The 137,953-nt window shown below is 44.4% G+C and overlaps 14 protein-coding genes across 33 annotated transcripts; 8 read left to right on the top strand and 6 right to left on the bottom strand.

The window, feature by feature from the left end:
- Window positions 1-3,010: 3,010 nt before the first annotated feature.
- On the bottom strand, window positions 3,011-4,080 carry LOC117964532 (G0/G1 switch protein 2-like). Its single transcript, XM_059004782.1, has 2 exons — window positions 3,939-4,080; window positions 3,011-3,785 (listed from the first exon to the last, which is right to left on the bottom strand). The coding sequence occupies exon 2, from the start codon at window positions 3,743-3,745 to the stop codon at window positions 3,413-3,415; it is 333 nt and encodes a 110-aa protein (XP_058860765.1). The 5' UTR covers window positions 3,746-3,785; window positions 3,939-4,080; the 3' UTR covers window positions 3,011-3,412.
- A 6,015-nt stretch (window positions 4,081-10,095) lies between these two features.
- Window positions 10,096-28,234, top strand: LOC117966023 (laminin subunit beta-3-like). The gene is made up of 23 exons (XM_059004778.1): window positions 10,096-10,578; window positions 11,327-11,372; window positions 11,590-11,744; window positions 18,350-18,464; window positions 18,802-18,875; window positions 19,296-19,487; window positions 19,796-19,859; window positions 20,115-20,299; window positions 20,825-20,945; window positions 21,472-21,660; window positions 22,086-22,235; window positions 22,504-22,700; window positions 23,168-23,273; window positions 23,652-24,024; window positions 24,169-24,329; window positions 24,431-24,642; window positions 25,097-25,300; window positions 25,627-25,771; window positions 25,889-26,096; window positions 26,551-26,692; window positions 26,799-26,975; window positions 27,292-27,448; window positions 27,642-28,234. The coding sequence occupies exons 2-23, from the start codon at window positions 11,348-11,350 to the stop codon at window positions 27,776-27,778; spliced, it is 3,489 nt and encodes a 1,162-aa protein (XP_058860761.1). The 5' UTR covers window positions 10,096-10,578; window positions 11,327-11,347; the 3' UTR covers window positions 27,779-28,234.
- A 35-nt stretch (window positions 28,235-28,269) lies between these two features.
- On the bottom strand, window positions 28,270-39,180 carry LOC117433938 (calcium/calmodulin-dependent protein kinase type 1D-like). Of its 3 annotated transcripts, none has more exons than XM_059004781.1 (13): window positions 39,024-39,180; window positions 36,513-36,630; window positions 34,124-34,252; window positions 33,582-33,656; window positions 33,128-33,266; window positions 32,596-32,719; window positions 32,210-32,285; window positions 31,844-31,956; window positions 31,381-31,459; window positions 30,739-30,826; window positions 30,149-30,471; window positions 29,555-29,681; window positions 28,270-29,336 (listed from the first exon to the last, which is right to left on the bottom strand). In XM_059004781.1, exons 2-12 carry the CDS (start codon window positions 36,602-36,604, stop codon window positions 29,594-29,596), a joined length of 1,326 nt encoding a protein of 441 aa, XP_058860764.1. In that variant the 5' UTR covers window positions 36,605-36,630; window positions 39,024-39,180; the 3' UTR covers window positions 28,270-29,336; window positions 29,555-29,593. The 3 variants fall into 3 exon arrangements, with proteins under 3 accessions (XP_058860764.1, XP_058860762.1, XP_058860763.1); XM_059004779.1 differs by having other exon boundaries at window positions 38,920-39,064; XM_059004780.1 differs by lacking the exon at window positions 39,024-39,180 and adding an exon at window positions 37,639-37,814.
- Window positions 39,181-55,512: 16,332 nt separating this feature from the next.
- LOC117964400 (protein BTG2-like) lies at window positions 55,513-58,618 on the bottom strand. Its single transcript, XM_059004769.1, has 2 exons — window positions 58,169-58,618; window positions 55,513-57,473 (listed from the first exon to the last, which is right to left on the bottom strand). The coding sequence occupies exons 1-2, from the start codon at window positions 58,317-58,319 to the stop codon at window positions 57,112-57,114; spliced, it is 513 nt and encodes a 170-aa protein (XP_058860752.1). The 5' UTR covers window positions 58,320-58,618; the 3' UTR covers window positions 55,513-57,111.
- Window positions 58,619-69,589: 10,971 nt separating this feature from the next.
- Window positions 69,590-74,771, top strand: LOC117434182 (PDZ domain-containing RING finger protein 4-like). The gene is made up of 5 exons (XM_059005064.1): window positions 69,590-70,174; window positions 71,226-71,446; window positions 71,666-71,774; window positions 71,886-71,981; window positions 72,425-74,771. Exons 1-5 carry the CDS (start codon window positions 70,130-70,132, stop codon window positions 73,880-73,882), a joined length of 1,929 nt encoding a protein of 642 aa, XP_058861047.1. The 5' UTR covers window positions 69,590-70,129; the 3' UTR covers window positions 73,883-74,771.
- Window positions 74,772-74,975: 204 nt separating this feature from the next.
- Window positions 74,976-78,785, bottom strand: LOC117965977 (transmembrane protein 81-like). Its single transcript, XM_059005068.1, has one exon. The coding sequence runs from the start codon at window positions 76,065-76,067 to the stop codon at window positions 75,282-75,284; it is 786 nt and encodes a 261-aa protein (XP_058861051.1). The 5' UTR covers window positions 76,068-78,785; the 3' UTR covers window positions 74,976-75,281.
- Window positions 78,785-86,479, bottom strand: LOC117965944 (retinoblastoma-binding protein 5). 3 transcript variants are annotated; one of them, XM_034911063.2, is made up of 14 exons: window positions 86,134-86,479; window positions 85,555-85,580; window positions 84,936-85,108; window positions 84,339-84,479; window positions 83,758-83,920; window positions 83,513-83,622; window positions 83,300-83,419; window positions 83,010-83,163; window positions 82,680-82,751; window positions 82,229-82,346; window positions 82,012-82,081; window positions 81,341-81,585; window positions 80,613-80,807; window positions 78,785-79,392 (listed from the first exon to the last, which is right to left on the bottom strand). In XM_034911063.2, exons 1-14 carry the CDS (start codon window positions 86,150-86,152, stop codon window positions 79,361-79,363), a joined length of 1,638 nt encoding a protein of 545 aa, XP_034766954.1. In that variant the 5' UTR covers window positions 86,153-86,479; the 3' UTR covers window positions 78,785-79,360. The 3 variants fall into 3 exon arrangements, with proteins under 3 accessions (XP_034766954.1, XP_034766953.1, XP_034766955.1); XM_034911062.2 differs by having other exon boundaries at window positions 78,785-79,289; XM_034911064.2 differs by having other exon boundaries at window positions 78,785-79,289; window positions 80,730-80,807; window positions 86,134-86,477.
- Window positions 86,480-86,686: 207 nt separating this feature from the next.
- Window positions 86,687-90,088, top strand: LOC117965998 (ras-related protein Rab-7L1-like). Its single transcript, XM_034911226.2, has 5 exons — window positions 86,687-87,029; window positions 87,500-87,571; window positions 87,696-87,877; window positions 88,242-88,363; window positions 88,631-90,088. Exons 1-5 carry the CDS (start codon window positions 86,906-86,908, stop codon window positions 88,740-88,742), a joined length of 612 nt encoding a protein of 203 aa, XP_034767117.1. The 5' UTR covers window positions 86,687-86,905; the 3' UTR covers window positions 88,743-90,088.
- A 271-nt stretch (window positions 90,089-90,359) lies between these two features.
- On the top strand, window positions 90,360-102,683 carry LOC117426512 (cryptochrome-1-like). Of its 3 annotated transcripts, XM_059005066.1 has the most exons (16): window positions 90,466-90,760; window positions 91,506-91,550; window positions 92,731-92,898; window positions 96,280-96,388; window positions 96,477-96,619; window positions 96,718-96,902; window positions 97,418-97,506; window positions 97,827-97,967; window positions 98,140-98,451; window positions 98,841-98,992; window positions 99,327-99,529; window positions 99,652-99,747; window positions 99,842-99,925; window positions 100,687-100,785; window positions 101,075-101,169; window positions 101,611-102,683. In XM_059005066.1, exons 3-16 carry the CDS (start codon window positions 92,741-92,743, stop codon window positions 101,650-101,652), a joined length of 1,908 nt encoding a protein of 635 aa, XP_058861049.1. In that variant the 5' UTR covers window positions 90,466-90,760; window positions 91,506-91,550; window positions 92,731-92,740; the 3' UTR covers window positions 101,653-102,683. The 3 variants fall into 3 exon arrangements, with proteins under 3 accessions (XP_058861050.1, XP_058861049.1, XP_058861048.1); XM_059005065.1 differs by lacking the exon at window positions 91,506-91,550 and having other exon boundaries at window positions 90,476-90,758; XM_059005067.1 differs by lacking the exons at window positions 91,506-91,550; window positions 99,842-99,925 and having other exon boundaries at window positions 90,360-90,758.
- A 1,030-nt stretch (window positions 102,684-103,713) lies between these two features.
- Window positions 103,714-114,443, top strand: LOC117966048 (26S proteasome non-ATPase regulatory subunit 13-like). Of its 9 annotated transcripts, none has more exons than XM_034911434.2 (14): window positions 103,714-103,793; window positions 109,523-109,651; window positions 109,966-110,044; window positions 110,136-110,170; window positions 110,386-110,441; window positions 110,604-110,647; window positions 110,788-110,874; window positions 111,077-111,248; window positions 112,262-112,341; window positions 112,879-113,004; window positions 113,216-113,278; window positions 113,441-113,521; window positions 113,639-113,755; window positions 114,192-114,443. In XM_034911434.2, the coding sequence occupies exons 2-14, from the start codon at window positions 109,545-109,547 to the stop codon at window positions 114,285-114,287; spliced, it is 1,143 nt and encodes a 380-aa protein (XP_034767325.1). In that variant the 5' UTR covers window positions 103,714-103,793; window positions 109,523-109,544; the 3' UTR covers window positions 114,288-114,443. The 9 variants fall into 9 exon arrangements, with proteins under 9 accessions (XP_034767325.1, XP_034767323.1, XP_058860738.1 ...); XM_034911432.2 differs by lacking the exon at window positions 103,714-103,793 and adding an exon at window positions 105,363-105,491; XM_059004761.1 differs by lacking the exon at window positions 103,714-103,793 and adding an exon at window positions 107,403-107,421.
- Window positions 104,402-107,956, bottom strand: LOC117964513 (transmembrane protein 263-like). Its single transcript, XM_034908302.2, has 3 exons — window positions 107,818-107,956; window positions 106,382-106,460; window positions 104,402-105,461 (listed from the first exon to the last, which is right to left on the bottom strand). Exons 1-3 carry the CDS (start codon window positions 107,824-107,826, stop codon window positions 105,175-105,177), a joined length of 375 nt encoding a protein of 124 aa, XP_034764193.2. The 5' UTR covers window positions 107,827-107,956; the 3' UTR covers window positions 104,402-105,174.
- Window positions 114,444-115,964: 1,521 nt separating the features above from the next.
- Window positions 115,965-122,943, top strand: LOC117964427 (ligand-dependent nuclear receptor-interacting factor 1-like). 4 transcript variants are annotated; one of them, XM_034907809.2, is made up of 6 exons: window positions 115,965-116,156; window positions 116,475-116,583; window positions 116,784-116,993; window positions 117,956-119,393; window positions 119,789-120,061; window positions 120,536-122,943. In XM_034907809.2, the coding sequence occupies exons 3-6, from the start codon at window positions 116,962-116,964 to the stop codon at window positions 121,220-121,222; spliced, it is 2,430 nt and encodes an 809-aa protein (XP_034763700.2). In that variant the 5' UTR covers window positions 115,965-116,156; window positions 116,475-116,583; window positions 116,784-116,961; the 3' UTR covers window positions 121,223-122,943. The 4 variants fall into 4 exon arrangements, with proteins under 4 accessions (XP_034763700.2, XP_058860813.1, XP_058860811.1 ...); XM_059004830.1 differs by lacking the exon at window positions 116,784-116,993; XM_059004828.1 differs by having other exon boundaries at window positions 116,475-116,993.
- Window positions 122,944-124,861: 1,918 nt separating this feature from the next.
- LOC117434027 (ligand-dependent nuclear receptor-interacting factor 1-like) lies at window positions 124,862-130,049 on the top strand. Of its 3 annotated transcripts, none has more exons than XM_034911183.2 (4): window positions 124,862-125,015; window positions 127,055-128,161; window positions 128,539-128,700; window positions 129,072-130,049. In XM_034911183.2, exons 2-4 carry the CDS (start codon window positions 127,385-127,387, stop codon window positions 129,459-129,461), a joined length of 1,329 nt encoding a protein of 442 aa, XP_034767074.2. In that variant the 5' UTR covers window positions 124,862-125,015; window positions 127,055-127,384; the 3' UTR covers window positions 129,462-130,049. The 3 variants fall into 3 exon arrangements, with proteins under 3 accessions (XP_034767074.2, XP_034767076.2, XP_034767077.2); XM_034911185.2 differs by lacking the exon at window positions 124,862-125,015 and adding an exon at window positions 125,433-125,646; XM_034911186.2 differs by lacking the exon at window positions 124,862-125,015 and adding an exon at window positions 125,713-125,818.
- Window positions 130,050-132,663: 2,614 nt separating this feature from the next.
- Window positions 132,664-135,441, top strand: LOC117962376 (insulin-like growth factor I-A). The gene is made up of 4 exons (XM_034907723.2): window positions 132,664-132,976; window positions 133,712-133,862; window positions 134,132-134,349; window positions 134,725-135,441. The coding sequence occupies exons 1-4, from the start codon at window positions 132,905-132,907 to the stop codon at window positions 134,905-134,907; spliced, it is 624 nt and encodes a 207-aa protein (XP_034763614.2). The 5' UTR covers window positions 132,664-132,904; the 3' UTR covers window positions 134,908-135,441.
- Window positions 135,442-137,953: the final 2,512 nt, after the last annotated feature.

The raw sequence follows: 137,953 nt of genomic DNA, 5'->3' as shown, positions 1-137,953 counted from the left end.
GCTAGCGTAGGTTGTCAGTCCAAAGTCAGTGCTAACCAGGGCTGGTGAAACCAGGCATACTGTAGATGTTATCAAAAGCATTACTGTGTTTTCTACCGTGCTAAGATGTGCAGTCTGTTATGATTGAACCACCTAATCTGAAATGTGTGTCTACTTGATTAGAGCTGGATATGATCAACTCATAGAGCACCCTGAGTGGTTTTATTATTATTATTTATTTCTTAGCAGATGCCCTTAACCAGGGCGACTTACAATTGTTACAAGATAACACATTATTTCTTACATACAATTCCCCATTTATACAGTTGGGTTTTTACTGGAGCAATTTAGGTAAAGTACCTTGCTCAAGGGCACAGCAGCAGTGTCCCCCCACCTGGGATTGAACCCACGACCCTCCGGTCAAGAGTCCAGAGCCCTAACCGCTACTCCACACTGCTGCCCGGAGCAATTATTGGAGCAATTTACTCTGCATTCCACAGCTCCATACAAATGTGTACAATTCCCCATTTATACAGTTGGGTTTTTACTGGAGCAATTTAGGTAAAGTACCTTGCTCAAGGGCACAGCAGCAGTGTCCCCCCACCTGGGATTGAACCCACGACCCTCCGGTCAAGAGTCTAGAGCCCTAACCGCTACTCCACACTGCTGCCCGGAGCAATTATTGGAGCAATTTACTCTGCATTCCACAGCTCCATACAAATGTGTAACAATGGTATTTCTTATCTCCCTGTAAGCAAACAAACCCCACAGCATGCATTTTAGCTCTGTAACCAGATTCCTTTTGGACAGCATGCACAGGCAAAACAGTGCGGCAAAAACACACTAAATAAGCACAGAAGAAGCCAGGTAAGACTGCACTTTTCTGAGGGATATTTCTGCACGGCCATGACCTCATCATGCCATTCCACCGGCACTTTCGTTCTCCCTACAAGGAGGAACACAGACAGCCTCAGAACTGAGGCTCCTGACTATAGCGTTATGAATTGTGATTGCATTCCTGCCTCTGCGGTGTGCTTTAGGTGTTACCTCCTGCACACACTGCCCACTGTATCTCTCCAGCCCATATGTCAGGGCAGTAAAGAGGATCAAAGCCAGTCTGACGCTGTTATCTGACTAGGAGGTCCAGGGGAGATAACAGCATCAGAAACCAGCATCTCCTGCAGAACTCCCCAGGAGTCCTGGGATTGCAGAAACACTCACTGTAATTCAATCTGAAGAAGTCTTTGAATCTCTAGTGTGTGTAGAGGGCCCTTGTTTAAATGGATTCCCGTAGTTGCCTGCACAGAATCCTTTCCAAGTTCTTTGTGAGTTCAGTTGGACAGACTCCCTGGCAGGCGCTCAGTGTAAACTCCGTCACAGATCATTCTGGAAGCTTCTACTCGCTGCTCTCAGCACAGAGGCTCTGGTTTTGGATCCAAACTTAGCACTCTGCTGCAGCATAAAACAGTAAATGCAAAGCAAATTGGTGTGCCCCATTGTAAAAGATTACTGCTGTAAAGCAAGGCAAATGCATAACATTGTGCAGTGGAACAATGCAAAAGCACAGTGGCATCAAGCACTGGCATACCTAGTGAAGCATTGGAAAAGCATACCACACTGTGGAAACCTTTTACAGAGTGCAAACTTCAAAGCATGGCTTAGAGAGATCCGAATAGAACACTGCATGTTCTTATCCTGCAAATAGAAAATGACAAATGATGTGCTTTTTCTGAAGCATTGACACGTTAAACCTGTTGTCAATCAGCTATACTGTGTCAGTTTAAACAGGCATAAGAACGCTGTCGAAGCATGAAAAGTGAATTTATATTTAAAAAAAATACATTTAGTATGTCGATTATGTGTATTTTACAAGAAAAACTGCGTGTTTTCAAAAAGGTCAATGCTGCATGCCAAGTAAAGATCATTCAAAACAGTGGCCTTATTTGCATTTCCCGATAGGAGCATTACCTCTACTCTCCAACAGGGGTCCCCGTTTTGCCCTTGTGGAGCTGCGAGTACGAGGCGCACAATGGGACAGATTTTCAAAAAATGGGACAGTTTTTTTAATTTTGAAAAAAGGAGCCAGTTGAAGTATTAACATTGCAAGAGCTGTGTGAAACAACGCTGGGGCATCTGGTACAGAGCGGCGAGAAGCTTAGCAGAGCAGCCAGAGCCCGTGATTATCTGTCAGATCTCCTTCTCCTTAACTCTGAGCACCAGGACGCACTGCGAAGTATCACACATGTTACTTCAAGACCAGCTCAATGAACATGCAGCACAACATGCAATCGTGGAACCCTTTTCATTTTGATCAGTTTATAACACAATATCAGTATAGCAGCTGGGCACGTTTTAAGTTACATGTAAGACCAGTAGTATCTCACATAGTGTTTTATCTTTTCACAGATAGGACAATGGCTATTGAAACTCACGTGATCTCCGCTTGTTTGCCCAAACTGATATGCAGCCGATTATTCTCAATCTACACTATTTCCATTGAAGCAGACTGTAGGGAGAATTATGTCACCTGGTTATTCAGGGTGTAAATTATGACGTGTATTTAAAATGTAGGAGTTTTTTAAACCCACCATAAATACAATAATAATAATAATAATAATAATAATAATAATAATAATAATAATGAGGAGGGGGTTGCCTACAAAGAATATATATATGGAGGCTGTGTGGTCCAGTGGTTAAAGAAAAGGGCTTGTCACCAGAAGGTCCCCGGTTTAAATCCCACCTCTGCCACTGACCCTGAGCAAGTCACTTAACGTCCTTGTGATCCGTCTTTCGGGTGAGACGTAGTTGTAAGTGACTCTGCAGCTGATGCATAGTTCACACACCCTAGTCTCTGTAAGTCGCCTTGGATAAAGGCGTCTGCTAAATAAACTAATATATATATATATATATATATATATATATATATATATATATATATATATATATATATATATATATATATATATATGAAAGGGAATCGCCCTGTGAGAGAGTGCTTCTGTAACCACAGTAAAAGAGACAAGTCATATTTAATAAAAAATATTTATTTGTTCAGTTGCAAAACAACAAAAAAAACCAGCATTTTGAAATATATATATATTTTTTTTCTCTTTCAGTATAAAACAAAAATTGTTCACATTTTAAACAGGTAACGACAAGTATAGCATTTTATAACCCCATATAACAAGGCAGTTTTAGCTTATGAATGGAAACTGCTGCACAGCAGCAATATTTGATAACAGTAAACCTTCCAGATCAGACTGAAGCGGCCGCCCCGCCAGACCCACGACTTTGTGAATTCATTCTCTTTCACGATCAGTCTTTTTAGTGTTGGGGATAAAGCGGGGTGCTCTCCGAATGCGCATGTCATATATGTGTTTATATATGGATATATGCATCTCTATAGATATTCTTTGCTTGGCTCGTGTCTTTAGGAGGCGTGCAGCCGGTTGGCAGTGCTTCTTTGTCCGGTAGTCGCCAGCTGTTTGCGACTGAAGGCTTTTTCTTTCTCCAGGATGATTTCGTGGTGCCGTCTCTTCTCGGTCTCCTCCGCAGCCCGGCGCTCTTGTTCCGCTCGGTGCGCCCCGTCCTCCTCCAGCGGTTCCTCCGAAGAGAAGGGGTGACAGACTGTCTCCACCAGTCCAATGACCACACCGAAGAACGCCAGCACGGTCCCCACCAGGTACACTTTCACCATCTTTCGGTTGGGCTTCTGGCTCAGCATCTCCTTGGCAAAGGGGATCAGCTCCTGCATGGTCTCCATTTCTGGGGATGTTTTGGTAGGTCGGTAGCTTTTGGATATTCTGTAATAATACATCACACAAAAAAAACAATTAGCGCCCGTGCATGACATTAGAATGACTCTACATGCATTTCCAAACTCATTGGAAGAGCTTTATTATGGTTTGCGTTTAAAGAACAACAGATCAAAACAAAATACATTGATATTAACTTACCAAATTGAATTCTTTAAGAAGACCTCGACTTTGTACTCCGTAGCAGTAGCAGTAGCGGTAGCTCTAGCAGTCGTAGTTATAGTATTGTCATCTGAAGCTTGTCTCAGTCTCTGGTGTCTGAGTATTGAATTGAGTCAATCTTCTCGTATTTAAAGCCACAGAACTCGTTGGTGACGCCTTCGTGTGTACGTGTTATGAATATTCATGAGGGTGGGCGGGGTTTGTGCGAGTATTCAGATTGAGCACGCGGAGAGCACGCAGCCCCACGAAGCATGCCGGAGTTGAGTCTCAGTCCGTTCCACATGCAGCCCTAATAGTAGGGGTGGAATTAACCCTTTCTGGTTGGAGGATGCAGCAAAACGACCCAACCCCCCATGCACTCCCACTGCGTGGGTTCCTACTGCTGCAAGCCCAACACACCGCTGTGTCCTGCATGATAATAGTCACGTACGCCAAGTCCTGAATTCGTTCCCAGGACCGGGATAAACACGGTTGAGAGAAACACATTATTACATGAGCGCGTGCGTTCTTTCTAATGTTCTTATGTGCAGCGTTTTTATAGCGTGCAACTGTTACAATGAACTGGGTATCAATTAAACGGGTTCATTGTGTTGGGGTTTATTTACAATATTTAATTCAGTTCAATTCTTCAGAGATGATATGTGGCCAATACGATAACAGACGTGCAATTGAAACATATTGATATAAAATAGCAATAGTGCATTTTAGACGGACCTGATTCGTGGCCACTGTGACCGTCCTAGGTTGTTTTTCACAGACAGCAACACGAATCACCATGCAACTGGGACTATTTTATATTTGAACCTTTTTATTTTATACTTAATTATTAATTCTTAAAAAAAAAAAACCTCTATATTAAAAAAAAATGAGGTTGTGTATTGCAACTAGCAACGAGATTAGAACTGACCCCGGCGTTCACCCTCCACTACTCTGTATACAAGTCAACGAGTCATTATCTCTCCTTAGCAATACATCAACGTTTACTAGAGCTTATAGATCTGTGAATGTTTAAAATTGGAGTGGAGGTTAGGGGTGAGGGCACAGGGTTTCTATAAACATTCACCACGAGCTGGGGAATGCCCGGCTGCCCATCACAGTCTTACACATACTGGAATGTCCTGTGCTCGTAATTAGACAGTCGGTAAATATGACATGGTGTGCAGATCAAAGGGTCGGATAGTGTAACTTATCATCAGTGCTTATTATTATAGTACGGGATGCACTCCGTGCAGCGCAGAGAGCGCAATCCGTGTTCAGTGGTAACGCTGCGTTCTTTGGGAAGTCTGCAGCGTGTGTGTGCGTGCGTGTGCGTGTGTATCTGTGTGTGTGTGCGTGTGCGTGTGTATCTGTGTGTGTGTGTGTGCGTGTGCGTGTGTATCTGTGTGTGTGTGCGTGTGTATCTGTGTGTGTGTGTGTGTGTGTATCTGTGTGTGTGTGTGTGAGTGATACTATAGGTGCAGAAAGACGGGCCACGCTCTTTACCTGATGCAGAAAGATGAGCCAATGTAAAATCGTGTTACATTCTTTCGAACACATGAATCTCTCTGTTCAAGCCGTTGGTTTTAGGGGTAGGGTTAAGAACTGATTTAATTCATGAACACAGTATTCAAATTGTCCCAGCTGTTCTGGCCCGTCTTTCTACACCTGTCGACGTGATCCTGTAGAGTCTAGACTCCACAGATACAGCTTCGTTTGTATATGTCAGCAGTAAGATCATCGGTTTCCATTAAGTTTCTGAAGGGATTTAGGAAACGCGAGTATGTTATGTGAGGACGTTGCTGTACTTTAATTGTTAAGTGCATGACCAATCATTACTGCAACGCCTGTGTCCTTAGATGAGGCGTTTGGTGATTCCTCCTCGTTTTGCTTCAGTATATTAACACTGTGGAACACCACATTGATTTTGAACACTGCTTCTTCAAATGCATAACCGTGCAATAGCGTTGGCATTGATAAGTACAATAATAATCATAATAACATCAATGTCGCATACTGTATCCATGAAAAATAACGTGTCTGTAAATAGAACATTCCGCCCTCCTCTTTGAAGTCATTTCTAAATATAGAAGTTCATTTGTAACATTTTGTTACAAGTTGTTCCTGTTCAAATTGATTATTTCATTTTGGTGACCGGTTTCTGGGTTTGTGTGCTGGACGTGACAGGGGCGTACCCTGCTTGACTGGTTTTAACAGCACTAGCTCGCAACGTCCCGGACATTACGTCTCTCTCACACACGCACACACACACACACGCACACACACACACACGCACACACACACACACACACACACACACACACACACGCACACACACACACACACGCACACACACACACACACACACACACACGCACCGGGGACTTGCATCAGCTGTGCTTGGAGATGTCGCTTTGTTACGTCACGCATGCTGATGAACTCAGCGACCAGCCTTCCACCTTTGCCCTACTTAAGGAGTCGTATCCCCTTTGTGTTCACCGCACTGTTCAGACTCTGCTCACCCTTCAGAAACAACACTAGATCGTGATGTGCCCCTATGCATTTATTTAGTAACGCTTATATTGAGCGATTTTTGTATTGCATGTTATAGAAACCGTACACAAAACTACAGATTACACAGAACACACTAATATTCAGTTTGAGAAGGAGTGTGATTTTTTTAAATACTGTAGATTGTGTATTTAGGGTTTAATGGACAGCAGACTACAAATGGGCTAAAAACTGCTCAGGATGCTTGACCGACATACGAGTTAATTTCCTCATCTTTTACTTACCAACCTGTTTAATACCGTTAAATACGAATAAACACGCACCCTTTGAACCCAACCTGGCTCGAGGATTCAACGGGGCAGACTGAGAAACGGGGCAGCGAGTTTAATCACATATGGAGGACAGTTCATTCCGATCAAGTCCCGAGCATTTTAGATTCCCCAAGCACGAACATCTTCGAGATTTGTTTTTGTGCAGACTTGCTAAGTACGATTTGGGTGAATTATTAGAATAATTATTATTATTATTATTATTATTATTATTATTATTTATTTATTAGCAGACGCCCTTATCCAGGGCGACTTACATCATCCCCCGGTATTATGCAAGACACAGAGGGGGACAGTAGAAAATAATTTAATTAAAAAGAGAGAACAATGTTTAGCTGAGAGTCTGAAGATCAATCACAAAAGTTCAAAAGAATGACATTAAATCGATCACGCCACTGTCACGACCAGGCGTCACATCAAACACTTACCGGAGGGAAACTGAAGCGCAATCCTCGGACATTGCTGTGAATCGAGGTCGTTCAGAACACACAACATTAATCAAGAACAGCCATATACAACAATAGTATTGTTCCTTTCGAAATTGAAATTATTAACCCTTTGTGCTCCTGCTTTATCAGAAAGCAGATCTTGTTGACGGTCAAGTTTGTTTACATTCCCACCCGCATAACCTTCTCGCCACTTCACTCTGCGGAACTAGTCATGCCAGCCCACATCGTGCAGCAGTAGGAGGTTATGCTCGACACACTGAAAGAGCTGCTTCAGATTTTCAGCATGGAATAGGGCAGCAGTGTGGAGTAGTGGTTAGGGGCTCTGGACTCTTGACTGGAGGGTCGTGGGTTCAATCCCAGGTGGGGGGCACTGCTGTTGTACCCTTGAGCAAGGTACTTTACCTAGATTGCTCCAGTAAAAACCCAACTGTATAAATGGGTAATTGTATGTAAAAAATAATGTGATATCGTAACAATTGTAAGTCGCCCTGGATAAGGGCGTCTGCTAAGAAATAAATAATAATAATAATAATAATAATAATAACCCTAACAATGATTCCTATATGCACAGTATGCACGACACACACTGATAATGTAGGGAATCCAGGCTGAAAATAGAGAGCCTTGTTGAAGCTGATCCCCTTAATCTCCCCAGAGCTGCTTGGTGAGACGATAGCCCCTCTTATCACAATGAAAGCAGGGATTTCATTTTCATCCAGCCATCAGAATAACTGAGTTAAACTACAAGAATCAAGGAGCGTCCTGTTCACCTGTCCTCGCGTTATTATCACCAGACATTCCGTACAGGTCCTAATAAATTGACCAGGCTGTGTATCGCTGTAAACTGGTCAGGTGACTTTTGAACCGCACTGTATTTTTCTATATAATAGCATTGTCCACTTCACCTTACTCTCCCATATAGTTTTTTGGAGAGGATTTAGCACTATATAAATGTAAAGATTATACCTGTTAGAATTGGGGTTCTTTACCCAGCTATTGTAAAAAGCACCAGCAGTAATCTACAGCCTAGAACTCCAAACTGGCACGTCTACTCTACACTTTAATACCTGCCAATAAAACTCCCAGCCTCCTCGGCCGTGGCACACCCCCCTGGGTGCTGCCTATCTATCCCAGTGATTTATTGCCCTGTCTTTCTGAAGAGCATTTTTGTGTCCTGAGTACTTGTGCTGCAGCCTAAGCATCTGCAGCGTCACATTGGACCTTCTGCAGAAACCTTGATCCACAGCAGGCAATGCATACTCCTGCTCGGCTGATAAAAGCTGGGCTTATTAACCGGCTGGCTGTGTGCGTTATCTCCAGCGTTTACAAAGTTAACACGAAGCGGTGACTGGCTGTGAGCAGGAATGGCCTTGTATTGCACAACACACTAGTGCGGACAAGTCAGCTGCATGGCAATGTTGCCTTGGGCAGTTTGCATAGCGTCTTGGGTGCAGAAACCTTTTTAAAGCAATGTAAGTGCAAAGTCCAGGGCAGCGTTTCAGAGGGAACTCGCATAGCTGAAGCCGTATACACAGCTGCTGTTATTGTGTCAATTTAGAATGCAGGAAGACTCCACCTTGCTACTAACACTCATGAGACCTGTTACAGTGTGTGTGTGTGTGTGTGCGTGTCTCTGTGTGCGTATGTGTGTGTGCGTGTGCGAGTGTGTGTGTGTTCTGCTTCCTCGGTTCATGAGCAGGGAAGGGCTGGCGGTTTTAATCACCCCAGGTGAATAATAAGCTTGCTGGACTGTGCCTGGGCGTGCAGCGGCTGGCAGTGAAGGTGTGGTGTCTCAATGGTGATGCACCACACTGTTCATGAATAAAAACATACCCTCAGGGCCAGGATTATTAAACACAACGTTTGTTCACCTGCAATCTGCGCAATCATACATTTCACCATATCAAGCAGGCATTGCAAACAGGAGCCTTCTTGACTTTTTTGATTATGTTATTTTTTTACTGTAGTGGTAATTCGAATTGTAATTGAACTAAGTAGCATTGTAATGGTAAGTGCAGTTTCAGCAATGATTGTGGTCTGGTCACTGGTCTCTAAGAGGCCTGCCCTGGGAGGTACAGGAGCTCCCAGCTGACTCTCACCCAGGGGAAGGGGTGTTGCCCTGGGGTGCACAGAGATCGAGTGCATCACCTGTGATCGTTGTGCTTGTGATGTCTGAACCCTTCCTGACTCACTCTGAGTCGCTCCTCCACCTGACTCTGCTACAGTCCCAGCATGCCAAGACTCTGGCTCACCAGGGCAGAGTATCTCACCAGTTAACCTTTTTTGTTCTTTGTGTGTGTGCCCGCTTCAGTGCAATGGCTTCAATGCACATTACAGAAGCCTACGAAAGGTCATTGCAGTTGCACACAGTGAAAGGAAATGCTATCGGTTTGAGGGCTTTTTATCTTAATTTTACAATTTTTTTAATTTCTGTTTTATTACATTTTGCATTAGAATGTTTTTAATCAATGGTTTAATTGTTCATTTTGTTTGTGTGTGTGTGTGTGTGTGTGTGTGTGTGTGTGTGTGTGTTTGTGAAGCGCTTTGGGATCCTTGTGGAGTATAGGGGCAGCAGTGTGGAGTAGTGGTTAGGGCTCTGGACTCTTGACCGGAGGGTCGTGGGTTCAATCCCAGGTGGGGGACACTGCTGCTGCACCCTTGAGCAAGGTACTTTACCGAGATTGCTCCAGTAAATACCCAACTCTATAAATGGGTAATTGTGTGTAAAAAAAATGTGTCAAAAATAATGTAATTGTATGTAAAAATAATGTGATATCAAGTAACAATTGTAAGTCACCCTGGATAAGGGAATCTGCTAAAACTAAATAATAATAATAATTGTGATGAAAGGCGCTATCAAAATATGAAAAGTCCACTGAATCTGCCACAATCATTTACGCAGATCCTTCATTAGCATCAGTAACTCTATGACTGGCCGGTCGCGGGATGAAATCGTGGGCAGCAGGGCTACAGCGCAACGTTCCTATCTCGGTCCAGCCACAGGTATGCTTTACATTTGTACATGTATCTCACACGCTGACAGACCTGCTTGTGCTGAAGAAGTGGACCTGTTTTTAAACTGGATTAGGGGTATTTTGTGTCTCTGTTTATCTAGGCTGCTGGGAGTATGCTGCACTGTGGTTTACACTCATTTCTAAAGGCTGGGCCAGGAAAAAGGGTGGGTCTGTCTGAATGGGGCTCTGACACATCCTGCACACAGGTGAGGCTGCTCTTAAATACAGAGCAGGAGGGAAAGAGCAGAGATACAATAGCACTGCACAGGGAAGAGTGCACCGTGAACTTGATTTATATTACTGGACAAGAGAGTACAATTCAAAAACTGGGACTGGACTGGTGAGTGCTGTCTATCTATCTATCTATCGATCTATCTGTCGGTCAATATGTCTGTCTGTCTACCTGTCTGTCTGTCTGTCTGTCTGCCTGTCTGTCTAGTGGACTTTGTGCTATCTTTTCTTCTTCAACAGTTCTTGATAAAGGAAAGCGTGAATCACAATGCTCTGTATTTAGTTTGGTTGTAAATAGTATAAAGACCTGTCTGCCTGTCTGTCTGTCTGTCTGCCTGCCTGTCTGTCTGCCTGTCTGTCTGCCTGTCTGTCTGTCTGTCTGTCTGTCTGTCTGTCTGTCTGCCTGCCTGTCTGTCTGCCTGTCTGCCTGCCTGCCTGTCTGTCTGTCTAGTGGACTTTGTGCTATCTTATCTTCTTCAACAGTTCTTGATAAAGTAAAGCATGAATCACAGTGCTCTGTATTTCGTTTGGTTGTAAATAGTATAAAGTCTGTCTGTCTGTCAGGACATGTTCTTTAGCTGAAAGATTTGCTACAGCAATGTTAGTTTTTTTTGCCACACTGTTAATGTGTCTCATACATTTTGAATGGTATGTTTGAATATGCTTTCCCACACCTTGCTGGTCTTTACATTTCTTTATCAGGCTTTCACTGTGCTTTATTACACTTCACTATGGAGTCCACAGTTCATTTAGTATGTACTTGACACCCCCTTACCTGCTTTGTTGTAAAACAGATCATTATTTGTATTTTTTTTTGTATTTCTCTGCAATGCTAACGATGCTCGCTCTAATTGCAGGTGTTCTTGTCTGAACTCAACATGTTGATTTTACTCCTGCTTCTCGGTATGTATGTTTCCCTTACAAGCAAGTTTGAAACAATACCACGGAGTAGAGTACTAACCCCTGTGCATTAGCCCTATGAAACCCAGACCCTGGTTAATCCATTGCAATCTGCACTTAATGCATACGGGTGATGATAGCGTGGTACACTGCAAGATAACCATGGCAAATGGAAAGGATGGAGTTTGTAAAGACTGACTCGGGGTCTCTGTGTCCTCAGCTCTGTCGAGTCTGGCCCTGGCTCAGACAGACTGCTCCCAGGGAGCCTGTTACCCAGAAACCGGGGACCTGCTCATTGGGAGAGCCAATCGGCTGCGAGCGTCCTCCACCTGCGGCCTGGCTGGCCCGGAGGTCTTCTGCACCCCCCTCGGACAGGTAAGAGAGAGCGAGCCTTCAAACAGGACTTTACACAGCCTGATAGGCCTGCTCACTGTTATTATGTGTTTATTTAGGGTTAGGGTTAGGGTTAGGGTTAGGGTTAGGGTTAGGGTTAGGGTTAGGGTTATCCAAGGCGACTTACAGAGACTAGGGTGTGTGAGCTATGCATCAGCTGCAGAGTCACTTACAACTATGTCTCACCCGAAAGACGTGTGTGTGTGTTTGCATGTAGAGTGTGTGTGTGTGTGTGTTTGCATGTAGTGTGTATGTGTGTGTGTTTGCATGTAGTGTGTGTGTGTGTGTGTGTGTTTGCATGTAGTGTGTGTGTGTGTGTGTTTGCATGTTGTGTGGGTGTGCTGTAAAGCACAGTGAAGTTGATGTAGCTGCTCTTTATACTGCGTGCCCTGCTCTGTCAGGTCTGTCTGCTTTGTGAAATTGTCTGGATCTCGTGCCAGGACTCTGGACTGGGCCAGGTTTTGCAATCCTGCCTCCTCTCCCCATAGCATCGACCCAGACAGTGGGGGTGGGTGGGGAGTTTGTGCTGAAGGCCGAGAGGAGATAGAGGTGAATCCGGCTAACAAAGAAACCAGAGAAATCGAATATAGAATCAAAAGCAATTGCATGTGCTGTGCAGTGTAGGGCTGTATTGCTGACTGTACCAATGTACAGACATCTGAACCAGCTACACAGCTGGCTAGAGATAGCAGGAAAGTTAATTTTTAAATGTTTTATCGACCCACATTATAGATAAGCTCTTTGATCCGGTGTGAAAAAAACCAGGCTTTGAAATACAGATTGATTTTAGCACACTGCACACCTGAGACCCTTGTAGTAGCTAATGGAAAATGGTGAAAGATTTATGGAATTCTTTTGTTTGCTACAATTACTTTAAAAGTAAAAACTGCCGGAGAAACTGAATTCAGAACTATTCGTGACGATAGGGGATTGAATGCAGTTTGGGGGAACGGGGGAACACGTGGCGTCTGAAGTCTTCGGGAGATCGCATGCCATCGGGAGCTTGATGATAATGGGGATCACGATAATATCATGTTGTAGATGCATGCGAGATGCTCTGCCTTCGTCAGCAGCAGCCTGCGTTAAGAGTGGAGCGTGGCTAGCTCAGTATGCAGCAGTACGAATGTGCTGACAGTGAGCGAGGTATCCCTGGGTGTGTCGAAATGCCACAGACTCGACTGCGGTTGACTCAGAGTGCCTCTGATCCACTGATCTCGCTTTGAGTCACCGAGGCCCCTCCTCCTCCTCCCCGGGTGTCAGTAAACTTGATTACCTGTACCTGTGTGCTCAGGATGTGAGCTCAGCCCCCGCCCCTCTCTCCTTCCTCAGGCCCAGCAGATCTGATGAGGGGTGCTGGTTCCTGGGTGTGGTTGAGGCTTGCAGGAATCAGTCTGTTGTCACTGCAGCTGGATTGGACTGGGCACTGCTTGTAGTTTTGCTTTGAAGAAACAGAATCAGTCTCTATGCACACTGCCACTCCTCTTAATGAGTTTCTTTCAAGGTACAGTTAAGAATACTTTTCTATAGTAATATTAAAAAGACGAGACACGTGTGAGCTCCATTGTGTTCAGAGTTAGATTGCACAATATATTTTGGCTTTGTTTTTTCTGTTGGCCTTGACTGAGGTTTTGGACGAGATAAGAAAGTCCACGGGTCTCATCTCGGTAACAGAAATAAAGTGCATGAGCGAGGTTCCAACCCGAGGGTGGCTGAGTTAGAATCTGCCCTGTTTAAACGTCCCGGGACACATGCCAAAACACGGAAGCATAAATAACAGGCGGGTATGCTGAGGACACGGGAGCTTGGGCAACCACTTACGAAAGTGTGGACGCTAACCCCTGGCAGAGAGCAGAGGGGACGTGTCCAGCAAGCAGACACGCTCAGAGACACATGCCACAGCTGCTGTTTATACAGACCCTGATCTGGGGGCTCACACCCCTGTCTGGTACCCCAAAACCCACAATTTCAATTATATCTGGAAGACTAGGCTGACGTTTGCTACTGCATCTCAACTTTATCAGGGGTCTGATATATTAACCCACGCCAAGCAGGAGTGCACATGCAGACATGCAGACAGAACCTTTTTCCCTTGTCAGTATTGCTTTATGTATTTCTTGGCCTATATATTTAGAACAGTGTTCCTGCCAGACAGCTATCTAATGCATGCCCTTCATCTGTCTCTCAGAGCTGCTTTTTAAAGCTCATCATGAAACACCTTAAAATATTGATTTCTGGCAAATTTTCTAATAAAACCTGACACAGGTCGAGATGTCACTTGGGTCTACATTTTGCACAATTTTATTTGAGAAGGAAAATCTACACCCAATAATGTAATGTATTGTTTTATTATTTTTTTTATTGGTGTTTAAATCCCTCTGTAACTGGCTGGGTAACGCTTGCCCTCTGTAACTGGCTGGTTAATTGCTGCCTCCAGTCTCATTCGGACCATGAGTCACTGGCAGGCAGGAAATGCCAGCGATGCACTGATTACAGAAAACCAAACTCAAAGCTGTGTCTTGCAGTAATACGCCAGGGAACCATTTGACTGGCCTGCAGAGAAGCAAAAGCAAAGACACCCTCCAGGTTCGTCAGCCAGGCAAACGACTTCAGGCAAAAAGGCTGTCCATATGTGTGTTTGCCCTGAGCAGTTCTGTTTGCTCCAGTAACCAGCCTGGCTGCAAACTGCCTGCCCAGTCTTCAAGTGCCTCATTTCAGAATGACGCGCATTTTAACAATACTTGAGACGGACAAAGAGACAGGGGCAAAGACAGAGGCAAACAAACAGACTGCTAGAGAGACAGAGACAGAGAGAGAGACAGAGAGAGACAGAGACAGAGACAGAGACAGAGAGAGATTGATTGTTAACAGACCTAGGATGGACGGCTGCCATTTTCCTTCATCAAATCCTGCCTGTCTTTTGTTTGTCCTTGGACTAGAATGCCATTGAGATCCAGCGCTATTGCAATGTTTGCCATTTCAACACTCCCCCTAAAGTGCTGAGTGAAGCAGGCCTGCCCCTCCGAGCAGCTGGCTGTGCACTCGGCTCCGACGTGCCCAAGGGTCCTGGCACCCATCGGAGGCCAGGCTGGCTGTGTCAGCAATAACTTACTGGTTTCAGGTGCAGGCTTACCACAGCTACACCTCCTTTCCACTGCCTGGAGCTACAGAACGTTTCAGTGCTTTTTATAAACCTGACCAACCTCAGGAATTCATGCCGTGCATTCGAGGTCACTTTGAAAGGAAGCTGAAAGGTTCTGTTTGTTGGTGCTGTCCTAGTTTCAGGTGTTCTGGTTGTAAAATAAGCAGAATTTTGTCCTGGTACTTTCTTAATCTGTTTTGGCAAGGGGTGTGCCTGAGTCGCAATCCTCCTTCATGGATGATGCAAAGTGTGGTAAAGCTTAGCTAGGGGGAAGCTCAGTAAATGCATAATATAGGCTCACAGAAAAAGCATGTCCTTCTTTTAGCACAGCGGCCCTGTAATTAAGTCAGTTGACGAGAGAGAATCTTCCTGGATTAAAAGGGTCTTGATAGGAAACACATTTCGAAATCCCATTAAAACCCAGTTCAATCCCATAAGCAAGCCCCAGCATCTCTTCTAAGAACAGCAGGCAGATTAACACCAGCCAGCCCGACCTGGTAATCAGTAAAAAACGTAGCCCATGCAAAACCTGTTCACTGTTTTTAGTGACCTACATTTAAAAGTCTCTTCTCTCCATGATCCCTACAGATCTAATCTGGTATTAATAGCTGCGACTGCTCGGGAATGCATGTAATAAAATGCCTTCTCAGTGTGGCCAGTTCTGTCCGTCACAGCTCCTGTACAAGGACAGGAAAGCATGCATCTGCTTTGCAGCCTTGCTCTGGTCCACAGTTAGCATACTGGCCTCGAGCCGCTAGCCTAATCGCTAGGAATGGGAGCCAAATTGCCACCCCACTGGGTTAAATGAAGCCTCGCTGGCAGCTTCTGATATGGGGTTTTATACAGCACAGGTGGGAATGCGACACTGTGGAAAGCAGTGTGTTATAGATTGACAGCTGGGCTCAGTAGCCTTTTCAGCATAGTGGCCTCATATTTCATTTTCTTGTCATGCAATGTTATACTGTGATGAGAATGCTTCAACCACGTAGCTGCATTTCCATTCCTGCCTACAGCATACAGCTATGGTCAAAGGTTTTGCATCCCCCTATAGATTGAACTCATTTTGCTGTCTGGTCTCTGGTTGTGAGAGTGGAGGGGGAGCTCACAGGGTAAGCTCAGAGGGTGGGAGTGGAGGGGGGAGGGTGGGACTGAAGTGACTATTGACTATCAATAGCTGCCTCAGCCCTGCCCCTCCTGCAGATCCCTGTCTATTGTACCATGTAACCTTTCCTCTAGTAACCCTTCACCTATTCTGCTATGAGTCACCTTGCTACAAGTAATGATCATTTCTAAATGCAGACCCGGCAGGTGAGAGCTGCTGGTGACTGAACCACATTTTCAACCACCAGGCATAGTAAAGCATTGCTAAAAAAAACAAGCAAGCCAGATCATTATGGAAGCAGGATATGGTCTAGTCATTCAAAACGGTTCATTATATATATATATTGCATATGTAATACATGTATGTATGTTTGTAACCCAGCTTCTAAGGGGATTAACAGCAAGGCTTCTTTTTGACTGCAATCTTCACTGATGTAAATGCCAATACAATCCATACACTTTGCAGATCACACTGGGAATTCCTTTTGACCTTTGGCCCTTCCACTCGTAACCTCTCACCTAGATCTCTGTGATTGGCCGGCGTGTGGGAGAGGGGCGGGCGCTCGCAGCTCTGTGTGACCTGCTGTTGTTTGTATGCTGTGATTGTGTAGGAGTCAGACTCTGTGTTTAGTGAAGTCTTACACCTTGTATGCAATGCTGCTGCGTTTTGCTCAGCAATGGAAAAACAGTGTTGGATTTGCTAAGCTGTTGCTAAGGCGCAGAGTTTTGAACCACATTCTTTTGAGGTTTGGAACCTGGTAGGATGGAATTTCCTTTAATAAAACAGTTAGCACACAGATAGTGATCAAGTTAGAAACTGATAAACGGAATTTTTAAAAACATGTTTTTTACGTTAGAGTTGAGTGTTTGAAGTTACAGATTTCTGCTAACGTCCCTGTTGTACGACACATGCTAGGGCCGATATTAGAAAGACAGGACTGTTAGTTGCTTGCAGTTGTTTGTACTATAGCAGCTCAGCTTTGTTTCATGGAGAAGCCAGGTGGTGACTCATGTGTCGTGTCAGCATTTTCCAGAAGCCCAGCAGAAAAATCTGTGGTCAAATTAAACAAATAGTGAGACAAGCTGCTTCTATGTACACCGACTCCACCTGCTGGTCATGTAACACATTGCAGGTCACTCGCTCGCTCTGAAGACCTGATTTGGAATCTTGGAGAGGACAGTACTGGGCATGTGCAGCACATATTACACCATGCACATACCTGCAAAATGGCATAGTTAAATACAATACAACTTCAGTTTAGGTGTCTGTCAGGCATCAGTAATTAAGCAGAATGATCGTTTGTCTATGCATTAAAATCCATTCTTTATATGCGCTTTAATAATGTTACTTTTTTTGAATCAGTTCATTTTCCCATGATACATCTCTTTATTCATTGTTTTCCACATGTATTTAGACGCATGGTAAATGAAGCAACATTTGGGGCACTGCCACGCTGGGGCGAATGTTGAAATCGCTGTCGATTCTGCCAAAGCAAGCTGCTAGCAGACCTTTCCCCTGGTCTCAGCACGCTGCACTTTGCCTAGACTGCATCATTTCTCTGCTAACCAGATGACTAGCAAACTGTCAAGTGAGTCAGAGGTCTGCTTGTCATGCTTACAGTTCCCCTTGTTACTGAACTCATCAAAAAACGCACCATTTTCCGATTTTACCAGAAATCTTGTGACGCCGTGTAGGGCATGGGAAATGACGAGGCTGTTTTCTGTTGAACCGTCATTTCCGTACTCAAATAACACACAACCGTTTTTATGTCCAGCACAGCAAGCAATCTTTTATTTTGCTTTTCCCCTAGTATATCTTTATGACTGCTGTCCCCAGTCAGTTGCTTCCAGTAAAGTCTGGTTGTCACAGGGGATACTGAGTTAGGACACACTGTTACCTCGTTCCTTCTTATGATGGTGTAACAGCCTTATTCAATGATATAACACTCCTGTGTCCAGATCTACAAGCTGGTTTGGATGCCTACATACCCTAGCCTCTCCCAAACCAGAAACCTGTTTGAAAGATGACTGTACGGGACTTTGTGCTTACTGCATGGATGTTTGTTTCTTTTATCTCAATGAAAGCTGGCGACCCTCTTAACTTGTAAACGACTTGTTCCATCAGCACAGCCTCATATTGTTTACAATATGTGTGTATTAAACATATGTCCGTGTGGACTGGTTGTTGTGTAAAGGGGACAAACTCCAGACACGCAGATAATGCAAACAGGAGGATGTTGGCACATTCCAAAAGGACACCAGGGTCAAAGTTCCTGCGTAGAGTTACAGTAAGCCCACTCTTTGCAATCGATATGAAATTTTTTTTTTTCTCTCGTCTCTCTCGCAGTGGCAGATGAAGTGCTGCCCATGTGATTCTAGAACAGATTCCAGCCGGAACTCCCACCGGATCGAGAACGCCTTCTCTCAGGCAGGACCCCTGAGGTGGTGGCAGTCGCAGAAAGGTGAGGCAGGAATGGCGCAGAACTGACGATATGCAGTTACGACCTCCTTCCACCAGGTGGCGCAATGCACCCTGTTAAAAATAACACTTTGAAGGGGAGCCTTTCTAAGGAATGACCGATGTGGCTGTATCATTTTGAAACTGATGAAAGCTAGGATTTCGATATTTTATTTTATTGTGTAATTTTCCGCATTCTGTGTTTGTCAGACTCTCCTCATCTCAGAGTTCAGAGTCTTTCGTCTGTGGTTTGAATTGCTCTTATTTACTGGTCTTGTCGGTTTTTGGGGGCGGCCTTTTCTAATAGTGTTACCCAACCTCGTGTGGTATTTCCCCCCTAGGTGTGGAAGATGTCATCGTGCAGTTGGACCTCGATGGGAAATTCCAGCTGAGTGACCTGATCCTAGATTTCAAGGTAAAGAGCCCGGGTCAGGAGCACCACCGGGCAGTGCAGCGTCCTTGGTATGGGGCTTAGGAGAGGGCTGGTCAGCTACACTTTTCTAAATGTGCAGTATTGAAGTTATTTGCAGTACGTATTTTGGGGATGTCTATCGATGATTCTGTTTTATTCCTAACCCAGCAGAGAGTCAGGGATAGAGACAGCCTGCCCCATTTCTTAGGTATTATTGACTAGTCAGAAATAATATGACAGTCCATTACGACCCACTCTGTTTGGAACTCTTCCTTTGAGTCCAAATTAGTGGCGTTGGGAAACTAAATGAATAGAAAGGGGTGTCTAAAAAAAACGAGTCTTGAATGATCTGCTGCTATCACTGCTGTAATCTTAAAGGGAATGGCAGTTTTCAGTTCGGCCTCACTCCTCTGTGTGTTGCAGGGCCCCCGTCCCGAGGCGATGGTGATCGAGCGCTCCACGGATTTCGGAAAGACCTGGAAGCCATTCCAGTACATGGCCTCGGACTGCCACGCCTCGTTCCCTCACATCAGCACCTCCGCGCCCCAGAGCCTGCAGGACCCCCACTGTCAGACCCTGCCCCCCACGGACAGCCGACTCTACCTGGACCAGAGGGTAACCCCCCCCCCCCCGGCAATCCTTAGAGGTGGCACTAGGGCAGCTGCAGTGCTGTACCCTTTAACTCTCATTGACTGACTGAGCTCCCCAAAATGTTTGTAGCCTCCCAGTTGAGGTTTTTAACAAATAACCAATATCTGTAATAGCATTTCTGTTCAAGAGCGTTAAAAAAAAGATGCAATAGATAATATGATGAAATAGGGGCATGGTATTTCACGCAAATCTCGTGCACATTCCACCTGCTGTTATATAGAAAGCGCCCCCCCCTGCCTGTGACTGACTGAACTGCTGTTTCTCCTCTCCAGGTGCAATTCAACCTCTTGGAGCCTCTTTCCAGTGTTGATGTCTCTGACTGCTACAAGATCAACAGTGAGTGTCCTTGACCTTCTCCTGACACAGATTCAGACACGCCTCCTTCATGCCTAGATCCAGCTGGCTGGCGACCCCCTTGTCTCTCCCAGGGTGCCATTTCCAATTCCTTTTTAAAATCAATTCCCTATTGAGCAATCCCAACATGCCATTGATCGACACTGCTAAGCATTCTGTTAAAATGAGCTTCTCACAGCGTTAGTCAATTTACCTGACCCTGACCCCTCCCTCGCTCTCTCTCTCTGTGTGTCTCAGACGGAGCTGACTTCACTAACCTGCGTGTGCAGTTCACCAAGCTGCCACGCCTCCCTCGCCGTGGCAGTTCCCGTGTGCCCGACGCCTTCTACGCCCTGAAGGAGATCCAGGTTCAAGGCAGCTGCTTCTGCAACGGGCACGCCAACCGCTGCGTCCCCAGTGCCAACGAACTGGACCGTCCAGAGGTAAGCAGTCACCCTGTGCACAGCTCTGGAAGCATGCTAGCCTTGCAGAGAGCAGACAAGCAGGTTTGAAGAAGCAGGAATAAACTACCTAAGGGATTGCTTCATTAAATAACACAGTTAGGACAGCAGGGAAATATATTTCAGTGTAATATTAAACATGAGGGCAGATTACCCTGAATACACTGTATACTTGTATAAGGGTACAACCATCATATTTTTCACTGTGGGCAAACTGCATACTCCATAGCAAACATGTGACTGGGCTATCAACCCATAGTGGCAGCTAGGCCATGATGCTAAGAATATTGCAAAACAATTCATTTTTACACTCACACAGCTCCAACCAAAGCAAGCCGGCCCACTGGGCTGTAATTATAATGTTTAGAAATGGATACAGTAATATAGACTGCTGTTTTTAAGCATCGTGCTGCCACGGTTTCTAAAGGAAAGTGACCTAACCTGACCAGTGGTTTCTAGGAGTCCCCTAACAGTGTCCCCTTCCTCCCCCTGTCTCCCCCCCTCCAGGTGTTCAGTACCTGCGCCTGTCAGCACAACACGGCCGGACAGAACTGTGAGCGCTGTGCTGAGCTGTACAATGACCAGCCCTGGAGGCCAGCGGAGGAGGGCGACTCATACCAGTGCAAGAGTGAGTACATCCACTCTGCTTCAATGCCATAGTCACAGCATAGGGCACTGGCATGAAGCATAGGTCAGCATTGTAAAGCCCACAGAGGTATGGTGAAGCAAGCATAGTATAGCCATTGGAAAACAACAAAATACCGTGCAGATTTACTGTGGTGAACTATTACAAGGGATAGGACTGTAACAGCCTAAACTAGCTAGGAGTCAGAGACAGTGTGACCTGTGGATTAGAGTGACCTACTGTACGGAAGCAACGTTAGAGCGCCACCTGGTGGAAAAGAGCGGAATTGCATTTCAGTTCTTTATATAGAAAATGTAAAAAAAAACATCTGGTTTTGCATGCATTTATTCCACTATAATGACACATTCAGACGAGCTTGTGTGTAACAGGTGTGCCAGAGGGAGAGCTGTATTGCACAACAGCGTAATGGCTTTAATTCACGAGCGGTGTGATAGAAGGGATCCTTTTAAAAGTGTGAGTGATGAGTGAGCCGGGTAACATCGCTGTTCATTTCCTTGCTCGTCTGCAGAGTGCGACTGTAACAACCACTCCGATCGCTGCCACTTCGACCCGGCTGTGTTCGAGGGGAGCGGGGGGGTGAGCGGGGGTGTGTGTGACGACTGCAAGCACCAGACCACCGGCCAGCACTGCGAGCAGTGCAGACCACGCTACTATCGCAACCCACTGAGAGACATCAGCCAGCCAGACGCCTGCCTCAGTGAGTACTGCACACTCCTTCAGCCCTGCAACACTGTCGAGATACATGAAAACACTGCATGAAGACCCTGAGAAACAGCCCAGTACCATTAAAACATACATCCACTGGCACACGTCTCATGCAGAAAATCCCATCTGTTATCAATTATTACGAATATTTTTAAAAGTAGCTGTTGTATTTGCAAGGCAGGGTTTGTACCTGCTGAAGCTCCCTGTTTAATATATTGCATCGTGCAAACCTCCCATTCAAAGTGACTGCTTTTACATTGAGCCACTGGGTGGCACTGTTCGCTAGGGTAAAATCACTTTAGAATTAAAGTGGTAAGCACTCTGGCTTGGTGTGTGGTGTTGGGCCTCTTGTCCTCCACGCCCTGTCTACAGTTGCGCTTTGCAGGAGTCCTGACGGTTTTTGTCTCCCGTGTCCAGGGTGTGATTGCAGCTCCGAGGGGTCGGAGGGTCTCTGCGAGCAGTCGGGGGGGCGCTGTATCTGCAAGGCCCACGTGGAGGGTCCGCGCTGCGACCGCTGCAGGGCTGGGTTCTACGGACTGAGCGCTGCGGACCCCCAGGGCTGCAAGGGTGAGTTCACCTTCGTCAGAATTTTCATCTGGGCACGGCTCTGTTTGTTTCTGTTAGTTTTACCAAAGCTTTAATAGACCTTAGTAATGTATTTCACCTACAGCTCTTAATATTAAAGCTATAACAAACATGGACTGTAAGAAAGTCAAGGTTCTTGCCTCAGGTCTTTGTAATTCAGTGGTGCTCGGGGGTCTGGCTAACGTTACCTGCAGTGTGTTTGTTAAGCGTTGCTGAGTTTCGATGTGATCGGTGTTTTCTTCTCTTCCAGAATGCCCGTGTAGCCTGACTGGCTCTCGTGGGGACCGTGCCTGTGACCCACAGAGCGGCCGCTGTTTCTGTCTGCCCAACGTCATCGGTCAGCGGTGTGAGATGTGCGCCCCCGATCACTGGAACTTCCGAAGCGGCCGCGGGTGCGAGTCGTGCAACTGTGACCCCCGGAACTCCTACAATCAGAACTGCGACCAGGTACCAGCCAGGGAAATCAATCCGTTTAGAAATAAACTGCGATTGCTTTACTGCACACCCCTTAGAAAAGCTTCCCATAGTAAAAGCATAGCAACGTGTAATAAAACCACAAGCAAAACATTGCAAAGCCTAGGGCAGCATTGTAAAGAATATCGAGGTTTGGTAAAGCATATTAATAAACATGGCAAACGGATAGTAAATGGATAAGCATGAAAACTGGACTCTGGAGACCTCTAGTGGCTAAACTACTGAAGTGCTTTAAAACCGTGTGTCTCTCTGACGGGTGCTGACTCCTTCATTATCCTGTATAGTACATGTGCTGCTCTCTAGCGCTGTGGTTTGTGTTCCGGCTGCGGTGTGAGAGGGCTGTACGTTCTCTCTGCAGGGCAGTGACAGCGCCTCCAAAGCCCTTTGTGGATCAAGCTGATTGTGTTGTTGTTGTTGTTGTTGTCTTTGCTGTTGAGTAGCAGAGCGGTCAGTGCCAGTGCCGACCTGGCTTCGGGGGCCGGACCTGCTCCAGAACGTCCGAGTGTCCAGACAACACTTACGGAGACCTCCGCACTCGCTGCACGCGTACGTACGCTTATGCATTTTTACATAACCTTTATTTGACTAGGAAAGTTCCCTAGAGATATCAATCTGTTTTTCAATGGAGTCATGACTGCATGCTTAGATACCATTGCACCTGCTTATTTAAACTTTAAAATGAATTTGAAAACAAACACAAAAAGTGCTTGCTATTATTAACAAGGCATAATGCAAGTCTTCTTCCTCTTCTTCTTCTTATTTTCCATTTCCATTGAATTCAGTTTCTTGTTGGATTTCTGAGTTCAGCACTATTGAGTGTGTTAGAAGTTGTCTTTTGATAGTGTGCTGTTTTTTTCCTATCCCATGCTGTTGTCATGGCTGCTCGTGTGACACGTTTCTCTCTGTCCTCTCCTCGGACCCCAGCCTGTGACTGTGACGTCTCTGGGACGGCGAGGGGGGGCTGTGATAAGACCACGGGGGAGTGTATCTGCCGGATCGGGGTAACGGGGCGTCGCTGTGACCGGTGCCAGCGCGGGCACTGCAACCAGTACCCCGCCTGCAAGCAGTGCCACCCCTGCTTCCAGAGCCTGGACTCAGAGCTGCAGAGAACCTCCAGTCTGCAGTCCGTCCTCTCTACCCAGGCCAAGGCAGTGCTGGGGGGCTTCGGAGCAGAGAACTGGGGGCCCAACATCGTAGACATGGAGACCACCCTGGGGCAGATCCGGAGGATCCTGGAGAGCCCCCTCCCCAGCGAGAGTGCACTGAGAGACGCCAGCGCCCGGCTTCAGAGCATGAGGTGGGTACAGACTGGCACAGACCCCCAGCTCCCCTCAGTCTCTCTGGCTGTCCAGTAGATTTGCCTCAGCAGTGGAATCTCCCACTCAGCTGTGTGATCGACTCTCCCCACTCTGTGCTTGCTAACACTCCCATCCCTCTCCAGGCAGACAGTCCGAGCCATTGACCCGAACCAGGCGCTGCCGGACAGGAGCCCGGTTCTGAACAGAGAGATCGCGGACCTGGTCTCCATTCTGGAGCGCCTCTCCAACCAGTACAGCACCAAGAAGACCCAGCTGGAGAACGTCGCCATCGCGAACCCAGACGGTAAGGATGAGACAGAGCCACCAGGGGGCGCTGTAAACACCCCAGATCAAAATCTATATCCTGTCCAGCGCCACCTCACCGCTGCCCCTCTCTCTCTTCAGGAGCGTACAGCACTATCCGCACGGCCTTCCAGCAGTCGGGGGAGGCAGTGAGGAACGCTGCCGGCTCACAGGGGCTGACGGACCAGGCTGCGAAGACCCGGGGGGAGGCGGAGAGGTTGGAGGGGCGCGTCCAGGAGGACAACAGACTGGCCCTGGAGAGACTGGACAACCAGCTGGGCACCCGGCCAAACCTGACCCCCACCGCTGGCAAGGTGAGACACAGACACACTCCAGGAATAACACTGATGCCATGTGAATGTGTTACACTGTGGTAGTACTGTACTGATCTGTATTGGTCACACTGTATATATATATAAGCAATCTAACCAAATACTAAGTTAATACACAGTTTCCACATAATCGTATTATGTACAGATCTTTACAGATTAAATATTAAAGATACAAGCCCCATTTGCTATAAGAAGTTTTTGAAAAGGTAATTATGCAGAGTATCTAAGTCATCTATAACTTCAGCACTCAAATCATAAAACACAGTTCAGACTAATTGAACTGGTGGTAGACAAACGTATTGACCAATCTCTTAGTTCTTCTAACTGCTAATCATTTCATTGTTTAAAATCGCCCTCATTCCTGTCTTAGCCACTCGTCGACGTTTCTAGGCTCTGAAATGAAAAGGCTAAAGCTGATTTATACCCTTCCTCACAGGTGTGTGGCAGCACCCGCTCCACCCCCTGCACTCCCCGGCAGTGTGACGGAGCCCTGTGCCCCGGCCCTGGAGCGCCCCCGTGTGGTGACAGAGGAGACTGCAGAGGAGCCCTGCCCCTGGGAAACAAAGCCTGGAGAGACGCAGAGAAAAGCGAGTCTCGACTGGCTGAGCTCAACGCACAGATCAGACACACTGCACAGCAGGTACCTGCTGAGACACGCACTGCGTGGTCCTCTTAAAGGAAACCTGCCGTATTGTATTTGAATCAGCAGAAATGTTGTTGAGGTTTCAAATCAGCTGTGCTGTTTCCCCAATGTGTTTTCCTTTATTATAAAGTCCTGTGATCCATGAAAAGCAGGTTTGAACTGGGGCCCACGACAACGCATCGCCCCCGCTCTAAACCCCCTCGAAAAGCAGAAGTCATTTTGAAATGAAAGCACTGCTGGCACTGTGTTGTTACTCAGATGGAATCCAATGGAACAGTTCACAGTGTTTGACGCTGATTCTGCCCCGCCCCTCTCCTGTGTAGATCAAGGACACCGAGCAGGCAGCCAATGGGGTGAGGATTAACACTGACCGGCTGGCCAATCAGCTGAGCCAGGCCAGGACAGAGCTGGAGAGAGATGTGCAGGAGACGCGAGCGTTCATCAGCCGAGTGCGGGACTTCCTCTCAGGTATGTGATGCGCACTCGGACCGGGAGGGAGCCTACAGGCTTCAGCTCCTGTGCTCTGGGTCTCTGTATGTTACAAGCTCAAGGATTCTCACAGACCTGCTTGTTTCCTCTCTCCAGACCCGAAGACAGACCCCGCAGTCATTCAGCAGGTGAGCGAGCAGGTCCTCAGCATGAAGCTGCCTGGCAGCCTGGGGGAGGTCAAGGGCAAGGTGGACCAGATGAAAGCCATCGCGGCCACGCTGCCGGACATCAGCAAAGTCCTGGACAGAACCAGGGCTGAGATCGACAGTGCCAAGCAGCTGCTGCAGGAGGCAGAGGAAGCCAGGTACCAGCGCAGTGCGATCAATACAGATCAATACACTGTAACCAATACAGATCAATACACTGTAACCAATACAGATCAATACAGTACCACTGCAGTGTGATCAATACAGATCAATACACTATAACCAATACAGATCAATACACTGTAATCAATACAGATCAATACAGTACCACCGCAGTGTGATCAATACAGATCAATACACTGTAACCAATACAGATCAGTACAGTGCCAATACAGAGTACAGTGTCAAGACAGGGCCATTACAGATCAATACAGATCAGCACAGTTCTCCGCCCACGTGCAGGGTGAGTCAGTGGAGCTCTGTCCGCTATCAATATCGCCGCCCTATCTGCAACATCGATACTCAATAACTTCCCCACCTTCTAGTGTGTGACGTCGTGATCGGCTGTGTTGCAGCAATGGTTTGACAGTGATGTCATGATGTGTGTTCCAGGGACCGGGCAGCTGCAGTAGAGGAGAAGGTATTTGGCGTGGTGGATGACCTGGGCAGTGCCCAGACTCTGCTCGGCGAGGCAGGGGTTAAAGTCAAGGACACCGGCCGCATTGTGGAAGACATCAAGAGCAAAATCCCACAGGTAGGGTCTCAAATGAAGCTGCGTGCTCTATGCACACCAAGACATCTGTACACGAATCGGAGCTTCGTGAGGCTTGGGAGAGCTGACCTGTATTTGCTTGTCCCAGATCCAGGGTAAGCTGGCGCTGGCTGAGAGCTCCGTGGAGGGAGTGGGTGCCCAGCTCGGGGTGATCAAACCCCAGATTGCAGTCCTGAAGGAGCTCCTGGACCAGAACGCCAGGCTGGCGGGACAGACGGACAGGGTGGCGTCGCAGGCCCACACGGAGGCTACCTCTGCTGGCCAGGTAAGGAGGGGAACAAGGGCTCACCAGATTATCTTCGGCAGTGGGAATGCAATGGTTCACCCCCTCAATCCCCATCGAGGAGTCTTTACAGAAGCATTCTCTCCTGGAACAGTCATAGTAACGTCAAGCAAATAGCAATCTAAGCAGCAGCAGTGGCAGAGAATGACACAGAACACGCATACCGACATGGTAAACAGGGAAGGGCAATGTCGACAGTGCAGGAATTTTAAACGATACCCAGGTGGTGCAGATCCCACCAGCACTACGCTGGAGCTGCCCCTGGCGCTGGCCTGACTCCCCTCTCTTTGACCCACAGGACCTGGCCACTCTGGAGCAGCAGTACGCCCTGCTGAAGGAGAAGCTGGGAGACTCGGCTGGGGGAGCCGGAGTCCCGGAGGAGAGACTGGGGAAGCTGCAGGAGCAGGCAGGGAGGCTGGTGCAGGACACAGCGGACATGCTGAGAAGGATTGCAGGTCAGTCATGCACTGCACACCTCTGCGCGCCCTCTAATAACAGGGCTGGGGAACGGGGCTCCCCAACAAAGAGACGCAGCGTAATGCCACGCAAAGAAACAAATTAACATTTTTCCATTTGTAATAACAAGAGCGATTTGAAATCGGGTGGAGACCCGCGCTGAGTCTGACCTGGTCTCTCTCCCCTGTGCAGGTAAAGAGAGCTCGCTCCTGCTGGCCGCGGAGGAGCTGGAGCAGAAGGTTCTGAAGCTGGACGGGCTGGAAGAGAAGGTGGCAGAGATCCGGGCCAACATCCAGAAAGCAGTGCACTTACACAGCAACTGCCTGTGAAGAGGCCAACGGAGCAGAGAAAACCCGCGTCTCTACTCAAATACTGAAGGTTTTGAAAAATGTAATAAGAGTGCTGAAAAAACAATTATCACTCCTAAATCAAGGCTGTATGTATTTATTGACTTTCTTTACCTGTACTTACACCAGCACCCTGTGAAGATTTCTAACCTCAAGGAGTCCCGCTTGCATGTTCTATTGCTATAAATCAATGTAACTACACTACTTCGTTCTGTGTTGTGAATAAGAGATGTCGGAAAACAAAACAAGCTTTTTTTGATCGATAGATCTACACAGTATATAAACTGTATTATGAGGATGTACGCGACACATGCTGTTAGCTGTCTTGAAATACCTTCAAGCACTTCAAAATGGAAACGGCAACAATACACAAATGTTTAACAGTGTCTGTTTCTGTATGAAAGCTGATTTTAATAAAAGCACAAACGTGAACCAAAAGCCCTGCTGAAAAATGAAAGCCCAGCCGCTCAGTATATAGTACAGGACGATGCTTTATTCATGAGAGGAGATATACAGCACTCCTGTTTAAACATGTTACAGCACAAGAACACACAAAGCATGACACACTGTGCTTCTGATAACCCAGTTGTGGATTACAGTACATTCTCTCTTACACAAATATATATCAGTTTCTAATGTAATAGCAAAGCAATGCTACTCCAGATTTGCTTTGCTTGTGTGCATGTATAGGGTGTAGCACTCCTATTCATACAGTGTGCAATAAGGGGTCTTCAGAGGGTCTGTCACACCTCATACTGCGCTAAAGAGAGCTGGAGAGGACGTTTCAACACTGACCCTCAAACCTGCTACCTTAGAAACAGACAGTCACGTTCCTGCTTATACTTGCAGCAGCTGGAGGTTATAAATGTCATGAAACTACTGAATCCTTAAAAACACCAAATGCACCGTCTGTCGAACCAGCAGGACCAGTTAAAAACCAGCACAACAGCCGTCTCTGACCAGTTTAAAACAGAGCTAGCCACCAGGACTCCGGCGTGGATCCTGAGGACGACCATAACAACACAATTATAGTTAATGTGAGATGATGTCCGAAGTAACTTCTAGTTTAAGTACAGTACTGACGAAAATCAAAATGACATTCGCTTGCATTAATATTGCAGTTACAAATCAAGCACTTTTCAGATTTATATTGAACTAACCAAGCTGCAACTTATGCAGAGGCAGCTGGGGGGAAAACAAAATCATTACTGAGACATGAATTCAAATTATATTACACTTCACATTTTTCTTAAAGTCAGTCTCATCAGGTGAAAATGCTAATATAGAGCATCAGTAGTTAGCGAACAAGAAAATAAAATGTACCCTGCCTCTGCTAGTTCCTAAACTCCTCTGGGACTCTCACAGACAATGGTATGTCGTTTCTATTACGCTAGGCACTCAGTAATCCTCTGGCGACAGGCACAGGCAGGAGGGTTTGTCTCCCCCTTTCTCCAGCTCCAGTTCAATCACACACAGCAGCCTGTGCTGGCTCTGTCCGCTTGTAAACTGTTGTGGCTCCTCCAAAACCTAGATTAGACTCCTGCAACAACAAAACAAAAACACTGTCAGCTCAGCACTCTGTCTGAGAAAAAAAAAAACAGCCAGGTGTGACTTTCTTTCACTAAGAATTAAATATCAACACAAAACTGACAGACAAGGTCTCCTACAAGTTTGAGTTTCACTGGCACAAAACGCCTGTAGTGATACTGCTGTTGCATCCATGTTACTTGAGCCTCTGTTTGCAGGGAGCTACTCTACCTGCATTGCTCAGCCCCAGTCACACGGCTGCAGGGCAGCTCACATGATGGAGCAGACTCCAGTCTGAAGCTGGCCGCTGTTATCTTTCAGCCTCCTCACTGTGATGTTCAACGTCGGGGTCACAGCACTAGAGAAAGCATGGAAAATGAATGAATGCATGCATGCATGAGGCTGGTGAACTTACTGGGTGGGGTATGAGATGGAGATCAGGGATTTCTTAAGTCAAGATTTATTTTTTTCTTTATTAAGAACATCTTCAAATACGACACTGTAGTGCTGTCTAGCTGAGGGACTGGGAGGCATTGTGGTCTAGTGGTTAGAGCTGAGGGACTGGGAGGCAGTGTGGTCTAGTGGTTAGAGCTGAGGGACTGGGAGGCAGTGTGGTCTAGTGGTTAGAGCAGAGGGACTGGGAGGCAGTGTGGTCTAGTGGTTAGAGCTGAGGGACTGGGAGGCAGTGTGGTCTAGTGGTTAGAGCAGAGGGACTGGGAGGCAGTGTGGTCTAGTGGTTAGAGCTGAGGGACTGGAAGGCAGTGTGGTCTAGTGGTTAGAGCAGTGGGACTGGGAGGCACGCTGTAAGCCCAGTCGTGTACGTACTGGTTAATGACAGCGCTGTTGAAGTTGGTGGGATCCGATAGTGAGCTCCCGTTCTCAACGCGCAGGGAGTCTGGCGGCTCACAGTGGATGCGGAGGGGGTGGTAGTGGCTCTTCATTTCACACTGGTTGGCCGGCACAGCGATGTAGCCGTTCTTCCCCAGGTTCTGCTCAGCGCTGAGGCTCCTCTCGGGAGAGTCCTGCGGGGGAACTTCAGTGACCCGGATCACAGGAACCTGTGTGCTGGCCTGTTGGCTCCCCTCTGTGACTGTGTTCAGGTGTAGCTTCTTCATGCGGTTCACTGCAGTGGCAGCATTGAAGGCTTGCTGAAAAAAAAACAAACAATGGTATAAAATGTCATTGCACCATAGCTATATGAACTTCTACTGGGTTTGCCTCTACATGCTGAACATGCAGCTAAACATAGGAAAGGGGTTCTACATTACCCAAGTGATTGATACATTGTGAATTATGAATGCACTCTACCGGTATACCATAGCTTCGTTTATACAACTTGAGGGTATGAAGCTACATTTCCCTTCTTTTCTGAACTATAAACCATTTGATTTATTAAGTGACACAGTGAGACTCACTCTCCACTTCAACCTGGCGAAGTTCTTTTGGATATTCATGCTGACGGAGTAGTAGATGTCTTGGCTGCGAGCCGTCTTGCCAGAAATCCTGGGGAATGAAAGCAATGATAGGAGGCTGGTTAGCTGGGAAATGGGAAGCCAGACAAAGGCTGTATGGCAGGGCAGAGAAACGCACAGAATTCAGATTTCACATCAACTTGAAATCCCTCAAAATGAATCGTTATGCTGCAAATGTCCAGCAGGTGGCGATGGCGTACCGCACGCTTCGTGCTTGTAGACAGGCCTGGGAGCCAGCTGGCTGTAATGCTGTGTATCAGTATCAAATGTGATTTGTGCAATTTGCAGTTAAAATGTAAATTTAACATTTATTAGTCCTTCATTACTCTTGTGTTTATAACCACTTTTGGCGACCCTTTGAAAAAGTTATATAGTACATTTCTGCATTTGTACCTGTGATTATTGCTGGGGTATTTAGAGTTAACATGTTAATGTGGGTAGTCGTTTATATTACTTTTTAGTGCAATTGTCTAACTGGCCCCAGGAGTGATCAGAACAAAGCGAGTGTCAGCAGTATGCACTGCAGAGTGTGAGGACGCGAGGCGATGGACAGGAATGTTGTCTCTCTCTCTCTCTCTCACTCACCAGGGGTGTCTCAGAGCTTTCTCACAGCTGTAACGCTCCTCAGGGTTCTTGTGCATCATGTTGCGAATGAAATCCTTAGCTGTGAAATAAAAGAACGAGAAGACCGCCTTTAATATACAGCGTGTGCAACGCTCCCCTTTATAACACTGCAGCCAGGAGCAGCAGTTAAGAGGCTGTGCTATTTGCATTCCTCCTTCCTCATAAGAACACAGGTGCTAGTGGAACGGTATGGGGAAACTTCCCATCGTTTCGGTTTGGTCTCCAGTGAAATTCATTTCTCTTCAGAAACAGAGAGGCACCTACCCGACTCGGAGATGTTCTTCAGAAACAGAGAGGCACCTACCCGACTCGGAGATGTTCTTCAGAAACAGAGAGGCACCTACCCGACTCGGAGATGTTCTTCAGAAACAGAGAGGCACCTACCCGACTCGGAGATGTTCTTCAGAAACAGAGAGGCACCTACCCGACTCAGAGATGTCATCCCAGAAGGGGGAGTCAAACTCGTAGCGCGCCTCCATGATCTTGGAAAACAGTCTCGACTCTGTGTCTTCATAGAAGGGAGGGTATCCACACAGCCTGGGAAACAAACTGGATCAGTCAAACAGTGTGGTAATAATAATAATAATAATAATAATAATAATAATAATAATAATAATAATAATAAAGTATTAAGTAACAAATAGAATTCCAGCTCTACAGCTGTAGTTTCTGCCATTGTCCTCAAGGGGGCAGTGTTCATCACATTTGACTACGCTGCAGCAGAGGTGAATATCAGCTTCTCAGAGTGTCCGGGCTGGGCGGGGCTGCAGTGAAAGGTGCAGGTACTCACAGGATGTATGTGATGACTCCAATCGACCAGCAGTCAACAGCCTTGCTGTAGGGTTTCTGAGCCAGGACCTCAGGGGCTGAGAGGGAAGACAACAAACCGTCTCATAGAGCGCTGTCATCAACAGGGATCTCAGTGAACGATCTGCAGCCTGCATGAAGACTGCGTTGCAGAACTCAATGAACTCCATGGCAAGAGTTTCATCGTTTATCATTAAAGTGTCTTTCAGTGTTTCTGAACATGCACACTGTTCATTAGGGAGCGATCTCTTTAAAGTCACCGCTTTAGATCTGCTTGTGGATTATTAACCATAAGATTCCCGTGTTCTGCTCATTTTTGGGATGAACGGAGGTTATCTGCAGCGTGACCCCCAGTTGACCCGTGCTCACCTACGTATCCCGGTGTCCCGCAGGCCGTGGACATGATGCCGTTGTCCTCCATCTTGGACAGCCCGAAGTCGCTGATCATGATTTTGGAGTTCTCGTCCGGACTGTAGTACAGCAGGTTCTCGGGCTGGAGACAGAGAGAGAGAGAGAGAGAGAGAGAAAGAGAGAGAGAGGGGGCACTGCGTCAGAGTCACACAGCTAGCTACTCTGGACACAAACGGGGGATCAAGAGCAGGGGTGTCCAGAGTTGGCCACTCCACTCCCCGTCTTTGTTCCAAACCAGTTCTAATTGTTTAATTGAACCCTCTGTGCATTTTTTATATACAGCCACCAGGTGGCAGCAGTGTGCATAAAGAAACCCACATCTTAATGCACAGTTAGTATTTTAAAAGTTTGGCCAGCAGGTGGTGCTAAAACAGAATACAGAGCAATATTTCAGTACTTTGTTTTTTGCAGATCTGTAGCAGGTGACACCACACGACAATGTTAAAGTCCTGTTCAAGTTAAAGGGAAAGTGATTTGTGCCTCAGTGTACCTTGAGGTCCCGGTGCACAATGCCATTCCTGTGCAGGTATCCAACCGCGCTCAGGACCTGCCGAAGCACCAGGCTGGCGTCCTTCTCCGTGTAAACACCGCGTTCCAGGATCCGGTCAAACAGCTCTCCTCCCGACACCCTGGAGAGAAAGAGCGAAGCGCTCACAACTCCAGCACTGCACCCGCTCTGCAGCTGCACTCAGGAGCTGCCACAACGAATGCCTGCTTTATACTTGTGATCGACACCATTTGTTACAAAGAAACACTGGCTTCTATACTGCAGAAAGCAGCCACTCTGGTCTAGTGGTTATTTTCCCCACAGCGATTTGTCCCAGAAGAATTGCCTTTCTCCGCAGTGCAACAGCGGCTCGTTCCTTCAAAGAATAAGACAGAAGGAGGGATCCTCTGAGATAAGAAGGTGCTGTAGCTGTCAGCTCGTGGTTCTTCATACTCACAGCTGCATGGCGAGGTAGTAATGGGTTTGACTCTCGTAGAAATCCTCCAGGGCCACAACATTCTCGTGTTTGATTCTGAAATGTTAAAAAGAAACAGCCGCTGCCCACGTTAGCAACGCATTCAGAATAAAGCACAGGCAGGCAGGGGGCTAGAGAACAACAAGGAGCAGCAGCAGCAAGGTGAAGTGTAGCAAACGCAAAAGCAAGGCAAACTACAGCAAGAGTTATTCTGCAGCTGAGGAGTTGTATTGCCGTTATCCATCCGCTAGAATGCATTGCGTGAAGCGTGCAAGAATTTCTAAACAAATGTTTTATATAAAAAATATATATCATATTCTTCAGTGTTTCACACAAACTGCACTGATGAAGGCACCAGCTGAAAAGTTTGACCTGAAGTCGTGCATGGAGTGTTTTTAACAAAAACCTGTTTTTACTTAGACTAGTTTTAGTACTGTGTTACAGAACTGTTTGACAAGGAGACTGGCGAAGCTGCTGGAGCTGGGTCCACTGAGAGGAGAGGAGAGGGCAGAGCGGGTACTCACTTTCTGAGGACAGCGATCTCGTTTTCTAGGTTGGCGTCGTGCATGTTCGGCATTTTCTTTATGCACTTCAGAGCGACTTGCATCCCGGTCTTCCTTTCCTTGACCAGGAAGACCTCTGAGAACGCCCCCCTGAAACACACAGCACAGCCCGGTCAGGACTGAGCAAACCAACACGCCACGCGGCACAGCCAGAGAGCCTTCACTCTTTAAATAACTGCATGCAAACATCACAAAACAGAGACAGCATGCACATGGAAATGACTGAGTGCTGCACGAACCAAATATTCGCTTGGGACTGAGCGCTCCACACAGAAATCAGGTGCTGACAAACAGGTGATTCACTGGTGTGTGATTTGTGGATCCTGTCATTAGTAAGTTTCAAAACGTTTGCACAACTATATCACATGTATGAAAGTAAATGAAAAAGTATGTATCAATCTCTTATATAACAGAAACCGGGAAGGATTCAGAGGCTCAGTGGGGAGAGGGCTATACACAGAGGGACAATCCAGACTGAAAACAGCCAGCCTGACCACTGCCCTAGAACTGCATTCGGAATGACATTACAGCCCTCAAACTCTGAGAGTAATGATCGAATGACAAATACATGCGATGCATTACGACAGCTTCCTGCTTCCATTACTGCCTGCAGCACTAGGAGGTTATCAATGACAGAGTTAAACACTATACCTGAATACACCCTGAAATGAACAGGTAAAAATCAAACCCAGCCTCTCCCTCCCCCAGAAGGCAAGGTGTGTATATATAACTGGAACAGTCTTAAGCACTGCAATCCCTTAAGATGTTCCTTCTGCTAATCGTCTCTGCTCTGGTGTCACCGACTCGATAAGACGATCACTGTCTTGTAATCTATTTGCACCTGTCCTTGCTATTTCTACAGCAATGTTAGTCTTGAGACGGGTGGCAATTCGCTGACAGGTGGTTTAAAAAGCCACACCCTATAAAAGCTGCATTTCCCTGTTGCGAGGCGAGAACCGACTGACTTGAAACTGTAATAAAATCAGGTAGACAACACTCCCCCCCGCCTCGCCTGATAGAGGACTAACACAGATCTCTCAGCTGGCAGGTGCTTAAGTACCCACGACTGTTGAAATCATTAATGAATTAGGAACAATCAAGAGTCTACACATTTAAAAGCAAAATAAGACTAAACAAGCGTTTCTGTTTTTACAGGGGCATCGTGCTCAGTGCTCAAGAGGCCATGTGGGACGAGGAGCAATTTCTAAATCTGCATGAGTCAGAGTTTCGTCAGGGTTACATTACACTGCAACTGCATAACAGGAATTACAAAATGATGTAATGCAGTCCTAATCCTGTCATTAAAATGAATTATCATGTGGTATTTAAATACAGCAGTGGGGTTTATGTTATTCATTTGATCCTAAATGATAAGCTGTTTTAAACAGCCACTCTATACACTGTATAAATCCTAATAAGTAATTAAGAAACGAGCGCCTGAAATTGATGCCACCCTGCATAAAGTATTCAAATTTTTTTTTCACTTTAATTAATTTTCTAATTAATGACTGATCAATAAAGTAAAATGAAGCATTTGGAGTAAAGATTCTTCTGCAAGTCATTATTTATTTATTTATTTATTTATTTATTTATTTATTTATTTATTTAAGTGGTATACCAAAATAAGACCAGCCTCTTTAAATTATGTATTTAAATTCTGAAAAACAAAGTCTGAAATCCCACTTCTTGGAAGTTTTCCAGTCTCTTCCTGAGATCAGTCCTTCATTGCCAGGATCCCCGAGCCAGGTTGACTGGTTATTGAAAAGGTATTATCGGGGACACTTGATTGGGAGTGACAGTGTGTCCCTGCAGCGCAGTGTGTCCCTGCAGTGCAGTGTGTCCCTGCAGCACAGTGTGTCCCTGCAGCGCAGTGTGCTACACAGCCACTGAGCCTCCACGGACATCAGACAGTTAAAGATCACAGTGGTGTTGGCAACTCCTTTTCCCAGGGTGCCGTGAAGTCTCAGATAAATCCAATAATGGCATCTGGCACTTCCCTAACGAGATAGCAAGCTCTATTATTTTTAAATGCTGTGTTTTAGCCAGGAATCTGGTGGATTAGTGTCATTTCTGGGGTCCCGGATATAGACAGTATAACCGCCTGCACCATATAATTCTGCACTAGTGACCCTGGGCCGCTGGAATTCAGTCCCACAAAAGATATTCTGTCTGCTTGCTTTACTCATTTCAGAAAACATTTCGTCAGTCCAGATTGTCATCAGTGCAGGTCAGGCCAGCTATAATGTTATTATAGAGCCATGTTAAATAAGTTCCTCTATTAACATGCTGGTAGACAGTTCTGGGAAAGCACTGCAGTAAACGTGGGGTGATTCTCCTGCACTGTACTTACGATCCGAGCATCTCCAAGAACTCAAAGGTGTCCTGGATGTTATCCGTCATTTTCTTCCAGGACCGGCTGTCCTCTCCTTCTTTGCGACCCATCTTGTCCTGAGGCTTCACAGGGAATTCTACCGAGAGGAGTAGAAAAGGAGGAACGGGGGATTATTTACACAATGACCCTGTTTTATTCTGACCTCGCCAGTTTGTGTGGCAGCGGAAAACAAGTCTAGCAGTAGACTATCAAATGTCGCTTTGTGTAGCCGTTCACTCCTGCTAAACTGCATTTGAATGTCTCATTCCAGCCGAGGCTGTGCCCTTTCAGCTCCATAGCGTGGCATCTCATAGGAAGGGTGAAAGGCTGCAGTGTCACGTGAGCTTCTGGAAAACAATGGGAAACTAGCTGCGGCGAAATGAACTGATAACAAGTCACAGACTGCAGGAAAGAAAAAAAAAGACTCAGCTCAATACTGGAGCCACGGCGTACAGGTAACAAGCTTATTAAACTCATAGTAAAACCAGGAATGGATCAAACTGCTAAGCAACTGGGGTCTTATCTCCATTCCTGAACTGTAATCTCTTGAGGCATACTCTCCGCAGACACTGAAGCAAGGAGAGGCTGCACTTCAGCTGGGCAATCCTCAAAACAAGAGATTCTCATTGCACACTCTTCCACTGCCATGGCAAGCCCAAGCCTACCTTTATATAACTGTGTGCAAGCCTCCCAGCTTCTTAAAACAACAAACTCCGCTTTAAAAGCATTAGCTCAGCACAGAGAAGGTGCCTCTTACCCTATCTGAGATGGCCCCTTCAGTTACAGAAGGAATTACACACACTTGATCTGATTTCACACTGTGTACCAAGCAACACATCTACCAGAAATACAGAGTGACTCATTCACTGTGGTTCAAACTGATTCATCCATGTCCATCCTTAGAAACGTTTAGCATAACAAAAGCATTGCAAAGAGTAATAACGCAGTGAAAGCATGGGAAAGCATTGCAAAGAGTAATAACGCAGCACAGTGAAAGCATGGGAAAGCATTGCAAAGAGTAATAAAGCACAGTGAAAGCATGGGAAAGCATTGCAAAGAGTAATAAAGCACAATGAATACCGAATACTGAATATAGTAATAATACCGCTATCTGTTGTCATTGGCAATCCCGGAGGTCCGGCTGCAGCCAGGTGTTGCTGTTACTGTCCCTGTGAATACCTGTTCGCTAATACACCTGAGTGTGCTGACACCAGATTCTGAAGCTAAGCCTATCAGGTAACACCTGTGCAATCAGTTATTAACACGCATAACTGTAGCAGCAGGCAAAAGAAAACGAATATCCTATTTAATACAGATCTTCAAGTGCCATGTATTGGGGTTTCTGCAGTTTAGCATCATTCATGCACGTGGAAAATAAACTGAGCGTTGTTACAATCATAATAATATTAATAATAATAATAATAATAATAATAATAATAATAATAATAATAATAATAATAACAATAATAATAATAATAATAATAATAATAATAATAATAATAATAATAATAATAATAATAATAATAATAATAATAATATGTACGTTTTATAAATGCCCAAAGCTAAAATGTACAATTAAAACCTTTCAAAACCCTTAATAATTGAGCAGAACCCGTTTGCTGTCTTTTCCAGAAAGAATCGCTGGTGCGGAGCAGGCTCGAGATGTTTTTGCGCGAGCGGATTGCAAGCAATCAAACTGTTCCCATGGAAACCAACAACAGGATCAGTATTATTCTTAACCGCGTATCGAGTCAAAAACTAGATGGATTTCTTTACTTACACAGTTATATACCTAACAAGAGTCGTTGTGAAATCCACGCACAGAGGAACGTTGTTATAATGTGTACAATGGATGAATACGGGGTTTGGTTTAAGCATTGCCGGTAATTACTTTAGTTCGAGTCTGTATACCCATCGCTGCATTACAGTACTGATAATATAACCACACCAACAAATAAAACAATATAATCACAATAACACACGAAAAGTGCACTGGTTGCATTATCAAACCCCCAGAAAATCCCCTAAGAACAGCTTCTTCAAACGAGAACTACAATCCAATCAAACAGTCCGAGAACAAAACACTTACTAAAAACTAAACTGACTTCGCATTACTATAACTGTCCTTTCTTCAAACCCCACCAAACTTGCACTGTTAAAACATCTCTATTAAAAAAAAACCCAAAAAACATATCGCATTCTTACTGCAACCAAGTCATGACCTTGCATTTGCAAAAGCAACTTAAAATGACCCATTCCCTCGTGGTGATTGATGAAAACAGGGTTCTGTACCCCTGAATGACACACCCGTCCCGAGTAATGAGCATCGATCCGTATTGCACTGAAGACACCTCCTGCAGTACAATCTAAAGCTCTCTTACATTACCTTTGCTAGGGAGTAACATGCGTTCAGGTTTCAAGCTCGGTTCCTGCCGGCCGCCTTCAGCGCAGTTCTGTGAATGGGTCTAATGAAGGAAGCTTTTCGCTTACCTAGAGACACGAAGCGCCTGTCGCACCGTGTGCTGCCTCTGACTCGCCTGTCCCACCCAGTCAGGTCTGAGGAGATCGGAGCGTGAACTGTATAAATCAAACACGCCGGGGATTAAGAACGAGGTGGGGACCAGCTGGCTAATTTGTGATCTGCCAAGAGATGAACAAACAGGTTGTTATATAAAGAGCTCAAAGGAGCACAGCCCTTATATAGACACGCTCTTTAAGGACCGGAGCGTATGGCTGTATTGTTTGTTACTAATGTTGTAACGGCGTTTTATTCATCGGTGAAACAGTTGGTGCAAATTGCACTTTGATGCAAATACCTCGATCAAGTTGGACCTATAAACCCATGCTGAATAACGGCATGCACCAGCCTGGCAGAATGTGAACTGTTTCACAGAACTCTACAACGATCGCCTGCATTCATGTTTGTAGAGAGTGTAATCTCAACTCACCGACAGGGGGCACCATTCACAACGACAGTGCTTTGCACCACACCGCCGGCTGCACTGTTTCAATTTGCGGCACCAAATAAACAGCGAGCTAATGGAAAAGCAGAAAGCAGGCACTAACCATAACTAACAAGCCCCACCGGGCCTTCAACTGCATGAGAGAGACGGGCACTCGAGAGGGCAGCGAGCGCCTCCGCTCCATCAACTGCATGAGAGAGACGGGCACTCGAGAGGGCAGCGAGCGCCTCCGCTCCATCAACTGCATGAGAGAGACGGGCACTCGAGAGGGCAGCGAGCGCCTCCGCTCCATCAACTGCATGAGAGAGACGGGCACTCGAGAGGGCAGCGAGCGCCTCCGCTCCATCAACTGCATGAGAGAGACGGGCACTCGAGAGGGCAGCGAGCGCCTCCGCTCCATCAACTGCATGAGAGAGACGGGCACTCGAGAGGGCAGCGAGCGCCTCCGCTCCATCAACTGCATGAGAGAGACGGGCACTCGAGAGGGCAGCGAGCGCCTCCGCTCCATCAACTGCATGAGAGAGACGGGCACTCGAGAGGGCATTCTGATCCCATTCTGAAACAGGAGCGCGGCGTTCAGCGCTCAAGCGCTTTGGACTTTGATGACCCCCGCCATCTCTCTGTCTGTTCACCCATTTGAACTTGAGCACAGAACTGCATAACCGCAAGCTGATTGCAAAGCGCGATGCAGGCGGAGCGATGGCAAGTCTGCCACGTTTCAGCCAGTGGATCCAGAGAGCACTGGAGCCGAGCAGCGCTAGTCTAGTGTGTTGAACCCTTGGCTGTTTGACACACTTGCGTGATCAACAATTACACACATATCCGGTTCTGTGCTGAGTGCAAATCCCTTGTGCACGATTTGATTATAAATCATCATCGATTCAAAACACTTTTTGGTCACTCGTTGTTTTAAAGGTTACTTTTTAAAATTGTATTAACTTTTAACACGGAGCTTGCTGGAACTAACAAATGTTCACATGCTTCAATGTTTTTCTTCTATGGCACCTTGTTTATGAAATACCCAGCATATTACTGTTAACAAAACATGATCGACGTCTGTTAGCATTTTGGAAAAAAAAAAAAAAAAAAAAAAAAGCTAAATAAAATAAAATCTGCTAATTCAAACTCACAGGACCTCAAATTAAATGTAATAAAACCATAACAGTATCAGACCACAAATAACTATAGCTGACGTTTTGTAGAACCGGCTTTAGCAAAAACGCACCTGGTTTATTTTAGGGGGCTTTTACACTATCCAGCCACCAGATGGCAGTGGCGTCCAACAATTAGTTGAACTGAACACTGCCAGGCTGCTGTTGAAGGTTTTTCTGGTTAACCCTTACCTGACACATGCCGAGAGAGGGCAGTGCAGCCACATGACTGCAGGACAAAGCACACATAAATAACCGCTAGCTACATATCTAAGGAAATAATATGCATAGTGTAAGCATGTAGTGTGCATTACGGTACATCACGGATTCAAGTTTACTCAATACTGTACTTTTTTCATAGTGTGCACGACTACAATTATCAACTCTTATTACAACGTCCAGTCAAAGTATGAACATAGTGTTACTAAAACCATCCCCCCTCTACCCTTTAGAGTGTTACTGATTACCTTTTGACTCTATTTGGAATTTTACTTTAAAAGGGATTTATTTACGGGAACTTTAAAGGGAAAGTAATTTCTTGATACGCCAGAAAGCGAGTGTCTTTTAAGAGTCACACAAACAGCTTTTAGTGTGTTTTTCAGCAGCTCCAGTTTCTCTGCGGTTGTTGATTCAGGTGTGGCGCTCAGTAGCAGCACACTAGGGCTGTTGTTTTGACACCTGTTAGCTCAGCCCCCAGTTAAACCCTGCGGCTGAGCCGTGAAAACTGCGGACACAGAGTCAACGTGATGACGCAGTCTATACTGCTACACACCAACAAGACCCAACAAGAAACGTTTAAACCGCTGAGTCCCCTTAATAGCGTGCCCCCTCTTCAAATACATGCAAACAAAAGAAACGAGAGCCACCCATCCAGCAAGGCCAGTGCAGTAAAATAGACCCTCTTATCTCATGCTATCCCTGGGAGGCTCATTTATTTATGACGTCGTTATATCATTTCACTAAATAACAATAACTGTAAAAGATAACTGCTTTGTTTATTTTGACATTCTGTGCAGCTTTAGCGTGTAATAACTACACACAGCTGCATCATCGTTTTTGTTATTCAGCCTTTCTTAAAAGAACACGAGCGCCATCATTGAAATGCAATCTCTTACCTGATGACTCTCCGTTACATGAGAAACATTAGCGCTTTTTAATAAGATTATTGTTACAATATATAGCCTAGGATTGCATTGGAAGTATGTCATAGCAATTATGTATGAGGAACAACAACACAGATGAGTCCCCTGCCAGTCAAAGCGGGTTAAGTATGATCCATTTGATCGTTCCGCTGAATGGACTCCTTATGTTTCTCTCCAGCTAAAAACTTTTTTTTTCATTTCTTAGAGACTTACAGAAGTAAACACTACCCGCCCTGGGACTTTGCTCTTGTGAAAGAAATCTCCAGCTGCTAAATAAACAGACGTGTGTTAGCGTGTCGGGGTGTGTGTGTGTGTTCGTTAACAATGCTTGAGGGTTCAAAAATATAACTACAAAGCATGTTTAAAGTTTATCTCTTCTGAAATGAAATGAAATGTGTGTGTGTAGGAGTGTGTTTTATCAGTCTCCTGTGTCCATTTATGAGCACGCAGGCACAGCGTTACCCAAAGCCACAACATTCAGTGTCTGGGCCTAGCTTTTTATTTATTTATGTATTTATTTATTTTTGTCCCGTGTATATAATAACAGCTAAATCCATACGGGTCGTGTTTCCACGCGTTATTAATACGGGAGGTTTTATTTGATGGGGAATTCATCAAAGCAGTCGTTCTATAATTCTATAAAGTTTGCCGGTACATTTTTGTATTTTTTTTTTATTCCTGTGTAAATTAATAGTTTCCTGAAAGGGTCTAAGACAGGGCTTCCCAGCCCCGGTTCTCAGGGACCCCCTGTGTCTGCTGGTTTTCATTCCAACTGAGCTCTCAATTACTTAATTAAACCCTTAATTGAGCCGATCATTTGCTTAATTAGACCTTTTTACTTGTTTTCAGCTCTTAAACAGCTGCAGATTTCAAGTGACCTAAAACATTTTATAAGTAACATGAACTCTGCAACTTTTTAGGAGCAGAGAACAATTAAAAAGGTCTAATTAAGCTAATGATCAGTTCAATTAAGGGTCTAGTTAAGTAATTGAGAGCCTAGTTAAGTAATTGAGAGCCTGTGTCTTCTGAAAACCAGAAGACACAGGGGGTCCCCCCACTAGGCCTCACTGCCTCCTCCCGGTCGCTCTGCTCTAACCACTAAGCCATGATGCCTCCCAGCCAAACCACTAAGCACACTACCTTCCAGACCCTCAGATCCTCCACACTGCTTAGTGTCCAGTCCCTCAGCTCCAACCACTAAGCCTGTGTCTCCCAGTCCAGGACTTTAACCACTAAGCTGCACTGCCTCCCAGATCCTCAGCACTACCAGCGAACCCCCCTCACACCCCCCCCCCCCCCCTCCTTCCATTGACATGTAAAACAGTGGTGGGAAAGATTGGGGGTTCATCTTGGAAGAGTCCAATCTAATTTGAATTTCAAACAAAGAGTCTGCACCTTGAGAATGACCCGCAGGGTGTGAGCAATCCGAGGCTTTAACATGCTTGTGCGGGCAGATTGTCATAAAGAAGCAAACGCAGCCTGTTAGCATCGTATCAAACACAAGCCCTAAAAGCAGCCGTCAGCCAACCCCATTCACAGAGTGCCTTCTTTTAGCTGATAACTTTATTACCTGCCAAGAAAACTATGAATATAAAATGCCTACTGGGATCAAAGGTAACCAACAGCACCTTAAAAGGGAGTCCAGTCTTTCCCACACTTAGTGATCTGCTTGGCCAATTAGGCCCAAGGCATTACAATACAGTCCTGTGGTTCTATTCTGTTGTTGTTGAGCTTCAGTGCCAAGTTTGGTTATGAAACAGTTAACTCTTCTCTTCCTTCACAATGGCCCTGCCCTCCCCCATCATCGACAGCTCAGAGAATCACATGACACGCCGTTCTCCCCCAGCAACAAAGCTCCGATTGGCTGAGCGGAGCTGTTGCGTTCTGCGCATCATTTTTTCGCAAGAGCGAAGATTAAAAAAAAAAAAATACCCAGAAGGAAGTGGGGAGTGATCAAAAGAGATTTGCATTTTGGGACTGCTCTCTTTGAAACACTTCCTTTGTCATCATGCGCTGGAGTGGTAGGACTTGTTTATACCAAAAAAAAATCCTTTCTCTGAATGGGGGTGCAGTTCAGACATGTACTGCACTGCCCTTTCTCCTCTGGTCACGTTGGATTCAGGTTTTACAAAGCTTCACAAAACCACGTCTGCTAAAACAGTGCTATCTGAACAGTGTTTGCTACCCTCGTTCATTGTTCTGCTCTCTGTGAGCTTCATCACAAAGACTCTTCTTAACTGTAGTGTGATTGTTTCAAACTCTACATGTCCCTACATGTCCCAATGATTGTCCGACTGTTCAGACTTCAGTTTTTGAAACATTTGTTCAATCGTGCTGATTTTTCCTTTTATATTCACATTACAAAACTGTATCAGTGTAGTGAGCAAGTTAACAGCAGAGTCATTTCTTCAGAATTACAGCCTTACAGATTATTTGTTTAATGATTCATATTCTGTTTGATCTCCTGGAGCCTGTCTAGTGTTAATTGTATCTTGTCGTCCCTTTTCAAACAGGGAAAGATGTCTCCCTGAAGTTTGGCGATTGCTCTCGATGCAAACACTCTGTGTCTTTGAGGTGTGAGATTGTGTTTTAGAGGAAACGCCTGCAGAACTGATATCTTCAACATTATCATATAAGGTCACGACTTCCCAAAAAAACCCACACAGAGCTCTTCTTTCAAATGAGATAAACATCGCATTTTCAAGAAAACGTCTACAAGCTAAACACAAAACAATGTTATATATTCAGTGGAAAATTGGGTCACACCTTTCTCCTGTATTTATTTACGCAATGTAACTTTGCATTAGTGATGAGTTCAGATTGCATTTCCATGATGTAAACGTGTTGAAATCATGACACATGTCATACTCACACACAGTAAAAGGAATACAGTTCGCAATACAGGCTGTCGCAAGCCTTCGGATCATTTCACTTACTAAAGTTTCCCTTAGTAAAAGATAAAGCACAGTGAAAGCATTGGAAAGCACAGAGGGGTTTGGTAAAGCATATTAAAAATATGGCAAACATGGATAAACTATGGTGACGCATAGTACAACCATGCATGGGAAAAGCAAATTCATCCTTTATAATAAAATGCAACCATGACACAATAGCAGTACGATTCCTAATGTTCTAATAGAGATACTAATAGCCATGATAATAATAGCAACAACAACAATAGTCAATATGCTAATATAATAAGGCTTTGTCCTTCCTCCTGTGTTTTAAACCACTGCAGCGCAAGAAATCCCTTTTAAAACAGAAACTCCCTGCAGACTGCTAGTGTGTGTGCAAACAGAAAGAAAGAAAGAAAGAAAGAAAGAAAGAAAGAAAGAAAGAAAGAAAAACAACATTTGCCTGCATTTGCCTACTCAGTTTTTTTTTTTGAGATTGAAATTTGAAACAGCTCCAATCTAAACTAATCTCTGGTTCAATCTGCACTCTTTCAGAGCGTGCTGGATTACAGCTCCACACACATCAGTTAAACAGGTCTCTGGTGATGGATAGGGGCTGGGGGCAGGGGGGCAGGGGTCAGGGGTCAGGGGTCAGGCGGCAGGGCGGTTAGATTTAGTCCAAACAAGGCCTGGCTCTGTCCTAGTTGATAAGCACCTATATGTAAACCTGAGCGCCTCGCTCCAGGCTGGTTGCTGTAAGAGCACAGCCCATGACTCTTTAATCTCCAAATGTTCCTCTGAGCTCCCTACAGATTGAAAACCTGCCTGCGTTCTGCTGTTTCAGCTCAAAACTCTGATGAAGTACAGACAGGACGGGAGCCCCTCCAGCCAGTCTCGTTCAGTGTGCATATACTCAAAATACTGCAACACGCTCCAGCACACCAGGAACGGTCATGGTAAACTAGTGAGGGATGGCAAGAGATTTATCTGCTTGACTTAGCTGGCTGGGTTAAACATTCATGTAACTTTTAATGCCCATTCCTGTCAGTAAACCTGTTTACTAATAGAATCAATATTGATACACGAAGGTCAGCCCTGTGTCTGGTGTTTCATAGTGTTTGCCGTGCCTGTGCCCTGGGTCGGTCCACACCCTGGCTTCTCAAGGCTATAATCTGTGGGTGTGGAGACTCACTGGTATCAGCTAATGATGGGGACAGACACTCCCTGCAGACTGCAGAGCACTGCCACACAGCCAGCACAGGAACAATGTGACCAGCAGCCCCTCAGTCAATACCATTATCTGTAACTTCAAAACACTGCGTCACAATTACTTGTGTGTTCTTTCTTTCTTTCTTTCTTTCTTTCTTTCTTTCTTTCTTTCTTTCTCCAGCAGAGTGCTAAAGCTACAGTGTGGTGATAACCTGCTGCCTCAAACAAACATGTTTCCTATCATCTCTTTTGTGGGACGTGTTAGGCAGTGTGTGGTTTACTGCACTGTACTCAAGTATTATCTGTAAGGCACTGTACAGAATTAGCCGGCTCTCAGATCCCTAGCTCTCTGCTGTCTCTTTAAAAGGTACCTTGTAAAAGGAGGCTCATTCAGACAGCTCTGCAGTGGAAACAGCTGCTTTCTGTTTTTATTCTGGGTCAGGGGGGGGCCTCTTGTTTTGTTGCAGGTCTTGCGCTTTCTAAGGGCTGGTGGTTAGGGTTGAGAAGAGAGGGGGGTTTTTAAAGAAATTGTAACCATGAAGGTATTTCATGCTTTAATAGCCCCCAGCTCTGTGTGGGGAAGGTAATCCTGTCTCGAGGCAGCTGCTTGTGTTTTGAGTCCCATCAGCAGTGGCACAGCAATGAAAAGAAACAATGAGAGCTTTGTGGGGGCTGGGGTGGGCTGGGGGAGAGGGCAGAGGGGAGAGGGGAGCTTTGAGGAGGGCAGGAGGGGAGAGGGGAGCTTTGAGGAGGGCAGGAGGGGAGAGGGGAGCTTTGAGGAGGGCAGGAGGGGGCTGCACGGACGGTAAACAGTTGAATTTTTTTTTAATCGTGGTTTTTGTTTTGAAGACTTCTTGGACAGATTCTTCAAAGTCGTTGAATGGGTTTAGAGGCTGTGGTACGATTTTTTAGAACTTACTTTTGCAAGCATTGCGAGTGACTCATAGTTCTAGCTAAAAAAAAAAAAAAAGGTTAACGTGTGCAAACTAGACCGATAAGTAAATCAACTCAATTCAGGATTATAGTTGAGCTTCAAGCTAAACCTAAGCATAGCTGCTTTTAGGGGTACAAGATGTTACAGATAGGTTTTTAATTCTGTCATTCTACAAGGTGCAATTCTCAGAGTAAAAAGAAACATTCTCCTTAAAAGTCGCGTCTGAATGATTTATTTCTGTGACTTTGTTTGGGTACTTTTTTTTCTGTCTGAAAAAAATGTGTCAAGGTTCCACACAACCTTAAAAGTGAGGGCTAAACTAAATACTCTGAGACCCTCTTTCTCAAAACCATTTACTCCAAAATTACAATTCTGAGTTCCAAACGACTTCAGGCTACTTCCAAGCCCCTAAATGAAATCTTTTGAGGTTTTTGTTTTTTTAAAATCTGGTTTTGGAAAATTATAGGGTGTGTGTTTTACTTGCTAAAGAAAACATGCCAACGACCTTTTGGAGTAAAAAGCTCAGAGAATCTTTTAGTACTAAATGACTATTTGGAGCTTTGAGAATCCTCCACACACAAACACACGCAGTCTCATGTTTACAGCGTACAGTACATCCTACGCCCAGAGCCAGACCCTAATAACAGCCTGCAGCTGTGCTACTAGTCTGCCTGGATACAGAGAGAGAAAGGGAGAGGATCAGAGAGCAATGCCATTTGTTGCACAGGAAGTATGTGGGTGTCACCCCCCCCCCCCTTTCTCTCAAAGTCACGACTCTCGCCTCTCAAGCAGCCAATGGCATCGCAGCAGCCCCACTTACTTACTTGTTTTGTCCACAATAATCAAAGAGCTCACTTCAGCGTCCGCGTGGAGCATTCGACTCCCACTGATACATCATCCCTTTGAAATGCTGGCTTTAAATAAATAAATACACACAGACGCAACCAAACTGAGGGCTGTTGTTAATTGTTAATCGTGACTGAAGTGAATGATTTCATTTAGAAATACAATGTCCCTGTAATAACAGTATATATAGTCATATTTATGTATAAAGTTAAAGGACAAGACTATCAATATTTCTATAGTCTGTTGTATATATACAGAATGAAGCAGCTTTATGTTTTACAGTATCTCTGGTTAATTTGTATATGTATTGCAAGGGGAAATACGACACTATCACACCTGCACGGTACAGTACAGGTTTAGGGTGATGCTCTCACACCCCACAAACTTAAATCCTGGTTTGCTGATGAGTAAAGGGCTCGCCTGGAGCACATTCCCTGCAATTCATTCATCTGAGTTGCAGATCCAGAGAGTGCTGTCTTAAGGGTCATATGAACAGGGCACTGTGTGGGACAAGGTTATGAAAAGCAGCTGCTCTCACACTGCAGAGCAGTCTCTTTAGTGCATTGCTGTTTATATAAAGTAGGTAACGCTGCTGGGAGAATGTATTTATTCATGTATAACTCATGTATGTATTTAACCAGGAGATTTGCTCATTGAGGCTGAGCCTGGTTTGCAAGGGGGTCCTGGAAAACAATCGCATGGTACAAACAACACAATACAGACCTGCGTGGCTCTTCATCAGCAGCATGCAGAGATCTAAGCACAGAATAAATAATATTTGTGTGTTAATGTGGAGTGAAGGAGAAGCATTGGCAGGAGGGTCTAAGCTATTCCCAAGTACGATCCAGAGAAGGAAAGATGGCTGTCCGCCAGTGTCACCGTCGCCATGGAGACAGGGGTCCCAGCAAGGCCAGGTCCCAGCTTCCTGTATGACCTCACTGTTTGATATGGGTGTATTTCTGCTGCACTCCTCAGCTTGCTTCTAAAGCCATCGCGATAGCAGTTAGTCAGTCTATCAATAACACAGGGGATCCTTTCCATGATCAATTTTGCAACATTTGAACAGCTTTATCTATTCCAGAGCTAACTAAATAAAGATAAAACACTAGATATAATCCAAGGAGAGCGTGGTCTACGGATCCACTGTGTTGTTTGCTTACCCAGCCCGTACTGTGTCACGTAATATTATAAAAATATCCAAACATCCCACTACTAGTGAAGGTGGGAGAGGTTCCTCTGGTCATGAAATAGCCGTTCACAGCACCGTCATAGTTTTGTTCATGATTACTTCACACTGCGCTTTTAGGTATTTATAAACCAGTGAAAAATGTGCCAAACGATCTCACAAACAACTAAAGAAAAATGTATATGTGGCTTTCATCAGAAAAAGAAACCTCTATCTAACCACTGGACTTATCACCTTCCTGAGCAGGGGAGGAAAACTACATATTTACTAAGGGTAAAGATAAAATAAGACTTCACTGTAACATCGGCACACCTTGACGTAAGACAGGAGCCTCCTGAGCTTTTCCTCTGTCAGGTCACATGGATTTCCTATTGGCTCTGTGCCTGCTCCAGGGACCAGCCGATGTGTGGTCCCTGGTCATCAAACAGTAAATGACGTCTCGTGTGTGTGTGCCCCTCCGAGTGAAGCACGCCTGTTTCATTGTTTTAATGGGTTTCAGGTGGGCTCTGGTGTCCTACACTTTAGGAACTCTGCATGAATCGCAGTCAAGCACAATCCTGCCTGGATACTGCAGGGGACCAATCAGCAGCGAGCAAAAGGCACAAACAAAGTTGTAGGGTTGGCGCCAGCTGCAGGGGCCAAAGGTCAGCCATTATTCCCAAAGTTTCCTACAAACTTTTTTTTTTTTTTTTGTACTCAACGAGCCAGGCTGGATTAGGTTTAGTTCAAAGAAAATAAAACGGCCAAATCATAATTTTCTGAAACCATACTGACTGCATGGCTGAAACAGCAGCCGACACAAAAGCAGTCAAACTAAATAAAAAAAGAACATACTTACAGCCACAGTTTAATGCTGGCATGTCCCATGCTATACTGCGGTTAGTCTGTGGATAATTATTGACCGTGATTCACGAAGCTGTAAGACAGTAAATGCTTCTGATGGTCCTCGGTTTAAGGCATTTGTTATTTTTTGTTGCCAATCCACTGCAGGAAGTGAAACGTTGAGCAAAACTAACTGAATGCAGAGGACTTTGGTTCTTTGTTTTCAGTTAGCTTTAAACTGGCTGCATTGAAATGCCTTCTGGAACTAAAGGAAATAAATGTCTGAGTGTTTTCTCACCCAGTCCATGGGGATCCAAGGCTTATCCCTCACACAACAATAGGACTAGCTGTTGCTCACCGAATGTGAGACGGGTGAGGCACTGTAAACACAAGAACACGCAGAACAGGTTAGTGTTATAGGTCTGGGGGTTGCACTGACCCCACCAGCTAAAGTGCTGTATTGTTGCCCTTTTTAAATCCTGTGACCCTGCCGTTGCCCTTTTAAATCGAGAATTTGGGAGCAAAAGAGATGAGTGGTGCAGATATAGCGTTCAAGGCCCTTCTGTCTCCCCTGGGGGGGGGCTGCGGTTAGAAACTTGAGACCCCTCATCCTAATCAAACACCCCACCCCCCTTCCCCCCTGCTAATCGCCTTGTTATAAACCCCCCAATTCTATTGAATTCCCCCTGTACCCCCCCTCCTCTCCCCTGGTATTTTCATTAGGGTGGTGGGGTGATATTTGAGGATATTTTGAGTCGAGTTTTATCTTACAGAGTGCAAAAAGTTTTTCTTTAATTCTTTATTTTAGTTCTGAAAAACAGCTCAGACATAGCAATCCGCGTATGATGTGTCTGTCTGTATATTCATCCATCTATAGACTAATACAAAACTTTGCTGAACAGATTTTTTTTTAAAAAACCAGCCAACTAATCCATCAGCGTGTCTGTCTGTCTCTCAGTGAAAACGCTCTCTTACACGGCAGACCCTTATGATGAAGACTAACGCTGTGAATTTGCTCCATGCTTTTCCTGTGCAGTGTGTGGCTGCACCAGGCTATCAGCGCCCCTACCACAGCATAGCGCAGGCCACTTTGCAGCGATACAGAGGTTAGTAGTAGGAGCAGGGATCAAAATGAAGCCTTCAAAAATGATTCCAGTAGGTTTTCTGGTAGCATTTTAACATGTACTCATATAAAAAAGAAACAAGAATCCCAGTTAAAAATAAGCATCACCATGTCCATTTGTTCATTTCAAAAGGCACTGTGCAAATGTCAACTATAGATTTGTACATGATTTCAATTCAATAATATGAATTAGTGCTGGTACTAAAGAAATGACACCAGATAGAAATCTTCCTTGAAGATCTGGACATTCTTGGCTTGTTTGGATTGGATTTTTTTTCAGTGAGGGAGCACACCCACAAGCTCCTCAAGCTCTGTCTGGGTTAGATCCCGCGGGGGTGTCAGATAGCGAGATTGAGCGGCGCTCTGCACAGATGGCTGGGGGAAGGGTAGCAGAGAGGCGGGGGGTGGGAAGGGGGGGGGGGGGGGTGACTCTCCTTATTGTCTTCTCCCTTGAAAACACCAGATGCTCTTTGTTGAAAAGCCTGCAGAGCTGATCTGTAATATTTTGATCACGCGGTCGCGATGCCTTCTTAACTCGGGCAGCTTGTACAGGCTGATCCTGGGGGAGATGTGTCTGTGTGATGTGTCTGTGTGATGGGAGTTGAGGAGCGTGTGTGTGTGTGTGTGTGTGTGTGTGTGTGTGTGTGTGTTACTCCCAGGGTTCCCTAAGAAACCGGTTTTACAGAATGTTCTCACACAATTATGTGAAGGCTTGGAGGGGGTTGCACTCACTGCTGCATTCTGTACAGTGCGAGACAACGCTGGCAATAAACAGCAACTCTGCAGCACCCATATGGTTAAAAAGTGTCAAAAACAGTCAGCAGTAACACCACCACCACCATGTGTAGGGCAATTTACAAACAGCAGTTAAACATAAGGTCTATTACAGATCTAAAGAGCATGGGGATCGAAATACTCCTGTCCTTTAATTCTGTATTAATCCCACTGGTGTTACATCCATGGGGGGGTGAATAACTGACACCCCTTAGTGACACACTGATGGACTGTGGTGGAGCAGGGTTAGCAGTGTGGGGTCCTTGTGGCTCTTTCATTCCAATCCATGTTCTGTTGAGCCCCGTGTTAAAGACCTGGCTGAACCACGGCTCGTGGCTGCTCAGGATCTGAGGACACACTTCATTTACTGTGTGTGATTTGATAGAATAATCTAAGGAGCACTGTGCACAGTGAATGAAGACTTCCTGGTCACCTTGTTATAAAATAACGTGCATGGATCAAAGCTAAGCCGTCTGGCCTCTATAGTTCACTGCACAGTTCCTTATAAAAGTTTCCTATATTAAAAGCACAGTAAAGCGTAGGCAAGCATAGTAAAGCACAGCGGGGTGTGGTAAAGGACATTAATAAACACGGCACACCAGGGTAAACAATGCTGAATCTATAGTAAGACCATGGGAAAAGCATAGGGAAACTGTACAGGAAACATCTGTTTGATATTCTACTTTAGGGTTTGTTTGTTTTTTTAGCTTGAGCTAAATGTGTTACCCAATGAGAAGAAGCCTGTCCGTGCTATCAGGGGAATGCGAGGCTCCTGTAACGTTTTATTACCTGAATAAGTGACCTGGCTCAGTCTAGACTGATATGCAATGCATAGGCAATGTAAAGGTTACCAAAGCCTTATTGAACTCATTATGAATCATTAACTTCCTTGCCAGCTAATAACATTGCAACACACTTTCAACACTGTGACAATGCTCGGGAAAACCGGTTCCTTGTCAGCCTGCTATTAACTTGTTCCAAACTCCCAGACCTGTTTAACGTGTGTCTTGATACACAGTGTGGTGCTGCTGCTGCTGCTGCTGCTTCTACACTGAGGTCAATCCACAGCACCCTCGCTCATCACAAGTGTCTGGAGCAGAGCTCTGGAAAACGGGCAGGTCTGCCAAACCTCCGAGCCGAGGAAACATCACCAGCAGTCAGCGATGACACTCTCTTTCAAAAAGAGCGAATGATAGCTGTGTACCGAGGCCTAGTTCAGAGCATTGAGAGAGAGAGAGAGAGAGAGAGAGAGAGAGAGAGAGAGAGAGAGAGAGAGAGGAAAATCAATGATTAACCCCTTAATCTCTGTCTGTGATATCTCTATGTTCTCCTCTTTGTCAATGGCCACCTTGCTCTGATGGTGTGCCAGGTATCTACAGAAGACATTAACCTCGCTCCTCTGGATAGCATTAGCATGATTAGAACTGATCTTCAGGTGTGCTGTCAATATATTATAGTCCTTTGCTTGCTGGTTTGCTTTAAGGATGTTTACCCACATATAAAAACACAACAGTGCCATCCAAAAAAACATACCTAGTTTCTTATAATATACTATAGTATGCAGTGCAGTGTAATGTAGGTGCTGTAGGAGTTTATTTTATATAGGCAGATATAGCAAAGATGTTTCCCTAATCAATGTTCCCTTGAAATCCTCACAGCTCTGATGATAGTCGGCTGGTGTTTTGGGGTGCAGTCGTGCGTGTTCCGTTTCCCCACCGCTACAGAAAATCAATCTTACAAACCGCTGTTCAGCAGAGTCACACGCTTTCTTAGAAACAAACCTGTAAACATGCAAACATCCATGCAAGGAAATGTATTTCAAAACAGCTTGCGCACTGCCAGCCTGTACACTACTGTATTCGTCAAGGGTATCTGAAAATGATTGATGCAGTCGCCAAACCAGAACGTGTCAACAATAGCACAGCTTGCGTTCACCATTTGAAAAAGCTGGAGGTACGAACCAGACAGGAAATATGGGACACAAGACAGATTCCACGTCACTCGGGAGCAGGGAAACACGAGGAAAGCAAGCTGGGAAACTCCAAGGAGAATAAGAAACAACTACAATTGCTGTGGGGCTTTCCAGCCCAAAATGCATGGCTGATCATGTCAAGCTGTGTTTTTCCTCCCAGCAATCTGCTCTAAAATATATTCACACACACACACACACAGTGCAGGGTTTGCTTTGCAGTCCCTCTCTGCTCCATTGTTCAGTCTGTGTTGTTCCTACAGGATGAACCCCAGTGCTGATCCCAGCAGCGCTTAGGAAATAACACAGGAGTCCGCCCTTCCCAGACTGGCGGTCAGGTAGTGAAAGAGACAGGGAGGTGAAAGAGTTAATCCTGTTATCAGCTGTACCGATGGTCAACACATGACTGTAACAGCCATCACAAATCATCAACTCAGACTTCTTTCTAACAATAAACGAGACAGCCCTCTCAGGACTGTATCCTTTGGGATGGTACTGAGTTTAATGCATAAAGCTGGGTTTTACTATGACTAACCCTCCTCCCCTCAGGGCAGGGTTGAGACACTGACACACTCTGAATGAGTTTCAACACACAAAGAGTATTAATCCTGTCCCCTCTGCAGTTTAACCGTACGTGTTCACCTGGGGTTAATAGGAGTCACTTCACATTGTTTCTTCCCCACACTCCTTGCTTTAAACATGACTTCTCTTGCATTCACGAAGACCGGCAGATTTGTGCTGCTAGGACTACTACAGGTATAGCGGCCGTTCACAGAAAACCCAAAAGAAGGCGTAGACATCTTTTTTGTTCAGAAAAGTTGCAGTTTTTTTTGCTTCTGTACTGTCCACTCCGAAACACTCTCTACAGACCTTTTACATCAGGGTGGTATAGAAACGTACAGAAAGGGTGCGATCACTGCGTTTAAACGGCAGGATCTCAACGTGGATGGGAGTGTGGCAGGGGGTTACACAACCATCTAAATGAACGACTTGAAGACTCTCTGGAGCACAGGGTTTGTTGGTTTCCACCTCCACACCCATGAAGAATCAGAGGAGTGGTCAGACACCATAATTCAAACACCTTGGAGCCTGGTCACCTTGCATCTGTCAGTCCTCTCCACTCCCTAACTGCAAAACAACCAGACACCTTTAAAAACTCAATCACACGACCGAGTTGGTAAAACTAAACGCTAGACAGCCAAGACAAAAGTTTCACTGCAAAGCAGAGCTGTCAATGTCTCTCTCTGTGTATTGAGACAGTCCTGTTCAAATGCCTGCCTGGATAGTTTGTTTCGCTGATGCTGTAATTGGAGTCTGGGTCCCCCCCCCTCTGCAATATGAGAGAGGAAGTCAACTAGCAACCACGCCACAAGTTATTTCCCAGGTTTTATTTTTGAAGTCTTTTAGGGGCAATTATTGTTCTCTTTACTGGAAAGCAGTATTAAACAGTGATTGGGAAAACAATGCTGGGATGTGGAAACCGTGTATGCATGACAGAACACTCACACAATAGTCTCAAGACAGAGGAAACTGGAACACGATGGACCACGTTTACCAGGCTTTCACTCCAGTCAAAGGGCACTGTTAAACAATGGGGAAAAAAAGCTAAAGAAATCCCTGCAAACTGTACACTGGTACAAGACTGGGGAACTGAAAAGCTTTATTGAAATCAGCCAGTTAAAGGGAAAAAAGTGTAGCAACTAGTTTAGAATTAGAACTGTTCCTGTTGCTTGAAAAATCACAAACCCAAAATGAAGTGTTAATTGAAGACTCTTGTTACATACGAGTCCCATGAGCCCCACCCATGCTGTGCATTCTGTGTACTGTTAGACCCAGTTTAATCAACAGGAGTTCTACATAGCTCACCCACCCCCAAATACCTACAATCTGCACAACAGAGTTCTTTAGTGCAGCACCTGCATTTATTGCAAAATTCGCAGTAAAAGGAAACATGCAAGGCTCAAGGTTTTTTTTTTCTTAATTTGTTTATTATCTTAATGACTTTTTTGCGTAAAAGTACAAAACTGTACATCTTTATCAATATATATGTACACAATCCATAAACAAGAAATGTACATTGGCTGAGGCAGGTTCATCTTCCAACCTTTACAATCCACAACAGTAAACAGATTAGGCTGCTCAACAGCCCATTTGGAAAGAAAGAAATACTACATCATTATTATTATTACACTCCAGCAATAGGATACAATGTGTCAGTTTGATGCTAATCAATTTACAATAAAACTACAACCTCACAGCTTATTCAAACAGGCAATGAACACTTTAAAAAAAACAGGGAATTCCATACGTGTCCAACAATCTGATCTGCAATCCAGTTTCAAACCCCCCCCCCCTTTGGGAAGATGGACATTTAATAGAGTTGTTGAAACAACACAGTTCATGTTCACAGTATACATTTTCCACTTTTGCTGGATAGCAAGCTGTTAATACTACCCTTTAAAACACAGAAAGAAATAAAAGGGATGCTTTGTGTGCTAGAAATAGTGCAGAGGATTGTTTGAGTGGGTCATCAAGTTCTATTGCACAAAACCTTCTCTTGATAACCAGCAAAACGTTATAAAAAAAAAGTTACATGCAGCAAAATTCCAACAACTGTGGCTTACTTGCAGCAATACTTTACAGCTCTTAAAGAGGGGGATGGGAAAAAAAATTAAGTCATTTAGGCAGCAAGGCAAACAGGCATTTAGAACCAGTCTGCTGTTTGTTGACCTTACTACTGTAAACTAGAATTATGGGCCAGGTTACATATTTAAAAACTTTGGATCATTAATTGCACTTAAACTGTACTTTTTTGGTTTACACAGCAACTGTACTCCGTGTGACAGATATGGCACGTACAAATTATACTTGAGATTTTACAATTAAAAACCTGAGCTGCTGCAATATCCACAGTCCATGTGTTTGAGTTCTGCATGTTGTTTTTTTTATTTTTATTGCACCTTTCTATATAGAGAGGTTTCAACCAAGGAATCTAAACACTCTCCATTTCAGGCTTGAGCCACTAGTTCAATCCCTCCCAGCCCAGGAAGATTTACTTTGCAGTGTTAAAAACTTTATATAATACAGAAGGCTAGTTTCAGCGTTTGCTAAATTGAGAACATACCAAATATTAATAAAAAAAACAAAACACCAAACGCCTTGGCAGTGCAAGAGTGCAGGCTACTGTCAGAGTAACCCTTTTAAAAAAGAAAAGTTCAAGAAACTACATTTCAGCGTCTCTAAATGGAATAACCAGACCCCCCCCTCCCCCCTTCTCTGTTAAACACCCTCCATAGTTGGCTTGTGTATGTGCTGGTTCGGTTTCCTTTGTTGTGTTCAATTTAGCCAACCCACCAACAGGTGGAACAGTACAAACACCTTATAGATAAGCTGCAGAAACAGAAGAGATACAGGACCATCCCCTAATTCTTTCATGTCTCAAAAGAAATAAAAATCAAAAAGGAAAAAGGTAGCTGCTAAGTTAAATCGATAGATTTACCCCCACTCCTCCCTCGCTGGTGCACGAATTGCCTGTCTGATTAAACTAACACAACCCGGGGAAGCTCTAGCTAGAGACGGTCATCAGGTAGTTTTTAGGTGGGCTCCTACGGCCCATAAGGAGCTGCTGTTTGCACATCAGCATGGGGTTATAAGCGCTGGCGTTGCTGCTGCTGGCGGAGGCAGCTGGCGCCTCGGTCTCGTACAGAACGCAGGTGGATCCGTCCTCGCCGATGCGGTAGGACACCTCGAAGGGGTCGATCCACAGGGTCAGCTCCTTCGGGAGGAGATGAAACAGCTGCTGGCTGCTCAGCCCGATCCGGCTGGCGGATTTGCCGATGAGCGGATCCATTTCGTGGTTAATCCTGATGCAGCGGTAGCCCGAACCCTTCTGGGGTCTGTCTGGGAACCAGTGCTGTTTGTAGTGATCTAAAAAAAATGAAAAAAATGGGGGAAAATAATGATGTTACTAACAGTAGGATTTTTCTGACACTAAGGCAGCTGACTCCGCAGCTGCACAAAAAGAAAATGAAATTTGCTTAAATAAATGTTGATATACTTCAATGCCCCATACACCCAATCCATTATTTAGCATACGTGGAAGTCGCCTTGGATAAAGAGGTGTCTGCCAAATACTAAGTGTAAAGAAGCGTACTGACACGTAATCCACACGACCGCGATTAATCACTTGTTGCTCTAAGCAAGGAGGAAACTGCCAAATATTAAAGACTCATATCGACTGTTAAGTTACTAACTGTTTTTTTTTTTTTAAAGCTATCAATAAAACATATTTCCAATGTAAGTACGGAAGTGAAATCCTAGGACAGCCACCACGAGCAAAACGCAACATGGCGGAACAAAGGGAAAACTTCGCTCGGGTTTGTAGTTACTTAACTAAAGTAATGTAATAAGTTACCCTCAAATACAACTTTCTAGAGCACCACTACACTGTACATGTACAATAAAGTGACATACAATAAATAAATACATTAATAAATAAACAAACGTGGCCTAGTCGTGCAGTGGGTTAAGTCATTCGCTTGATAAAGGTCTCCTTCGCTCCCCCCCTCCCGTCTTCACATCGCTATTTCTCGTCTCTGTTATAAATGCAGCTTCTTTCTTACCGGCTAACGCCTCCTGGAGAGACTTGCTGAATTTCTGGAGCTGCAGCTCCGTCAGGAAGCCTCTGGTTCTTAACAGGCTGGCGATGAACCCGGCGGCGGCTGTGGTTTCGGGCTCCATTTCCGCCTTGCCGTTAAAACACTGGGGATCCATTTTAAACGTCGTTTCTTCACGCCCTCGACACGTACAGGGATGATTAAATACGTCGTCCCGGGGAAGAGGAAAAACGAGCTCCTAAAAATATAGCTATTACCTTTGTTTAGGAAACTGTCGTTTCTTTATGCGAACTTGTTCAATATTTTTTTTTTTTTCTAAAGTGCTATTTAGGTTTCGTTGTTTAAGTTTACAAAACCCTACCAAAAAAATAAATTTAAAAAAAACAAACAAAAAATAAAATAAATCCTGCCACTAAACGTACAGACTACAGCGTAAGGCAAGTAAAATAAAAGAGACGCTGCGCTCGCCTTTTATAGCCTCAGATCCACTCTGATTGACAATCTCAAATTACCAATAGCGCTGTGACTGCCCGCTATCGACCATGTAATTGGGTCCTAGCACGGGAAAAGGCGTGGTCACGAACATAACCGCTCTACGGGAGGGGGCGGGTATATGCAAATAGCCTGCCAACTGGAGAGATTGACGTCATGCCTCTGTGCTCGCTGTGACGCCTGTGCTGGGAATTTCTGTTCTTCATTCGGTTAAGATTTCGTATTCCGGTTTTGTATTTTCAGACACACACACACACACACAAAAGGTGAAACGGGAGTTTAAAACATTATAGCGGTCGATGAGAAAGATTACCAAACACAATGTAATGACAACACCGCCGTACGCCTACGATTAAAACAGTACCACAAATTAACTGCGTCCCCTGTCCGTTTTTAGTTTATAAAAAGCTATCCCACAGACAACGAATAAATAAAAACATTTCGCCTTCTCCTAATCTGTACTAGCTTGCAAATCTTTAGTTTATATGCGCTTAATGTATTTAATTAGTAACGTTTAATTTCAGTTACACGTAGGGAGAGTTAAATTTGGGACCTTTGATGGTGTTACCTTCCAAGGAAATACAAAATCCCACAAGCCTCCGGAAACCTCGAGTCTTTGTTAATCAAGCAAAACATTGTATCTAACAACTGATGCCCAAAAGGTGCCTTTCTGCCACGAAGCGCATATACCTTGTACACGAGGAACGCGGTTTTGTTTCGTGTGTAAATACAATCCTGAATATATCACTACTTGACGTACTTGTGGGGTACAAAGTAAGTAAAAGCCACGCGATTGTGATGTTATAGTGAGCGTGTGTATTTATTTCACTTGCTTTAAGTTAAAAAGGTTGTCCCCGCAAAGTCTTACACATTTGAAAGCCCAGACTACATGCCTTCCACTTCGTCATTGTTTTTTCAGTCATAGATTCTTGTTACCCCAGAATACACACTGGGGGGGCTGGAACTGTGTTTGCAAAATTGGTGTTGTCCCCCCCCCCCCCCCCCCCCCCCACATACAGACAGAACCTAGATTGATGGCTATTGTTAGCTTATCACTCACGAGAGGGCTGTCTGGGTGATAGCTCATGAGTAGATCTTTATCATGGCCTTAATGCTTCAAAGGCACGACACCCCAACATTTTTTTTTTGCTGTGTGTGTGTTTTATTTATTTATTTATTGTACCATTTCCACACACAGTTTAGATATTAGCCGTTTGTATGATTCTAATCACAACAATCATTTTTAATTCACGTTAAAAACATTGGGAAAGTCATTGAAAAGTTGTATGTAGTTTTGCAGGTGTTGTTTCTCGACAAAGTTTCTGTTAGCGTGTCTAAATTTAGCAGTGTTGAATGCTAATCGAATCACGGTTCTGTGTTAATGGCCGTTTTTGTGTCCTGTGAAGGCTACTGTTTCTATAATTGTATTATAAATGTATCATTAATTCATATACATCTATACCCTATTATGAAGAGGGGTTGAGGCGGACATCCTGACATTAAAACAATGACAAAGTGCAGTGGTTTGAGATGAGAGCACAGGAAAACCTGACGTCACAGGCGTCTGTAAAAGGAAAAAAAATCTATTTGCTGTGATCCGAGTTTATATTACTGTACGTATAATATCCGGTGTCATTTTCAATCACTTATTTAGCCCCGTGTTGTTGTTTTTTTCCCCTCTAAATAATTCTTGTAAAAGCTTCTGTCTGCTTGAACAGTTTTGAAACATGAACAGTTTTGTTTTTCAGGATCCAAACAAAGGTGCAAGCTCAGGGATCAATGTTGTAAATATAGGGCCGCAATCAAGGCTACCTATTGCATTTAAAGTGTCTGCAAATTCAGATTAGAAGCTAGATGACAGATTCTGTCTGGCGCTTTGGCAGGTTTGAAAAGCAATCCCATCATGATCTCTCAACAGTGCAATTCCGCCTCGATCTAGGATGAATAACAAAGCTGTTTATGAACGTTGCATTCCAGTTATTTATAAGGTGTGTTTTATAACATCAAGTCGAAAAGGACTTGCTAACAGTGAACATTAAAAACTGAACTGACCCATCCAAGTTTCTTTCATTATGTTTTATTATTGAAATAGATGCCTTTGTTAGGTCATTATATTTGTTATCTAATATGTTATGTACACTAAATACAAACCGTAGGAGGTTACAAACCGCATTAAAAAAAACATTTTAAACCTTCTAAATTAAAAAAAATAAAGCCAGGTTGAGACAACCCCTCTGTTAAATAATCTTGCTTATGACAATGACCCAACCCCCTTGTCATTATATTATAAAATGTCGTTCTTTGTCCTGAAGTCTCCCGGTATCAAAGGCTTGTGTAAACGATTCAACGCTGTATGTTCTTTCATCAGTGTTGTTGGCTGTCCTGTTTGTTTACATTCCCCCACATGTTGTTTTTCGCTGAAAGGGCACAAGCTGCTTGCAACAGTTTCTGAGCCACATACAGGCTCAGATTGCACGGGTTTCAAGTTTATGAAAGGCTTATTCAAACCTTCTTATAGCAGGGCGACACAGGAAACACCTGCACTTGATATTCTCAGCGCTTGCTTACAAGGAAACAGCCTTTTTAAATACTGAACGTTTGTTTAAACCTCGCACAGGGCACAACGCCTTTAACCCATTAAATACCAAATTAGACTTTTGCGGTTAACGGAATCAGAGTAAGTTATCATAATACTACAAAGAGAAAATGTAAATAACAGGTCGATGCCGGTTAGAACTGCTGCAAATGAACGTCACACAATGGGTTAAACTACACAGTCAGGGTCCAGGGAATTCAAATTAGAAACTTCAGGGAGAAAGTCAGCGCTATCAATAACATATCGTGTATGTAACGAGACGCCCGTTCGCTTTGGATGCTGCGCAATAAGAGCTCATATTCAGTGCTGGAGGTTATTCAATATAATGGATACATTTTGAAGGAGGGGGGGATACATTCATTACATACACCTTTATCAGTCACTGGCCAAATCGTGTCAGTGTTTATACCTACAGTCGTGGTATTGTAACCTATGTTTGTATTGCCTTGTAAAGCGCTTTGAGGCCCCTGTAGCATGAAAGGCGCTATATAAATAAATAAACGTATTTACTTACAGTAGTAGACGAACGCTTTTGTGTTTTTTTTACTGCATTCAGTTGTCATGTAAAATGTATTAAATAAATACAATTTTAAAATGAGAACGAGTTAAAAACATTTCTTAAGGTTTTTTTTTGTTGTTGTTTGTATTTTACAGTACTGTAAAATACATTAAATGCGTGTACAGGAATATCTCCCGTTGAAGGCAGTGACGTGGTGCTTGGAAGTTGCATTTCGTCAGCAATTTGTATTGTTCTTGTGTTAGTAAAATGATGTCATTGTTTTGGACGTGATGTTAACGAATGATCTTGTTTTAACGTGAACTGGAACTGGCAATTTCCCAGTCCCGAGTGCTCTTTAAACGGACCGGCTATGTACTGGTATCATCAGAAGCAGTAAAGACAGATCTATCCACTCCACTCACAGCATCGCTTACAGCATGTTGCGTAGCCTCAATGGAATGCGCTCCGCTGCTGACGTAGCGGCCGACTGAGCTCGTCCCGCACGTCACCACTCGTCTCACTTCGGGTTGTTTTCCACCGGGAGACTGTAGAACGCGTCAGAACTGTCACGCCCCTCTGAGCTGATTGGATAGGGATTCGTGAAGACGGGCGGGGTTTCAAGCCGGATATAAAAAAAACCATGGCAACCCCCCCCCCCCGGGTTGCAAAGTAAACATTGCTGCTAGCGTCACAGGAATAGCCATATTTGGAGAAATGAACAGTGAATACACATTTGTAGTCAGAATCACTCGAAATAGTAACTCAAGCAAAGTTATACCATGAACGTTTTCATCTTCTCGTCTTGTTTTATGACATACTGTTCCCCGTTGATTCAGAGTAAATTAGTATTTACCAGGAATACCGCCAACTATTTAACCTGAGAAAAACCAGGCCTCTCTGAAACTACACTTGCACGTTTAAAAAGTGACTGTCTCACAACAATAGAGAATTATGACCCTACAAAACAAACGGCAGTGTGTGTAAAAAAACTTATCAAGGTGTTGGGAATATAAACGCGGCGGGTAATAAAATGGGCGTCGCGCTGTCAGACTATTTGCTCGTTTTATAAACACGTTTATGAATGTTGGTTTTAGTTCGGAAAGCGCCGAGGCCACGATTTACGCAGAGTCGTTTAATAACACGCATGGCTGAGGTGTTAACTAGAGGTGAAAAAAGACCCATTTACTAGACGAGGGGTCGAAGGAAATTGGGGTTCAGAGCAATCCAAGTCTATCCAGGTCTATCAGTCCTCCGGGGCGCTCGCTTTCATCCTCGCAGCGGGAACAAAGACGCTGAAGCGGGAAGTAAACCCTCAGGAGGGAATAGTACCACACCTTTATTGATTAAACTCGGGACTAGCTGTGAGCCCTTAGCCTAGGCAAATCACAAAACACACAACGACTTTGAAAAGCTGCATAATCTCAAGATGCATTGCTTTGTTAAATGCATTTTGCTGCAGGGCAGGCTTGTCCATTTTTTGTATTATTTTTTTTTCTTTTGTGTTTTGGAAACCATTAGTGCTTTTGTAGTAGGCCTACCAATATTATCTTAATTCATATATATATATATATATATATATATATATATATATATATATATATATATATATATATATATATATATATATTCATATGTAACACACACACACACACACACAAACACACATAAACACACTTTCCCTTGACAAAGGTATGATAAACATAGCAAAATGTTGGGAAGTTGATATGTAGGAGAGGCAGGTACATCATTATATAAAATAATACAGAATCACCTGTCAAAGATAAGAAATAAAAAAAAAAGTGAATTAACCAATAGTTCAACACTTTACAAAAACAATAAACACAACATGCATGATTTAAAATGTGTCGTTTTAGAAGAAACTAAATGAGATCATGCACAATATAGAAGATTAAAGGAAAATAAATGGATAGACTCAATGCCACGATGCCTGCAGGTTTAAATGGAAAAGGAACAGTAGATCGTTACATCATCAACTGTGTAGTAAATGACATCACAAACACATTAACAGATTTATATAGAAATACATGAGAGTGGTTACCATGGCAACAAAAGCCTAGAAGCACCTCCACTGTTTGTTTTCAAACACACTTTCCCTTGACAAAGGCGTGTTAAACAAACCGAAACGACAGGAATATATATATATATATATATATATATATATATATATATATATATATATATATATATATATATATATATATTCCTACAGTAGCAGTAGGTTTTATGTTTCGTGTTTTTGTGTTTCGCCCACTCAAGACCAGAGAGGCCAGTATGCCCACTCGCTGCGGGCTGCTGCTCTGACCAGCCAGGGGTATCAGCTGATATCGCACAGCCCCCTATAAATCATATTCCATCTGACTCACACACTGACAACAAACCCAGCTGAGTGCTAAGAATGTAAACCCAAGAAAGCAGGCCGCCCACGCCAGCAGTGCAGCTCTGCTATCTGAGTGTCTGGCTGACACACGAGAAGCTTTGTGAACAAGCTGAGCCTCGTCAGTGCCAGCCTCTGTCTGCATGGAGGACGTGCCCAGCGTGTTCCCTGCTGAAGCAAGCAGAGATAAGAGCAGAGCAGCGAGTTCCCTCGGAGGTGAGGCTCCGGGAACAGAACCTGCTGGCACGCTTCCCTTCTCACTGGAGTGAAAAACAACAGCTTCACGCTGACCTGAGCAGGGGCTGCACGTGACACGGCACCGACGCTCACATCACGAGAAGAAGGCTTGCTTTCGGGTACCAAGGTTATGAGCCTCCCTTCAGTGCACTGTACCCCAGGCAGGTCCGGCGTTTCCACAGTGCCTGTATTTAGATGCACCTTTGTTTAGATCAGGAGTAGCCAAAGTCCACTCCGGGTCTTTGTTCCAACCCTGTTCTGTGTTATTTCATTGAAGCAGTTAAACCTCCACCCAGAACCATTGTGCATTTTACCTGTTAAACCTGGAGTGGAGTGACCCTCCAGGGATTGCAGAGCCCTGGTTTAGATCGTTTTGACAGACCCCTAAACTGCTCTCGTCCAGTCTGTGCAGAAATGACACCTTTTCACATCACGATTCACTTGTGAAAACTCACCTTTCAAGCTTTCCATAGATAGACAGATGAAGAGATTTCATTTTGAAAAGCCTCTGTATAAACTCTTTGGTTAAACACACTTACTGCTGTGTTTCCTGTCTAACCTGTGCTGTTGTTTCTTTACAGAGTAAGTCACTGGCCCTCATCTCCCTAAGCTGGCAGGTCATTGCTAAAGAGAGACTGGAGTTCTGAGTAAACTGTCTCATTAAAGCAACTTAGAGGACGAGCTTGTAAAATCCATCGTCAATTCCACTGAAAGGTATATTTACTGACTAACGTCAATACAATCAACACAGCTCACTGCTTTTAACCCATCCTCCCTCTAAAAAGGCGAGCGTAAAGCGTGCGCTGACTTCCTTTGGAAAATTGTAGCAATGACAAAAATGCACTGAAAGTGTTCCAGCAAAAGCCCTGGTCTCAGACTGCGTGCGGCTCACACATGGTAACCTCTATGGAACGCGTCTCAGTCGATTCCAGATGGAACCCTTTCGAATCACTCTGAAGAGTCAGACTGCAGTAAAACAGTACAGTAAGCAGGACAGGGAGAGCTTGGAGGCTATCACCAGACCCTGATGCAAGCCTCAGGCTCCTTTAGAATAACTACAGGGTGCACTCTGTGCACTGGAACTGCAGTCTCACAAGAGGATCAAGTTTTCTGTGCCAGCCAGGGAGTGCGTCTCCATCAGTATGCCCCATACCCTGTGTTTGTAGATATCATATATTTATGAGGGTTTTTATTGTAACCCTTTCATGCATGACATATTGAAAATAGCTGAAAAAAGTAGTTTCGGACACATATTACATTTATCTTTCATTGACAAATCTATGGACGCATTGTGACGTTTATTCATCCAAACAGCACACCGGTCTCCCAAACTGTACCCCAGATTACAAGGTTTGGAATCCCAGTTAAATTTAAAGGTTACCCAAACCTGACATCTTTACAAACACTAATAGAGGGGCGCTTGGCAGCTGCAGTTTTGAGAAACGCTTCGTCGCAGCTTTCCGAGCGACGTGGGTGATTCGCTGGTACGATACATCGAGGCAGCGAGGGACGAAACAGCTGTGTGGGAGGAAGCAGCCCGGTTCTCTGTCCCAAAAATAAACACCTGCTGAGTGTCAGTGTGGGTTCAGCCTCTGAATCGAAAGCGCAGTGGGCTGCAGCGCATCAGTGACACACAAACTGCACTCTGTCGCTAGGCAGATAAGAGAGGTGAGATGCGTGTGAGCAGCACTGCCTGGGAGAACAGGCTGCGTCTTTACAGGAAACACCTGTCCTGGGCAGGGGGAACACAAACCAGTGGTATATCTCTCATAGGTATACCGAAAGAAAACCAGAGCAGGGCAAAGGCTTGAATGACACTGAGGTCTTACGCCCCACTAAACTCCAGATGCATCCTGAACTGGGGTCTGCAATCCCTATCTCTGACCGGCAGAGGCCCAGGTGCTGTACAGGTAAGGAGTGGCTTAGGTCTGATGCAGAGGTCAGGATTTCCTGAGTGACAAACCACAGTTCTGCAAGGAACTGAAATTGGACTTCCCCTTCAAGATAAAGTCCCCTTTCAGTAAAGTCGTACATTATGCATTTGGCCACAGCTGCTAGTGCTGTGCTGAAACCCCAGGAGAAATATATCTAAATAATAATACAAAAATGTTAAAGTGCGGTTACTGCTGCCACCTAGTGGATATTTCCTGATTCACCACCTGATGCTCTTTCTTTGTGCTGCCACCTGGTGTTTATAGTCTGTGCTACAGCCAGTGGATATTTTCTTTGCTGCCTCTGAGTTTTATGACCAAAAACTCAACATGGATTTAACTTGCAGTTCTGCCCTGCTGCCACAGGAGGGCAGTGACGTCTGCACAAGCTGTAAGTCTGTCAGTGAATGTTTTTCTTGGTGTCAGCAGATGGCGCTCACAGACACCTAATACTGTACAATCAAATGTTGTGAAGTCAAAAGTCAACTCGTTATCAATGAAAAGTAATAAATAATTGCTCTGTTCAGTACTGTATGCCATTATAAATATATATATATATATATATATATATATATATATATATATATATATATATATATATATATATATATATACTGGCTAACTGAATTAGAGACAGGCTGTCAAGTAATAGCATGAGGTGTATCTCCCCCTCTCCACACACAGACACATGTTTTAATTGAGGCTCAATACCTCTCTAGTGGCTGCTCCTGGGGCGCCCCGGCACTGCGCTCGTTTTGTCTCTGTTTGGTCGCTGACATTCCTTCCACAAACACCCCCGTGCTGCTCCCCCGATTTACAGGCGGGACGAGGAATAATAATAACGGTTGCATAATCCACCCCAAAAATGAGAGTTATGCGCTGTAGGGCTTGTAGGGTTTTTGTTGACCGCAACACCCCCTTCCATTCAGTCCTGGGCCTCTCTCGAGCGGAGATTGACACACTGACAGTTCAACTGAGGTCAAGTGCATGAAAGGAGAGTGCTTTAGCTCCCGGCTCTCCTGCCTATCAGTTTTAATGTCGAGCGGATTCTGACTTGTGGGATAATAGCCTCTCTTCAGTGATCAACAAGTGAGCAAAGACAGACACACACAGGGGCAGAATCCAGAGTTGTTAATATCTTTACTTGCAAAGCGATCGTCTATTTTTGCATTACCTACAGTTAAAGCTGGCTGGTGTTAGTGCGAAAACACTGTGGTTGGGGCCTGTCTGTCTGTCTGTCTGTCTGTCTGTCTGCTTGCCTGTCTGTCTGCCTGCCTGCCTGCCTGTCTGTCTGTCTGCTTGCCTGTCTGTCTGTCTGTCTGTCTGTCTGCTTCCCTGTCTGACTGCCTGCCTACCTGTCTGCCTGTTTGTCTGCCTGCCTACCTGTCTGTCTGTCTGTCTGCTTGTCTGTCTGCCTGCCTGTCTGCCTGTCTGTCTGTGCTGCGTTTACACCCCAACAGAGCCACAGAAGGCAGGTGGAAGGGAAGGAGAAATCCTCAAGGGGTTTTCGATCTGGAAATGGAACTGAAGCTTGCTGATTGAAACTGGAACAAAAGGTTTCGTTTTAAAATTCATGCACTGCAGCACGAGCTGAACAACGCATCAAAGAGACACTTAAATGGTCAAATGTACATTAGCTTACATCGAGCTACTCAAGGTAATTACACTGCCATGCACACGACACACAGTGTGGACAGCCCTTCATTATCACACAGAGTGAATGATTCAATCTCACTGGGAATGCAAATCTGTCAAGCAATCCAATTGTTGACAGTCCAGTTTGTTTGGCACAAGTTCGTCCTTGAAACCTCTTGACCCCCTATGTCAGTCAAAAAGCCATACCCGGCTACTTCATGTGTAGACATTTAAATATACTATACTGCAATCTGTTAATACTGCACTGCAGTCTCCACGGTGTGGAGCAGTGGTTAGGGCTCTGGACTCTTGACCGGAGGGTCGTGGGTTCAATCCCAGGTAGGGGACACTGCTGCTGTACCCTTGAGCAAGGTACTTTACCTAGATTGCTCCAGTAAAAACCCAACTGTATAAATGGGTAATTGTATGTAAAAATAATGTGTAAAAAAAAAAAATTAATTGTATGTAAAAATAATGTGATATCTTGTAACAATTATAAGTCGCCCTGGATAATGGCGTCTGCTAAGAAATAAATCATAATGATAGATGGATGTGCACGTACTGACTGACAGAATGCACTCAGTATAATTTGACAGACCCCCTTACTAAACCACTAGAATACACAATGTGCTTTTCACTGTAATTATGTTTAATAGCTGGTGTGACCATTTTACCATTGAAGTCGACCTTTAATGCATGTTTTGACTTGTTCTTCAATAAATAATCGCTCATGCGGGCGTTCGTAGATAAAATAATGGGTATTAACTCAAAGGCAGAAAGGAAACGTACTGTTTTTTCTTTTAGCTGTTGCTCACCTGCACAATCACAAGGAGAGCAGGGAAAACCGTGCAGCTGCTGAGAATGCTTGGAAACGCTTCAGGAATTTGGAATGGAACGGCCAGATCTGTCGTCTTCTTTTAAGTAACTTGGGAACAGCGAGCCCCAGGAACACAGAGCGAGGAAAAGCAAAAGAACAACAGCAACAACAAAAAAAAGGAATTTTGCTGTCGGAGGCATTAAGCGTGCAGAGAGAGGGAATGTGATTAAAGCTGACAGCAGCTCCCCACTCAAGCACGGCTCAAAAACGAACCCCAGGCTACTCGACATCAGAACAGCTACTGATTCTAACAACGATAGGAATGATCCCACCTCAATCCTCACATGCAGATTGACATTGTGCCGATGATAATAACAATACTACTAATCATATCTGAACACACATGTGCAGCTTTACATATTGTCACGTCGTTCTGCATGTATATCTGTACAGGGCAGGCCAATGCAGCGTGACAGCTGTGCCCAGAACGAGCCTCACAGCCCACTGTCATCCCCGAGAGACTCTCACTGGACAGTGCTGAGTCACACAGCATTTAAACAGGGAACAGCACATTGGAGATCTCCCAATCTGGAGCTGTTACCTCAAACGTGAAGAGCCTGGACACACACACACACGCACGCATGCACTGTGTGGCTCAGTCATACTCAATGTAACAAAATGCTGGTTAACTGAAACATTAAAGAACACATTTTAAAAAATACCACACAAAAACATGACAGTGTTCCATTGTACACCAAACCCTCATCAATGCAAAAATAAGAACAAGTTATAGAACACATATTATTACAAAACCGATTTCCACACTGCAAACCCTGCACTATTAAGAAAACCTGTTAATATCATCCACATAAATTCAGTCAGGTTTGTAACCTTCAGACCTCCTCCCCATCCCTTTCAGAGGAGGAAAGGTGCACTGGAGCAAAGGATACTTCAGAATCAGTCCACGTACATCATTATTGCACTGCAGTCAGGTTAAAACCAAAAACCTGGACTGTTGTGACCAAAAAGCAAACTGGCCAATGAGAGGCCAGAATGTACAGGAGAGTTTTAGTGCGTGAGGAGAGATGGGAGGAGGCAGGGAGGGAGAGGGAGGTGCTGTGGCTGCTTAGGGCTGCTCACAGCAGGGAGTCTGGTTGCGTTGCAGTCCTGCTCTGTCAGCTTGATGTGCTGCTAGCTTCACAAACTGCACCACGTCCAAGCTTGCCTTCCTGTCTGACTGTTCCGAGGCTTCCACAGAGACCGCAGCGGTCGGGTCTCTCTCTCAAGACTGGGTCACTGTCAGGTCTCTCTATCTCTGCCAGCACACCCAGCTAGCACCAGCTTACACAGACCACCCGTCCTACAATGGGGTGCCAGCTCTCGGGACTCTGGCTGGGCTTGGGTCTCGGGGTGAGTACAGTGTACTGGGATTACTGGAACACAGTGGGATGCTTTTACTGGGGAGGGCGTTATTGGGGCTATAGAGGCCAGCAATTCAATACTAGTGGGTGCACTAGGGGGTGTCTGTATGGGATGTGTGTGTGTAAGCGTTTTATAAGTGTAAGTGTATTAGTGTCTGTGTGTGTGTGTGTGTGTATACAGAATACACTCACACTTCATTGAGGTTAAGCAATAACACAGAAATTGTTTGTGTGTATTTCACAGGTTGGTAAATTCATATACCTTTGGAATGCTAAATAAATGTCCATTTTGTAGGTAGCAAAATAAAGTCAGCACATTTGTAATAGATAAAACCAGAGGACTGGGTATAGATAAACCGCTATCAGAATCCACATGCAATGAATGCTGTCATTTGGCACTGATATATTTGCCATGCTCTTGCGCGCTGTCCAGTTTAAGGAGGTATTGCTGCCCTAGTCAAGCTGAACAGGCTTTAGCCTCTTCATTGCTAGCACTGAGAACTCATCCACTGCATCGTGCTGTGAAACTCAATGGTAAAAACGTCTCTTCAGTGGTCTGTAATGAAGTGTGCAGGGCAGGTCGGGAGCTTCTTTATTCCTCGTTACAAAGCCATTATCCTCCAGGTCCTCCTGTTGCAGCGCAGAGAGACCCCGGCCCGGCACGCTCTCTAATGAGGTTCGCTGTGCAGATCGAGTTAGTGGCAGGGTCAGGGGTCACACGCGCACTCTGCAGCTGCTCTCTGTTCTGATCGGGTTAGTCACGCTGTCCCTCACAGCCCCTGAAGAGGTAAACAGGGTCCCCCTTCCTGGGGATTCGTGTCCCTCCTTTAGCAATTAGAAGACATTACGGGACAGATTTAATCAACTTCTTTTCCAGTGCAAATGAGTGACGATGATAAATATGGGGCACATACTATGAACACTGGTCCTGAGCAGGTCCAGTTAACTAATCGAGGACCTGCTTGGAATAAAGACTTTGATACCTGATCCCTCTCAGCCACTGGGGTGCAGCTGCGTGCTGATTCCTATCTGTGTTTTAGGTGAACAGGGCGGAGCTCTCCCCAGCCAGCCAAAGGGAAGCCCTGCAGGTCCTGCGGAACGCCGACGAGCCAATCACGCTGCAGATAGATGACAGGATGCCCCGCCCTCAAGGAGCACAGACGTCAGAGTGCAGCACCCAGACTGAGCGGCCATGGGGGAGTTTGAGGGGTCTGGGGGTCCCCATGGGGGGATCGTCTAGACCCAGTCCTGGCAACGACAGGTACGGCTCTATACTGCTTCAGCTGCTGTAGCTTGAAGCCATTATGCAGTTGTTAATGATGCTGTTGAAAGTGTGTATGATATGCTGTCTCTGTGATTGACCACCCTGCGTGTTCTTGTTTTCAAATAAATAAACAGCACTTTTCTGTTTGCTGTTCTTTCTGCATGACCGTCGCTTGTTACTGGTGACCTCCCACGCTAACAGGCTCTGCTCTCTCAGCTTCAGGTCCTGCTTCAATCACTACCCGTCACATGACCCTGTCAATGGCCCGGACTACCTTCCCAGCATCCCCCACGACGTGGAAAACACAGACAGACTCGGATTCCGAGTAAGTTTCTCGTCTCGTTTGGGATAGTACCGTCTTTCCAGAGCAAGAGGTGTCTAAGAGGGTTTCTTATGTTGTTTAACAGGGGCTTGACGTTCCTCTCTTCTCTTTCAGGACCCCAGGCTGTCTGGGATGGTGCCTGAGGGAAAGGACTTTCTGACTGGCTGCTGCCGCCCCAGCATAGAAAAGGCAGGGTGCTTCTTGAGCCAGGTAAGGAGGGCTCTGTCTCTTTCAGTGATACCCATCCCCTTGCTGAGTACAGTTTGAATAGCTAGGCAAATGGGATAGAAAAAAAGGCAGAACATTACTAGGATAAAAAACAAAAATTTATGGCCTTGGTACGCCAGTAAAAATCTGTGCCCCGGATGAGAACAACATATTCTTCCAATTGGCTTTTAAAACAATGTGGACATTAATTGCCATTGATTGATGCTCTATTGTAAACGTGAGGGAAGGACAGCTTTTTATTTTATTAAATCAACACATCAATTAATGGATTCATAGAATACCAGCTAATAGATACTTCCTAAAGGCAATTCCAAGTACAAGTAACAAGTTTCTGCACACCCCTAATAGGTGTTTAAGTAACTTTAACATGTTTTATTTTTTATTACAATTTGGTGTAATATAAACAGCTACTTTGCTTATTTCAGACGGAGGACGAGGACGCAGTGTTTGAGAAGCCCCCCCTATCGCCCCCCACCCTGCACGAGCTGGACAGCGGGCTGGGCTGCACCGACGGGAGCTTCCACCAGGGGGAGCTGTCCGGGCTGGAGACGGAGGAAGGGGCAGAGGAGTCAGGCTCATCCCCGCTGGACCGGACCAGCCGTGACACCCGCTCCTCCGAATCCCTCATCTCCTCGGAGCTCAGCGACTCGGGCTTCTACAGCGTGAGCACCGGGGAGTTCCGCCGCTTTCACAAGGTCCTGGAAAAGAAGATCAGGCAGTACCGAGCCAAGACGACTCCCGGGAAGATCCCCAAGCACACAGCGGGCAAAAAGGACGACCTGGAGTCCATTCCGGAGGCTCTGACCTACCAGCGGCAGGAGCCACAAAATAAGACGACACAAAACAATAGCCCGGTCTGTCTCACGGGAGCGTCCTCCGTGCATTACAGAAAAGCAGACAGTCCATGCTTCAGCAGTTACAGCTCCCTGAGTACGGTGCTTTCTCCCAACGCCGGGACCTCCTCCATCTGCAGCTCCCCCTACAGCCCGAACCAGGCAGTGTGGCTGGGTGGCACGCCCGCGGAATTACTCAGGAGGAACCTTCAGCGCGGTGTGCAGAGTGTGAGAGGCCACCAGGTCACAACCCAGGAGGTGCAGTACCGGAGCAACACAGAAGAGCTGCCCACGAGGAGGTCTGTAATGGACTGTGCCGGGGAACACACCGAAGGGCATGGGGATCTTGTGGGCAGCCAGCGGCAACAGAGGATAGTTGCGGACTGCAGGGAAAAACTACCTACTCGGGAAAGCAAGGTCTCCAGCAGGTGCAGGCTGGGAAAAGCGACCGCAGAGGTCACAGAGAGACTGGAAGAGCCCAGCCCCGGGGCTCCAGCTTGCAAGCAGAAGCACAAATCAACACCCGTCTGCTCCCAGAACCTGGGCATTAAAGCCAGCCAGGAGGCGAGTCTGGACTGCGGTCACGGGTCTGGGCAAAAGCCAATCAGGCACTGCCAGGACCCCTGCAGCGTCCGGGAAGGAGAGTTCGCATTCCTAGGCTGCCGGAAGGGGGCCCCCAACGCTCGTGTTTTGAGGAGCCAGCTCTTGAAGGCAAGGGCCCTGAGGCTGGCGGACGAGCGAGGCGGAGGAACAACCGACGAAGACGCCCGCAGCGAGGCGAGGGCGGGACGGTACTGGAGCAGGGCGGACCGCAGGCGGCACCTGGCGTTAGCCAGACGGAGACGGATGAGCCGCTGCAGCGAGAGCCGCAAGGAGACCCGCACTGCCGTCCTGGAGCTGAGCCAGAGGAAACTGAACCGGCTGCACAACAAGAAGGTGCTGGACAACTGGACCACCATCCAGGAGCTGCTGTCGCACGGCTCGAAGGCCAGCCCAGGGGCAGAGGGGCAACTCTGCAGCACAGCCCTGCTGTCCGTCACAACTGTGTAGCAGCAGGTTCAATTCAATCGACGAGAGGCAGGGGGGTGAACGAGGAATCCATACTGAGCAGTGCAAGGGCTACGGACTGAAAACCTACAGCAACAAGTAGAGATAAGAGGCCACTGTCTGACAGAAAGGACGTCAAGACAAGCAAAATACTAGCATAGTGATCGACAGGACTGCTGCGGCAGACCAAGTCTACAAGGATCACACGTTATGCGTGCACCACACATCGAAATGATCTGAATCCGTTCCTCGTTGCTCAAACACATTTCAACCCTGAAAGAAACAGACGCAACCGATATATTAAGTTTCGCCTACGATGCTTGACTTACGGGGCAGAGCGTATTTAGGTTCTGTTTCTTTTGAAAGGATTGACCAAGTAAGAGATCTTGTTGCAGGCGACCAGCTGTTTCAAAGGATCCAGTCGCTTTCAGAAAGGATTCGCTCGAAAGGACTTTACAATGACAACCTGTGTTCCGTGCTTTCGTTTTTTTTTTTTAATGTTCATGTTTTTTTTTAAATTCATGTATATTTGGCTGTTAAAACATATTTTATTTGATTAAATAAAAATACATACCACGAAAAATAGAAACATATCTATCACATCTTTCAAATGACTATTATTAGTTTTCATTATGAGTTCACATTTGCTTTAACACATGTATACACTATAATCAGCGATGGTTTAATATTCTATACATTTATGATTCATAATTGCTGGCATCTTTCTTTAAAAACACACCACCATGGATTCAGAAGGCTGAATCTGCTGTTTCCTGCCTTGTACCTGAAGCTGCAGCACACTTCCTGGTGAGACCTCATTCCGACCTCTGACCTACTAAACAGGAAAAGATAAGGTACCAGGAAGAAGCCATTTAAAATGTTGTGTTGTATTCGGGGAAAAAAACCAAAATGCAAATCCCCAATTATACAAGCAGATTTCTGTACAGTATTTAAGATTGATAGCGATAGCGATAGCGATGTGTCTCACAGATCCCAACCAACCTTCACAGGCATTTTCCATATTACATTTCTCTGGCTTCTAGCAGGTTTGACTTGTATTTGTAATGATTATCCTTATAATAAACACAATATTAACATATTAATAGCTGGAAAATGTTATTTGCAATGCCCTGGCTTCATCATTCAAAAACCTGCCGCAGTTAACAGGGTGTTACAGTACATCATGCCAGAGGCTCTACGAATAAAACAAATGTTCAAATGACTGCTGCTACCCCCTTCTTCTGCCCCACAGCGTCCCTGAATGGGGCAATCCATTCCTGCAGCACATTCTCACTGGCTGACCCCGACGACCGCCCCCCTTCCTCTCAGCCGTACTCCTAATCGACAGACTTGACTCGACTTGCTGAACTTATGGAAGTGAAGAGCAGTGTGGACGTCTCCTTCAGTAGGGATCTGGCTTGGCTTTGGGCTCCCTATAGATGAGACAGAGTGCCAGGAATATGAGGACCGCTGCTCCGCTCGCCCCGGCTAAGCTGTAGATGCCGATCTTCATTTTGACATCCTTCAAAGTGGGGGCCGCGGTGGTCTTCTCGGTGGAGACGGCCGGAGGACTGGTGCCCCCGACCTTTTTCACGTCCTGCCACTGCAAGGAGGAGAGGGCCTTGGCGTACTCCAGGTGCACCATGGCTGGGGGCAGAACCTTCAGTCCAAAGTAGGCCCTCTTGACCATCTTGTAGGAGGTGTCCTGCACGTCGCAGCGGTACGTCCCGGCATCCGTCTCCAAGATGGGGTTGAGGACCAGCTTGTCCACCGCCTTGGTTGAGTAGCGCTTGAAGTAGGCGTCGTCAGTGGTGACGATCCCCCTCGCGTACCTCCAGCTGAAGAGAAACTTATACCTGCCGATCTCCTCCATCACCTCGCTGAGGCAGTTCAGCACCTGCCCTCTCCCAACCATGACTGTGAGGGTCTTCATGCCGCAGATCCAGTTCTCCACGCACGACACCTTCTGCTTCCGGCACCCCTCGTGTCTGGCGTTGGCCGTGAGGAGGCACAGCGTCTCCGTCCTCAGCCCGATGCCGCAGGTGGTGCTGCACTGGGAGCTATTGATCACCACAAACGCGGTCATGGAGGCCAGTTCTGGAGGGAAGGTCGGTGTGGTCATCTGTCTCGACGCCGCAGTATGGAAAAGCCAGGCCAAGATCAGCCATGCCAAACTCCAGCAGCTCATTGCACCCCTCGTTTTCACTGTCCTGAAAGTCCGCAGTCAATTAGGGTAGTGGATTAGTCTCAACTCCAGTGTATGTATATTGACTGTATTACTGTTTAACGAGATACAATACTGCACCCCCTGCTGAATAATTCATACTGATAGGACTATAACTGCAGCCGCCTGCTTAGTTTTTCAGTTATGCCCGTACAGTGCATTCCTTTCTAAAGTAAAAGCTGTCAAAAGCGAAATCTTTTGTGTCTGGGTGGAGAAATCAATCGCATCCCGAAGCAAAAACTTAAGTGTCGCCTTCGTACAAGGATCCTGCGTTCACTTCGGTGAAATACATCCTGCATACAAAGCAGCCCAGTAGTTTTCGTGCAAACCTCTTTCAAGGTCTCTAATCAAGGAGATGTATTGGTAGTGCCACCTTTACGATTCCAATCATTTTGATTTTGTAAGCCGTCCTTCAGTCACTTTGCCAAACCAAACAAAAAGTTTTGGGGGTCACAGGAAATGCTGAGTTATATATAAATCATTTTAGTGCAAATTAAATCCCTCCTGCTGTCTCTAAATCTGAAATTCTCAATCTTCTTTAGCAAAGGCTAACCCCACCTTGCTCAGCAGCTGCACAGTTCTGTTGTCGTGGGGATTCCAAAATGGAACAATAGACACCGGATTCCAGAATGGAACAGCTGAAAGGGAACAATAGACACCGGATTCCAGGATTGTGACATCATTCCTTAGCAAACAATGGATTCTTAACCAAAAGCACTTCTCTGGGTTTGGCGATAAGTTTTATTCTCCATCGACCTCAAATCATAGAGTGCTTTGATGTGAAATGATCTGCAATGAAATACTCATATACTCTACATATAAACATATTACTGATACAGAAAGGCTACTTATTTTAGGTGCAGACAGACACTATTCAAATCTCCTGTTCACAAAACAGATTCATGAAAGGAGTCATGCTTGTTGGGACTGAGCTGCGTGTGTCACTTGTTTGAGCTCTTTGGCACGTAGAGAGGAGTCAGTATTGATAGGGTGCTTTTTATTAATATATGTCACCTCATGCATGATTGCATCTATTCTGAGAAAACACAACCTACACACAATGTTCTGTAAATCACACGAAACACAGTGCCCTGAGCACCAGGTGACATCTGCACACGGAGGACAATCATCTGACTTGATTCCCTTCAGGTGTGATTTTAAACACGTCCTTTTTAATTGAATCTTTAATTACCACCATGGCCTATTAAGGAAAGTTTGGATTAAATAAACAAACATACCACAGGTAATAAAGGACAGCAGGCTGGTTCCATTTTTCAATCTAGTTTTGCAACTGTTCATACAAACAAAATACAAATTCTAAAAGACATTTCAAATATTTACAGTCACAGGTACCCCCCCTTAAAAAAACATAGCTCTTTTCCAAGTTTGATAGTTTGTCATGGCAGAGGAATTCTGGTATAATATAGCCAATTTCCATACAAAGAGTTTATGGAGCCACTTTCTAATTTCCAATTTCAATTCCATCTTCCGATATTGCTTTTTGAAATGTTTAAAACGATTACCAGTTTGGTGTGATTAGTAATGCAATCCCACCCATTCTCCTACAGATGACAGTGCAGGGTAGTGAATTCCAGCACAGATACCCCCCAACCACCTAACACAGACTGCCATAGACATACAGGAGCTTGCCTGTGCCACTGATTAAGCGATTTCCACATCACTCCTCCCCAGCACTGAAAGCAGGATGGCAGTGAGAAGGGGTTTAAAAATCTACCCCGTTCTTGAGGACATGATCCATCTTCAGTTCTTCCCCTCACAGCAGGGCCCGTAACGCTGAAGCTGAATCAAGATTGAAATGAAGGAATAGCAGTTTGGAATGCGACACATGAATGCAGGCTCTTCCATGTCCGTCACTGCAGCGTCGTTACTCCACAAGTAAGCAGGGGCATATACATGGCAAGGGGAGAGGGGTCTTTATGGTTCTGATGAGTGAAATGAAAACACAACTCCAGGCATGTTCCCGGAGCATTCTTTACAATGTAACCAAGTAGCACATATCGAAACAGAAAGACTGTTTAACCTGAAACGAAGCAGCCAAATTCAGGGGTAATTACTTACATCTCGCCCTGCACCTGCGCTTGGAACAGTCAATGGAGTTTAACATTTTATTTTACCTTCAAAAGGCAGGTTATATCCAACAAAAAGTACTGCCTTGCCAGCTCCGCCCTACCCCCAGCCCCACTATTGCATTAGTTCATTTTGATCCCGCTCCTCTTCCATATACACTCCCCCCTATAGACACGGGAAACCCTTTGAGTCTTGTTTGATAATGCTGCCACCTAGTGACAGTAAGCATGACAACATTTTAACAGTCAAGTCAGTGGGCATCATGTTGTTTTTTGTTTTTTTTACTAATCTCCGGCAACACTGCACACCTGATATTTTTGTTTTGTACATTTTTGTAGAAATTTGCATTAATTTATTGTACTTTCAACTTGAATCCAAAATCAATTATCAGCCACGAATGAAAGTCCATAATGCAGCAGCAACATCATTACAGCGACACTCCAGGACATATAAAAGTCTGTACAAGCAGAGACACACACCAAACATTACAGCAGGAGTCCGCTGGGAGTTTTATCTTTACACCCCTGTATCACAAAAAGAAAAATATATAGAAGAAAACAAACAATTAAAAGGTCCACCCTCCCCCCTCCCCCCTCCCCCCTCCCCCCTCCCACAAAAAAAAAAAAAAAGGTTGGTGTTGGCTCTATAGTCTTTAAGATATTTGCTTCTGAAAGCTTGGTAAATCAGCGAGGACGATCTGGATGCAGAAGTTAACCTGGACAGCACAATCTTTGTACATTGTGTGTGATTGTGTGTGATTGTGTGTGTGAGGTCTTTATTTCAACAAACCAGACATTGGGAGGGGATATGCTGGCATTGCTAGGCTGCGATGAAACACAATGCTCTGGCGAGTCTTTGCAATGCTCCTTGGAAGACGTCACATCGACAGATCCTTCAATGAGGAATGTAAAACGAGCCAAGTCAAGGAGAGTCTGCCAATCCTAGATGAAGGAACCCAGCTCCACGATCCCAGTCCAAGTCCGAGGAGTGTTCCTTTATTTATGCTTCAATCCAGGACTCTGGCTGGTTCTCTTAGCTGAAGTCATTCCAAGCACTGCGCCTCGTGGTGTTTGTACAGAGGCGGCACTGCCAAGCTCCCTGCAACATTGTACCAACACAGCCACTTAAGAGTGAGAGAGCAACACACAACAACAGCAACACTGCATTCTTCACAAGAGCTCCGAAATACCACCACTGCCACCTGGAGGAAACCCAAGATAACACACACTGATCTAACAAACACCTTGCCGTTTTTAAACTGCACTCTAACCCCGAACTCCCCCTTCCCTTGTTAGAAGAGAAACGCTATTTCCCACAAAACAGGTCCGACTTGAGCAAGTTTTGCTAAAAGCTAAAGACAAACACAGCAGGCTTGCAAACGCAGTACTGCGGATTTAATGCAGGTGGTGCTGTAATCTAGAGAATAATTGCAGACTCCCATTGCAGAGCAGTTTGAGGCATTCCAGCTTTTAGTGTAGCTTAATTAGACACCCTTTATACAGGAACCTTATAACCAAGGCTAAAAGGAAAACCTGGAATGGCTCAGGCTGCTACACAAGCTTAAATTATTCCCTGTAATCACATTCACAAATAAATAAACAAATGCGACACGCTCTGGGGGAAAAAAACAAAAAACAAAACAGGACTTCAAACCTGGGTCCGTGCAACACAACAGGACAGCACTGTAGGAGCAGAGCTGGAAGGGCAAGGAGCAGGCAGGAGAAAGCAGCACCAGCACAGCACAGAGGGAGAGACAGCAGAGAGCATTCCCTGGGGGGGGCGAGGGGTGCACCACTGGGGTGGGGGACGTTATACAAAAACACTATGAATACAGATATACATCGAGTCTATTGAACACTAGGCCATCCAATAACCTTTAGTCAGTCAGTGTGTTTATTTTATAATAACATGCCATTTATATATCAGCGATGGTTTGCCTATAGAATGCCTATCTGAAAAAAGGCAACTACTGCAATAGTAAATATACCCATTCTGTGTCCTAACAAACTAAAAAGCGCTGATAGTGTAAGTTTTGAACTGGTGTGCATTTGATTGCATTAGATTTTCATCACTGACACGTTCGCTACATCCAAGCAACTGATGAAGACATCGGATTGCATTAACCTGGCTTTCGCTAACTTTACAATGTTTTCCCACTGTTCATTTACAGTCCTTACTGTATGCAAACTTCATCTCAAGAAAGCTTTGCTTGTTCAATCCCTCCTAAAGCACTGCTGCGTGGTCTGACCACACTGGATTTACCGCACGTGACTTTGCAGTTTATTGTCCCATGAGCACTGTCCACACTCTGCATGACAAGCGCCTGGGAAGGGGTTGGAAGTGTGGGCTGGGGTGGCTGCTGTCTGAAGCACAGGTAAGAAGCAAGCACCTAGGAAGTGATTTTCCCTTGGGGTTCCTTACCTGTCGTGGGCTGTCCCATATCTGCCTGCACTTTGCCCTTCACGCCTCCTCCTTCCAAAGGCAAACCTCTGTCCCCCTTGTAGAGTTTGGCTTTAAAGGGAGAATCTTTCTCTTTACCTTTCGAGCCCTTGGGCCGGCCCGCCTGCTTCTTCTTGGACTTGCCGTCCCCCTTCACGCCCAGCAAGGGGTGCACTTCTGAGAGAGAGACAGACAGAGAGACACACAAACAGCAACAAACATTACAATAAGAACGAACAGCAAGGATCACATTGAGAAAAAAAGAAAAAAAAACAAAGGTATAAAAACGACTACAGTAACTGAAGTTCTCCTTCATTCAACAGTGTAGTTTCTTGCTAGTTTTTTTTTTTTTTCCTCTCTTGCGACTGATTTATATTGCTCTCTGGAAGTTACACTTGCTTCATAATATATCCCTTGACTTCATCTCCACTCTCCTGATGATTTTTCTCCCCAATCTCTCTCAAACTCATTTAGACGCTCCCGCGTCCTTGCCTGTAAACTTCGTCTAGCTGTGGCTGATGAAGGAAGACGACCTGCCCTGTATCACTACAGTCCACTCCAACCTGCTTACAGTGACCGGAACTATGACCATGTAAAAGCAGTCCTTCTAGACTGGTGGCCTTTATCAACAGACAGGTGTGCAGGTAGATCGGCAGAGATCCTTCAAAGTGCTTCGCGGGTCTGAGTGCATTTCAGCAGGGACCTCGTACCGTCGCTAGGGACGCCCTGCAGCTCGATGGTGGTGGTGCGGGGCTTCTTCTTGGGGGGCGCCCCCTCTGAGGAGGGCTGCCGTTGCTTCTTGTCGCTGGCCCCAGTGCTGGGGGGGAGCTCGTCGGGGGGAGCGGTCTGGCCGGCAGCGTCGGGGGGCGGGCCGAAGGGGTTCTCCTCTGGGTCCTCCACCTCCGGGGCGATGGGCAGGTACAGCAGCGCTTTGAAATCCTCCAGCTCCTCGTCACTGTAGACAGGGGCAGAAGTGATTAATGCAGCCACAATACCACACACACAGTCACACCGACAGCAAGGTCTTGTAGCCCTCCATCGCTTCATAATATTCCCAAAGCATCCGTATCGCACCCCCCCCAAAGCCAGCCTGTCATAAGGTACCCCCCAAAGAGCCAGACTGTATACAGAATAAGTCGAACCCCCTGAGCCAAATGAGGCTTTAACTGCACTGCTTAAACATACGCATTAAGAAATACGAAAGGGGGCCATCTTAATAAAAAAAAGAAGAACCTGGAATTTGTGATTAAATCTGCTGGCTGGTTTCAGATGCCAAGGCTAGGCAGTCCCAGGATTAGCGCGAACGACGTTCTGCGACACCAGCAACACGTCACTAAGATAAACCAGCTCTTCATGTCTTGTGAGAAAGCTGCACTCTCACCTGCTGCAGAAGGCGATTATGGGGTCAACCGAGGTCACGTCAACTTCCTCATCCTCCGCAGCATCGGCCCCTGAACAAAGAGAGGTGCTTCAGAGGGTGCAGCTACTACAGCAGGCAACTCAAAGGTAACTACCACCAAAGCACCCCTCTATTGCAGCCAGGCCCCCCGGCCTCACCTGCCTGTTCTAACCACACCCCTGGAAGCCACGCCCCTTACCTGTCTGCTCGGGCTCGCTCTTGTCTTCATCCTCGATGTCGAACTCAGACTCCCGCTCCTCGTACTCCACGTTCTCATCCAGCTCCTTGAAGTCCGGAGCAAAAGCACTCCAGTTTTCCTGCAGCACAAAATACACAGCTTTGAGTTCACACGATTTATTCCTTTATTTTAAAAAAAAAAACTACCAAAACAATACTGGTTGCACAATATGTAGGTTGTGTAAAACGTGGGTACATCCGTGTGGGACACCTGAGCTTGCTTTATTTTTTTTAGGACATGTCTTAAAGCCACAGGCTCAGAACTAACTCATTTAGCTGATAACGAAGCTTGAAATGGCTATGCTTTCGTCCATTGCCTCTTCTCAATTGAATCCACACTCGCACTTTATGAAAAATACTTCAAGCAAGCATGCAATAGAAGACGCCCCACCGCAGGCTAGCTGGACACTCACCACTTGGTTCTGAGCCCAGATGGACACGACCCCACTGGAGATGGATGCAATGATGGGCCGCACCGGGTGCCACTGGGAACAGGAGAGCAGATCATGGCATTAGGATCAGGGGTGGAAACAAAACTCCCACTGCATAGCAGTTGGATCCATTTCTGGTTTTACTGGGAGTTAAGACACACCTGATCCCAATACACTGGGGCTAATCACACTCGTAGTAAAACCTGGAATGGGTGGAACGGCAGTCTTACTTCCACCCTGAGGATGCTGCAGCTGGTTCTAGTATCTTGCTGGATTACAGAGTTATAGAATGAGTAAGCCCACGTCGCTCACCGTCACGTCCAGCAGCAGCTCCCCCCGGGTGCCGTGCAGGATCTTGACCAGGTTACCGATGCTTTTCTCCCAGATATAGAGAGCGTGCTGCCTGGCCGAGCCCGCCACGATATACTCCCCGTCCCCCGAGAAACAGCACTTCTTCCACGGCGTCCTGGAGAGCATTACACAGCGATTCATCACACACAGCGTAAACCAGCAAAGAATTCATCACGCCAACAGCAACAATCAAACCGAGAGAAGCAGAAAGCCTCCACACTCGTATCAGGAGAAGGGTCGAGGGATCTCACCTGTTCACCAGGTCCTGGAGTTTCTGCATGGGCTCCGGTTCCCCGTCCCGCCCGCAGGTCAGGATCTCCCGGCCGTCGTACACGCGGATTATCCGGTCAGCCGTGTTGATCAAGAAGCAGCTGGAGAGGAAAGGGCGAGGGGGGGGGGGGGTCTGTAAAGCACTGCTGGCAGTAAAAACACTTTCAACTTTAATGCCAGATTTCTGCTCTCACCTGCCCTTGCGTGCAAACTCAATGGATTTGATGGCGGTGGTGTTGCTGGTTCCTGTAGTGACTCTAAACGAGGCCACCAAGTCTGGAGTGTCTGTTTTCAAAACCAGTATCTGGGGGAAAACACATTTTCAAACAGTTAAAGACGATAATTCAGACGATTTCCGCATGCACGCCTTGCGAGGATGCTTCCAGCTCTCTCTGCTGGTGTTACGATGGAGCGTCTGAAGCCACAGATGAGCTCTCACCTTGCCCTTGGCGTTGCCGGTGTAGATGTACTCCCCTCGCCGGTCGAACGCTGCCACGACGTTCAGGTCGGAATCATCATCCACGGGCAGGACCACGTGCTTCGAGTCGGACAGGGTCAGCAGAACCGGCGCGGACTTCATCGGGCACACCAGCACCTTGTTCCTGAGAATCAATAGGGGGGAAGCTGACATTCAGCACTGTGGAGCTAGCATTTCAAACCCATCTTACTGTGCCTCAAGCATCTTCTAGTGCACAGGGATCATATTACATGTTATGACAGGTACATACCATTTGTCAAGGGACTGTGTGATTCTTATTCAATAATACTTAAATAAAGCATGTTATAATCTTCTTTTAAAAGATGTTCATATGTACAGCCAACCAACCAAATACGCTGCTTATCATCAGACAGGGTCATCTGCACAACTTCAAGTTGTTAAACAGGAATGAAACAATAAGGCATCGCTGGATAAATTGAATACAAAATAATATACATTTTCTAAAGTTAAGAAAAGCACGACATCGTGTTTAAAATACATTTTCGTTGCTTAATTAAACTAGCCTTTGCTGCCACACTTACTGGTCTCTGGGGTGGAACTGCACTTTGAGAATGGGGGAAGGGAATCGAAAGCGCTGGTCGCAGTCCCCAGTCAGGACGTCCCAGAGAGAGACAATGTTATCTGTGGAGGCGCTGACCAGCTTGTGCCCGTCTCGACTCCAGCTGAGAAAGAACAAGGGAGAGAGGGAGCCAACTTAAACCAACACACACAAAAATACACTACAGCTCCAAACAGAGACAATGCGATTAAATCACAAGCGCTCAAATAATAATAATAATAATAATAATAAAAATAATACGTTTTCATTCCAGTGGCTTATAATACTTTTTTTATTAAAAGACGAATGTTTTGACCAGACACATGGGTCCTTTAGTCTTCAGTAACACGAAATTACCATTGTATCTTTCAGCATTACAATAGAGCTTCTTTAATAAAGTTCTAAACGAGTGTGGTTAGCAGATCTGCATGGAACGACTGTTTGATTATTCGGATAAGCTCTCCACAGCGCAGGACTCGTTGTTAGCTCTGTCTTCCTGCGACAAGCCCGCTGAATTACAGGCAGCACTCATCCTCCGCTGAGCTCTTCACTAAAGGATCGTGCTGCGACGCATCCTCACCAGAGAGAGCAGACTGGGTGGATGTGAGCACTGATGATTTTGGCGATCCCTCTGGTCAGGAAATCCCAGATGACGATTCGCCCGTCGTTGCAGCCCACGGCCAGCAGGGTCCCCCAGCGGTTGAAGGTGCAGGTGAGGGCCATGCTGATACAGTCGAGGGTGCCATCTGCCTCCTAAAGGGGGCCGAAAAACACAACACACAGCCCTGTTTACTGTGCAACAGTTAAAGCAGTCTCAACAGCTGTGACCGCTTCATTTCTACCAGAGGCAACCTCTCAGATATAAAGAGGGGTAGAAACAACACACTAGTGTATAAAGACTTGTCACTGGGTCAGAAAACAGTGCCCTTTCACAATATCATAGACTGTAGGGATGGAAATAAGACTCCTATTGCATAGCAGTGTCGCCCACTCCAGATTTAAATGCAAGCTTGATTAGCCACAGTGTGTATAGGTAACAGGTGTGTCTTAATAAACTCCTTGTAAAACCATGAATGGATCACACTGCTATGGAATGGGAGTCTTATGCCCATGCCCGCACTGTATTGTGATTCTTTGCTGTGTTGGACCATCAAGATATGAAAAGCTCTTAAAATATGTCATAAGTCATGCCCACTTACCTCTGGATAATTCTGCCCAAAGGACTCTAAAACAAATTAAATAAAAACATTAGTTTTTATAATTTCTATTACAATAAAGTGCTTGTCTACTATTAAAATTCGACAATTGAATGTTGCCTCACGCATTCAAATCAACTAACAAGAACGGCAACAGCCTATACGTAAAAAAAAAAAAAATCTGTAAAAAAAAACAACACTGAAAACAGCCACACTTTCGTCTGAACAAACGGAGGTAATGCGGAACGTGGCACAGTGTTCGCTATGTGCACTACAATGTTTAAAAATATATATTTTCCCCTTCCAAATCAGACCGAAAGGGGATGTTTATTTCAATAGAGCACTACTATAAGACACCCTGGCGTGTATCGTGTGTTTTTTAAATGGACGGTTTAAATATTCTCTGTTTACCAAGCTGAAACTGCACACAATGATTCCCTGTTTACTTATTATTATAAAAAAGCTAAACTTTTGTGGGCTTGCGTTACATTGCAAGGTGCAATCTGTGCAACACCCGCCCGTCCTCCATACTCAATCCCAAAATTAAACAAACACACACACATCCATTTACGCGAGTCCTACCGAGCAGTTCCAGATTCATCCTGAAATCCTACACCTCCCGACACGATTTTCTGAAGGATAGTTATCAAAGACAGAAAGAAATATCCAAACGCTTTCTTTCACTATTTTCCTCGTCCCATCAAAACAAAAATGAGAGACTGCCGCCGCGCTACAACGAAGGACCCCCAGCCTCGGGGAAGCCTTTACATTGCCGGAATGGAAGTGAACGCCAGGAATGCATCCAGTGTCTGTTTTATTTTTTTATTATTTGAAGCATGTTTATTGCTATTATTTCGGTGTATCGTTTATTTTTATATCTCAATACAGCAGAACTAGGTTGGGGCCGTTTTGTTTTTTAGAACATGCGCCTTGAAAAGACGACCGCTCCCGTTTTCAAAGGGTTTTGAAATAAAACTTCATTTCCCAGAGGCATTGCTGCAGCGATCAGGTGATGATCACACACGCACAGCAATGCACTCTGGGGGTTGTAGTTTGATTTTTTTGCTTATCTCGTCTGTTCTTTCCTTGTTTTTTGCCCAACACAGGACTTAAGAACTACAAGACCCATAGTGCTCTGTGGACTGGTGGGTTGTTATCACGTGATGTCACGAAAAAAAAAACTTTTTTTTATTGCAATAACTTTTCTCATCCGTGAGACTGTGATTTACGGGAAGTGTGGCTAATTCTAGAGAGACGGGGTTCTATTATATAAGGAGTGGCATGCATATTTATATTTAAATATTTATAGTGGTTAATTATGGTTTATTAAAAAATAAGAATAATACTAATAATCATGGGAAGTCGTGACTACCTTTTCAAAGTTCTGGTTATCGGTGACCGTGAAGTTGGGAAGACGTCGCTGGTCCAACGATATGTTAACGACAAGTTCAGCAAGCATTATAAATCTACTGTGGGAGGTAATGTTATCAAACATTATCAAATCTATTACAGATAATAGCAGTTATAAAATCCAGTCAAATCAGTCGTAAGAGCAAATTCAATTGAGAGTGTGATTTTTTGTAGTTTATTATTGCTGTTACATGGGTGGAAATAAGACTCCCATTGCGTAGCAATTTAATCCATTCTGGTTTCATTATGAGTTTAATGAGACACACCTAAACTTGTTCCCTCCACACTGTGGCTAATCAAGCTTGTATTAAGACCTGGAATGGGTGAAACTGCTATGAGATAGGAGTCTTATTCCCATCCCTGTGTTAGATATGTCAACACAATCAACTAACTGCATTTTATTTTTTTGTTGGTATGTATAATAACATCTATTAGAAGATATATTTTTTCATTTTGCTTGAGGGACACAGGGATATTAATCCAGGTTAGCATGCTGTTGATGCGAGGACTCTCTTCTCTCTCTCCATGCGTCTCCCAGTGGATTTTGCAGTGAAGGTTATCCAGTGGTCAGACACCGAGACAGTGAGGCTCCAGCTCTGGGACATTGCAGGTCAGTGAGGAGCACTGACTCCAAAATATCCTGCACCAAACTTTTCACTCGTGCGTGTATTGTTCCTGTTGAAAGCCAGACTTGTGATCTGTTGTCAGACTGGGGTGTGTTCTGTGGTTTGCAGGGCAGGAACGCTTTGCCTCCATGACCAGGATCTACTATAAAGAGGCGTCGGGCTGTTTCATCGTGTTCGATGTCATGAACCCCACAACGCTGAACAACAGCTTGAAATGGAAGCAGGACCTGGACAGCAAGGTCATGCGTGCCGATGGGAGTCCTGTGCCATGCATGTTGCTGGCCAACAAAGTAAGACTAGCTTGTGCACGAGGGAGGCGGTAAACGGTGACAGCCAGATACTGGAGAAGCCGTCCTATCCCGTTTCATTGGTTCCAGGGGTCCGTCAGATATGTAAAAATGCCGTGTCAGAGAGGGAGTCGTTCGTTTACATTGTAGTTGCTGTGTTACCGTCTTGGGGCATTCTGAAGCATGTAAAAAAGAGAAACTGGATTCACAAACGCAATCCACTCTGTCCTGCTAAGAGCTGGATTTAGGGTTCAGACCCATAATAAAAGGTGTAATGATCCGTTTCTCTAAGGACCGTTCAGTTGGTGGCAGCGTGTGTGAGTGACACAGGCCGGAGGTCCATTGGTTTCATCTTGTTTTTTTACAGTGTGATCTGTCACCTTGGGAAGTGACTCACGAAAGCATCGATCAGTTCAGTATAAAGAACGGGTTTGCTGGCTGGGTGGAGACTTCAGCCAAAGACAACAAGAACATTAATGAAGCTGCAAGGTGAGCGGCGAGGCGTGTCTGTGTTTCAAACTGTGCCTGAATTCAACCGGTTTGTGAACTCAACTGAGAGAGGGCGAGAAGGTTCATCTCAGTTTCAGAAAGTATCCCTGAACCTAAGAGAATGTGTATAAAGACCAACAGTCCTTAAAAACTTTACAACCGGACTGATTTGACAATGATTGGGGATTTTAAGCCTGGTCTTTGGGGAAGTGGACAAGGAGGGAGTGTCGTCCGATTGGAAATGATGCATTCTTGTGTTTGTTGCAGTGCCCTGATTGAGAAGATGGTGATGCAGCCCAGCGTTGACCCGCAGAGCCAAGGAGGGCACATCAAACTGGACGCTGTGCCCAAGGGAGAGTACAAGCAGGGCTGCTGTTAAACCTTCACAGACCAGACCTGTTCATCGCTGAGGAAACATCTTCCTCCTCAAACACAAGCAACACCTTTCTGAGTCAGTCCTGGCCAGCCTGCTGCTGCTGCTGCTAGATTCAAAGGAGTCTGTTTGCTCAGTGGGTCCCTCTGCAGGCAAGAGACGCTAAAAAAAAACACACTGTTTTGGCTCAGTTACAAGAGGGTGTTAATATTCCTTTCATCTGCTTCCAGGGATGGAGAGAGACTCCTGATGCATAGCAATTCTGCCCCATTCCTGATCTTACTATGAGCTTGATTAGCCACAGTGCATAGGAAACAAGCTCAGGTGTGTCTGATTAAACTCCTAGCAAAAGCAGGATTGGATCAAACTGCTCTGCAGTGGGAGTCTTGTTTCCATCCCTGGCTTCATCTCCCTAGCAGGTTGCCTTTCCTCTCTTGGAATATGGAGCTCTGTATGTTCCCCTGGGTGAGCCACAGGTAAATCTCCCCTCCATCATTAATGTAATCCTGGGGCAGTTTGTCCACAGTGCTGACTTGTGCCCAGATTGGGGTGCAGGTTAAGCACCCCGAGACCGTCCTGTGTAGCACTGTGGTTTATTGATTGTCTTTGTGTCTTGTTTTGGAAATAAAGAAAGGGCTGACTGTAAATAGACAAAAGCTGATCCGATGGCACACACTATAATCGATGCACTGTGTCCGGTTTAGTTCAGTTTGGAAACATAAAGGTACCAGATCTTGTCATTAAACTCTTTTTTTGGTGTGCCTAAAAGGGATAGTTATCTGAAATACTGTTTGATAATATGCCATTATTTTTTTCTTAATTATTTTTTGAGTTAAATGTTAGTTTTATGCAATTCATCGGATTGATCAACACTATTGAAATGTGTTATTGTCTTTATTCTTCCCCTGCCTGTTTACAGTTACTGGAAAAAGGGTTTTTTATTATTGGGTGGCATTAGCTTTGCTTACTGATTTTAAAATATAAACAATGAGAGATCTGTCAACATTTACTTTTGTAGCTTGTTAATGGTAAGAGCAATAGAAAAATCTACGAGGTGCAAAAGGACAGGATTTTTTTCCTGTAATTATTGTTATTTTTTATTACGATTTATAGTTTGTATAATACAGGCCATCTGCTCTGTTTAGTCAAATGCTTGATGCTCTTTGGCTTGGATGCTGCGTGGAATACATCAAGGAAATCACATTGGAACTTTGCTGGCAGGAAGGTGATGCTGTTCCATGGAGACCGAGCATGCTCAGTGTACTGATTTTAATCACTGGTTCCTGGTGCGTTGTTAATTTATGCCACGATGTACATTTTGTTTTTGAATAAAACATTTTTTTAAAAAACGATTGTGCAGTAAAGTATTTCTGGCACACTGCTAATAATATTAATAACCAGTTCTGACGACACATGTAGGTGTTTGTATCCGGTCCGTGCACTTCTCCCCAAATCACCCAAGCATTTTCTACTGTTGCCTCACGCCTGCGCACTGACTCTGCACAATCCTGACAGAGACTCGTGTCTGCAGCCAATAAGACGACAGTCCGTCAAAGGGGCGGGTCTTATTAAAGGGACCTCCGTGACATAACCGATATATGTCGTTCTGGGTCTATTTTACAGTGGGGAAAAATGACTCGAGTTGCACCAAAAATTCACCAATAAAGAATACCACGCCGCTATAGTGAGAGCAGAAAGCCGCGTTGGTCGTCTTAAACCACGCCGCAGAAACGTGACCCAGTTCCCTCCCAGTGAAAAACGCTGGACCAATCACAGCTGGAGCTGGAGTGGGGGGGGCACAGATTCTCTGCCAACAGAGATTAGCAGAGCGAGAGGGACAACCGAGCATGGGCAGATCTTATGAAATAAGTGAAAAACACCATTGAGTAAATCGGCGGTACGGTGCTTGGCTGCTGTATGCGGAGCGCCCTTCTATGTGTTTGATTTTTAAAGGAGAAATCGTCACTTCACCTCACAGGCAGCACCTTTGCATTGAACTCTTAACAGCATCAATCCTCACAGGTAGGTCGCTGTTCTAAGAAATCGGTGTTTACTTGGGGAGGGCTTAAAAAAAAAAGAGGTCATCATTATCGAAGTGGTTCTGGTTATATAAGGATCAGCATAATTGACTTTTCTTTTTGAAGCACGGTTTGTTTTTCATGTCTTGTGTTTTCATGCTGAATATAACAAAGGAGGCTGTGATATAATAATCGCGTTCCCTGTATTGAAAATGAAATCTAACCCTATTTTTCTATAACATGGACTAGAAGCAAAGGATAATACAGTCTCATTTACCGATGAGTCTTTCACATGTTCGAGCACTTATCGGCGCTGTGGTATAGTCTAGTATGCTAGATGCAGCTTCCCTGCATCGCCTTGAGACATTAAAATGTGATAGAAATATTCTAGATTGTTTTTTATGTAGATTTAAGGCTGAAAACTTGTGTTGCAGTAAAAAAAAAAAAAAAAAAAAAACACAACATCCTTGTCTGTGCTCGCAGCGATGCTCATGTCATCCTCTCGATATTTTTTTTGTTAAGTTTTTAACAGTAATTCAGCCAACAAATGCAACAAGTGAGGAGGCGAGCGTATAAACATACCATGCAGAACTGATAAACTTGTTGAAGGAAGTCATAAACACAGAAATCGGACAGTTGGAATAGTCAACAGTACTACTAGGAAGGATTCGCCTCTCTGCAGTCGCCCGTGTCTCTCAACCTGCCCCTCACGGTCCTCTCCTCTCCTCTCCTCTCCTCTCCTCTCCTCGGTTTCCTGGCACCTGTGGGATTTCTCACACCGGCCTCCGTTACTAAGGTACGCTGTTTGCATTCTGATGCGTTTAGTAATGTTCTGAACAAGTTAAGTGTTTCTGCTCAATTTAATTCAACATATAAAACGCGATTTTGCGGTTCAGTCAGCACGCATTTATCATTCAGCCGTCGGTCAGCAGCACCATACCTTCTCGATTGTGAATACTGAAGCGTTCAGCTTGCGCGCTTCAACAGGATCGACGCTGCTGCGCTACCAGAGATGTCATCGTTGCTGTTTTGTATTCAAAGACTATGCAATCTGTCTCTCGGTCGTTTCACTCTGTATCAGAAAAAAATGACTGTTGCAAAAAGAAATGTTTTATTGTATTTTATATGTTTTCTGTTACTAGTTAACGGAGTATCTGAAAATATTACTTATATAGTATACCTTTAGTATACTGTCTCTAAACTAGATTCTATATTTCAAGTACACTATAATATAATTAAGTTGCATTCAGCGTCTACTAATATTATAATTGAATGGGTCAAAAAACACAATGTTGTTATTCTTTAGTATATTGGAAGTGCTGTCATTTTAATATTACAATTATATTGTATTATATGCTTTATTAAGTACACTTTTCTTATATTCTTTTTTCATAAGGGGAGTTTCCAGCTGATTTTGTGTTTTTGAAAATGAATATCAACACACATAGGATAATGTGCTGGCTATTGTTGAAATATTAATCAGACCAATGACGCATCTATAATGAAAACTTAACATTCACAGTACGGTCGTGGAAGTCTAATCAATCGGTAAACACTACACCCTAGTGGCCATTCTGTGTTACTACATCTTGGGCACACAATTGTTCCCCAGTTGGAAGCTGATTATAATAACCGCGGCGTCTGATTTTCCTGTGAGATTTTTTTTAAATATATAATCAAGAAAGAATAAATAAATCGTGGATTTTATGTTTTTTAAGAGCATGTTTTTGTTTGCGAGAATGTTCTTTCTCTGCCTCCAGAAATACAAGTGTGCCGATGTGATCTTTGTTTTAATAAACTCCATTATGGGCTGACTTCAACCAAATCTGCTGCTGTGGGTATATATTGAGCCTTCACGCTGTTTCTCTACGACACTCAACAGGTTTGAAACCCCAGTGGAAGTCAGCGCGGAGAGAGGACTCCCTCCATGTGATCGCTGGGATATTAACGCGGGTGTTGCGTTGTTTTTTTCACAGCCGATTTGTCATGGGACACAATTCCATCCACTGGTTCCGTAAGGGGCTGCGGCTGCATGATAACCCAGCGCTGAAGGAGGCTGTGCGGGGAGCCGGGACCGTCCGCTGCGTCTACTTTCTGGACCCCTGGTTCGCTGGCTCGTCCAATTTAGGACTCAACAGGTGGAGGTAAGCAGAGTCCCAGAGATTAAAATCCTTTGCGTTTTCTTAATATTGGAAATCTTAACGTTGTTCCCGATCATTGCCTATTGTCTGTTTCTGCTTACGAACAATTCCAGAGAGAGAGAAACATACTCATTCATCCTCTGGATCTGCTTCTGAAAAGACTCCCACAAGCTGAATTTAGTTTGCGACATGACCACTAGGGGCGTGCCACTATAAATTCTGTCCCCCTCTAACTTTTTGTTTGTACAGAGGTTGTCCATGTTCTAACGAGGTTGTACAGGGACAGAAATTAAAGATATACTCTGTTATCGTTCATTGCTAAAAGAAAATGGACGCTAATTTCTCAGCTTCGTTTTTAAGCAGAGACATCAACCACAATGGGACATTCAGGAATGGAAAGAAGACTCCCATTGCATAGCAGTTTGAGACATTCCTGGTTTTACTATTCAGGACCAATCAAACTAATTGAAAGATTGGAGCTGAATATGAAAACTGCTTAAGAAATTAAATTTCCTGCCAGCTGAGGATGTAGCCAAAACCCAAAGCGTGCCTTAGTTCAGTGAGTAATAGTGACGAGGTTAACTGAGTGAATAACAGAATATTTATGAAGTGTGTGTGGGTGTGAAACAACAGTAAAGCTCTTAGCTGCCTCTGTACATGGAAGTAGGTCAGATTCACCTGATTTCAAACGTGTTTGTGTCGAAATTCATTTGATCTTCTGATCAATAAATTCCGTCTCCCTGACAACTGTGCTTTTGCCTGACCTACAAAAAAGGTTGTTGAGTTTGAGATCAAACCCAGTTCAGGATTTGAAAATGCATGCATATTATTATTCTTATTATTCTTCATTATTTTTAGCAAGTTGTTGAGACTAGGACACTGTGGGTAATTGTTTGCATGGCTGTCAATACATCCAACATTTACAGTACAAAAAAACCCAAAAACGTTTGATGTATTTCAATGCACGCTTGCATTGATTGTGGTAAACTGTTGCCAGACAAGAGATTGAATCCCCAGTTGCAGGAATGCGTTTTTGTCCTCCAAAAGAATTGTTTCGCATCTGTTGATTTTGTATTTTATTGTTTTTTTCAATCTTCCTAGAATAAATACAATAAAAAACAGAACAACGAGGACAGGACGCGTTTCTGCCCAGGTGATTTGATTTTCACAATCACAACGTTTCTGTAGCTCTTTGACCCTGCTAGGTTCATTGTGTTCTCAGAGCTCTCCAGCTGTGCCAATGCAGAAACACAGTGGTGCTCTGCCCTCATTGAATGTTAATACACCTTCAGCCCAGGGGATGTTTTGATGCGTTTGGTTTCGGGTATTGCTACAGTAAGAGCAGGTGCTCAATGGCAGTCTAGGATCGTCCCCTCTGGTTTTGAATCTAGCAGGATGATCGAGAAGCATGGGGCGTCCCTGTGTCAGGGCGGAGTGGGTTTTGAACCTTGACCGTGAGGGTATGTGGTGTCTGCTCAGTATCCTCGATGCAATGCCTTGCTGCTTAATAATTCTGCCTGGCTTTGCAAAACTACGAGACTCAGAGCTTGAAAAAAAAGCCATTTATAACCCCCTCCTGCTGCAAGTACAGTAACTGCCAGGCGTGCTCGCAGAGTAAAGACAGCCAAGCATGTGTAAAAGAGGAAGTAAGTTCTTGAATCCTTCAGAACACGACTGTGTGACGTTGTGGATTCCTTTTGAAATGGACACCCCTGAGATTGCTGGCAGGGACAGATTTAACACCATCCCTGCCAACCTTCCATTCCCACACACACACACACTAATTACAGCAGCAGGGCAGAAGAGGCTAATGTAGAGTAACACCCTAACACAGTATCCGTGCTGGTGTGTGCTCTGGCTCTGAAGCCAGGATTGATCAATGTCCTGAACTGAGTGTGAAAGAGCTACAGAATTCATCATACAGAGGAACAGTCAGTGTAAGTGCTTAGTGGATTCACAGAACAATAAGTGACCAGCTTCAGAACGCAACAGAAGGTCTGTTTATTCCTGTGGGCACAGAAATAGACAGCCTTGTAGCGCCACAGACAGATGGGTTTGGCAGCCTCTGAAACTAAGCGGGGAGGATCAGGTATTTTTAGTGCCCCACCATCTTGAGTTGCTGGAGAGACTTTGAAGTAGCTTGTTAAAAACAGAACCGTTCTGTTCAACTTTGCAGTCATTTCCGTGTCGTTTTGCAGCATCCGTTCACAAAAGTCTCTGCTTGAAGTCCGCAGTCCCTGCCTGCGTAGAGTCATGCCGTCTGCTTGTACCTCGTTTTTCTTATCTGAAGCCCCAAACACAAAGTGCAAACCTCGCAATTTACTTGCATATATACAACATGTTTTTTTCCAACTTCCCCCGGATAACAGGATATAAATAGTGGGCAGCTAATGTAATTGAAAGGAGCATTGCTTTGTGATGATAGCATTAGCCAGCGAGTGGCTGTATAGATCCGAGTCGCTTCTGCCTGGATGCACTGATTGCTTTTGCAGCCGCTGCCGTTGTCTTGTAAAGGTCACTGGTTTTTAAAATGAGACTGCAGGGCTGTCTCTCGTTAAGTCCGCGTTGAAATGACCATGTTTTGTGCTTTGCCATTAGGTGACGTGCATCAGCCACCTACTTGTTTGGCATTTCTCCATTTATTTATACACTCATGGATTCATAAAAAAATAGGTCATTCCAAAAATAAGTTAAAAGGTCTAATTAAGCAAATGATCAGTTCAATTAAGGGTCTAGTTAAGTAATTGAGAGCTCAGTTGGAATGAAAACCAGCAAACACAGGGCGTTCCCCCAGGACCAGGTTCAGGAACTACTGTTATAAGATACAATTAGTTGAGAACAGTGCCCTCTTCTGTTAGCTGGTGGTAGTTGCAGCATATTTTTGCGTTACTCCGTGTGATTCCAGGAATGTAATTGCGTAATTTTATGAAATCTTGTCTTCTCAATGAAAACGCGGGGCACATATTAAGCAGCAGAGATGACACAAGTGTGTCTCGTTCTTTTTATAGAGCTACATGTTACAGCACCTCACCTCCCAGCACATGAAGTTTCATTAGAGCCTCCTACTCTTAATCTGTGTGGCTGACATTTCTCTGATTTACTTTTCTCTGCCGGAACAGCTCCACATGCTGAGTAGTGAAGGGGTTGAATGTTTTTTTTTTCATTCACTGAAACGATTTTAAACTTCCAATCCAGAATGCAGGGGAAACATTTCAGCACCCCTGTGTGAAACCACAACCCAGAATAGAGGAATGATCAAGGCTTCAGATGGACGGTACTGTGGGCCAGTGTCTGTAGAGCGGTCTGGCATGCTTGGCTGTGAATCCCGCTGTATGAATCTGGTCTGTCGGTGACGCCTCTCTCTTCTGTTCTCCTGTGTTTCAGGTTTCTGTTGCAGTGCCTGGAAGACCTTGATGCCAGCCTCCGCAAGCTAAACTCACGGCTCTTTGTCATTCGTGGGCAGCCTGCCAACGTGTTCCCCCGGCTTTTCAAGGCAAGTTTCCCTGTTTTTCACCCCCGTGCTGTAATAGAATGTTTTCAGCGCTACTCACGCACCCCGTCGCTCTCCCCTCCCCGTGCAGGAGTGGAAGATTTCGCGGCTTACGTTCGAGTACGACTCCGAGCCCTTCGGGAAGGAGCGCGACGCGGCCATCAAGAAGCTGGCGTCGGAGGCGGGGGTGGAGGTGGTGGTGAAGACCTCGCACACGCTGTACGACCTGGACAGGTGAGCATTCGGATTGGTTCGTCAAAAAACCTGCCGGAGGTGTTTTTTTTGTGGCCGGCGTCTCCTGAAGCCGTTGTTCTTCTCCGTTTGCTCGGCAGGATCAGCGAGCTGAACGGCGGGCAGCCTCCACTCACCTACAAGCGTTTCCAGACGCTGGTGAGCCGCATGGAGCCCCCAGAGCTGCCCGTGGAGCCCCTCTCCGCGGCCTTCATGGGGGGGTGCATCACTCCCGTCTCGGACGACCACAGCGACAAGTACGGGGTGCCATCGCTGGAGGAGCTCGGTAAACGTCACACCGGCGCGGTGTTTTGCTTGTCTTGTTACAGAAACAGAATTGCATTCTTTATTTGTATTTCTGCACCATGTAAATTGTGTTAGTGTAAAGTACCCCCCCACCCCTGATCAAACTTGTGAAACGTTGAAGGGTTTACTATATTGAGAATCTCTGTAGGTTATGGTACGGTCATTTCTTAGCATGCAAGGATATTGGATATCCTCCGATTGTTGCATCGGTTCTACCTTCTGATTTGAAGGCAGTATCGACACCCTAAGGTAATGCTGTGGATCACATCCTAAATAAATAACCATGCATCTGTACCAGCTTTAAATCGCATATGTTGATCGTTCAATAACCATTTTGCACTGCAAGTTGCAAGAAATGCTTTTGGTTTCGTATCTCAGTACACACGCCTCTCTCCCGATTCCTCCCTGCACAGGGAGTAGTTTTACCAGCTGCTCCTGGAAGGGGGCGCACAGAGCAGGGAGTTCCTGACCTTGTCGTGTTTGTTCTTGGCCCAGGGTTCGACACAGAAGGTCTTGCCTCTGCGGTGTGGCCCGGCGGGGAGACGGAAGCTCTGGCGAGAATAGAGCGTCATCTGGAGAGAAAAGTGAGCGGAATAAGCATTTAATAATAATAATAATAATAATAATAATAAAAATAATAATAATAAAAAAGAAGATCCTTGACGTCAGTGAACTTTGAACTGCTAATGGACAGCTTTAGAAGAGGTGCTCGGAGGCTCTAATGTTCTCTCTCTCTCTTTCTCTCTTTCTCTCTCGCTCTCTCTCTCTTTCTCTCTCTCTCTCTCTCTCTCTCTCTCTCTCTCTCTCTCTCTCTCTCTCTCTCTCTCTCTCTCTCTCTCTCTCTCTCTCTCTCTCTCTTTCTTTTTCTCTCTCTCTCTCTCTCTCTCTCTCTCTCTCTCTCCAGGCCTGGGTTGCTAATTTCGAACGCCCGAGAATGAACGCCATCTCCTTGCTGGCGAGTCCGACCGGGCTGAGCCCCTACCTGCGCTTCGGCTGCCTGTCCTGCCGTCTCTTCTACTTCAAGCTCACAGACCTCTACAGAAAGGTGGGTGCAGAAGCGGGTACGGGGGTGCAGAAACGGGGTCCCGGATTGAGAGGAGCTGCAGCGGAGAGGAAGCTTCCAACACAGTGTGTTACATACAGGGCTGCAGTATATAGAAAGGAAACGCATAGGCTGGAAAGCGTTGCTCAGTCTCCTCCTCCTCCTCCTCCCGCAGGTGAAGAAGCACAGCTCCCCGCCGCTCTCCCTGTACGGGCAGCTCCTGTGGCGCGAGTTCTTCTACGCGGCCGCAACTGCCAACCCGCGCTTCGACAAGATGGAGGGCAACCCCATCTGCGTGCGCATCCCTTGGGACCGCAACCCTGAGGCCCTGGCCAAGTGGGCAGAGGGCAAGACCGGCTTCCCTTGGATCGACGCCATCATGACCCAGCTGAGGCAGGAGGGCTGGATCCACCACTTGGCTCGGCATGCTGTGGCCTGCTTCCTGACCAGGGGAGACCTGTGGATCAGCTGGGAGGAGGGCATGAAGGTAACGCAGCTGTAAATAATCCATCTTTAACAAGGCTCCGGGTGCTTTCAAATAACTTGACCCAATCACCGATTGAGCAGATAAGAGAAGCCCTGGAGAGCAGTGCAGGTAGCAACAGTGGATTTGTATCATATTTGAGAGCATATTTCGAGAGATTTCCATTGAATTTAGCGCAAGAGGTTGATCTACAGCCCAGGTAATTAAATCCACATGAATGAACAGGGCTGGATTTCAAATGAATTGCTTGAGAACTCGGAGGCAGTGCAGAACATATTGAGGTGTTGTTCCTGGGGTGTAGATTCTGTTGTTTTGAAGTGGTGGTAGCTCTTTCTTTCCTGGGTTCGCTCCCCGGTGTGTGTTTTAAGGAACGCCTCGCTCCTGTCCGCTAGGTGTTCGAGGAGCTCTTACTGGACGCAGACTGGAGTGTGAACGCTGGGAGCTGGATGTGGCTCTCCTGCAGCTCGTTTTTCCAGCAGTTCTTCCACTGCTACTGTCCCGTGGGCTTCGGACGCAGGACGGACCCCAACGGAGACTACATAAGGTGGGTTGCTTTCCAGTCGGACATGCCGGCTGCTCTGCTTGTAGCATGTGCTGCAGGGCCTCGCTACCATACCGTACAGCCACACTGCTTTCTGTTTGTTCAGCCTGTGAGTTTAAGATCCGCTTTCCTACACAGAACACACAGATCGCCTTCCACTTTTAAACCGTCTGCAGCGACAACTCCGCAAAGTCAGCCTTTTGAACAAGAGATTAGACATATTTGCAAGCAGCACACCTCGGTGCTGTGTCCTGCTGTCAGCCGGCCGGTCCACAGCCAGCGCCTGGTGTTCACGATGAGACTCTGTGGTTTTTTATCTCCCCTCCCGTGCTTGCAGGCGCTACCTTCCTGTTCTCCGAGGTTTCCCTGCCAAGTATATCTATGACCCATGGAACGCTCCTGCCGCGGTGCAGAGCGCTGCCAAGTGTGTGATCGGAGTGCACTACCCCAAGCCCATGGTGAACCACGCGGAGGCCAGCCGGCTCAATATCGAGAGGATGAAGCAGATCTACCAGCAGCTGTCCCGCTACAGGGGGCTGGGTAAGGAGACTGTGTTAACCAGGGGCCCTATCACCTAACTTTGATATTCGGCTGTAGTAAATAATGCAGATGGAGGGCACAGTGTTCATGTTTGTCTGTTTTTATCGCTGCTCTCTCCACAGGCCTGCTTGCCTCGGTGCCTTCGAACCACAGTGGCAGCGGGGGCATGATGGCGTACTCCCCAGGAGAACAGCAGTCTGGAAACCACAGCGCACACGGTGAGCAACTTGAACTGGGCAGGGGACTGGGGACTGGGGACTGGCGGGATATTTATTCAGCACGTGAAGCAGGGTTCTGTTTGTAACTCTGCAGGTAACCCAGTCGCCAGCGTGAACAGCAGCGTCCTCCTCAGCTTCGACAGCGACGAGCAGCCAGGAACAAGCGTGCTGCAACACGGTGAGCAGCCAGGGGCACCTCCTGCAGAAGCTCTGTTCTGAGGGCGGCTGATCATCACTTTTTCAAATGCATTGCTTGTCTACATTTACTCGCATCCGCTGCAGAGTCAAGCAGCCAGCAACCAGAGCAATCGACGCAAAAGGGGGACACTGGCTTCAGGAGGGGGTCAAGTGTTGAAGTTTCTGATTTTGAAAAATAATTTACATGCACATCATGCATTCATCCACAGCTAATACAGCTGTGGTACGTGTAGTAACCCTAAAAGAGACTTGCACTAAATGCCTTGTCATTGAAGACCTTGACAAAAACAATTGTATGCATCTCTTTTAGTGTTAACCCTTTCAGTCCTGAAGAAGGAACCCCTTTATTGAGTGTACATGAGAACAGAACAATATATATATATATTTTTTCATGGATCATGTGAAGTAACCAGATGCGTTTTACATTGCCCTGCATTGTAGCTCTGGCCAAACCCAGAAAGGACTGTGTTTCCCTAGATAAAGTCGACACTGACACAGTCCACACAAGCCAGGCGGTGAAGCTGAAGCCCAAGCCAGCGAACGCAACACAGGTTCTGACTAGCAAGTCTTACACTTGTGACTAGCCAGCTTGCCTGTCCATGTGCTGTGAAATGACTGCTTTTGTGATTAGTTCTGTCGTTGCCTTGTGACTCCGTTCTTGCTATGAAGTGCTCTTGTTTTTGACACGCCTCGTTCCTTGAAATCTCACTGGTTATTTTTCTCTCCCCTTTTGTCTTCTAGGCTACCCCACAGCCGGAGCGAATGTACCAGGAGGTGCCGCCCATCGCGTGTACCAGTCAGCCAGTTCCCACGGGGAGTTTGCAGCGCCCCAGCCACCAGGTACCCCCTTTCCACTGCGCCCCGAGTCTCATCTCCCTGCTGCACAAGCACTTCGACCAGCAGTCTTTTCTCAGTGTCTGCAATGCAATCCTGAGCACAATAAAGGACACAGTGAAAATTCAAAAGAAAATCTAGGACTTGCTCTGGCTGTCTGCATTTTAATGTACCATTTGGGTGGTTGAAAGAGATCTCCAGGCAAATCAGCCTGTTAAAAAAAGTCTGCGTGTCCAAAACATCTGTGGTTACTTGGAAGCATTTTGTTGCTGAAGCTTTATTTATTCCTCTCCAGGTCAGTTCCTTCAGGGAAGTGGCGATGGGAGTCATTCAGGTAAACGGGAGAGAGACGGGGGTCCTGAAGACGGGGCGCAGACCTCAGCAGTGAAGGTGAGGAGGCAGAGTGACGAGGTGGGCTTTTCACTTCTCAACCCGTCTCAGCCCCTGAAGTGCTGTTGTCCTCCATTTGAGGAGAGACTACTTTTGTAATTTTTAACCGGCATCTCCCTGTTATTGTAATTTTCTCTTTAACTATATTGTTATGATAGCTTACTCTGATTTTGCTAACCTCAAAGGCTAAGTCGAAATGTTTCTGTTAATTTTGCAAATCTAGCCCTCCAGACTGATTTTGTAAATGCTGAGAAATTGAAGGCTATATCTTGGGGAAATGCTTGTCAGATTTTGATGAACCTTTGCCTGAGAATGTGTGTGATTCCTCAAGCTGTGGGTGCAGATGCAAATAACTTGTATCACCTATATTGTTCTACGTATTCAAATATGTGATCTGTGTGATGCTGCTTGCAAACTTCAGTTGTTTTTTTTGTCTTTCAGAAACGTGTGGACATACAGACTGCGAACATGGCATCGGACTGAGGCTCTACATTATTATCCACTACACAGCTGTATTTTATTTATTTATTTATTTTTTATTCAAGGAAAATAGTCAGAAATTATATTTAGTTTTATATGTAAGTTTTGTAAAACAACCCGTCCTGTATTTTTTTTTTTTTTTAGTTCGTAAAAAGCTGCTCAGGTTTGAAAGTTTTTTGCTGTGTGTGTGTGTTTGTGTTTTACTTTTGGAAGGTAAAACTCTGATAGGAACACAAGCTCACATAAACAGAACTCGCTGGAAGTGCGCTGTGCCCGGGATATTGTGCATTATATTTTGATAAGAACATAAGAAAGTTTACAAACGAGAGGAGGTCATTCAGCCCGTCTTGCTCGTTTCGTTGTTTGTAGGTTGTTGATCTGCAGGCCAGTACAACATCAGTTCCATTTTTACATGTGTTTTTTTTTTTTTTTGAGATAACAAACCTTCCTCAGGATTCCAAAGTGGAAAAACTGAATAATCCTTACGAAGCAAGACCGGGAGACAAGGGAAGGGGGTTTGATGCTGTAATCCCCAGAAGGTTTTAAGACACACAGTTTTGTGGTTTCGTTCACTGGATTTCACTCCCCTTTTGAACGACTCTGAGACAGTTACGTTTTAGAAAACGTTAACTGACCAAAGGAAAACCGTTCACCAGATCTGTCTGATTTGTGTTTTTATAATGAGATTAAACTGTATTAAACTTCACTGCATTTCCAGGGGCTGGCTGTTTTGTTTTATATTGTAAAGTCCTCCGTGAATCAGTTGCTCCTGTTCCTCTTCTCTCCTGAAGTCGAGGCGGTGATTATTTCCACCTTGTTAAAAGCTTTCATTGACAGCAATTACATTTTTGGAAAATTACAATAAATGGTTCAACTGTTTCAAAATGTTCCATGAAGTGTTTCATTTAAATGTAAGTGTTTTTTTGTGTATTATTCCAACAGGAACCTGTGGATTTAAAAAAAAAAAAACACTAATGTGCATTTGTGTGTGCGTCTGCTTTGTATAAAAAAATAAAAAATGCATTTTAAACAGATTCTGGTGTGTCTCAACTTTCCTAACCTTTACTGTTTATTCAGTTTAGTGTTTATATATATATATATATATATATATATATATATATATATATATAAATACACAGAGCTGTCCAGTGTTTCTGATTAAAATTCAGATAAGAATATACTGTGAAAATGACTTTGTAATTAAAAGAATTCATTAAATACTGCACTGCTAAGAGTCCTGAGTGTGCTTCACATGGCTTTCATTTCACTGATCCCGACACAAAGCGCAGTTTACAATGAATATCACATCCCATAATATACTTCAGGCATTATATCTGCATGCCTAATTACCCAGCCCTGTGAGAGGCACCCCATTTACACATTTGCTACAAATTGTATATAATTATTGTAGCCATTCATCTGGCGTCTAATCATGTAATCAGATCATGTAATAATGATTTGAACACAATAGCCCTTTATCTACAGGCTAGAGCTGAGCAGAGATGGGAGGACATTAATACCAGGAATAGAGAGAGAGAGAGAGCGAGCATACAATACCCTGTAAGAACTGTCAAGTAAGACACCAGTCCATCACACTGCACCAAAAACCACATCGCAGTTATTACATGATACAGGCATACAGAACGGCAAAGCATGGACAAGCTGAAAACAGTTCCTCACAGGAAGATATTGTTACCAAAGCTACTAGACTAGCCTAGGAAGCAGCTGGAACAGGGATTGCATAACTGTCATTTAGCTTCTTTGAATTGCAGCTGTGATGAGACCCCATGCATTTCAAGCTACAAGTTGAGGCGCTACAATAGTTTTCAAGTGGGATTTGAGTAAGTGTGCTGGCATATTGTGAAGCAGCCATCCTTGCTTAACACCTTTCACTGCAGGAAGGAAGCGTTGCAGTCCCAGCATGCAGGAGTGCAGATTGGAAGCAACATTTTGAGTGCAGTGCCAAAGGTCGCTGCGAACGAACAGCATGCTGGGAACTGTAGTCTTTCCAGCTTCCACACCCGAGGAAGTAGCCTCAATGTTCTAAAAAAAAAAAAACTACAGCTCCCACAGTCCTTTTCTGCTGAACAGACTGTTTAGATCAGACTCCTGCTGGGAGCCGGGGATGTGCAGCACCAGTCTAGGTAAGTGCTCTGCCTTTCTTTATGAGAGCTTCTTTTCAATATGTGCAACTGTGCAGCGTTTGAAGTCGGTGTGTCTTGCCGTGAAAACTTGACTGCTGTTTTCTATTTGCAACGAATGTATTCAATGTTACAGAAATGCTGTGTCAGTTTGAGAGGAAAAAACAAACAACAATTAGGGCTTCAAAATAGAGCTTGTTCTGCAGGATTATGACCCAGTGTTTGAACTGCAGCCTTCTCCAGTTATACTGAACACAGCACTGGATTTGAATGCAGTTCTGTTCCACTGGAGAGATACGCAGCACCGGCTCCCTTCAGCTGATTACCAGGCTCATGGTTCATATCTTACCTGGGCCAGCTGCTGTGTGTGCAGACAAGGCACGGGTAAAGTTACCCCTCCCATCGACTGCAGCTTTGTTCTTGTTTATTTGAACCAATCAATCTGTCTACCAAGCCTCTAGAGTATTTACCCCCCTGCTATGCCACTGCTGGATTTATATTACAGCACTAGGGAAGCTATCTGAACTGCATTAGCCACACTGCACCTGTCCCTACCCTGTACGCTACGCCCCTTCTAGAATGTTCTAGAACCTTCCAAAAACACACAAGTCTTCACACAATTAATATTTATTATTAAATACAGCTTACAGAAAATACATTTGCTACAGAAATGTGATTCCAGACTCAATAAAAGACAAGACTAGAGTTGGCTACCCCTGCCTTTCAAATTGCATTGATAACTTTCAAGTTTAAACAGAATCTACAAAAAAGGACAAGGGTCTACAAGCCAGGCATTTACAAAGAAGAGATTTACTGTGGAAGCTGTTTCAGAGTTGAGCATAATGAGGTTTGATGAATAGAAGAGAGGGTAGTTTAAAGTGGGCTCTTGCCTTGAAAACAATGCAGGAAAAATGTGCAAAAGTTCATTTCTGAAAAAATACCCAACGTAAGCAAGATTCTCATCTTCCAGCTGCTGGTCCTTTACATGAATCTTGTTTTTACATAAGCTGACGCGCTGCAGAGACTGTGTCAGCTAATGCTTTGCACAGAGTCTGGTGTGGATGGAAATGTGGGTCGTCGCATTTAGTGTTCAACCACATGGCTTCCTGACAGATCTGCCAGGGTGGAAATCTGAAAGAGCTTTTACACAAACGTCTCAAAAACTGTGAACCACTATGATCATGCAGGTGTGTTCACTTAAAAAAAAAAAAACACAATAATCTCAAGTTCACTCTCGATGGCATAATTGTGTAAACATACATCTTTATAAATAAGACTTAATACTGTATATAAAATAACTGTCTATTGATCCAGACCTAGGATGTAGTTATTTGTTCAGTTTTTCTTTCACTGGCTTGTACAGGCTATATCTCGGGGTCGCTCCTCACTCAGACTTGTCTTTCCGCTTCGCTCTGAACGGAACTTTGCTGGCGACCGTCGATCCTACGGTGGTCACGCCCCCAGCCACAGCAGACACGCCCCCTTTCACCAGGCCGACACCCACAGAGGGCGCTGCAGTCACAGCTGACTTGGTCATCTCGAAGCCCTTCCCCCCCAGCCAGGCCACGCCCCCCACAGTGGCTCCCACCACCCCCTTGGTGGCGCTGAAGAGGCCGCCGGTCACCTTCCAGATCATTCCGGGCTCGGTCGCTGGATGCTCCTTGCCGTCGCCTGCACAGAAACACACGCAAGACTTATGAGGTTTGAGACATTCATGGGAACTCAAGAAGGGGGAGGGGAGCCTAGCTGCAGAGACACATGCACTGTGGTCTTTTTCTTCCTCTGTGCGGTCAGGGCAAGGTCGTGGACGGCTCTGTAGCTCCACTGTTTTCAGATACCTGCTTTCGAGGGGCTGTCTCTGCGTTTAAGCCATGTTTCACTCCCCCCACCCCAGTGGAAACGAATCTCGTTTGATTCCTTCAACACTGCAGACCTGTTAACAGAGCTAGGAGAGAGATCACTCCACTCCAAAACACCAGTCCTGTAAACTAATCCCATGTACATCCACACCCCTTTTTATACTGCAGTACAAGACACTGAAACGATGGAATTAGTTAGCAAGGCTTGGGTAACGTGCAGACAGAGTCACTAAATTGGGGCATGTTGTGTCTGGTGGGGTGCTCACCTACATAGACTCCTGGACAAACTATAATGCATTTATCATCAGGAACAGCAGGTGAAACTCAGATACCGCACAACAATGTAACCAGTTCAATGTGTGCTAGAAATTCAAGATGCCTGCTTTGAGATACACTGCCAGTGTACAGACACTAGAGGGCACCCTACTTTAACATAACATTGTGGATAACAATACCATTTGTATTTCAGAAACTCAACCACCTTATGCTACACAGTAACAAATATCCTCATTAACATGTTTACTCTAAATAACCAAACAATAAATCACAGGCACAAACACACTAGATAAGTTTTTTCAAACCACTAAAAGTGGTTGAAAATACATGACACATAAATGCGTAATTGGACTGTAATTAATCAAGGATATGGTGTAATTACAATTACACAACTCCAGTCCCAATTGCATTGTAATGCACGGAGTTGCACTGGTCCCATTGTAATGGAGCCCTTACCATCGGCAGGTTCTTTAGCAGCGGATCCTGGAAGATTCTCCTCACAGCTGTTCCTCCGCTGCATATCCGAGCCCACAACCTGCAAAATTAAAACAAGCACGCAAATATTGAACAAAGAGCCACTGTGCAAACCGGGCTTGGTAGAGGAGGCGTGGAAATGCAGCACACAGATACAATCGAGGTCACAAATCTGGTTCTAAACACTGAACTAACTGAACAAGTTACTGGAAAGAGAGCAAGTCAAGCCTTGGGAAGGGCGTGGTTGTTTACATCCAGCCTTAATCCATCCATGAAAAAAACAAGCAAGCTCAACCCATGTGCGTCGTGTGGCTGTGTGTGTGTGGGGGGGGGGGGGGGGGGGTAAGGTTGCTGTCTTGTGCTCTTCCAGTCCTTTGTTAATAGCACTGTTCTCACCCCTCAACAGCTGGCAGCCTTTTCTCTGTTGCTAGGACACCTCAGAACTGAGATGTGTATCTCAAGGGCACGCCTGCTTAAATGCTAAACAGACCCACAGAAAATGTGAAATGAGGCGTTTCACCACAATAGATTTTTTTTTTATTTCAGTTAAACCTTTTACAGAGTAACTTTGCACAAATTTTCAATTTACAATTGCAGATCTGAACTGAAAGAGCTGACGGTTTTTTTTCTTGAATCAAAATATATAAAAATCAGCATGAGTTGATGTGCCATTAAACCGAGCTGTAGCCAAAACCGCCCTGTTTTGGCTAGATTGCAAAACCTTCGTGCTCGATTGATTCCTCCAGGGATCAATCGTTTCTGCTAATTTATGCCAAGGTTTTTTTTTTTTTTTTTAAAAGAGGTCTGCCAATATAACCCATTACTGCACGCGAAGCAACCGAGAGCCTAAACCAGTTCGAAACCCAGGCTGGTGGAACTTTGAGACTTGAAGTGACGTCATCACCACATCACCAAGTGATCCCATTAGAGGTAGACGCATTGCAAAACCATCAACGGTCTTTAAACTAGCTAACAATACACAAACGCAAGGAGAAACTGGAGTTGTTTTCGAAGACCTGCCGGTGTTTATTTAATGAAAACTTCGATGCAATAAGATAAATACGTGGTTAACAATCAGCTTTGAAGTGTACTGTTTAAAATAAATACCATTTTAAAATTACGCATGAAACAGTTAGCTGTTGCATATTTACGTGTGCTTTAACTTATTGGAAGTTAAGAAACCAACACGGTATATTTATACAATAAGCGTTCTCTGCTCGCTGGAAAACTAAACTAAACGTTATTTAAACACAGAGGCAAGCAACCGCGGCCGATACGTATACACTGAATTCACCGTAATTAGTCTTTCCAAAGCTTGCTATAAACAAGCCTGCTTATTAATCAATCAATCTGCTGAAAAACTAAACAAGATAAGTAAAAATAAAAAAGCTATGCACGTCATATTTGTAAACGCTTACCTTCACCATTGTTTGTTAATTTAGTGCGATGCTTCCCCCGTACTTCAAGACTAGACAATACCCGCGCCTACAGCAGCTGTCCCAGGTGTGCGGTTCTTAGCAGGTATATAGGAATGATCTGTATAGGTGCAAATGCACGAACTAGACCCGAAAACACGTGAATGCCATTAACAAACCACCCTTTGTGCAGAGAGCAGGCTGGTAAGACTGCAGCAGCTCGCCAGTTCCTGTAGCTGAAGTTTCGCACTGCAAACGGTGTATCTGTGAAGTTTGTAGTAGCCGTGTCTATTCTGTCAACGTGGCGCTGCGAGAACTCTCTCCGGAACTGACGTTGACTAAATGTTAAGCCTGAAGCAACAGGCTGCGAGTGAGTCTGAGCAATTTGGGGGTTTGAGAAGTGGCTGGGTTCGTTTGTTTTTGAGGGTAGTTGTGAAAAATTTCTTAAGATGGTCAATTCCCCAATAAAAGCCATTTACCAGGACACACATCATATTAAAGCTTTGTATTATTATTATTATTATTATTATTATTATTATTATTATTATTATTATTATAGTAGTAGGCCTATTATTAGCACTACATACCAATCCAAGAAATACCTTTTTTTTTGTTGTTAAAACGCGAAATTAGTTGCATGTACATTATTCTTTGATTATCTGTGTAATATTGGTCATTCGCGGTTATTAGCATTAACAATTATAAATTCCATATTTGAAATTCGTTTATACTGGCTTCAAATATGATTAGAGTCGAACATAAAATCAAAGCGGTTATTCTTTTTAATTTCTGGATCTATTAGTGTATTAAAAAAATCGTTATTTTGCCTATGTCATGTTTATCGCGTTAATGCATCATCTTGACGTACAACAGTGGTTTCCAATCACGGTCGTAGAGGGCTACAGCACTATTCCACCCTTGGTTTAACAGGTAAACTGAGATCATTAACTACTCCAGGTTCTGTGTGGCGGTTTAATTGGTTCAGTTAAACAGTTTAGAACTGGGTTCGAGGAAAGACCAGGAGTGGACGGACCAACTTTGTCCACCCCCTTGCCGTACAACATGATGGCGAACCAGTTGCAGGCAGTAGCTGTTGGGGGCGCGCACGGAGTAGCTGTTGGGGGCGCGCACGCAGCGCTGACGTCGACACGGTGATCCCCATTTGAGCGAGCGCCAACCGGCATGGCGGGACTTGGTTGCTAACGACGTTGGGGTTGGCAAGTGATTAAATCAATCGGAAATTAATTTTAAAATCGTGCCATTTAGGTGTGTTTAAAATCAATCGGTTCAGATATGTAGTAAATGCTGTTGCAGACAGTAAACAGTTATTTTCATCAGAGATTCATTCGTGCGTGGGTGTTGTCGTATTAACATATATTATTGGTTACGGTAATTTACCGCGTTTAAGGTAAATACTGGTCGTTTGTACGTACATGCATTTAACTTAACGAATACAATAATACAGTCAATTAGTTTACGTTAAACACGAATTTCATGCATACGGAATGCAGCTACAACAAACCCGCTCAGATGAGTCTGTACGTCGGACCAATTCTGTTATTTAAATTTGACTTACAATTTTTTTTTTTTTACCGAAACCCCCGTTCGATAACCGGCTGAACTACAACACATAATAAATTAATTGTCCACTGTAAATATATAAGCCACTTTCCCGACACTAGAATGAAATACTGTTGGTTTGTTCCAGCTGTCTTCAAACGAGCTTCGCCATGGCGGGCAGTGACGTCATTGGTTACCTGCGACAGCAGCAAGAGCGGTACGGCAGCACTGAAGAAGGGGGACGGTGGGGCAACATGGAGACCATGTACAGCAAGAGGTAATATATCCTGTGAATCAACGGGCAGCACAGAGGATTAAGAGATCCCACTGCGGCGGGGCACCTTGTAAAAACAGTAGTTATACCAGCACTAAGCACCTGAACGAAATGTTCATTACAACTACCCATTTCCCTTTCTGAAACTGAAGGCTGATTGAAAATAAATCAATAAAGATACTGTGCAACAGTGTTGTTGGGGTTTCTTGCTGGCAGTAGAGTCTGTAGTACTGGTGATCATAAACTACAAGAGGTCTGGTTCCAGGCACACCTGTATATACACTGTCCTTAATGCAAAATCTGTTTTTGGTTCACAGACTGTGGCATCAGCTGACTGTGGAATTGCTAGATTTAGTTCAGAGTCCAGCTTTTGCCACTGAAGACAGGATTATCAAGGTATGGAAATATTCTGTATTTGTATTTATTTAGAGGCTTAAAGTATTTTTTTTTTACCCCCCTGATTGCTTTTATTTGCGTTGTGTTTTAGTTGTATGAAAATTTCATCAGCGACTTTGAACACAGGTAAGAGTTGAACACGTATTTATTTCCTCATTTAGTGTAGAAAGTCTAAAGCATGTTGTTTTTGTTTCTTGTTCATTATGTTGTTTTTAATGCTGCATCCCTATAATCTGGATACACACGGCTGACTCTGAGCGTGCAAGGCAATTGAAGCAGTGCAGTGTATCTGTGAGAGATCCTGTGGCCGATTTGCATTTTAATTGATCTATTTAATTTAGAATCAACCCACTGTCCCTGGTTGAAATCATTTTACTGGCTGTCCGGCAATATAGCGGTGAGTTCACAACCAAATTAATACTTGAAGCTTTGTGTAGCTAGTCGTATTTTTTTTAAATCCTGTATTTTTGGCTTTTAATAATACAGTGGGGTGGGGGTCCTAATAAAGTGGCCGGGTTGTATCTCTGGTGTTTTGACCCTTTTTATTTTCCTACAATAGATCCTGAAAGTTCACTGAAGCTGCTGGAGAAAACCAAGGAAAAGGTAAACGTTGGCTGTTGCATCTTATTTTTATTTTTTTCATAGAAAGAAAAAAAAAAGCTCCCCTTGTGGTGACTAAAGAAATAGCAATCAATTTTAATATTAAAATGATCGCTTTTGTTATCGTCCATTTCAATACTTAGGTTAAAAGCAATGACGAAGCTGAAATTCTCTGCAGAACTGCTATTGCTGCAATCAATCTGAAAACCGGCGACCATCCAGCAGCTAAAGTAGGTATTGCAAGGGGGACGGTACCTCATAAAGCACTGCTGTGTAAGATGTGTACTGTGCAGGAGCTCTGTGTTGAGTTTAAGGGTTGCCGTGCCCATACCTATCTGGAAATGCCTGATTTTCATCTTTTAAAAAGTGTGTTGGCACCTGGATTGCATTGTGTTCTTGTCTTCTTATTGTGTGTGTTTTTCCTTCAACAAGCAAACTCTGGATGAAGTGCGTGTGATGCTGGACAAGCTGCCGGGGGTGACGTCTCTTCACAGTCGCTTCTACGACACGTCCAGCAGTTACTATCAGGTCATGGGGGAGCATGCTTCTTATTATAGGGAAGCGTTGCGCTATCTGGGCTGCATTGACCTTGCTGAGCTTTCTGGTGAGGAGTTTACTCGTGTACACTGGTGAAGGTGCAGTAAGAGTAGGATTGCTGAACCTCTCTCCCAGCTTTAGCATTGACCTGCGTTATCTTCTTACCTTTCACATTGGTTTAGCCCAGTACAAGCCCCAGGCGGCGTGCACTAGGGTCAGCACTCCCTCACCTAGCTAGCAGAGGAGCAAACCACATCATTTGCAGACCTGCATTGTTTTGTTTAGGAAGTTTTTGTATATAAATTTTGTTGCCTTTCAGTTCTAAAAATCAGCTGCCACCTCAACTAGTACTGAGCTGCACACTTGGTGGCTTTGTTTTTCATATTGTGTCTTCAAATACTCCCAGTTGCAATGCTGTGTTCTTGTACAGTGTGTCTGGAATCTGTTTACCCCAAATATTATGTAACACTTGCTCATTCTGGGATGGCCACTAGGAGTGCTATGTGTACTTATTTCAGTCCCAGCAATTCAACTACATTGCTTTTATTTATGTATTTTTCATATGTTCCTGTGTTAAGTGCCTTGCAATATGAGATAAAAAAAAATACAGTGCTGTCTTGCACTTTTGTCTTTAAGAGCTATAGTTGTAAAGTCTTGGATCATTTTCAAGCTGTTGCCATGAACAGATTCTCAGTTTGTAAACTGGCTGCACATTGCTAGCCATGATCCTTGCTCTATGCTGCCATCAGTGTATAGTGGAGAAGCCTGGTACTGCAGCTCTGGGGTTTTTTTCAGATTGCAGTAACACAATTTACCACTGTCTCTGAGTGGCAGCAACGAACACTACACAGGTGAAACAGCCTGCAAGTGAAAACATTAAGCTAAAGTTTTATCTGGGTATCAAATATCAAGTATTTATACATATCACACAGACCAGTATTTCACATTTCTGCCACAGTAATACCAATAGCTGATGCACTGGTGGCGTTGTCCTCTTAAATTCACCACAGTTTATTATCAAAGATTATTGGAAGCACATGCTTGATTCAGCTTCAAGGCGTTTTTATCTCTTTTTTTCAGTGGATGCTCAGCAGCAGAAGGCCTTCACCCTCGGCTTGGCTGCCCTGCTGGGTGAAGGGATTTATAATTTTGGGGAACTGGTAAGACTAGCTGGTGATCGTGATGTTTTTAAAGCACTGTTCTACAATTAAATTCTAGGGTAAAACTGTAAACGGAACAGTATTTCGTGAGCACTTGCCACATCTTTGTATTTTTTTTTTATCATTGCATTCTTGTTCAGTGTCTTAACCACCTTGTGCATAGCAGCAGACCTGGGTCCAGTTATAATTACAGTTACACTAAAAAACAACAAACTACACACAGGAACACGTTTGCTCTATTCATTCTAAATAGTCACAGGTACACATATAGATAAATACTGTACCATTTATTTATTTCAAACCAATGAGGTCACCAAAAGTGGTTTAAAATACAAGAATAATGATCGAATGATAAATCACTGCGTAATTGAACTGGAATCGATCGATTACTGTATCTGGTATAATTGCAGTTACGCCTACGCAGGTGTGCCAAGGTTCAGTTTCGACCGTGTTTTAAGCCCGGGTTGCCCGATTTTACGTTTGTAATTGACCCCAGGTGTGCATGGCAGCAAAGTGAGCTGTTCATTTCTGTTCAAGCTGATGCACCCCATCCTGGAGTCTCTGCGCAGCACTGATAACCGGTGGCTTATCGACACCTTGTACGCGTTCAACAGTGGCGACGTGGAGGCTTTCTTCATTCTCAAGGGCTGCTGGGACTCCCAGGTGAGCACATTTCTTCTGCAGCCGGTACGAAGGAAACCCAGACCAAGTCTTTGTCTGCTTTACACTTTAAAATGCCTTTCCCTGTAGAATTTCTAAATGTCATGTTTTTCAAATAAGTAACAGCAAATCCTCAAACAGTAGCAGCAGAAGCCCAGTTATATGCATGATAGCTTCATATATGTTTTGTTGTGTTTTTTTTTTCCCCTGGCAGACTGACCTAGCTGCGAATGAGAGTAAACTGAAAGAAAAGCTACAGCTGCTGTGTCTCATGGAGGTGACAAGAAGCCACTCTGTTGAAACTGTAGAAAGCGTTAATGCTGACGATCATGTTTTTAGCGTCGTGTTCTAGTGCCCTAGTTTTTGAAGCAGATGTTTTAATACTGTCCTAAACAGTAGTCTGTTTTGTATGTGAAGTTTATTTATTTTTGTGGTGCAGATGGTGTTTACTAGACCAGCCCATCACAGACAGATAACCTTCCAAGAGATCTCTTCTCAGGCCAAGTTGCCCGTCAATAAGGTGAGACTGAAGGAATTAAGAGTTACAAGGGTTACCTAAATCTGTGTATTGCATTGAAATGGGTCCCCGCTAATGATTGGCTTGAGGGTCACAAGAGGGTTTCCTGTCTCTGTCCAGGTGGAACTGCTTGTGATGAAAGCCTTGTCTAACGGTCTGGTTAAAGGAAGCATTGATGAAGTTGACAGCAAAGTCCACATGACTTGGGTGCAGCCTAGAGTTATGGATCTGAAGCAGGTAAGGGTGGCTATCCATGTGCAACAGAAAACTTAATAAAAAGAATCGAAGCACAGCTCGGCATTGGCCTTTGGAGTCCTGCCGGGCCGTCGTGCTTCAGTGATCTCCTGACTGCTCTGAAACACACTTCCTAGGCTGGGTCTTCTCTCCAGGGTACAGGAGCTTGCAGACCTTGTGTCAGTTACAGCAGACTTGTTTGCTGAAATTACTATTGCAATTACAATGCTATTGTCTTCAATTACAATTTAACAGGTTCAAGTGGCTTGACAGCAGGAACTGAGGTTGCCTGTTGATCTCTATTATTATTATTATTATTATTATTATTATTATTATCCAAGTCCTTCTGATTGATAAGTGGAGGTTGCTGCAGTCAGGTGACGGGAATTTCAAAATGGGAGTAAGTCGGACCGCTGATGTGTGATTTCTCTGTGTCGAGGTTTCTGGAATGAAAGATCGCCTGGAGATCTGGTGTGAAGATATCAGGAAGACGTCCTTGCTTGTGGAAAACCACGCTCACGAAGTTCTTGGATAGACTGTACAAGGAGTTCATACCGGATGGGGAGGACCTTCCACATTTTTGCTTGTTTTTCTTCATTTTGCAAATATCTAAAAGAAACTGCATGAAGTCTGAACTGAAATGCATACCCCTTTGTTGAGCCAGTTAAATAAATGTTCTTCTTGCCTTGTGCTCCCTGAGTTGAGGTGGTAGTTTATTTATTTCTATCTAGGTAAGAAACCATTGATCTGTTCTCTTGTGTAATAACAGGCTAACATTAGGTATTTGAATATAGCATGATTTAATGATTTCACAGATGTTGATTAGCACTAATTAAGACTAGCTATTGTTATCTTAGGAAAGGAAGAATTAAGCCTTCATTTCAACATCCATATTTGGAACAAAAATGATTTTGGGAAACAACTTTAAAACAATATGTCATCATCACCCAATGCATACCCTTGCAAGATACAAAAAGGAATGGCATACACCTTAAAATCCATAAGCATGAAACACTCTATAGTGCTAGATTTAGAAATATCAAAAGAAACTTAAATGAAATGACAAGCCTTTCCACTAGAAGCCTTTCTCAAGGAGCGCAACAAAGTGTTCCTCTTGCTTTTAAACTTCAGTTTACTTTCTCACTTTCACATGGAAGATGGTGAAGAAGGTTTCTGTCTAACTTGTAGACTGTCATCAATTAAGAGTCTTAATGTACAAGTCATCAGGAAGCTTGCATAGTTAAACTGGAGACTACTGACCATTATGAAACTGGCGTTTATTCCACGTTGTCGTTATGATAAAGACTGAAAATGTGTGCATTAAGAATATATTAGGAAGGTCTCGCCTACAAAAACAGCCTCGCCTATTTACCGTCCAGGTTGAATGGAAAAAGAATGTCTAATAATTTGTCGAGAGGGTAACAGCTGGTCAAAAAGGACGTATCAAACTGTCTTCCCAACGTACATGTACCGTGTGACTCGAGGGGAATTGTTGTAACATACTGTTAAGAATCCAAGGGAAGCTTGGCTAAAAAATAACAGGTCTGCACAGAAACAGTTGACAAAAAATAGAGTCAGACTGTGCTTCTACAGTAGAGTATTCATTACCTACCTAGATTGTGCGCAGTGCTCTGACGTTCTTGTCAAGTAAATACACACAAGGATTAACGATTCTCGATATGTAGTTCAAATCTATGCACGTTATACGGACCTGGATATCAGTTTTCAGCTTTTCACGGACACTAATGACAGCAAACCAATATTTTGAAATAGTAACAGAATTCAGCACTTTTCTCGTTACATATCTGATTTGTTTAAAAGAGGATAATAAATAAAAACAGACACTTGTTTTAATTTAAATTGTATATATTTATGATATGGTCTTTTATTTGTATGGTTGCTTTGGTAAGGAACATAAAAACACTGAACATTAATAGTATCAGCAGCATGTTTAATCACTATTCAGAGATTATATATATGATTACTTTCAGTAGATCTTACTGTGGGTCTCTGTGGTTTTATTGTATTTCGATGACACGTTTCTTATTTTTATTTATTTGTTAGTTTATCACTAAGCAACCGTGGTTGAAATGCTTTACCCTGTGAGCCTGCAGTTCACTTTCTGGTCGTTAGATGTCTCCATTTCTACTCTCCAAATTCTACCATCACTCTCTCTGACACAGGAAGTAAATGGTTCCTGGACAGGAAGTTGAGTTTTTTTGTTTAGTATTTCATCCGGGGCAAGCAGACCATGTAAAATGGGGTTTGTAGAAGTTGAATATTATTGGACAGTTGGCTCCTGGTGGTAGAAATCGGACCAATCGTGCTGAGCAAAAAGGTTTCCATTGTCCAATAAAATATTAATTGCAGTTGCATAGTGGGTCCAATCTGTGATATGTAAGAGGTGAGTATTTACATACTAAAGCAGGTACGGGGGCTCTGTTTTCTTGATAAACAAACAGACATACCCAACACTGAGATGCCTGTATAACACTGAAATATTATACAGGCCCTTATTTAGTCAGTTATTCAAAATAACCGCTACGTTTCTCTGTCTTTTTTTGTCCAATATGGCGTCTTTTTTCCCAATATATATTTACATATGTTTTTAATAAATATTGGAAGACAGAAGAGCATTTCTTTGTGGTAGGTGTGTGTGTGTCTCGTTAGTGGTTGTAGCTCCAGCAATAACACCGCCTTGTCATGTTTTATTCTTTTACAGTGAGTTTCAGCGACGGCGTATTAACTGGGAGTTAATATCAGGTCTGTGCTTCGGAGGCGGACATCCTCCATTTTCACAGAGTTGTCCCTTCTCCTCCCGAGCAGCGCCGGTGAGTCGCGGTACTGCAGCTCAGAAGCGGACTCGCACACTAGCTGTGTGGGAGCGAAGCGCTCAAATAAAAACACGTTTTCTGTAGCGTACCAGCAGAAGATGGGACAAGTCCCTCTAGGCTGCTTGAAACCCTGAAACGAAGAACGGATGTTACGCAAATGAGTTGCCAATATATCTAACGTTTTCTTTTGCTTTTAGGGTCTTCTGTTGCAATACATTGCGATATACCCTAAGAAGAACTACATTAATATATATTTATAAGTATTCATAACTGCGTACCCCCCACCCCCCCAAATAACCCAGCGTCTCAATTGAACTGTTATTATTACAAGAGGAGTACTTGCATTGAAATCACGTTGAGGATTATTTGGCAGATATGAATAACATAAAGCAAATATCAATCCAAAGGTAAGGTATTAATATTTTCCAGGAGTGTTTTTTGGTAATGTTATTGTATGTTGTATAGTTAGAGCCACCAACTTCTACGGTAAAGTCTTCATTTTTTGACCGTGTTGCTGTAGACACTGTCAGTACAGACCAACAATTTCACCTCCATGTTGAATATTATGAGTTAGAGGCGTGCTGTTGGTCAGTATTTTTTAGCCCAATCATTTGAAGGCCAAAAGACAATTTTCTCATTGAAGGATAAATGAAATGCAATATTTTAGTGATCAACGGCTGACGATTTCACGTTTTGAAATGAATGTTTTATATTGTAATGCATATTATTACATTCATATTATGTCGAGGTATATAACCGGGTATGCTGTGTAGAGTTACCATTATATTTACGCATTCTGATCCCTTGTGATAGCACTGATCTTTAGAGGCTGCAAACAAACCAATCTGGATAGTAATGTAATGTTTGGTAAAGTCTAGATTTTGGTTATGAAATATTTTGTGTTGGTATATAAATCGTAGTGGTGGGAGCCTAGTCCTTTAACCCTTTAGTCACAGGCAGCAGTAAACTGTTTTTTGGTGATAATGACAAGACGTAGGCAGTGGTTGGATGATTGATGATACTATTAAATATTTACCCTATGCATAGTACAGTAATCTCCGCCTAAGAGAACACCCCTCGGGAAGCAAGCAAAGTGTTCTCTTAACTGAAGAGCTCCTGAAGACGGAGTTGACCATCAGACACAATATGAATCAATCATTAAATAAATGTGTATTACTTATTACATGCATCAACATATGAAATTAACTAAGAGAAAAGCAATAGGCAGAGTCTATGTTAATAAACTAACAGACAAACTGTTGAATTGAGCTACATTTTAGTATTTATTTTTAAAACATTACAGACATGGAAAGAATGCAAATGTTGCCTTAATTGATTGATTCTTATTTTTGTTTTAATTTCCTTGTAGCATTGCTGGTGGCATGTATCAGGTATTGCCTGCTGTGGGTGCAGATGGAAAAAATATCTTAAAACTTATTCCGGTTCAGAAAGCCGATGGAAAATACATTCGATCTGTTACAAGTACTAATGCAGCAAGCAGTTACAAGCAGGCTGTTGTCGAACCTGCTAGAGTTGTCACGCCGACAAATATCCGCTTCACCACAACTGACATTTCTCAAAGCCAGCTGCCCATTCTACAGCAAACGAGTCAAATAAAATACATTATTAAAAGTCCTTCAAATGGACCAGTTACGCTAAACCATATGGGGAGAAGGCCAGTCGAGGGAAATGGTACTTTGCCATCGACAAGTTCTTCGGTTCAAGTTTCCCCGGGTCCAGTTCTGCCCAGACAGAATCAGAACCTGGTTTTGGTACCAACAAGTATGGTCAATTCTGAGGGCACGTTTTCTACGTTTAATCCAAAACATCTGCCTATCACATTGAAGTCATCGGTGTTTCCCAACGGACATCTCCTCCAGATTCCTGTTAATGCAAAAGTGAAGACCGTACCAGCAAGTGCACTGCCACCAGTCATTCAGCAGAAAATACATGCTACATCTGTCAGTAGCGGCTCAGGAACGCCTGAACCTAAAACAAATTTACACACTGTTCTGTATGTGACGCCAGTGAACACTGTTAGAATGGCAACTACCAAGCCAACCATTCATCCATCACCTACAGCTGAGTCACAGAGCCCAAACCTGAAGACCACACAACAGTCTGTAAAGACTACCCCTGTTAAGGGGCCATCAGGACCTTCTAGGTTTTGTAGCTCAAATAATCAGAGTCAAGGGAAACCAATCAAATGGGTAGTGGAAGAATACCCAGATTCTCCAGCACCGTACATTGTTCCTGTCAACAAGCCCAACAAAAACAGCATGTCTACAAACATCTTTAAAAGTATTGAAAAGAGTGCGGAACACGCTGCCCCACCGCCAGCCGTTTCCCAAGAAAGCCAGTCCCAAATCTCTTCGGGAAAAGACAACGCTTTGGTCATGTGCAATGGGAAAGTCTTCTTTCTGGCCAAGCAAAGCCCTGAATTAACTGTACCACCAGTTCAAAAACAGGACGCTAACGAAGCTGCCCAGAGGATCAACAAGGAGACGTCGCAGAGCACTGATTGTGTTAAACACGCTGACGTAGATTTTGAAATCGTCTCGACCCAAAGCCTGCGTTCAGCAACGTCAGGAGCTGTAGTTCCAGGAAGTGCCCGTAGGGACGACACCACGCCAATCATAATAACAGATGATGCAGATGATTTAAGCAGCGAGGTTCAGGAGGTTGGCTATTCAAAGCCTGATGTGATATTTGTCTCCTATATAAAGCCAAAAAAGCTCCCTGTAGCAAACGTTGAAGGCGGATCCGTTCCAGAAATACTGACCATTAAAGATGATGAACCCAAAAAGGTAACGGTTTTAGAATCCTTCATTTTTATTTCTCTAGGACATGGCAGCTGTTGTAGTTGGTGTTCTGTTCAGGTATATGATTTGCTCAAACAAGATGCGTCTCAAGGTGGCTTGGAGTTTCAGGACTTACAGAAACATGAGAAGAATGTCATAGTGCAAGCTGTCTTCCAGATACTGCAACAACTAAGGCAGCTGCTGTGTTTGATGTTGTACTGTTTAGTTACTAGATGTTTGATCTTTAATTCTCCTAGTCTTCCATCTTCTCTGGTATGTTGTGTTATTATTTGGAATTTTAAGGAACTTTATTTAGTAACATAGCCTTATTAATTTATGCAAATATGTTGAGAATAAAAAAGTTGTTCCCTTGTTTGTTTTTTTGTTTTTTTACTCTCTAGAGCTCTACAGGTCCAGTTCAAGGAAATAGTGCAGATGTTTTGGAAGACAAAAGCTGTCAACGTGAAAGTGATAGCCAGCTAAGGAAGAGGTTTGAAATCACTTCCGATGTTCGAATCTGCTTAGAAAAAATTCAACCCCAAATGTTAACAACAACCTCAGCAGAAGCGATCTCGTCAGTCGCGTCTACAAGCAGGTGCCCTCTGGAAGGGATCAGGAAATTAATTCAGGAGTCAAACGCTATAATCAGAACTAAGAAGAGCGCTCCAGCGACGGTATGGACTTTATTCATTTTAATATTAATCCATGCATTTGGTTTTTGTCTTGAAAAAAGCGTAATGCAACCAAATTCAAGTGTAGTCTGGCGTGAAGTTATGTTGAACATGAAGGATACAATCCAACGATTGCTTTGCTATGCTAATATATATGGTTCCTACAATCCGAAATGTGAGGTGTCCAGCTGGCAGTCCCACAGTAAAAATGATCTGCCATTGGAAAATGACGCTGTTGGGGTAATCAAGACGATGGGTTATTTTGCACGATGTAATTTCACATACACCCCCATATCTTTATAAGGATTTCCCCAAGTCTGATTCAAATTGCGATGTCAAATTTACAAGCTATTTCTTGGGAACCACTTGACCATTCTGAAAACTGTCACTTTCTGTAACAATATAGTTATTCAATGTTTGTAGGTTGTCTTTACAACTCTTGCCTTTTTTTTTTTTACCAAATTCAATATTTTCTAGGTTGAAGTAAAAGTGGACGAAGGCAAACCTGCACCACAAAAAAGAAAAAGTGAAAGCAGCCCTCCAAGCACAAAGAAGAGCAGAGTAGAGAGTCCAGAAAGAAACTGTGAAGCCGACTGTACCGCACAAAGTCCCATTACATCTACACCAGAACCGCCTTCCCTATCGCTGCCAACGGCAAACCCAAGCACAGGCATGATGGAAACAGAAGAGGCAGTGCCATCCTGCTCAGACACCCTCGGTACCGTATCTCAGCAGCTCTGCAGCCAAGCAGCTTGTGAGCAACACGTTGGGAAGGCTGCTGGCACCAGTACAGACCAGCACTGCTTAGTGGAGGCTGCTGGCACCAGTACAGACCAGCACTGCTTAATGGAGGCTGCTTGCACCAGTACAGACCAGCACTGCTTAGTGGAGGCTGCTGGCACCAGTACAGACCAGCACTGCTTAGTGGAGGCAGCTGGCACCAGTACAGACCAGCACTGCTTAGTGGAGGCTGCTGGCACCAGTACAGACCAGCACTGCTTAATGGAGGCTGCTTGCACCAGTACAGACCAGCACAGCTTAGCTGAGGCTCCAGTGGAGTTTGATGAAGTTGTCCGAGATGAAAAAATCAAAAGGTTAAAAGATATGTTAAAGCAGCAGGAAGCAGCTCTTGAATTGATTAGGAGTAAGAGACGTGTGCCATGAAGCTGATCAAAACAATTGCCGTACATGTATTTATATTGATTTGTGTCTGTCTTTTTTAATTTAATTTTTTTTTGTAGTAGTAATATTCCAAAAAATGTGCAGTTCCATTTTATTAGCAACAAACATACAATACATACATATATACAATACATCTGCATTTAATGTTAAAGATATCATTTCAGTTTATCATTTAATATTTAAACAAAAGCATATAAACAGCTGTATTTATTTGCCTTGTAATTGTTTCTAAATCAATCAGTTACACAGTGTTTCACAGCCTTGTCACACTACCTACAAGATGCAGAGTGAAATGGAAAAGGGGCTCAGTTTGAATGCATGGTTCCTAAGAGTTAAATGCAGTGTTATTTGTGTATATAATGTGTTCCTTCAATCACACAGAACACTTCCAAGACTTTAAAATCAATCGCCCCTATTATTAGCATTATCCTCATTACTGCTAGCTCCCTATTTGTTGCTGAAGATCTTTTGGTTCTTTTAGTAGTACATCACAGGGCCTGATTGCAGCTAAAAACTGAGGCTACAGTGAAGCCTTGTAATATTTGCATGGACCAAACTGAAGTAGAAAATACAAGGAAAAAACCAAAACCTATTGAACAAAATCTTTATTTTTTTCCTTGCTCAGAAGTGAGTATAAACAGAAGTTGTCTTTTTTTTTTTTTTTTTTTTGCTGTGTCATGGAAAATGACAATATTACAATTGCCAGGGAATCCAGACTTATTAGTTTAGAAAAAGACGCTTCTCAAAAGAAGGATGGGACGTTCCTGGCAAGTAGCTGTAGCTTGTTTCTGCATTTAAATGGAATGCGTCACAGTGCAGAGTGCTTGCTTTAGAACAATATGTTGCTACAGATGCAGAAGTTCTGTATTTGCATAATGTTTGTTTATATGTATACACAAAATATGCATTATTCTATTCTTTCTGAGCCTTATGAAGTGTTGTATTCAAAGCAATGCAGTCCGAACCATTTACAGCTGAGGTGTCATGTATGGGTGACATAGGCTAATGAATAAAATGGGCTTCTTTACAGAGGAAGCGGTGAAATGGTTTTGATTGGCCCTCTATAAATTTAAAAAAAGTTACCTTGCTTTGCAGGTGGGCAGTAGATTTAAATTTAGTTTTATTTATTTATTTATTTATTTCAAACTTTAAAAAAAAAAAAAAAATGCTGGTTCTGGAATAATTTTGTCTGTTGTTGGTTTATATTTTGAAAACTTGACTGTTTCTTTGTAGGGAAAATGTTATAACAGATGGTTAATTTTCAAGAGTGCATAAAAACATTTTTGAATGTAAAGTGATGGGTTGAGCACTGCAAACCAGGCTGTTTCATATGACGGTCTTGATTGAGGTGCACCCCATCTTTCCAGGGATGATCTGTAGCGCGAGATCCTTGAATTAGTTGGTAAAGGTGATAAGGTGATGTGCTGAATACAATTAAAGGTGTCACCATCATTATTCCACCCAGATAATCAACTGCATATAAAGTAGTGGCATCTCATCAAGGATCCTTGAGAGAAATTTGGAACAGATGAACTCATCAAAACTATGAACTGTAGCGTGGCGACTCTTCTGTCCTGCCACTGATTCTGCAAAGGGAGAAGCCGTTGAGGAGGAGCTTTTTTTTAAATATGTTCGGTACAAAACTGTAAGAATGTTGTTTTGCTGATTTAACAGGCATCTGTATTAAAATCTTGAAAAATGCTGCTGTGCTTCGTGATGTGCGTGGTTTAACAGAAGTGAGGAATGCCAGTCATATCCAGGTGCTGCACTCCTTGTTTATTGTGCTTGGACTCTATCCATTAGGGAGAGTCATCATTAGAAATCAGCCCTGAAGTGGGAATTGTGTAACCTTGACAGCTTGTAAGGGGCCGGGCCAGGCTGGCGTTTAAAAAGCTGGTTTGTATTTTCATATCATTGGCAGATGAAGAGCCGGTTATTTTCTTTCTTGTACACCAAGGGTCATGGCAGCCCTGAATCGAACTCTAAACACCCATCAACAAAACTAAGACCATCTCGCCTTAGCAAAGTTAACACTGCGATATCCAAGTCTGACCTATCGATGGGTCTAAGGATCCTTGGGAAGAAAGAAGATCCTTGGGAAGTTAAATCCGTCTAGCTCTTTTGAAGGTCTTCCGGTGGTACTGCAGTTTCCAGCATTGCAATCCAACCACTAAACGGTAGTGATAATAAAATATAAGACAGCCACAGCTACCGCTAAAGGACCCGTTTTTACAACATGGAAATAATGCAACAAAACTACTAAAGAAGCAGATGGAGCATGTGAAAAGGCAATTTGAGATATTTAAGAGATTAATAACACTGCCTTTAATAATAAAAACACATTCCTAAGTAATTGGTAAGCAAGTTCCCAACTTATTTAGTGGTCGGCTTTTCCACCTCCATCTTCGATGCAGAGATCTTACAGGGGTGGATGGGCACTCTGCATGAGGAGGCACAGGTTACCTTTCTCTATGGATGAACAGATACATGTTTCCAAGCAGTAAAATACATGACGTGATTTTAAAAAGTTGGTAGAAGTGTGTACAAATGAGCATTTTGAGTGTGTGCTAAATTAAGTTATTTCATCTCATTTCAAAGCTTAATAATGCATAATACTGTGTTCCAAGGTTCCTACAATTATGACTTCTCCTAACTTGGTGTGATGAACACATACACACAGAACATCGTTTGGTGGTCCCTTGAACCGATCATGTGCACAGACCTCATGTTTCGTGTCAATGCGAAAGTTGTAGCCAGATCCTCAACAACAATCAATTATGAATCAATTACCCAATTCAATGGAAAGGTGAAAACATAAGCAACATGAACTAATGTCAGCTCTTTGGAAGGGTAGGCCATGTCAGAATGCTGATCATGCAAAAGAATGCTTACCAGTGTATGATGAATCTGTAAAGCAACAACTCGTTTGATAAAGGCATCACTTGTTAGGTACAGTGCTTCAAAATCATCGTGCTGAGGTTTACAGAATGCTATTGACAGTTTTAATGATCGACGAAGGGAGCCTTGGAGACCTGGATACATGGAAAATGGCATAATGTTTCATGAGCATCCTTAGATCACAATTAAACAAACGACTTGATTGATCAAATAATTAGTAGCATATTATGATTCACTTTTACCACTCCCAAAAATATATAGACTGTAAAACGAATGTGGTGTGTTACAGGTTAATAAACTATTTCAATAATTGTCTGGTTTCCAAACCTGTCTCACTGTAACACAGTGAGCTCAAATATTTTAGAATCTATTATTATTATTATTATTATTATTATTATTATTATTATTATTATTATTATTATTATTATTGGTGGTGGTTTTAAATGATCAGAAAGACGTGACACAACCCAGCTGCAGTAAATGAAGAACGCATGTGTTTTCTAACACGTTTGAGACTACAAAGCCAAGACATTGCATCAAAAGCTTTTTTTACTCACTAAATGCCAGCTAGACTTGTTAATCCGTTATTAGTTATAATAATCATGGCGATTGAACTTGGGGGGCTTGTACTTGGGGGCGGGGAAACCGGGTCATGCCCTCAGGAACTTGTCTCACACTGGTTGAAGAAAAAGGTCAGAGTTGAGATTTGAGCCAATGAGAGAGCAGCTACGCCATTGCTGGCGAGCCCTACTGGAATACGAGGCTATAAAGGTTTTTATTTCTTTATTTTTTTTTGAATGCATGTTTGTGGGATGCCCCGGAAACAACTCATACTCACACTGTAATAAGGCATTGTTACCGCTTTCCTAAAATACAGGTAATGTTTGTGTTCAATAAGCAAAACTAGGATGTACTCTTGATGCACACGTGAAAGTGATGTGTTTGTGCGGAAGGACGCAGTTTATAGTTGCTGCTCTTAATAAGCGCGTCTGCTAAGAAATAATTAATAATAACGATGATAATACGTTGATTCACGTGTATCGACGTGTACAGAAATGTCTGTCCTCTGCCTTAACAGTGTCGTTTACGTAACCAACTCAGTTGCAGACCTTCAGTCAAGTAAATTGTGGAGATATATATATAATTTTATGAATCGAAAAGACTCGATTAATTAGCACGCACCAGGTGCCAAGCGATCCTGAAAATAGATATTGCAGATTTGTCAAGTTTATTCGCTCCTGTTGAGCGCATGTGTGAGTTAGCACTGGGGGATTCCTCTATGCTTGTTTGGGGGTTTCCTGTAGTCGGGTGACGCTGTTGTAGTGTTTGATGCACCGTTTATCTATAATAATGTACTGTCACATGAGGACAGGGAGAAGTGACTCGCCAGCGCGCTGTATTGATAGACTAGTTGTACCTAGCCATGCGTCATAAGTGAATATAGCCGAAACCAAAAGGGAGTGTTCAAGAAGGTGGTCGTATAGAACTGGCAAGTTCAAGGGTTAAAGGTCTGTTCTCTAGAGGTGCAGCTTTTTTTTTTTTTAAGAGGGGACGATGTAATTTTTAAAAATAAGTAGTTGTGGACTAAAGCAGAACATACCGGTTAAAAATAACCGGGAAGAAAGGCGTTCGAGAGCGGAAGAAGCCGGTTGCTACCTCCTGAGGGGTTCGAGTAATCTGGTATTTTATATATGTGTGTTTTAATTTTAACGCAATGTGACTCGTATCTGCTGCCGTTTATAAAACGAGCTGGATAGCAGCACGTATTTGTTGATGCTGTGTTATGCTCACGAAGAACTGCTTTGGTTTAACCAATACAAAATAAGAGACATACAGTCTCTATACTGCTATACCAGTTTCTGTATTCGGTACATAAATACTGTTGTTCAAGGCTGTGGGTGTGTTTTAAGATGTTTATCAGATACATAGGTTTGTTCTATATTTCATTGTCTTAATAAACGGTAGCCCCTGGGGAACAAAGTAATTTTCAAATATAGAAGCAATATGCTATGTAGCAGTAAATTAGACCTCGGCTTTTTACAAGACTTCCACCTCAAGTTCCTGTTTACACTGACTAGCCGACTGTAGAGGGTGCTACTGTGCAAAAAAGCTACAGTAAATGCAAAAAGAGAAATCTAAACTGAATGCACCTTTCAGTATAGGGGGTGCCCACTTCTGTACCTGAATTTAATTAACTGTGTTGGGGCCTCCGCTGAGAATTTAATTGGTTCATTAAACAATTAAGAGACAACTTTGCCCACCTGTGATCTTTGTTAATGATGCGCTGTGATGATAAAGGTGGTGTGGGCTGGTAATTCTAAATTTGAATTTATTGTGCAGGACAAATAGGGTTTAAAATGTAAGATCAACATAACCATTATCTAAACATGCGTTTTTATGCTTCAGCTGTTACGTAAAGTACTATGTTGAGAATATTCTTCTATCAGTTTTAGTATTTTTATTTAGTTTTATAGTAAGTGCAGATTATACTACTAAAGTACAATTTGAAATAAGAGTCAACAAGTTAGGATTATGAGAATTTATATCTACAGCTGGTGCTGAGAGTCCGTTGCAGAGAGTAGGGCATTTTGCGTGGAGTGTGCAGGGCAGAACCTGGATTGAAGTGGGTCAAGCAGAGAGTGCTCTGTTGAGAGCGATGCCAGCTGGCAGTGGACAGCTCGCTCGAGAGTTTGAGAGAGGAACAAGAGGAGAGAGACAGGGCGATAGTTCTGGGCAGAAGGGTCAAGAGAAGGTTTCTTCAGAATGGGGGTGATGTGAGCAGTTTTGAAGGCTGCGGGAAATGAGTGGTTTTAATGAGGCAGTAAAACTATACACTAAAAAGAGCAACTAGAATAAGGAGTTGCTTTTGTGTGTAGAAAACCACAACTGTTCATTTTCTTTTGTTTTCTTTTTCAGTGCGTTATCAAACAGTCTGGAGGGATTATAAAATCGATTGGTTTACTTTGCCTGGAACGCTAAAGTCAGATTCCCAGATTGATGCCTCAGCCTTTAACTGTTTGACGTTATTGCACTTTGCTTTGTGGTGCAGTAAAAAAAAAAAAAAAAAAAAAAACTGATTTGAATAAAGCCTACCTGTATCTTACATGATGGAGGGGAAATGGCTGATCGAGTGCCTGTTTACAAGTAAAGCTTGAGCACTGAGGAAATCCTGTTCTGCACAGTAAAAACAATAAACCATCTGCTATCACTTTGGATCCTAGCGCTGTTTTTCAGAGAGCCAGAAACATGCCTGCTTCCCCGATAATCCGGGGGGGCTCGCTTCTGTTCGGCAAACTGCACATTGAAATCCCAGCTGAAGCGGAACTCAAATCGATCCCATTGAGATCCTTGCCACCTCTGTTCCTTAAAAAAATGTCCATGCTGAATCCTGTAGGGACCCCCAAGCAAAGAGAGACTTCAGACTCGCCGTCTGTGATCTGCATTTCGCCCGTGACAGCTACGGAGGCCTGGAAATGGGAAAACTGTCCTCCCGTTCAAAACCAAGCGTCTGATTCAGAATCCCCACCAGCCAGTGCCTTGGAAACCGACCGTCTCAAATCACCGGACTGGAACGAGAGTCCAGGGGTTAATGGAAGCCAGCAAGAGGCGTACAAGTGCTGGGTGCCTGTAAAATCCTCCAACGTGGTGGCTTTCAGGGTCTTGAAATCCTTCATGGACCACCAGCACTCCGATACAGAGGGAATTCTGGAAGACCTCCTGAGGATGTGCAGCCCCGCAACGCTCCCCGACAGCGGGATCTTCAAGATTAAAGACCACTCTATTATAATCTACCGCAGGGTGTACCTCATTATCAAGAAGAAACAGAAGAGGAGCAGAGCAGAAGTGGAGGGTGTGATCCCAGCAGAAGAGCCAGCCCAGGCTAAGACTACCCAGCAGCATCAGCAAGACAGTCCTGTTTCTCCAGAGTCCCAACCTGCTGCAGGAAACTCCACAGAACATTCCACTCCGGTGCAAAGACAAGCAAGGTTTCAAGAACAATTCCAGCCACGTCCATTTCCACGGGTGTGTACTGTGGGTGGCACCAGCCACCTGCCTACCAAGAACAAAAAAAAAATAGTTACTGCTATAAACTGGGGTTAAGTAAGTGGGCATTCTAAATGAATAAAAAATAGACATTTAAAAAAAAATGTATGTTTATATAATATGGATTTAAAATGTCATGTCCCTGCCTTCCTGCGTGTGGAAATGATGATTACCTCTGGGAGCATAACACTGAGATCCAAGTAAAGGGGATTTTTCTAGTGTATTGTAAAGTGCCTTGCTTTCTGGAGGTTCAGTATTAGTTGCCCCCTTGTTGTTATGGCCGCAAGCCACCAGGGGTCAGTGCTGTAGAGTTTTTGCTCCTAACTGAAGCACAAGTTTCTTTTCTTTGTTTGCAGGATGAACCCAGCGTGGCTGGAGGTTTGATTAGCCGTCCTGCTGCCAGAAGTGACCGTGAGTTTCTGAAGCTGTTCGGGATCAAACGGGAGCTCCGAATCCCAGTGAAACAGTGTGAAGAATGGGCTGAGAAGAACTACTGCACAACAGAGAGAGAGGAAGAGGTACTTTTATTTATTTTAAAGTTACTTTTATTTTTTGATGTACAATTTTTCCAATCTCCTTCAATTCATATTTGCATCCCATTTCATGCTAAATAATGCTGGCCCACTAACTACGCTAAAAAGGTATCAAATTGTTGATTTATTTTTTCTCAAGCAAACAGTGGGTACACTACTGTTGGTTGCTTTTTAATTTTTTTTTTGCTTTTAATCTGGGTAAATGATGTGGTTGGTCACATGACCCTATTGTGTTCTCTTTTAAATATCTAGACATTCCAAACAAACAAATTTACATGCAATGCCATTAATTACCAAGAGAGGGCACTGCTACAGCAGCACGCAGTAACTTGTTTTTAAAACTCTCTTAAACGCAGGTCGCAGACACAGGGAGGCCGGAGAGTAACAGCAGCTCAGAGGATGAGAAGTCGGTTTCCGTGGACAGTCGAGACAGTTCTTGGGAACCTAGTCCCAAGAGGCTGAAGCTGGTCTCGCACAGGCAGGCCAGCAGCCAGCCCAGCCCCGAGACCTCTGCCCCAGAGCAGGAGGAGAGTTCGGTTAGGTCCCCTGGAGTGGACTCCAGCGCCTGGCCTGCGAGACTGGCTGAGTCCTTCTCTCTGACTGGCACCGTGCACACCAGCCCAGGCTACAGCGAGGAGTTTGATTTCGATGCGTCCTTACGAAACGAAAAGATAAACCTCATCAGAAAGCTCCTGAAAGAGAGAGAGGCGGCCGTGGAGGCCATTCGCAAAAATAAGCCATTTTAGATGCAGTGTTTTTTAAACGTTTGGTTTGTTCTCAATTTGTATTTGTTTTATACATCTTCTGTACTTTCATGTCAGTCGACCAATCAAATTCAACAAGTGGTAAAGATTTTTTTTTTTTATGTTGGATATTCGTGTTGCTTTATTTTTAAATCTGTTAAGACAAATCTATTTGACTGATTTTCGGATGGCCCGCAATTGTAACTGCCATTGACAGATTGCCAATTCAAATGAGTTTTTTTTTTTTTTAATTTATATGCTATGTATTGTTTTGCTACTGATTTGAAAACAAATCAGACTGATTTCAGAGTTTAATGCACAATGTTCCGGACTGAACCACTGACATCCCGTATATACAGTGTTCGCATGGAGACTCTGTCTGCATAGCACTGTGAGCCAGTCCAGGTATTTCTAGAGGCTGGAATTGCATGTGACCTCCCAGGTACCAGCCTTCGCGTGTATCAACGCTCTATTCCTTTCAATTGGTTTTTATTTGAATGTAGCAGAGATTCAATGAGACAAAGGGGTCAGTTGCTTGGAGGTTTAAATGCAATTACCTGAAAATAAATCCAATTGGGATCTTTATGAAGAGCTGGGCTTGTCTCTCTCGTTTTCATTTTGAACCCTGTCATCTGAATTTGCAGTGGGGAAAGCGGTTCTGTTACAAGTCTGATACTTTTCATATTGAGAAGAGGAGCAACGTTCCAGCTCTGTTGTCAGTTTAAAAGGTGTAAGGCTTCACCCCAGGGCTGGCCTTCATATTGAAATGAGACGTTGCTGTTGTGTTTTTGCGGACGCAGGTTGATCAGTGTTCTTGCAGAGCTGAAGACCATTTCAATACAGTACTGCGTTCAACTCTGGATGTTGGATGTCGTGGTCTGACTGGCATATGCAGACTGCTCTTAGGAATATTTATACTTGCAGATCACCTGATTTTTATTTCAATATGCTTTTGTATGTTTTAATATACTACACATCGATGGCAGGTGTTTCTCCATTTCTTCAAATCAAAGTCCAGCAAACACATTCATGACAACATTGGCCGCTCAAGGAAGATCTGTAAGAGGGACTGCGCTCTGTGAATATTTAGTGTTGCACGTCTCTCCCATTCCATTATTGCATTGATTTGTACGACTCTATCGTCCTGTTCTAATGGTTTGTGTTTTATAGGTGTTTTAAACACTCTTCATAGGATTGCTTTTCTAGTTTCGTAACAGTAGAGTCTGTTGACTTTTATAAACGGTTCATTATACCGTTAATGAAAACACAAATCTGTACAAAAAAAACCAAAACACTAAAATTGCAACCATATTGAGCAAATGATGCAAGTTTCATGACATATCAGTTGTGCATCCATACTAGACCCTGATTTTGCCCTGGAATAATGCGAGACATGCTTATCCCATTGGTAATGGCATTTGCTCTCCTCAAGGTAAATTTCTGCCCCAGAGGGACTGTTTAATGAACTGATTAAACCCTATCCTGACCCTGCAATAGTTCATTATCTCATTTGACCTGTTTAACCTGGACTGGCCAACCCATGCTGAAAGGTTTTCTCCCTGTCATTCTTTCAAGGACGTTCTTAATTCCAAAGACGCATCACGCCATTCTTGTGTTCCAGTTCTTCCAGTGGAATCCTGCGTGTGATGTAAGGCGCTCGTCACTTTGTATCAGCCTTGTGTGTTCTGGGAAGCCCGAGCTGTGTTGACTGTACTGCCTCGAAGCGGATAAGTTGAGGCTAGACTGCGGTGGCAGAGTGTTGCCCTGCGTTGTTGACATCTCGCCACTATCTGGTGTTTTGTGTACCCTAAAGCTTGCTGACCTTGCACTGTATTTAATCAATCGCTGAGCATTTGAGTGATGGCATTCAGAAAGCACAATAAACACTCAGATATCAGAAACAAAAAAAATAGTACATCTCCTTCAATTTAAAAAAAAAAAAAACAACACTGGGAGTTTCTGTAGAGCACAATCAATTTGCCATGTAATGTAGGAAAAGAAATGTTCAAAACAGAATTGTTGCAAGCAGTTGCAAGCGGACGAAAAGTGAAAGGTAAAAACGTTAACCATTCAGACACAGATTCCTTCTGATGGCATGTACATTTTTTCAGTTTGTAAGCGTCTATGATAAAAGTCTGGAGAGGACCATGTGGTGTGTCCTGGACATGCAGAAGGACCCAGTCATCACTAAGGTCTACACTGCTTCCAGCACACATAACACGGTTAGACCATAAAAACCACACGCCTAGTAAAAGACGTTCTATTGTCCCGGCTGAAAGAATGTTCTAAATAAAAGCTGAACTGTTTTTTGGTTGTTTGTTTTTTTGTGATTTGTTTTATGTTCTCATTCCAGGAACGGCATTCCTCTTTTGTTTAGATAATATGAGGGTTAGTTCTCCCCTGCCTGGCCGCTCTGAAATTTAGTCTATTTTTAAATCCTTTGCCTGAAAATTGTAATCTTTTTACTTTAAGAATGGAGCAGCGTCCCCACAGCCGGGTCTTTCTCTTGCTGTAATTGCTAACTGAGGCTTGTGCTCTGGGTTTTGAAGTGGGGACACTGCATATTGTTGCATGAGATGAAGCGTACCACCGCTGTGCAGCGGTCAGCATTACAATTGGAGTGTTCACTGCTTCAACTGCGTTTTTTAAAATCGCACCAAGCGAACGGCAAGGGGAATTGCGTTCGCAAGCCCTGGAGAACTCTACAAGGATTAAGACTTGCTGTATTTGTTAGGACTGAAGTGTGCGTGTGCCATCAATGTGGACGACAGAACCTGGGGGCACAGCTGGAGTGCATGTAGGATCCAGTCCAGGTGTTTGCTTCAACCATGTTCTAAATGAACCACATAGACTTCCAGCCAGGGAGCTAAAGCAGCAAAGTATTTAATTTGACCTGCAAAACCTGGAGTGGAATTTCTATCCAGGAGCAGGATTGGGCTGTACCTTAACTTGAAGCTGGGGTGGTAGTTGCAATAAAGGACCATTTTATTCCTGAACAGTGGCAGTTGCTCACTCAGGCACTGTTCCTAGTGCTAGTTCAAGCTAGAAAGTCTGCTTTTAGTTCATCATCACATGGAATTGTTTGACGAAGCATTTCCCAACCCCCCCCCCCCCTTGCAGTTGTAGCTGCTAGCAGATGTATGTTTGACACCGGATGATGAGATAAAACAGCACACAGCAAAAAAGTTAATTTTAATTTAATACCGAGGCACTGACACTGAGGAGTGCAGCTGAAATGAAAAATACGAAAGGGGGCTGGCTGGCTATTGTCTTTTCCAGGGAATCGAAATGATAACCCAGTTTACAGAGCCCGGCTCTGGGTGGGTGTGTGTAAACCGGGCTCCTCCTCTTGTGCTTATAAGTTTAAGACGGACCATGCTGCCCACTTGCAAGAACTCAAGGGGTCTGTGATACTGTAGCAGTGCGAGGGACTGCGGTGCTTTGCAATGATCTCTTCAGTGTGTGCCAAGCTGCCTGCAGGATGTGTCCCCTCCACCAGGAGACTGTGTGTGCTGAAGGTACGTTTCTATGCTTTCATCAGAAGTGTTTGAAATGGTCAGTGCTTTGATCTGTGTTTCAGAGCAATCTCTGTGTTTCAAAGCAATCTGTGTGCTTCAGAGCTCCACAGTCTCGCAGCATGAATGCAAAGGAGCTGCCTGTGATTCATTTAGATGTGTGTTTTTGTGGAAGGCCACTTCCTTTTGGTCAGTGCCCGCTTCTGTGGTTTCTGAGGGTGATGTGAGAGTACGTAGCTGAGGTACGGTACGGCACGGCTTGCCTGGGCTGTGTAAACTGGTGGGACTGTATTTAATCCTACAGTAGAGCGAACATTTCAGGGTAGTGACTGTACTGTGGTATGCTTTCAAGCGGGTTACCCAGGGACTGTGAAACAGAGTGGGCACATCTCCACTGGATTTCCTCCTGGCACATGTTCAAATAAACAAAGACACAGAGAGGCAAGCGAAACCACACAATGATGTTTATTATCCAGAGCAGCAGCAGCAGCAGCACTGGCTCTGGGGTTCGGAACTGAGAGTGATATAGCCAACGGAGCACAGCATCGCGATGTGGATATCCAGAAGCACTCCTATTGCAACTGACTCTGTATTAACACGAACGAAGTTGCTGCGCTTCAGTAAAGGGGTTGCTGTATACTTTTGTGTTGATGTTCCCATGCCTTTTGTTCCCTGCTCTTGAGAGCAGGCAGTGTGTTGGAGCGCTGTGGTAACGGCCCCTCCTCGTGTTCCCTGCAGGTGAGCTCTCTGAAGGCTGTCTGGGTGCTGTACCCTGCGCTCTGCCTTGTCATGCTGCCCCAGAGGTGCGGTGCCGTGGCCCGGGCGCGCTGCGGCAGGGAGCTGGTGGAGGATCTGCAGTTTGTATGTGGAGACCGGGGCTTTCACTACAGTACGTACAACAGACTCAGTGAACTGCCGGTTCAGGCTTTAATATTGTGTCAGGGTGTTTCCCCGTGGCTTGCACAGAATCAAGATATATAGCCGCTTGGGATAAAGACGTCTGCTAAATTAATGAGGACTACAGAATATACTGGTATGCTAATAAGAAAATATGTCAAAATGCAGCTCCTGTTGTCAATATCCCGCTACAGCCACACGAGACAGCGCTGTGATTTTGAGACCATGTCCACAGTGGTGCTTACCTCCGTCATGTTTCAGGTAAGAGTTCCCGCTATGGCATTCGGGGTCGAGTGAGAGGGATCGTGGATCTGTGCTGTGTCCGGGGCTGTGATCTACAGCTGCTGGAGGCGTACTGCGCTAAGCCCAAACAGCCCGTGAAACCCACTCCCAAGCCGGGCTCCACGGCTACCCAGCAACTGACCCATCCAAAGAGACTGGCCCGGGACCTGACCTCCACACACGGCCGGCACAGGCAGGTAGGAGCAGCAGAATCGATGAGAGCGGGCTGCAGTGATGAAAGGGGGGTTTCAGGTACATTATCTGCTTGCTGCTCTTGTGCACGGAAGCGACCGGTACAGAGCTGTTTGGTATGGTAGAGATACAGTGGAGCCTCTGGTGTGGACGCACAGCATGTTACTGCTCAGCCCAATGTGATTAAACTTGGTAAGGACATTCAACAGACCTTGATGCTTGATCCTTGGGAACCACATGTCCGAGATAAGAAACTTAGTCAAACAGACGCACGTTTTGACCAATGCCTGTTTTGGCTCAGCTTTTTATTGAAACTGTGCTTGAGGCTATAGATGTGACTTACAGCCCTGCTTTTTGTGTTTTCTTATTTTTCATTTTAGATCGTCTTCAAACAGCACCCCAGTAGGTACGTCTGGGCTTCACAGTTCAGGAGAATGGAGAGAGTGAATCCGGCTCCTAATCTGCGTTTCCTGATCCTGCGCAGATCTGCGCAGCAGAGCGAGGTCCTTTTAAAAAGGCTCTTCAGAAAAGCCCGGGCCGGCCGCTCCTCCGCTGGAACCTAGCAGAGTCGATATACAAACAGGAGATGGGTGGTCCGCCACCTCAACGTTGCGTCTTCATCACTTAGACAGGGTGTAATGCTTTGACTCTCCTGGCTGCTTCATGACGTCATCGTCCTCTCCACCTGAAGAGATCGATTGGCTTTTGTGACGTCAGGGGCTGGCTACTAACCAGCCCAGCAAAGACACCAGAGCTATAGTCCGTCTCTTATAGGTGTTCGAGCTGCGCCTGTGCAACCAAACTAATGCACCCAGAAACTCTGAGCTGCCAGCCTCTGTCTTTATATTGATATAAAATGTGAATCCTTCCGCACAATCTTTTTTTTGTTTTTAACAGCGTTTGTTTGTTTTTTTATATTCTTTTCTTACAGCAAAACTTGAAAAGCCCTTTTAGAAAGTATGTGCACTATTGATTATTTTTATTGTATGCTTTTTTTGTATATATATAAATATTTAAACACTATACTGTGACTTTGTGTATCAGTGTAAATAATGTTCCAAAATAAAACGAGTGGCATATTGAAATGTTGTGTAGAGGTAACTGTGTATAGGGAGAAAGGAGTAGTGGCAACGCTATACATATATAATTTATTTCTTAGCAGACGCCCTTATCCAGGGTGACTTACAAGATATCACATTATTATTACATACAATTACCCATTTATACAGTTGGTTTTTTACTGGAGCAATCTAGGTAAAGTACCTTCCTCAAGGGTACAGCAGCAGTGTCCCCACCGGGGATTGAACCCATGACCCTCCATGGCCCTCTGGTCAAGAGTCCAGAGTCCAATGTGAGGCATAACTGTGGTATAACAAATGCGACGTCTTTTTGAGAGGTACACAAAAGGTTTAAACAATTCCTGGAATACATTATTTTGTAAAACTGTAAACCGCAGTTTTTTGTTTTTTTAATTTAATACTGCAGTCTGTAACAGTACAAGTTAGATATTTATCTTCCAGGAAAGCCCCATAACAAGTTTCATAGAATAAACACAGTCGTACATCAACAACCAAGACCTCAGAACTGAGGTATGCAGAACACAGAAAATCGCTAAATGTCATGCGCCATGCAGCGATAATCAAATCCATGCTTCTTGGATTAAAGGCTGAGCTGATTTGCAAGCATACGCGTCAGGAACAGAGCTGGGCCGAGCTCTGCAGGGACGCATTGCAGTGGCTGCTGTATGAGCCTCATAATCTCCACATATCCAGGAGAATGCGCGGGCATGCTTTACTTTAAGAGTGTGTGGTTTGTTTTTGTGTTTGTTTTTTAACTTGTTACTCTTAACTCTTACCTTGCCAACACATTACCAAATCCTTTTTTTTCTCAAACTAAAATACATCTATAAATCTATTCAGCAAACGATCTCCAAATCGATCATGTCATTTGTTTGATGAAAGGCGCTTCTAAGTGCGTTCCTGTGGTAAGGTCAAGCAAAGTAGAAAATGCCATCAGGTTGTATTTCCTTACACCTATACCTATATACTGAGCAACAAAAGAAACGTATCACTTATATTTGAGCATCAAAATAAACGTATCACTTATATTTGAGCATCAAAATAAACGTATCAATTATATTTGAGAGAAGCAGTGTGGAGTAGCGGTTAGGGCTCTGGACTATTGACCGGAGGGTCGTGGATTCAATACCAGGTAGGGGACACTGCTGCTGTACCCTTGAGCAAGGTACTTTACCTAGATTGCTCCAGTAAAAAACCCAACTGTGTAAATGGGTAACTGTATATAAAAATATTGTGATATCTTGTAACAATTGTAAGTCGCCCTGGATAAGGGCGTCAGCTAAGAAATAAATAATAATAATAATAAGAAATACATAATAATGATAGTATTTGGATAAAATTCTCTAGATGTGTTTGAAAAACGACAAACTCTGTTTTAGAGCAGGTGCAGTGACTTTTTATTGTGCTGATTAATAATTGACATCCCGAAGATGCTGCAGAATGATCTGTCGATCTGGGGCAGGTGTTGTGACTCTTGGTCTCCCTGTTGGTGGCGCTGTCATTGACAGAGTGTGTCTGGTTATACCGTCTCGCCAGGTTTGAAATTGCTGGCTGTGTGCACCCAAGACGACGAGGCACAGCACGCTGCCCTAGTCCAGCCTCCAACATGCCTATTGCACGAAGGCGCTGCTCTCTCGACAGATGTGGCATATTGTTTTGTTTTTTTTCTGTGATTTTCTTTATTGCTTTTATTCAAGCTTGCAATTCAGCAACTGAAATCACTCCTTATCCAGTGTCCAATCAACTGTCTCACTAAAGAGGTGATTAAGTGCACATGCTTCAGTCACAGTCACTCAAGCGTGTCATGGTCAAGGGTGAATGATCGAGTAAAAAGAAACCAAAAACATTTCGTCAATGTCCATCATTCATATACCTTTTTTTTTTTTAAAATCAATGTGTTGTAACAGTGATGAGTTTCTTTTGATAGGTTCAAATATATTAACTAAATAAAGACACAAAATGAACATCTTTGAATGCATCAATTAAAAAAGGTGCCCCTGAAAATCCAAACAGATCAAATCCCAGCTAGAGACTCATTAAGCACATGAGACGAGAATTGATAGACCACTTTTAAAGCTAATCCATGCGTGCAGACCATGTATTATTTGTTTATATTGTTGCCTGTAAAGGAAAGCAACGATTTTGTTGATATTACCTTCAAATTATTTTTTTCTTAGACGTACAATTGTTACAAGATAACACATTATTATTACATACAATTACATTATTTCTTGAGAGAGTACCTTACGCAAGGGTACAGCAGCAGTGTCCCCCACCTGGAATCGAACCCACGACCCTCCGGGCAAGAGTCCAGAGCCCTAACCACTACTCCACACTGCTGCTCATGTATGCATTACTTAGCAATACTAAGTGGTCTGCTGTGACACAGGCCAGTGGGGTCGCGCTGTCATTGCTATTGGTAGAAGGGGTTTCGCAGTACCGCGGAGTTTGACTGCTACAAAGCGTGTTGGCTGCATGCTTTAAAAAGCTCTCCTGACAGGACAAACTTTTTTTTCAGACGAGACTCGAG

Source organism: Acipenser ruthenus, chromosome 30 (genome assembly GCF_902713425.1).
Source record: "Acipenser ruthenus chromosome 30, fAciRut3.2 maternal haplotype, whole genome shotgun sequence".
Classification (NCBI taxonomy): domain Eukaryota; kingdom Metazoa; phylum Chordata; class Actinopteri; order Acipenseriformes; family Acipenseridae; genus Acipenser; species Acipenser ruthenus.
Note: the sequence above shows the minus strand (reverse complement) of the source record. Positions and strands in the feature narration are given on the sequence as shown.

Coding starts and splice junctions, on each gene's coding strand:
- LOC117966023 (XM_059004778.1), top strand. CDS start 11,348: ATGTTGATTTTACTCCTGCTTCTCG. Junction 26,097..26,550: donor CAGGAGGCAGAGGAAGCCAG/GTACCAGCGCAG, acceptor TGTGTGTTCCAG/GGACCGGGCAGCTGCAGTAG. Junction 26,693..26,798: donor TCAAGAGCAAAATCCCACAG/GTAGGGTCTCAA, acceptor TGCTTGTCCCAG/ATCCAGGGTAAGCTGGCGCT.
- LOC117965998 (XM_034911226.2), top strand. CDS start 86,906: ATGGGAAGTCGTGACTACCTTTTCAAAGTTCTGGTTATCGGTGACCGT. Junction 87,572..87,695: donor CCAGCTCTGGGACATTGCAG/GTCAGTGAGGAG, acceptor TGTGGTTTGCAG/GGCAGGAACGCTTTGCCTCC. Junction 88,364..88,630: donor AACATTAATGAAGCTGCAAG/GTGAGCGGCGAG, acceptor TGTTTGTTGCAG/TGCCCTGATTGAGAAGATGG.
- LOC117964400 (XM_059004769.1), bottom strand. CDS start 58,319: ATGGATCCCCAGTGTTTTAACGGCAAGGCGGAAATGGAGCCCGAAACC. Junction 57,474..58,168: donor TCTCCAGGAGGCGTTAGCCG/GTAAGAAAGAAG, acceptor CATTTTTTTTAG/ATCACTACAAACAGCACTGG.
- LOC117433938 (XM_059004779.1), bottom strand. Junction 30,472..30,738: donor TCGCCAGGTTGAAGTGGAGA/GTGAGTCTCACT, acceptor TTTTTTTTTCAG/CAAGCCTTCAATGCTGCCAC. Junction 29,682..30,148: donor AACAGCGCTGTCATTAACCA/GTACGTACACGA, acceptor TGCTTTCTCTAG/TGCTGTGACCCCGACGTTGA.
- LOC117966048 (XM_034911432.2), top strand. CDS start 105,445: ATGCTCCTTGCCGTCGCCTGCACAGAAACACACGCAAGACTTATGAG. Junction 110,648..110,787: donor TGGAGAAAACCAAGGAAAAG/GTAAACGTTGGC, acceptor TTCAATACTTAG/GTTAAAAGCAATGACGAAGC. Junction 113,005..113,215: donor AGGGCTGCTGGGACTCCCAG/GTGAGCACATTT, acceptor TTCCCCTGGCAG/ACTGACCTAGCTGCGAATGA.
- LOC117426512 (XM_059005066.1), top strand. CDS start 92,741: ATGGGACACAATTCCATCCACTGGTTCCGTAAGGGGCTGCGGCTGCAT. Junction 98,452..98,840: donor GCTGGGAGGAGGGCATGAAG/GTAACGCAGCTG, acceptor CCTGTCCGCTAG/GTGTTCGAGGAGCTCTTACT. Junction 99,748..99,841: donor TGGAAACCACAGCGCACACG/GTGAGCAACTTG, acceptor GTAACTCTGCAG/GTAACCCAGTCGCCAGCGTG.
- LOC117964427 (XM_034907809.2), top strand. CDS start 116,962: ATGAATAACATAAAGCAAATATCAATCCAAAG. Junction 116,994..117,955: donor AAGCAAATATCAATCCAAAG/GTAAGGTATTAA, acceptor ATTTCCTTGTAG/CATTGCTGGTGGCATGTATC. Junction 120,062..120,535: donor AGAAGAGCGCTCCAGCGACG/GTATGGACTTTA, acceptor AATATTTTCTAG/GTTGAAGTAAAAGTGGACGA.
- LOC117434027 (XM_034911183.2), top strand. CDS start 127,385: ATGCCTGCTTCCCCGATAATCCGGGGGGGCTCGCTTCTGTTCGGCAAA. Junction 128,162..128,538: donor AGCCACGTCCATTTCCACGG/GTGTGTACTGTG, acceptor CTTTGTTTGCAG/GATGAACCCAGCGTGGCTGG. Junction 128,701..129,071: donor CAACAGAGAGAGAGGAAGAG/GTACTTTTATTT, acceptor TCTTAAACGCAG/GTCGCAGACACAGGGAGGCC.
- LOC117434182 (XM_059005064.1), top strand. CDS start 70,130: ATGGGGTGCCAGCTCTCGGGACTCTGGCTGGGCTTGGGTCTCGGG. Junction 71,775..71,885: donor CAGACAGACTCGGATTCCGA/GTAAGTTTCTCG, acceptor CTTCTCTTTCAG/GACCCCAGGCTGTCTGGGAT. Junction 71,982..72,424: donor CAGGGTGCTTCTTGAGCCAG/GTAAGGAGGGCT, acceptor TGCTTATTTCAG/ACGGAGGACGAGGACGCAGT.
- LOC117962376 (XM_034907723.2), top strand. CDS start 132,905: ATGATCTCTTCAGTGTGTGCCAAGCTGCCTGCAGGATGTGTCCCCTCC. Junction 132,977..133,711: donor GGAGACTGTGTGTGCTGAAG/GTACGTTTCTAT, acceptor TGTTCCCTGCAG/GTGAGCTCTCTGAAGGCTGT. Junction 133,863..134,131: donor AGACCGGGGCTTTCACTACA/GTACGTACAACA, acceptor GTCATGTTTCAG/GTAAGAGTTCCCGCTATGGC.
- LOC117965977 (XM_059005068.1), bottom strand. CDS start 76,067: ATGAGCTGCTGGAGTTTGGCATGGCTGATCTTGGCCTGGCTTTTCCAT.
- LOC117964532 (XM_059004782.1), bottom strand. CDS start 3,745: ATGGAGACCATGCAGGAGCTGATCCCCTTTGCCAAGGAGATGCTGAGC.
- LOC117964513 (XM_034908302.2), bottom strand. Junction 105,462..106,381: donor TGCTAAAGAACCTGCCGATG/GTAAGGGCTCCA, acceptor GTTTCTGTGCAG/GCGACGGCAAGGAGCATCCA.
- LOC117965944 (XM_034911062.2), bottom strand. Junction 82,752..83,009: donor AGCTGCTGCTGGACGTGACG/GTGAGCGACGTG, acceptor TCCTGTTCCCAG/TGGCACCCGGTGCGGCCCAT. Junction 82,082..82,228: donor GAGCGAGCCCGAGCAGACAG/GTAAGGGGCGTG, acceptor CTCTTTGTTCAG/GGGCCGATGCTGCGGAGGAT.